General features: G+C 40.1%; 5 protein-coding genes across 5 annotated transcripts; 2 read left to right on the forward strand and 3 right to left on the reverse strand.

The window, feature by feature from the left end:
* Positions 1 to 4,430: 4,430 nt before the first annotated feature.
* Positions 4,431 to 6,286, reverse strand: LOC108714021 (metallothionein-like). Its single transcript, XM_018257847.2, has 3 exons — positions 6,130 to 6,286; positions 5,436 to 5,501; positions 4,431 to 4,652 (listed from the first exon to the last, which is right to left on the reverse strand). The coding sequence occupies exons 1-3, from the start codon at positions 6,158 to 6,160 to the stop codon at positions 4,561 to 4,563; spliced, it is 189 nt and encodes a 62-aa protein (XP_018113336.1). The 5' UTR covers positions 6,161 to 6,286; the 3' UTR covers positions 4,431 to 4,560.
* A 29,314-nt stretch (positions 6,287 to 35,600) lies between these two features.
* Positions 35,601 to 38,091, reverse strand: mt4.L (metallothionein 4 L homeolog). The gene is given in 3 exon segments (NM_001087573.1): positions 35,601 to 36,219; positions 36,586 to 36,651; positions 38,038 to 38,091. Coding segments are annotated over 3 exon segments (189 nt in total). The 5' UTR covers positions 38,069 to 38,091; the 3' UTR covers positions 35,601 to 36,127.
* Positions 38,092 to 58,042: 19,951 nt separating this feature from the next.
* ogfod1.L (2-oxoglutarate and iron dependent oxygenase domain containing 1 L homeolog) lies at positions 58,043 to 71,715 on the reverse strand. The gene is given in 13 exon segments (NM_001093191.1): positions 58,043 to 58,496; positions 58,799 to 58,857; positions 60,846 to 60,974; positions 61,190 to 61,392; positions 62,543 to 62,622; positions 64,846 to 64,959; positions 65,089 to 65,217; positions 66,006 to 66,097; positions 67,472 to 67,588; positions 67,689 to 67,789; positions 69,027 to 69,073; positions 69,206 to 69,351; positions 71,509 to 71,715. Coding segments are annotated over 13 exon segments (1,536 nt in total). The 5' UTR covers positions 71,666 to 71,715; the 3' UTR covers positions 58,043 to 58,334.
* Positions 71,716 to 71,796: 81 nt separating this feature from the next.
* nudt21.L (nudix hydrolase 21 L homeolog) lies at positions 71,797 to 81,925 on the forward strand. The gene is given in 7 exon segments (NM_001092932.1): positions 71,797 to 72,037; positions 73,215 to 73,415; positions 75,558 to 75,621; positions 76,535 to 76,624; positions 78,621 to 78,696; positions 80,202 to 80,316; positions 81,654 to 81,925. Coding segments are annotated over 7 exon segments (684 nt in total). The 5' UTR covers positions 71,797 to 71,921; the 3' UTR covers positions 81,676 to 81,925.
* An 11,622-nt stretch (positions 81,926 to 93,547) lies between these two features.
* Positions 93,548 to 118,405, forward strand: amfr.L (autocrine motility factor receptor L homeolog). The gene is given in 14 exon segments (NM_001089690.1): positions 93,548 to 93,900; positions 107,203 to 107,295; positions 107,415 to 107,579; positions 107,664 to 107,816; positions 109,074 to 109,114; positions 111,995 to 112,127; positions 112,342 to 112,475; positions 113,315 to 113,425; positions 114,020 to 114,210; positions 114,295 to 114,398; positions 115,107 to 115,241; positions 115,378 to 115,455; positions 115,939 to 116,123; positions 117,047 to 118,405. Coding segments are annotated over 14 exon segments (1,911 nt in total). The 5' UTR covers positions 93,548 to 93,669; the 3' UTR covers positions 117,204 to 118,405.
* The last annotated feature ends 7,975 nt before the right edge of the window (positions 118,406 to 126,380 follow it).

Here is a 126,380-nt window from a genome sequence, read left to right on the forward strand (position 1 = left end):
TCTGCTTGCAGTGGGCTGGAGCTTCCCCTGTTGGAAACCTTTCACACGCAGGCTTTGAGGATTGACTCGAGGCAAGGTTAATACCATGGAGATGATTAGTTCTAAGCCGGCACATAACACATCAGGCAGACATAAAAGACATGGGCTTAGCGCAGACACACACAAGAGCAGATTTGTTATCCGCATCCCAGTTCTCAGCAAAAAGCCAAAGTCTGCATTGCTTTTCCCCGCCACTTACATTGCCGTTCACAGGATTCTTCCTGGGGTGAACAAAAAGTATTCCAAATATTCCACTTCTCCCTGATAGCGATATTGAACCTACCGGATTCTAAATGCAACAGTATCTCCACTGAATATACCATTTCTCAACTGTAGCTTGTGCCATGGCAGAGTAATACTACAACAAGAAACAGTCGATATTTTGAAATAATACAATAATAATTTTGAATGGAGAAAAAAACGTAGTTTGTATGTATATAGCAATGTACTTATGCTCTGACTCCCTATTGGTTCTGACAATAGGGCTGCCAACTTGCATAGAAATTACAGTCACAAAAGAGATGACCCCTCTAATTTTCAGGGTGCCACTTGTATTGCCGGCCTTTTCTCTTCTTCCAGGGCCAGCTGACAGTTCCGTGAGGTTTATTTATCAACCCTGGGCAAATTTGTACATGGGCAGCAACCCATAGCAACCAAGCAGGGATTAACTTTTTTCACAAACTGTAGGTAGAACAATGAGTGCAGCCATAGGTTACTGCCCAGAATTTTATAAACTGCCTGTTTCAATCCCCTCTTGCCCATGATTCTTACTGTGGGCATAAGCACTTCCCTCCTCCCTCTTGACAGCTGCTGGCACAGGTACATGTTTGTGGACAATATCTTGGCTGCTGCTTGCACAAGTAAACAGATAATTAGGGGCAATATAATGTTTTTTTTCTGCTACTGGCACAGATACGTATTTGGGGGCAATGTGATGGATTTTTGGCTGCTGCTGGCACAGGTACAGATTGGGGGCAATCTGAGGGATTGACTGCCCTTGGCACAGGTACAAATGGGGGACAATATGATAGGTGTTGGCAGAGGTACATGGGGCAACATGATGGCTGCAGTCACAGATACAGGGGGCAATATGAATTGTAAGGTGGGAAATGATAATGCAGGAGGGGAAGGGGGGGCACTGATTGAAGCTCTTGCCTAGGGTGCCAAAATACCTTGGCCCGGCCCTGAACATGAACATGTCTAAAGTCACTATATTAAGGGGGTTATTAAAAAAAAGGTCGAATTTTAGAGCTTTATGAGTTTTTTTTATACCTTGAATGAACTCAGAACTCACATTTTTTCCAATTTAGCAAAAAACTTGAATCAGTGAATTCGAGGTGAACAACCCGAAAACTCAAAAAACTTGAATCGCTCGAATTAATCGAGTTTCCGAACAAAACCCATCAAAAACGTAAACATCACGAAGGTTATTAACATCTTCAAATGGTTAAAGGGACCTCTGCCATTGACTTCTACATGACCTCGACAGGTCTTAGCTAGAGTACTTTCGGATTCAAGCTATTTCCAGCTTCAGGGTATAATAATTTTTTTTTAAACCTGGAAAAATTCAAAAGTTTTATTTTTAACCTGAAAATTCAAGTTTTATACCCTTGAAAACTCGGGTTTTTTCGGGTTAAGTGCAACTCGACCTTTAATAAATCTGCCCCTAAGTAATATTTGTTTATATTTTTATTACAGGGGTGTTTAAATTGACACCACCTGAAAGTTTACTGGAGAATATTAAACAGAGCAAAAATGTAATGTTCTTCACCTGGCAGATTACGCTGTTCTTTCTCCAGGCCTCTCAGACAGGTACATTTATACAAAGTTGTTGACTAAGATCAAAAAGATAAGTTGGAAAAATTGGTCCCCTGGATAAAAAGCAATAAAAGGTAGAGCTCTGTAACAAGGTCCATTGCACACTGACTAACATACACAACTTGAATCTGAAGGGCAAGTATTAATCATATGCAGAGCTATGCTGAAACAAGGCCAGCTTCACCAGCAGTGTCTATATGTGCCCTGGTTGTGACTATAATGTGCATAGTCTGTGCAGCATTATTGCCTGTGCCCTCTGCAAACTGTGCCTTGAAGATATGTAGCATTTGCTGGCATAGCTATCAGCTATTACATAGTAACATAGTAACATAGTAAGTAAGGTTGAAAAAAGACACATGTCCATCGAGTTCAACCTTTTTTTTTTTTATTAACTACCTATCTGCCAGTTGATCCAGAGGAAGGCAAAAAAACCCATCTGAAGCCTCTCCAATTTGCCTTAGAGGGGGAAAAATTCCTTCCTGACTCCAAAATGGCAATCGGACTAGTCCCTGGATCAACTTGGACTATGAGCTATTTCCCATAACCCTGTATTCCCTTACTTGCTAAAAAGCCATCCAACCCCTTCTTAAAGCTATCTAATGTATCAGCCTGTACAACTGATTCAGGGAGAGAATTCCACATCTTCACAGCTCTCACTGTAAAAAAACCCCTTCCGAATATTTAGGCGGAACCTCTTTTCTTCTAATCGGAATGGGCGACCTCGTGTCAGCTGGAAAGACCTACTGGTAAATAAAGCATTAGAGAGATTATTATATGATCCCCTTATATATTTATACATAGTCATCATATCACCCCTTAAGCGCCTCTTCTCCAGCGTGAACATCTCCAATTTGGCCAGTCTTTCCTCATAGCTAAGATTTTCAATAACTTTTACCAGCTTAGTTGCCCTTCTCTGTACCGTCTCTAATACAATGTCCTGTTTGAGTGATGGAGACCAAAACTGTATGGCATATTCTAGTTGGGGCCTTACAAGTGCTCTATACAGTGGAAGAATGACCCCCTCCTCCCTTGACTCTATGCCCCTTTTAATACAGCTCAAGACCTTATTTGCCCTTGATGCTGCTGACTGGCATTGCTTGCTACAGCCAAGTTTATCATCTACAAGGACTCCAAGTTCCTTTTCCATAATGGATTTGCCTAGTGCAGTCCCATTAAGGGTATATGTCACATAAGGAGTTTTTCCACAGGCATATGTATGCTTTATTAAGGAAATGGCTACTTTGGTCTATTCACAAGAAATGTATTCAAGGTTATGATAACATTCAAGAAGGGTTAAGGCGCAGCTTTTGCTTTTACAAATTAATTGAAAACCCAAAAGACCATTTAATTATGTAAGTGCAATTTTGCCATGTTTTTTACCCACAATTCAACACCGTTGCAGTACTTTGTAAATGAGTCCTTACATGTTACAGAAATCTTTATAACTGAATATGAATTTATAACTAAATGCATGAGTATTTATAGTCTCTGATGCCATGATGTGAGTGGAGGCATGCTGCAGTCTATGAACTACAGCTTTATCCCGCTACTCTTTCTGTAAGCCATAAAGGCAAGGTGATGGGTAAGTTACAGTTCCCTGGTCATGACTAGACATGGCAGTAGCAGTGAACATGCAGTGTCTCGCCTTCAGCTGCAAGCTTCTTAAAAATTAAGCTAATTATGACATATTTACAATGACCTCTTAATATCTATTGGGTTAAAGGGACAATAAACAAAATAGATCTTGTTGACCTTCATCTTTTAGGTACCTGAGCTGTAATTATTTTAAAATCAATGCAGTTCAGAAATTGGCACCTGCCTGATTGTACAAAATGGTTTGGCTACCTCACAGTAGAGGGCAGTGCAGTTCAGCGCCAGTTGCAATGCCCTATGCCTAGCTATGGTGGTTGGCATGTGCTCTTGTATTTAGCAAAGTAATTTGATTAACCCCATAGCTCTGCATGAGTGACCCTAAATACAAAAATTACATTAACGTCCAAACAGAATAAAGTGGTGCTGCCGATGGGGTGGAATACACTTGAAAAGTACATTTGTGCATACCATGGCATATAATACAGAGTGACCCTGAGCAACCATTAAAGAAGTATATTCAGACACAACATATGTATGTGAGAGTTGATGACATAACTAGAAATTACTGGGTCCCACACTAAGATTGTAAGCTCTGTGGGGAATAGACCTGCTTCATACTGTGTCTCTTATCACATGGCACTTAATCTCTGCATATTTTTACTTATTTATTATAATGCCTGTCCTCTTTGAGTGTACTTTTCTGCATTGTAAGATTGTACTGTGCTTAAGATTGCTACCTTTGAAAAAAGAATACAGCTTTTCTTTTCTTTTTATCTTTTTGTATTAACTAAATTGGCATCAGCCATAAAGGAAAATCTCAAGTAATGTCAGTGCAGCAATGTAACCTAAATCAAATACCACTGATAAGCCTACTGTCTAGTTTTTGTAAAACTTATTTGCACACATCCCCATATTTTCAAAATCAGTTTCTGTATAACAAACTAAATTTAATTACGATTTAGGAGATAGGACTGCAGAAATGGTAAACATAAATTTTATTAAAAAAAACATAAGAAATACTACATGACATGTTACAACATGTCAAAACATTGCATTGATTAGTAAGTACATATAAAACATAATCATTTAGTGATTTAAAGGATTTCTGGATTAGTTGCAGCAGCTGCACTTTTCTTTCCCCTGTGCACATTGGCAGCCTTTGCTGCATTTACTGCACTCAGTCGGACAGCATGAACAGCAGCCTGTAGAAAGAGAAGCCATTAGAATCAGAGAAATAAAGTAACAAAGGTCTCATGAAGAGCATGCACCGGGAAATGAATACCATAGATCCCCGGAACTACATGCACCCAAACATCAGATTCCAGAAATAGCAGGCACTGGCACTTACATATCATAAACCCTTTATAAAAACGGACTTTCCTTTTATTAACTCATTCCCCATATTTATCACTCAGTGGCAGATTTGTAGTCTCCTGCTTTAACTCAAATTGCTGTGGCCCTATATCAGAATGCTAAATACAGAAACAATTTTTCTACTGGCCTTCATTCCCCTTCTCATTCATAAATATTAGGTGGTGGTTCACCTTCACATGAACTTTTAGTATTTTACAGAATAACCAATTCTAAGCAATTGTTCAGTTGGTCTTCATTATTTATTTTTAATAGTTTTTTCGTTATTTGCCTCTTTATCTGGATCTTTCCATTTTTCAAACGGGGATCACTGACCCCATCTAAAAAACCAAATGCTCTGTAAAGCTACACATTTATTTTTTTTGCTACTTTTTATTACTCGTCTTTTGATTTAGGCCCTCTCCTATTCATATGCCTAGCAACCGGATTGCCGACAATGTAAACTGGAGAGCTGCTTAATAAAAAGCGAAATAACAGAAAAACGACAAGTAATAAAAAATGAAAAGCAACTGCAAATCGTCACTCTCTACATGATAGTAAAAGTTAATTCAAAGGTGAACAAACCCTTTAATAAAGTCAGTTTGTATATTGTGCATACAAACACTAATACTTACTTTTCTTGCAGCTTGTGCATTTGCAGTTTGCGCATTTGCAGGAATCTCCACAACTGCAGGAGGCACCTAGATTTAAGAACAGAGAGCCCATTAAAGAAGACTGCAAGATAAGCCAATTAAAAGCCCTAGCATTGGTCCCTAAAGACCCAACTGTATGAAGAAGTCTACCCAATATACCCTGGATTGTCTCCATTCAATATATATATATATATATATATATATATATATATATATATATATATATATATATATATATATATATATATATATATATATATATATATATATAAAATATATATGTGATAATCACCAGTTGTTCCCCAATCTGTATGACTGTACAAGTTGCCCCAGTCCCCCAGTTTCATTATGCAAACCTTGCTTGTTAATTTAAAGAAAGACCCCGTTTTCATAATTTCATAGTAATGCACTGCATACTTTGCTGGTGCTATGAATAAATAAATGATGGCTATATAATACATGGAAATGTAGCTCTTCCATTAATAGAGAGCACTATTGTTGGTCTTACGATCGCCTCAGTATTAAAATGAGTAGCCAAATGAAGAAGGTTTAATGCAGAGTAAGGCAATACTCTGTGTCCCTATTTTACAGCCAGAACAAGTTATGGCTTCAGTTATTCTGGCAATGCCCCAGGCAGACAGCAATTCCCTAAGAAACGTGTACAATATTTGCTTACCGTTTGCACAGTCACAGCTCTGAGGGTCCATTGCTTCTCTGGTCAGTTAGACAGTAACAATCAGTGTGCGTCTCTAATGACTCTCTGGGCAGCAGTGTAAAGGCTACTGCTCTGCCTCTTGTATATACACATGTCCTGTGGCTGAGTGCAAAGAAGAAGAAACACCCCCCATGCAGCACGTGTGCACAGCCTCTGCACAAACACTCCCTCGGCAGCAGTGTGCACACTGCACACTCATAGCAGAGATAGTGCCGAGTGAACTGTTAGAAATCAGCCTAATAGCAGCCGTAGGGAGGAGTGAGGCACTGAATGTTCAGAATCTTTACAGTTGTCACTTCCAAAAGTGTTACTGTTTTTTCTCATATGTGTTTGTGAAATCAAGATTACTTTTACACACAGCTAGTGTTCTTGGCCCCTGTATTGTTTACACCTCAAATTTAGACAATAACTCCTGCATTGTTCACACATGTAATCCCTCCCTGCATTGTTCACATCTATGACACCTTAATTGTTCACACCCCTAAACTCTGCACTGTTCCCTGTGTGTGTCATACTCTACCTACCCTATTCTGCCTTTGTGTGCCCATTTCTGCCTTCCCTATGTTCCCTATGTGTGTGCCATACTCTGCCTGTGTGTGCCCTGCTCTGCATGTGGAACATAAGCCTGGTAGGGGATTGTTCTGGGGTTTGTTAGGATTTGAAAATTATTTTTAGGGACCCCTAAGGTGTTTAATCATGTGCTGGAGCAGGGCTGTCCAACTGGCGACCCCCCCCCCCTTATGTGGCCCTCCACAAAGTCTGCCTGCTGTGTCTGTTTACCATTTGTAAGCCTTAAAAGGTATCACTACAGAGATTAACTGGCCCCTGCATTATTTAAACCTCAAATTCACGCTGTAATCCTGTAATGGAAGATGGTGAATTTACCCCACGCGATGTCCAAGATGGCGACCTCCTGCTCCACCATGCGGTTCTTCCTGGTCGCAATGTGACGGCGTCAGAAACGAGTCGCTCCCGGATTGGTCGCCGGCGACGGAATGGACGCCGGCGTCAGAATGTGCGTCGGCGTCAGGACGCCAACGTGAGGACGCCGGCGTCAGCGTCATGACGTCATCGCGTCAAGTTTTGGCGCCAACTTTGGACTATTTATTCCTGACTGCCCTTTACCTCCTTGCCCAATTATAGGTCTATCTTGCATAGTTCCTGGGTGTGATTTACTGCTTTCTGATTATCTGTGTACCGACTTCTTGCCTGTTTTATGACTCTGATTCTTGCCGCCTGTATTTGACCATTTGCCTGTTTTCGACCATCCTCTTGATAAATCCTTTTGTACCGCAAACTTGGTGTTTTGCCTCCTCCTTGGTCCGCACTACATCGGAGCCTTCGGGCCCTGACAGTATAATTGGGCCATGGACCCCTCGGAGGAGCCTCAAGTTCCAACCGATGTCGGCAGAGCCGTTCGTGGATTGGCTTCTCGCATGCACTCCTATGAAGCCCAGCAAACCCACTTCGGCCAGTCACTAGAAGCGATCTTGGAGAAGCTGTCTGCCTTATCTCCTGTGGCTCCAGTTCCTATGCCAGTTCCTGCAACCCCGCTCCAGGTTTCCGAGCCTCGCATCCCTGCACCTCCTCCCTACAGCGGTGATCCGGAATCATGCCGTGGTTTCATCAACCAGTGTGAAATCCAATTCACCCTGCTTCCAGGTCAGTTCATCTCGGAGCGAGCAAAGGTGGGCTATATTATCACCCGCCTGCAAGGGAAAGCTCTGGAGTGGGCTTCTCCTCTTTGGGAGAAGGAGGATCCGGTAATCGATGATGCCAGGGCCTTCATCCGGGACCTTCGCACAGTATTCAATGCTCCTGGTCGGGCTACTTCTGCCTCTGCCCGTTTATTCCAGCTGCAGCAAGGGACTCGTTCAGTTCCTGAATATGCCATTGAGTTCCGAACTCTCGTGGCAGAAACTTCGTGGAATAACGATGGATACCATGCTGCCTTTTACAACGGTCTGGCGATGCGCATCAAGAACGATCTCGTATCCCGTGAGATTCCGCCTCGATGGGAGGACCTTGTTGCGTTGGCTGTAAAGGTTGACACCCGACAGAGGGAGTTCCAAGTCGAACTTGACAGGGATCGTGCTAGGAAGTTTTCCAGGTTTCAACCCACCCTGGCTCCACGCTTCCAAAGACCCCTTCTCCCCAGTCCGGCTTCAAATCTTCTTCCTCCTCCTCCTGTGACACCTGCTACTTCTTCTTTGCCATCTGAAGAACCAATGCAGATCGGTCGGGCACGCCTTTCCGAACAGGAGAAGCTACGGAGAAGGGCTGCTGGGTTATGCCTCTACTGTGGGGGAAAAGCTCACTTCGCCCAAGAATGCCCAGTGAAGCCGGGAAACTCCAAAACCTAGGTAAGCTTGGGGAGACTTACCTGGGTGGAATTTGTTCTTCTCCCCATTCATCTGCTCAACGTTTTCTTCTCCCTGTTCAAATCCAGTTCGGCTCCAAGAAGATTTCTTCTCAGGCATTCCTTGATTCTGGTGCTGCAGGCAACTTCATGGATCGTGCCTTTGCTGACAACCATGTCATTCCGCTTCAACCTTTGACAACCCCTCTTCGTGTCCTGGCGATTGATGATCGTCCCCTTTCTTCTGCCATCATCTCACAGTCTACTCAGGAACTTTCCTTCAAGGTGGGCACTATGCATTTGGAGAGACTGTCTTTTCTTCTTATTGATTGCCCTTCAACTCCTGTGGTCCTGGGATTGCCTTGGCTGTGTGTTCATAATCCAGTTATTGATTGGTCCATCTCACAAATATCTCGTTGGAGTCCATTTTGTGTACACAACTGTTTGCCTGCTGCCCCTGTCATCAAAGTTTCTTCTGTGTCTTCGAATTCTTCTCTTCCTCCTGTGTACCAAGCCTTTTCCGATGTCTTTGATAAAAAGTCCGCTGAGACTCTCCCACCTCATCGCCCCTATGATTGTCCTATCGAACTTTTACCCGGCTCTATGCCTCCTCGAGGCCGCACTTATCCGCTTTCTCCCTCCGAAACTTCTGCTATGAAGTCCTATATTCAGGAGAATCTGCAAAGAGGTTTCATTCGTCCTTCCACCTCCCCTGCTGGAGCAGGATTCTTCTTTGTTGAAAAGAAAGACGGAAGTTTGCGGCCTTGCATTGACTACAGGGGGTTAAATAAAATCACCGTAAAGAACAGATATCCCCTTCCTCTCATCTCTGAACTTTTTGATCAGCTCAAGGGGGCTAGTTTCTTTACCAAGTTGGATCTACGTGGGGGCCTACAATCTCATTCGGATTCGCGAGGGAGATGAATGGAAGACCGCTTTTAATACTCGTGATGGCCACTACGAGTATCTCGTCATGCCCTTCGGTCTTTGCAATGCTCCTGCGGTCTTCCAAGAATTAGTTAATGATATTTTCCGTGATCTTCTGGGACAGTGTGTGGTCGTGTACTTAGACGACATTCTTATTTTTTCCAGAAACCTTTTCGATCATCGTTGTCAAGTACGTGAAGTTCTTTCCAGATTGAGGAAAAACAATCTCTTTGCCAAGCTGGAAAAATGCACCTTCGAAGTTTCTTCTATTCCTTTTCTTGGCTACATCATTTCTCCTCAAGGTTTTAAGATGGATCACGCCAAAGTTTCTGCAATTTTGGATTGGCCCCTTCCCACGAGTGTTAAGGCAGTCCAGAGGTTTATCGGCTTCGCCAACTATTATAGACAATTTATCAAAAACTTCTCTTCCAAGATCCATCCAATTCTGGCCTTGATCCGTAAAGGGAGTAAACCTCAACTCTGGCCTCCTCTAGCTCTCGAAGCCTTCAAGACCCTCAAGGAAGCCTTTTCTTCTGCTCCTATTCTTCGACATCCTGAACCCTTACAACCCTTCTTCATTGAAGTCGATGCCTCCGATGTGGGTGCCGGTGCTGTTTTGTCCCAAAGATCTTCCTCTGACGGGAAACTCCACCCGTGTGCTTTTTTCTCTAAAAAATTTTCTTCCCCTGAGCAGAACTACGATGTAGGCAATCGGGAGTTACTTGCCGTAAAGTTGGCCTTGGAAGAATGGAGACATTTGCTTGAGGGTTCTTCTATTCCTGTGACTATCTTCACCGACCACAAGAACCTTGAGTTTATTCAATCCCTCAAGCGCCTCAATCCCCGGCAAGCCAGGTGGGCACTTTTCTTCTCCCGTTTTAATTTTATTATCACTTTTCGTCCTGGCTCCAGAAACAGGAAGGCTGACGCTCTGTCCAGAAGCTTTGCCCCTGAAGATTCCTGTCCTGAAGATCCTGTACCCATTGTACCTTCTACCAAGATTATCGCCGCCATTTTTCCCTCCTGTGCCTCTCAGTTACTTTCTGCTCAGTCTTCGGCTCCTGCAGAGACCCCTCCTGGTGTTGCCTTTGTCCCTCCGGAATTTCGTCTTGACATCTTATCCCAAGCTCACAGTTCCAAACAGGCTGGTCATCCTGGGATTAAGAAGACAACTGAACTCTTGTCCCGTTTGCTCTGGTGGCCGTCCCTAAGGAAAGATGTCAAAGACTTTGTTTTGTCCTGTTCCACCTGTGCTGTCTCCAAGTCCGGACATTCTCCTCCCAAGGGTTTACTCTTGCCTCTTCCCATTCCATCTCGACCTTGGACTCATTTGGCGATGGATTTCATTGTCGATCTCCCTGTTTCATCTGGTCACACTGTCATCTGGGTGGTGATCGACAGATTCAGCAAAATGGTTCACTTCACGCCCCTCCGGAAACTGCCTTCTGCTCCTGAACTCTCTGGACTTTTCATCAAACATATATTCCGTCTTCATGGTTTTCCTACCGAGATTGTGTCCGATCGGGGGTCCCAGTTTATTTCCAAGTTTTGGAGGTCTCTTTGCAAAGCCCTTAACATTTCTCTTCAATTTTCTTCCGCCTACCACCCACAGTCGAATGGAGCCGCTGAACGGGTTAATCAGGCCTTGGAACAGTTTCTTCGTTGTCATGTGTCCTTGTGCCAGGATGATTGGTCGGATCTCCTTCCCTGGGCTGAATTTGCCCACAACAACGCCCTGCATTCTTCTTCCCAGAACTCTCCTTTCTTCTGTGTTTATGGTCTCAATCCTTTGGCATTTTCTCAGGATCTTCTTCTTACCAATGTACCTGCGGCCAATGACCAAGCTGCTCACATGTTGGCTATTTGGCATGCTACTGCGGCAAACTTGGAGAAGAGTTCCCTGGTGCAGAAAAAGTTTGCTGACAAGAGAAGGATTTCTTCCCCTCCATACATTCCTGGTGATAAAGTTTTTCTTTCCACACGCAACATCCGTCTCAAGATTCCTACACCCAAGCTTGGTCCTAAATTCATCGGTTCGTCTTCAACTCCCTCCTGAACTGCGGATACCCAATGTTTTTCATGTGTCCCTGCTTAAACCTGCCATGTCTTGTTCTTCTTCTTCTTCTTCCCCAGCTCCTGTTTTGGTTGACGATCATATGGAATTTGAAGTCAAAAGAATCCTGGACTCTCGTATTTCCCGGGGCATTCTTCAATATCTTATCGAGTGGAAGGGGTTCGGTCCTGAGGAGTGTTCTTGGGTGAGAAGTTCCGACGTACATGCACCTGTCCTGGTTCGTAAGTTCCACAGACTCTTTCCTTCCTCCCCTAGCCTCGGTGGTCCTGAGGCCCCCCCTAAGGAGGGGGGTACTGTAATGGAAGATGGTGAACTTACCCCACGCGATGTCCAAGATGGCGACCTCCTGCTCCACCATGCGGTTCTTCCTGGTCGCAATGTGACGGCGTCAGAAACGAGTCGCTCCCGGATTGGTTGCCGGCGACGGAATGGACGCCGGCGTCAGAATGTGCGTCGGCGTCAGGACGCCAACGTGAGGACGCCGGCGTCAGCGTCATGACGTCATCGCGTCAAGTTTTGGCGCCAACTTTGGACTATTTATTCCTGACTGCCCTTTACCTCCTTGCCCAATTATAGGTCTATCTTGCATAGTTCCTGGGTGTGATTTACTGCTTTCTGATTATCTGTGTACCGACTTCTTGCCTGTTTTACGACTCTGATTCTTGCCGCCTGTATTTGACCATTTGCCTGTTTTCGACCATCCTCTTGATAAATCCTTTTGTACCGCGAACTTGGTGTTTTGCCTCCTCCTTGGTCCGCACTACATCGGAGCCTTCGGGCCCTGACAAATCCCCTGTATTGTTCACACCTGTGACCCCCACTGCATTGTTCAGACTTGTGACACTTCTATTGTTCACACCCTAAAGCCTGTACTGTTCACACCTGAGACCCAGACTGAAACTACTCACATTATTCACCTGTTCACACATAATACAAAATGCTAATGGGGCACTAGCACTGTTTCACTGTATGTAGCTCATATTCGACTGGTCCTGATTTTCCTGTCTCCTGCTCTGTTCTGTCTTCCCTATGCTCCCTGTGTGTGTCATACTTTGCCTGCTCTTTGCACCCTGTGTTTGCCATACTCTGCCTGACCTATGATCCCAATGGAACATAAGCCTGGTATTTGTTCTGGGGGTTTGTTAGCATGTGAAAATTATTGTTAGGGGCCCCTAAGGTGTTTAATCATATGCTGGGGTACTGTATTATAAACAGGGGAGGAGGAGGCATATGGATTTAAGGGTATGTCTTAATATGACTTAACTTTTTTTACATGTGAGTGGTATCCCTGCCGGTGCCGGGCCAAGGTAGTTTGGAACCCTAGGCAAGAGCTTCAATCAGCACCCCCCTGTCCTGCATTACCATTTACCTCCTTACCATGATGGTTTTTAAATAAAGAAAGCAAGAAAATGTACTACACTTTTTCATTTATATTACTGCCCCCTGTACCTGTACCAGCAAGCCCAGCAGCCATCCATAATACAGCCCCCCCCTTTACATGTGCCAGCAGCCATGTAATAATACAGCCCCCTGTACCTGTGCCAGTAGCCATCCATCATGCTGCCCCCCACCCCATACCTGTGATCTGATCACATCATATTGCCCCCAAGTATTTTTGTACCTGTGCCAGCGCCCAGCCCAGCAGCAACAGCAAACATATGGCCCCTGGCCCCAATCTGTACCTGGCTGTGCCAGCAGGAAGCTTCACACTTTCACAGTAATAGAAGAATGTCTTCAGTTCAGTGCAACTGTGCAAGGCTGAGAGCAGCAAGCGTGAGCCACACCAAGCAGGTCGCCAGCTCTCTGCCTCTCTCTGACACCCAATCGCATCAGTGACGTCATTGACGCAAATACGCACATCGCGCTGCACTGCCGGACCACACATAAGGAGCTGTTACTTGCTGGCAAGAGGGAGAAGGTGGGGGATTCCACCCGACTGAATGACCATGATTACTGAAACAAATAATTAAATAAACGCTTGAAAAAAATGAAACCCCCCCATTAAAAGTGCGCCTCTCAATGATGGCGTCCTAGACAGCCTCCTACTCTGCCTACCCCTAGTTCCGGCCCTGATCCCTGCAGTGAGCACCAACCATCTGTTTTTTTGGTGTGCTATTAATGTGGACATGGTCTTACGGTAACATGGGTGTGCTTTAAAGTGGGTGTGGTCTAAAAACAGGGAGTGGCTAACACTGGCTTCCATTATCGGCCCTCCACCATGTAGATTAGAAAAATCCCGGCCCTCTGTACTATATAAATTGGACAGCACTGCGGGCACACACTTTGGGACTATTTATAAGAATAGCTGAATAGCATCCATTATTTGTTAGGTGGAGTGGATATGCAGGAACAGGAATGGCAGGGATTTCATAGGACTCTAATTTAGATATAGAAAGGAGATAAGTATGCATTTAAAGTATTATAATGAACACCCTCCTGATGTCTCCACTGGGATATGCAGTCATATTATTCATTCAGCCATCCTGTGGAACTAAAGGTACTAAATTCACCACAAGCAGCAAATCCTACTTTACTTACAAAAGAAATTTTTTGGCAACCTTTAATCTGGGCCCACGTGGGTAGAAAATGCTGGCCAATTGTACAGAATAATTTTACAGACTATCTGAAATATGCCTTCATGTACTTTTCCATACATACCTAATTCAAATTATAATCTAAATAGAATTGTGTAGATTGTGTTTGAACATGTTGGTTAATCCATTATGCCACTCGTAGCTTGTAAAATAAAGTAAAGTAGACCCTCATGTGCAGATGTCATGTCATGGCTTATTTACTAGTAGTGGGCACATTTGTACCTGGGCAGTAACCACAGTAATTAGTCAGCAATTAGCTTTGTTGAGTCAACTGTGGAAACATTAATAAAAGTTAAAATGTGATTGCCATGGCTTAATTCCAAGGTGTAAACGTAACCCCCATGCTTTTATTCCCACTCAGATCTGTACAATATAAACTAAAAATATATAGAATTTAGGTTTTGGGTTCTAAAAAGGGAATTATTACTTCAAAATATGACAGGAGTCCTATATCCAATTTTGGAATTTCAATACCCCAAATTTCCCTGTAGTTGTTCTTTAGGTATTGCAGGGGTTTGGTGAAGATGGTAACAGTGACGGCAGACAATGTAAAGAGACCAAAGGAAGAAATGTAGGTGTGCAACACTAAGACAGATTGATAAGTATCTATCTATATACTGTATATGTACACAGTAAATGGCCATCACATTTTTTTAATTGTATCCTAGAAGACCCCTAGCCAGTGCAAGCAGAGTCCTACTTTTAGAATAGATAAATCAAGAATCTTAAATCATTTTTTTATTGTAACAAGCTTAACAAAGAAACATAGAGGTATCATAGCAAACGTTTTGGAATAAGGCACTCAAATAAATCTTAGCACATAAAATCGTGGATGACCTGTAAATTTGTGTGCCCGCAGTCCCACCCCCCTCCCCCACGGGGTCTGTTTCCTCTGTATCAATGCCATTGACTTGTATAATGAAAAACTGATATTTGCCAGTTTCTACTGCTGTTGGCAGAAATGTTAGCAGCAGTTCCAGGCAACTCCAAGACAACAAATAATCATGTAACCAAAATGTCACCCAAAGTGAATTTCATAGTTAGTTCTTCACCTGCTCTGGGTCTGCTTTGAGAGGAAGCAGTCCCAAGCTGGAATCTATGCAACATTTTATGAATACACAAAAGTACTGCAGTTATAAAACAATTGCTAAAACACATGTGAGTAAGTAAATGAAGGTGCCATAAAGATGCCCCATTGCAGACGCAGAGCCCTTCAGTTACAGCAGCTGCACTTCTTGCTTCCCTTTTCACAGTGGCAGCCCTGGCTGCATTTGCTGCATTCAGCTGGACAGCAGGAACAGCAGCCTGTGTGGGAAAAGGGAAAACAGTGGGCAGAGTTAGAGCAAGACCAAGCAGTCACAAACATGTTACCAGTACATAAGCAAAAAAAAAGTTTTGTTTTTTTTTACTAAACTTCCATACATATGAGAAATCTCTACAATAAGTTACAGGCAATATACAACTATGCTCAGCATGGATATGATTGCATTAAATTGCGATCTGAATTATTTGGAAAATAAAAAAGAGATTCATAATATGATTAAAAAAACTTATGGGTTGGTGAGGATTTTGTGGGTCCATGGTGAGGATTTTGTGGGTCTGAATGACTAATTTTCTATCTAGATTCACAGAGAGAGAGAAAGAGAGGCACAAAACCCAATTCTGTATTCAGACCTATTATTTCCATGTTAAGTATTCAACTCATTTCCAATAAACAGCACTTACTTTTCTTGCAAGACGTGCACTTGCAATTGCTGCAACTGCAGGTAGTACCACAGGAGCAAGAAGCACCTTGAAGAGAAGAAAGAAGGTTACAGTATATGGAACACACACATGGATAAAGACATTTATAACATTCACGGATACATCTCCATTTACGTGATGGAAATAATACATTGGGGCTCATTTATTAACGCAGCGCATAATTGGACGCAAAATTAGACTGCGCCATCACAAGCGACACCACAAATATATTTGCGTGTTATTGCGCTTATCACTTAGCTTTTGCGATGGCTTTTTTTATGCACTTTGCGCAAAAGATTGGGCATTTATGTCGCAAGCTATGCCGTGTTTGAGAGGGGCGTGTCTGGGGGCGTGGCTACAATGCACGTGTACTGCGGCCGTCACAGAGTTGCGTCTATATATTCGCACATTTGCGCCCACACAACAGCACCACAATTTTTACGACAGCCTCTTGGTGGCGTAATAGTAACGCTCTTCATAATAGCTGCGCTAGTTTGTTCGCATTTTTGCGATTCATGTTGATTGAATGTCAATTTTACTTATGTGTGCAGGGCAATACTGCTAAATTGGGTTCTGGCAATTAGTGTCTGCTGCCTGTTGGTGGGGATGTTTGTTTTTCAGATGACAAATGCTGTGTCTATTACTCCAGTTTCTATTGAAAGCCTAACCTTTTCATATCTGAATCTATTACTGAAATCAATGCATGTTTGCTAGGGTAATTTGGACCCTAGCAAACACATTGCTAAAACTGCAAACAAGAGAACTGCTAAATAAAAAGCTAATTAAAACAAACTCTACAACTAATGGAAAATGATAACCACTAACCAAATGTTAAACTAAAAGATAACTCAAAGGAGAACAAGCAACCAGGTCTCGCCCCCAACATTTTAAAAGAGACCAAGGTTCCTTTAAGAGTTCCAGGATGCCGAAAAACCTTTGGAAGCAAAGAAATATTTGTGTAAAAATAAACGCAGGTGGGGCACATTGAACGCAATATGCGCGATAGGTAGCGCAACTAAAATAAGATGTGTGTTCATACATGCGCACAACTAAGCCTTACCTTTGCGGACTTCCAGAGCGCACAATTTATTATAAGCATTCCGACAACTGAGATGCAGTTCCGCGCCGTCGCAACTGCCTGCGTCTACAACAGCGCACAATCGCACTTTTTAAGGTATCTTGCAGGGTTGTGCGTAACATTAATAAATACTCGCATGCTCTGGGCAAATATCAGACCTCTGCGCTCTTTTTAGCGCTGCGCTAATAAATGAGCCCCATTGTGTCCTATCTAATGCTAATATTTCATTATAAATTGCTGTAGGGTTTGTTTGTTTGTTTGTTTCCCTAGCAAAGTTAACGTAAACCATCACTTTCCTTCTCCTTTAATGTTATTTGATTCACAGCAGAACACCATTGCCTCCCTTTGACACTTGCATCCCTGCACTTCCTGTGGCATGGAATATTGAAAACATCAGTAAAACTCCAAAAGGCATTACCTTAGGCATAGTTATCAAAGTGTAAATCAAAGTGAACCCAGTTTTCACGCTTTGATAAATATGTCCCTAAAATAGCTGTATAGAGTATAAAGAGAATAGAGAGTTGGGGAGTTTTCTTCTGTTCAACACCAGAGCGTTCTGTTTTCACTCTTTGATAAATCTGTAACATATATTTTCAGCATATAGATATGGGACCTATTATCCAGAATGCTCAGGACCTAGGGTTTTCCAGATAAGGGGTCTTTACTTTACTTTAAATCTATTACAAATATTTCAAGCATTAATTAAACCCAATACAATTGTTTGCTTCCAAAAATTATTAATTATATATTAATTAGGAACAAGTACAAGGTACTACTTTAATTTTACAGAGAAAAAGGAAATTATTTTTAAAAATTATAATTATTTGATTAAAATTGGCTGTATGGCATATGGCCTTTACATAATTCAGGAGCTTTCTGGATAACAGGTTTTTAGGTAACACATCCCATACATCAGGAATGTCCAACCTACAGCTCTGTGGGTTTTCTAGTACAAATGTAATAAAACATATTTGACCTAAGAAGACCTTGAAACATGTACTTAATCTGAAGCGCTGGGTAACTTACTGGCACTTTATAAATAAATCATAATAATGAAGTATGGCACAGTCAGTTGTCTTAGCAAATAAAGCTATAACCTTTTATTGCTTATGAATCCTCCCCTATATGCTCTTACCTGTTTCACACTTGCAGTCCTGAGGGTCCATGTTATGTCTAGTTGGTGTTTCTCTGATGTTCTGGGAATCTGTATGAAGTTTAGGGCTCGGGAGCTAGTTTATATACACAATGTGAGACTGAGTGCAAGATAATGACGTGTGTAAACACACCCCTGCACCACGTGTGCACAGTCACAGCATAAACAGGACTGAGTGAAAAACGGATGCCTGGGGTTACCCACTGTAACTGCTGTGTCATTCTAAGTGTGAATCAGCAGACTGATAGTCTAGTGACAGTCAAGAGGAGTTCTGATATGTGATAGCTTAGTCACACAGCCAGTTCACATGTTGTAGATAAAAAGAGAATTTGTAAATCATTAAAACTCTAGGGGAATGTAATAAAATTCGGAAAGAAAAAAATTCACATCTCGCAATGTAATATTCGTCCTTAAACTGTTATTGCATTGCGAATTTAATTGCTCATTGCGAATTTTAATTGCACACTTTTAAGATGCTCGAAGGTGTTTTGGAGCAAACATAACTTTTTCAGTAAGAAGTTTTATTAAATTTACTGCACATTGGCCCAAACTATAAAATTTGCAAAATTTCTTCCACGGTTGGATGAGGCCGATAAACAGTTTCCAGGTTCACAAAAGCTACATTAAATTCGTGCAAAACAAAATTTGTTTGCGCAAAGGCATAACTTTTCACATTGCGAATGGTTTTCCGTTACCGACTTTTATATTACTCCCCAAATCTAATTGCAAATAGTACAAAGACAACATATCAGATGTTAAAATTTAAAAATGTCATTGATTTTTCAAAAATATATTCTCATTTTAAATTTGACGGCAGCAACAGCTTTCAAAAAAGTTGCACCTGAGGGCCCAAAGATCATGGCTATAAATCCTTGGCTTTTTGCTTCATTCCTTGTGTACAGAGATTTCTCTGGATTCTCTGAAACTATTGATGTTATCATCCCCAAAAACGTTTCGATTTTACATCGCAAAGGATCCATTTCTGAAAGACCCACTCTTTTTAGCATTAAATAACTTTTTCAGTCTTTTGTTGCCTCTGTGCCAACTTTTTTGAAATGTGTCGCTGGCATTAAATTTAAAAAAAAAGATATCTTTCAGAAAACAAAATTTTACAGTTTTAACATTTATATAACATTTATACAATCTACGGTGTCTCAACTTTTTTGGAAATGGGGTTGTACATAACACTGCGGATGAGATTGAAAAAAGACACATTCCCAATTTTGTAAAAATGAAACCTGCCTAATTGCTAGCCGATATAGAAGAAGACAAAATATTTTAAAATATTTCAAAATAACATCTGAAGCCTCTCTAATTTGCCTCGGAAAGTGAAAAATTCTGGCAATCCGACCAGTCCCTGGATCAACTTTGTGTTAAAAGCTAAAATTCACTAGCCACTTGCCCAATATTTTCTTACTTAATAAAAAAGATCCAACCTTCTTTTCAGAGTTTCTAGTGTATCTACTAGTAGTTATCATGTGTATCCTTAAGCACCTCTTCTGTAGTGTAAACATTTCCAACTTGGTCAGCTTTTTTTCATAACTGCTCATCTCTGGACAGTCCTTATTTTAGTAAATCACTTTTACGAACTGGAGATCAAAACAAAGCTGCACTACATATTCCATCTCTACAGCACGTGTGCACAGCCTCTGCACAAACACTCCCTCTGCAGCAGTGTGCACACTGTACACTCATAGCGCAGACAATGCTGAGTGAACTGAAGGTCAGAAATCAGCCTAACAGCAGCCTAAAACTGGCCATAGACGCAAAGATCCGATCGTACAAATCATTGTACAAATCATCGTACAATTGACTTTCCCATCTCCCGACCTGCCACTAAACATTCCGATCAAATAAAGTACAAAAGAACAGATTAGCCGAAAGTTATGTCCGACAAAAGCTAGTGACAGTCTCCCTCTGAAAATCGTACGATCGGCAATACATGCAGAGATATTACCCGCAGCTGACAGAAATCTTTTAACCTTTCCGAACTACCAAATGACCGATCTCCGCCAGACTCTCCACACACGGTCCGAAGATCAGATCTTTGCGTCTATGGCCAGCTTTAGGGAGGAATGAAGGAGCACTGAATGTTCAGATTCTTTACAGTAGTCAGCTCCATCAGTGTTACGTTTTTGTTTTGTATGTGTTTGTGAAATCGAATGTATAAGATAAGATTATTTTTACACAGAGCTAGTGTTCAGGGTGAATATGGGAAGCTCTAGTAAGATATATCAAAAAAGTAGGGAGGGAGTAGGATAAGAGAAAGGGGGCTGGGATGAGATCGGTGTATAGAATATAGGGCCAGATTCAATTAATTGAGAAAAAGGTTTATCACGTAAAAAGTCATGGACGAGATTCAATTTGAGATGCAATTCAATTCAGAAAAACTTATCTCACTGTTTTTCCCCTGAAAACCCTACTGAAGTCTATGAATGAAAAATGGAACTGAATTTGAAGAAAAGTTTTTTCCCTCAAATTAAATCTCGTCCATGGCTTTTCACGGAATAAACCATGATACAACCTTTTCTTACTTAAAGGAACAGAAAATGAAATTGTTTTAAAGTAAACAAATACAGTATAATGCAGTGTTAAAACTGCTGTGTTTATTCAGAAACACTACTATTGTTTATATAAGGGCTATTCCACACGGGGAGATAGCGACGCGTTTGCGGTCGCGGCGACAAAGCGCCGCGACAGTCGCCGCGACCGGCGCAGGCGACAGTTTTGTATGGGCGCCTATGTAAAAACGCCTGTGCTAACCACACGAGGCGATGCGCTTTTCAACAGTCGCCTGAAAATGCCTCGCCAGGCTTTTTCAGGCGACTGTTGAAAAGCGCATCGCCTCGTGTGGTTAGCACAGGCGTTTTTACATAGGCGCCCATACAAAACTGTCGCCTGCGCCGGTCGCGGCGACTGTCGCGGCGCTTTGTCGCCGCGACCGCAAACGCGTCGCTATCTCCCCGTGTGGACTAGCCCTAAATAAGCTGCTGTGTAGCCATGGGGGCAGCTATTCAAAGGAGAAAAGGCTCAAATTACACAGCAGATAAGCTCTGTAGAACATAATGTTATCTGTTATTCACTATTTATCCTGTGCCATATACCCTTTTTTAAATTTCTGCCATTGCTAAACAGCAGCTTGTTTATTTAAACTATAGTAGTGCCACTGAAGCAAACACACCAGTTTTACCAGTGCAGGGCAACACTAAGGGGCACATTTACTATTGGTCGAATATCGAGGGTTAATTAACCCTCGATATTCGACTATCGAAGTTAAATCCTTCGACTTTGAATATCGAAGTCAAAGGATTTACTGCAATTAGTTTGATCGAACGATCGAAGGAATAATCGTTCGATCAAACGATTAAATCCTTCGAATCGAAGGATTCGAAGGATTTTAATTCATCGATCGAACGAAATTCCTTCGATCAGAAATTGGCTAGAAAGCCTATGGGGACCTTCCCCATTAGGCTGACATTGATGCTCCGTAGGTTTTGGGTGGCAAAGTAGGAGGTCGAAGTTTTTTTTAAAGAGACAGTACTTCGACTATTGAATGGTCGAATAGTCAAACGATTTTTAGTTCGTATCATTCGATTCAAAGTCGTAGTCGATGGTCGAAGTAGCCAATTCGATGGTCGAAGTAGCCAAAAAAATACTTCGAAATTCGAAGTATTTTTTATTCTATTCCTTCACTCGAGCTAAGTAAATGTTCCCCTAAATTATATTTTCACTACTTTAAAACACTTAATTTTTTGGTGTTACTGTTCCTTTAATTAAATCTGGCCCAAAGACTAGAAGGGAATAGTAGAGGGCACCTATCTGTCAGGAATCAAGGCGAGTCTGAAGGTATGAGCCTCCCCCACGCTTCCCACTGAGTTGCGCCCTGAAGGTTGGTACAGGACGGTCCCAGATAAGGAATAGCAGGAGTGCTAGGTGAGCCCGCAGAAATAACAGTTCGTAATAGGGACTCAGCACTTATCTGCAGTAGAAGAAGCGAAGTCAGGAACAAGCCGGGTCATACACAGGAAACAATCAAGAAACAGGCGCCAGTTGAGGGAAATCCAGTAGCGTAGTCAGGGAAGCCAAGGTCGAGATCAGGAGAAGCAAATACAGGAATCCAGGGATAATCAGGAGAGTAGTCAGGAACAAGCCGTAGTCGTAATCAGAATAATTCATCAGTAGAATACGCTTAGTGTCAGTAGAGACGATCACCTCGCATTGAGCCTAGGCCGGAGTGACCTTTTAACCCCAGGACGCATGTTGGCGTCAGAACGTGCACCTGCATCAGAACGAGCGCCTGCGTCCGAACGCGCGCGCGCACGTAAATGCGCGCTCGCGTCAAACCGCGCGCCCGCGTCAAAACGCGCGCGAATCAGAACACGCGCCTGAACTAGCAACAGGCGCCGGTGTGGGGATATTGGCCCGAGGAGACGTTGGCTCAGCTTGAGCCAGATCTGCTGGGACCTGACACTATCACTGCAACAATCAGCTGAGGCACTTGCTCATTGTGCATATGCTTGTGCCTCAACATATCTGCCCATTCCAGGAGCACTCTCATGATGTGGGGGCATTGTGCTCACAAGGTGGTGGTGGGGGGTCTTTAAGAGTACTGTTGTTTTCTCCAATGAAAAATATTTTGATGTGATCAAAGCCTTTAGGGATATGGCACACAAGACCTTTTGTCACCCCCGCATAGGGCTATGGCAGACAGGACCTTTTTGCAACCTGCACTTAATCTCTTCCAGCACTGGAGATAATGTCCAAAGTTACCTTTCTACCAGGTTTAATGTAAATCGCCAGTGGTAGAACATATGCACCATTTAGTAGCCCGAAGTTGCCTTGTCAATTATTTAATGATAATTAATATATGAAAGTAATAAATTACTGATACAAATTCTTTGGTCATAATTAGATATAATAATACAGTTATAATTTGCTAATAATTACTAAACCAACTAAATATTAGTATTTTCATTTGCAGAGGTGCCCAAAAAATGTGCATGATAAAAAGTGCAGCTAAGCCAGTTATCATAAAACAGTTATTGGTGGCACTCCAGTCAGGAGCCCAATAATACATATTAGTTGAAAATACAGCAACAGTCTGCAGTGGTGGAAAAAATAGGTGCAGTAGAGGGAGGAACATGCACACATATCGCTATCTAGATACAAATGAACCACAACAACCACGATGCCTAGTGAGCAGAAGAGTATAATTTTCTCATAACGTTTTAGGTTATAAAATCCCATTGGAAAAAATATACAATAATGTTTCTTACTGGTTAAAACTGATTATAAAATATTACAGGTCAATGAATATTATTACATATTGATATATTGTGATTGCAGGTAAAATAAGGTTATATTGTGGTTAAAACGTTTGTGACAAAGTATGCTCCAGTTCAGCTTGAAAGAAAGGCTTCAATGGCACCACGCACTTACCACCTCATCTTAATAGTTCCACACTGTCTATAACCTGATATCTGAGTGGACAGATTGTGGGTTTAGCTCTAATGAAGTGTGAATCCACAACTCATGTTGTACTGTACTGTTGTTTCATTTTTTTATTGCCTTACCCACATTGGGAATTAGTTGGGCCGCCATCACTAATCACGGGGCCCCATACTACTAGGTTAGTCGTGACCTCCCCCAGGATGCACCAGTTATTGGCCACCTGTGAGGTGGGCCCTGCTGACAAGCAAAATGGACACTCAATAACAAAAATGTCCCTCATAGCACAGTAACACCCCTGATCCACCCGCCCAAACTCTGTCCAGTCAACTTAAGCTACACCTCTTTCACAGAGCACAAATGAGACTTTTCCACTCCTGGCTGCAGTACCCCCTGTACCCCCCGAATGGTGGCCCTGATTGTTAACTTTTTACCTATGTATGGTAGAATTTATGTCACTCAAATAAATATTATATATATATATATATATATATATATATATATATATATATATATATATATATATATATATATATATATAATATAAGAAAGTAATATGCCATACAGCTTACTATTTATAAGAATACAGTAGCTTAATAGCATCCATCATTTGTTACGTGGAATGGGTATGCTGATAAAAAAAAAGGCTAATTTCTCCACTGAGAAATGCAGTCGTATTATCAATTCAGCCATTCTGTGGAACTAAGGGTAAAAAAAGCTAAATTCACCACAAGTAGCAAATCCTACTTTGCCTACAAAAGAAATTCAGTTTATTTTCTGGGGAGATTGGCCCTTTGGGACTAATTTGTATAGCATAGCTAAAATTTGCATTCATGCTCCTCTCCAGACATCATTAATTCCAATCATCATCTAAATAGAATTGTGCAGATTGTGATTGAACATGTTGGTAAATCCGTTCTGCCACTTGTAGCGTGTAAAATAAAGTAAATTAGACCCTCATTTGTAGATGCCATGTCATGGCTTATTTACTAGCAGTGAGAACATTTGCACCTGGGTCCAACATGTGTATTGCACACTCGCTGAAAAACAGTGATTAAGATGTACTGGGTGCATTATCTCAAAATGAGATAACGCTCCACTAAAAATATGTATATTGTCCAACGAGATCGCACACCATGATATAAAAGTTTAAAACATAGTGTTTTTTTCGTAAGCATAAAAACAGCCAAGGTAAGCTTAAGTATACTCATCAATATGGAGATCTGTGCAACGTTTCCGGTGCTTGCTGCTCCCTTTCTCAAGGTCTCCATGCAGTGCTAGGACTACAGTTCCCAGAGGCTCACTTAAGCCCTGTGGCGTCCCATGTGGTTGGGATGACGTCACCTTTGTGCGCAGCAACGCAGCTTAAATATGCAGAGTTCATGCGCAGGCGATGGTGTCAGCGTGACGGCGCGGCGCAAAAACGCCATCATCCCCCTCATATATGTCCTACCTAAGATTCACAAAGATCCCATTAATCCACCGGGCAGGCCAATCGTAGCCGGTATTGGGTCATTAACCAGTAAAGCTGCTGAAATGTTAGATAAAATTTTTAGCCCTTTGATTCAAACAACACAATCTTATGTAAGGGATACTTCAGATTTTTTACTCAAACTTAAAACACTGGGTGAGGTTGATGGACAGGTCTGGCTTGCCACACTAGATGTCTCAAGCCTGTACACGTCCATACCTCACACCCAAGGTTTACATGCTATATATATATATATATATATATATATATATATATATATATATATATATATATATATATATATATATATATATATATATATATATATATATATATATATATATCTATAGCATGTAACCTATATAGTGCCAAAGAGATTTCTTTTTTTCCTGGAGATATTAAGCTTTATTCTACATAGAAACTATTTCAGATTTCTGGAACAATTCTTCTTGCAACTCCTGGGGACGGCCATGGGATCCAACGTGGCCCCGGCATATGCCAACTCATTCATGAGTTGGTTTGAGGAGGGACACGTCTATACCGATGGACTGTTTGCCAGCCATTGTTTGGCTTGGTGGCTGAACATCGATGATGTGTTCCTCCTATGGCGGGGCGACTTGGCTTCCTTGCACGCCTTCCCGGGATGGAATCAATGAAGCCGATGACGATATAAAATTTACCATGAATGCTAGTCTCCAGGAAATAGCTTTTCTAGGTGTCACAGTGATACGGGCACAAGATAAGTTTGCAACTAAAATATTCACCAAACCAACAGATCGTAACCAGTTACTATCATACAGAAGCTTTCATCCAGCAGCGGTAAAGAAATCCATTCCCACTAGTCAATTTACTAGGGTACGTCGGATTACCAATGAGCCAGCCCAATTGGAACAGGACAGGCAAATTATCAGATAGAGGTTACCCACAAGAAATTTTGGATTCTAGCCTAACAAAAGCCAATGATGTCATTCAGAAAGGGTTGTAATATAGGCACAAAAGTTACACAGGCAGAATTAACATCTTCACCAAGACAATACAGCTTTATGGGGCCCCCAAAGGTGGGTATGTTTCGATGTACGGGATGTGCACAATGACGGTTTGTTCTAACTGGAGCTATCTTTACTAATCCAACAACGGACAGGGAATATAAAATTCAGGGTCATTATAGCTGTGATACTAGTTGTGCATTGTACAGGTTAGTCTGCCCTTGTAATCTTGTATATGTGGGTGAAACCACTCAAAAAGTAAGGGATAGATTTTCACAACATAGATCCACGGTCAATACTCGCAACAGTGTTCTGCCAGTGTTCTGTATTTACACTGCGTTGCTGCGCACAAAGGTGACATCATCCTGACCACATGGGATGCCACAGGGCTTAAGTGAGCCTCTGGGAAATGTAGTCCTAGCACTGCATGGAGACCAGCTTGAGAAAGGGAGCAGCAAGCACCCGAAACATTGCACAGTTCTCCATATGGATGAGTATCCTTAAGCTTACCTTGGCTGTTTTTATGCTTACGAAATAAATGCTATGTTTTAAACTTTTATATCATGGTGTGCGATCTCGTTGGACACTAATATATATATATATATATATATATATATATATATATATATATATATATATATATATATATATATATATATATATACTGAATCTTGATAAAGGCTCTGGACACGAGCCGAAACGTTGTTACTGTAATTATGACAAAATAAACTAATTTTTTATTGAAGAAATCCCAGGAGTGGGCTACTATTTCTGTTTGTATATATATACTGTATACACAGTAGACGGCCATCACATTTTTTAATTGTTTCCTAGAAGACCCCTAGCCAGTGAAAGCAGTGTCCTACCATTAAAATAGACACATAAAGAATCTTAAATCATTTTTTTTTTTATTGCAACAAGCTTAACAAAGAAATATAGAGGTATCATAGCAAACATTTTGGAATTTTAGAATTTCCCCCTCCAGGGGAAATTGCGGGCGCGCAAAAAAATCTTGGGGCATAAAATCGTGGATGACCTGTGATTTTGTGTGCGTCACTTGTATGCCCCTCCCCCCCCACACAGGGTTGTTTTCCCTGTAGCAATGCCATTGATTTTTATAATGAGAAACTGATATTTGCCGGTTTCTACTGCTGTTGACAGAAATTTTAGCAGCAGTTCCTGGAATCTCCAAGACAACAATTAATCATTTACCCCAAATGTCACCCAAAGTGAATTTCATAGTTAGTCCTCTGCCTACTGCTCTGGGTCTGCTTTGAGAGGAGACAGTCCCAGAATGGAATCTATGCAACATTTTATTACATTTAAAAGTACTGCAGTTATAAAACAATTGCTAAAACACATGTGAGTAAGTAAATGAAGGTGCCATAAAGATGTCCCATTGCAGACGCAGAGCCCTTCAGTTACAGCAGCTGCACTTCTTGCTTCCCTTTTCACAGTGGCAGCCCTGGCTGCATTTGCTGCATTCAGCTGGACAGCAGGAACAGCAGCCTGAATGGGAAGAGGGAAAGCAATGGGCAGGGTTAGAGCAAGGCCGAACAGTCACAAATCTGTTACATAAGCAGAAGATAAACAATTTGTTTTTTACTAAACTTCCATACAAATCAGAAATCTCTACAGAGAATAAGTTACAGGCAACTACAATATGTTCAGCATAGATATGATTGAGTTAAATTGCAATCTGCATTATTTGAGAATAAAAAAGAGATTCATAAAATGATTAAAAAAACTTATGGGTTGGTGAGGATTTTGTGGGTCTGAATGACTAATTTTCTATCTAGATTCACAGAGAGAGAGAGAGGCACAAAACCCAATTCTGTATTCAGATCTATTATTTCCATTAGATTCAACTCATTTCCAATAAACAGCACTTACTTTTCTTGCAAGATGTGCACTTGCAATTGCTGCAACTGCAGGTATTACCACAGGAGCAGGAAACACCTTGAAGAGAAGAAAGAAGGTTACAGTATATGGAACCCACACATGGATAAAGACATTTATAACATTCACGGATACATCTCCATTTACGTGATGGAAATAATACATTGTGTCCAATCTAATGCTAATATTTCATCATAAACTGCTGTAAGGTTTGTTTGTTTGTTTGTTTCCCTAGCAAAGTTAACGTAAACCATCACTTTCCTTCTCCTTTAATTTTATTTGATTCACAGCAGAACAGTATGCCTGCCTCCCTGTGCCACCTGGTATTGTTTTGAAGCCAAGGGAGTGGAGCAACAGGCTAAGATGATACAGATATGGACATTGCCTCCCTATGACACCTGCATCCAGAGCCGGGCCAACCCGGCCAGGCGCCCTAGGCAACCTGGCCAGGCACGGCGCCGGCTTAGTGTGCGCCGGCGCGCATGCGCGCAAGCGCATTTAAAACAGAAATTACCGACGCCGGTCAGGGAGACACAGGACCGGACACGGGGTAGGCGACAGAGCAGGTACGTGCCTGGCGCCCCCTCAGCTTTGCGCCCTAGGCACGTGCCTACTCTGCCTACCCCTAGTTCCGGCCCTGCTTGCATCCCTGCACTTCCCGTGCGATGGAATATTGAAAACATTAGTAAAACTCCAAAAGGCATTACCTTAGGCATAGTTATCAAAGTGTAAATCAAGTGAACTCAGTTTTCACGCTTTGATAAATATGTCCCTAAAATAGCTATATAGAGTATAAAGAGTATAGAGGGATGGGGAGTTTTTTTCTGTTCAACACCAGAGCGTTCTGTTTTCACTCTTTGATAAAGCTGTAACATATATTTTCAGCATATAGGTATGGGACCTATTATCCAGAATGCTCAGGACCTAGGGTTTTCCAGATAAGGGGTCTTTCTATCATTTGGATAACCATACTTTAAATCTATTAAAAATATTTCAAGCATTAATTAAACCCAATACAATTGTTTGCTTCCAATAATTATTAATTATATATTAATTAGGAACAAGTACAAGGTACTACTTTAATTTTACAGAGAAAAAGGAAATTATTTTTAAAAATTTTAATTATTTGATTAAAATTGGCTGTATGGCATATGGCCTTTACATAATTCAGGAGCTTTCTGGATAACAGGTTTTTAGGTAACAGATCCCATACATCAGGAATGTCCAACCTACAGCCCTGTGGGTTTTCTAGTACAAGTACATGTAATAAAACATATTTGACCTAAGAAGACCTTGAAACATGTACTTAATGTGAAGTGCTGCGTAACTTACTGGCACTTTATAGATAAATCATAATAATGAAGTATGGCACAGTCAGGTGTCTTAGCAAATAAAGCTATAACCTTTTATTGCTTAGGAATCCTCCCCTATATGCTCTTACCTGTTTCACACTTGCAGTCCTGAGGGTCCATGTTATGTCTAGTTGGTTTTTTTTCTGATTTCTGGGAATCTGTATGAAGTTTAGGGCTCGGGAGCTAGTTTATATACACAATGTGAGACTGAGTTCAAGATAATGGCGTGTGCAAACACACCCCTGCACCACGTGTGCACAGTCACAGCATAAACAGGACTTAGTGAAAAACGGATGCCTGGGGTTACCCACTGTAACTGCTGTGTCATTCTAAGTGTGAATCAGCAGACTGATAGTCTAGTGACAGTCAAGAGGAGTTCTGATATGTGATAGCTTAGTCACACAGCCAGTTCAACATTTATCATGTTGTAGATAAAAAGAGAATTTGTAAATCATTAAAACTCTAGGGGAATGTAATAAAATTCGGAAAGAAAAAAATTCACATCTCACAATGTAATATTTGTCCTTAAACTGTTATTGCATTGCGAATTTAATTGCTCATTGCGAATTCTAATTGCACACTTTTAAGATGCTCGAAGGTGTTTTGGAGCAAACATAACTTTTTTAGTAAGAAGTTTTATTACATTTACTGCACATTGGCCCAAACTATAAAATTTGCAAAATTTCTTCCACAGTTGGATGAGGCCGATAAACAGTTTCCAGGTTCACAAAAGTTACATTAAATTCGCACAAAGCTAAATTTGTTTGCGCATAACTTTTCACATTGCGAATGTTTTTTTATTTTATTCCCCAAATCTAATTGCAAATAGTACAAAGACAACATATCAGATGTTAACGTTTAGAAATGTCATAGATTTGACGGCAGCAACAGGTTTCCAAAAATTGGCATCTGAGGGCCCAAAGATCATGACCATACATCTTTGGCTTTGTTCCTTGTGTACAGAGATTTCTCTGGATTCTCTGAAACTATTGATGTTATCATCCCCAAAAACTTTTCGATTTTACATTGCAAAGGATCCATTTCTGAGAGACCCAGCTGTTCTGGTATCCGCTCTTTTAAGCATTAAATAACTTTTTCAGTCTTTTGTTGCCTCTGTGCCAACGTTTTTGAAATGTGTCGCTGGCATTAAATTCAAAATAAAAAGATATCTTTCAGAAAACAAAATTTTACAGTTTTAACATTTTATACAATCTACGGTGTCCCAACTTTTTTGAAAATGGGGTTGTACATAACACTGCGGATGAGGTTGAAAAAAGACACATTCCCAATTTTGTAAAAACGAATCCTGCCTTATTGCTAGCCGATATAGAAGAAGACAAAATATTTTAAAATAATTCAAAATAACATGAAGTCTGAAGCCTCTCTAATTTGCCTCGGAAAGGGAAAAATTCTGGCAATCCGACCAGTCCCTGGATCAACTTTGTGTTAAAAGCTAATTTCACTAGCCACTTGCCCTATATTTCAACCTTCTTTTCAGACTTTCTAGTGTATCTACTAGTAGTTATCATGTCTATCCTTAAGCAACTCTTCTGCAGTGTAAACATTTCCAACTTGGCAAGATTTTTTTCATAACTGAGACATTCCATACCCTCTATTAACTTAGTTGCTCATCTCTGGACAATCTTTATTTCAGTAAATCACTTTTAAGAACTGGAGACCAAAACAAAGCTGCACTACATATTCCATCTCTACAGCACGTGTGCACAGCCTCTGCACAAACACTCCCTCGGCAGCAGTGTGCACACTGTACACTCATAGCGCAGACAGTGCTGAGTGAACTGAAGGTCAGAAATCAGCCTAACAGCAGCCTAAAACTGGCCATAGACGCAAAGATCCGATCGTATCATCGGACTTTCCCATCTCCCGACCTGCCACTAACCATTCCGATCAAATAAAGTACAAAAGAACAGATCAGCCGATGTTCTGCCCCTGACAGCAATCGTACAAAAGTTATGTCCGACAAAAGCTAGTGACAGTCTCCCTCTGAAAATCTTACGATCAGCAATACATGCAGAGATATTACCCGCAGCCGACAGAAATATTTTAACCTGTCCGATCGACCAAACGACCGATCTCCGCCGGACGAAAAATGTCGGGACTTTCCACACACGTTCCGAAGATCAGATCTTTGCGTCTATGGCCAGCTTTAAGGAGGAATGAGGGGGCACTGAATGTTCAGATTCTTTACAGTAGTCAGCTCCAACAGTGTTATTTTTTTTGTGTTTGTGAAATCAAATGTATAAGAAACGATGACTTTACACAGAGCTAGTGTTCAGGGTGAATATGGGAAGCTCTAGTAAGATATATCAGAAATATAGGGAGGGAGTAGGATAAGAGGAAGGGGGCTGGGATGAGATCGGTGTATAGAATATAGGGCCAGATTCAATTCATTGAGAAAAAGGTTTATCAAGTGAAAAGTCATGGACGAGATTCAATTTGAGATGCAATTCAATTCAGAAAAACTTATCTCACTGTTTATCCCCTGGGGAGCTTTAACTTGGACCCATGTGGGTATAAAAAACTGGCCAATTGAGACTAATTTGTATAGCATAGTTGGAATTTGCCTTCATGCACTAATCCAATCATAATCTAAATAGATTTGTGGAGAGTGTGATTGAACATGTTGGTAAATCCATTCTGCCACTTGTAGTTTGTAAAATAAAGTAAATTAGACCCACATTTGTAGATGCCATGTCATGGCTTATTTACTAGCAGTGAGAACATTTGCACCTGGGTCCAACATGTGTATTGCACACTCGCTGTAAAACAGTGATTAAGCTGTACTGGGTGCGTTATCTCAAAATGTGGTGAGTCACTCCACTAAAAATATGTATATTAAGGCGTATCAGTATCTTATTGCCACTAGGGACAGACTTATCCAATTCAAAACATTACATAGAATACATACCACACCATTACGCCTGAGCCGCATGGGAGAGGTGGCTAAGTCCTGTTGCCCGAAGTGTCGCCAGCATGAAGCTGACTATATTCATATGGTGTGGAGCTGTCCTCAAATCAATAAATACTGGGATGGGGTTATGTCCCATATACAAGACAAAACTACCTTCCCCAAAATATTGTCTCCACAAGTCTGTATACTGGGGGTGATAGATGAGATTGTCCCCCTAAATGCCAAAAGAGATCTATGGCGTTCACTATTGTTCTATGCGAGAAAAGCTTTATTTATGAAATGGTTGGACCCTAAGCCGCCCTCCCTTCAGTTTTGGCTGGACCTAATAAATAAAAATCTCCCACTCATACAACTGGCGTATCTAGCTAGAGGGTGCCCGAACAAATATGGGAAGATCTGGGATGAATGGACTGCGGCCAACTCTTAGCGAATACCAAGGTTTGATAGGGAATCCCTGATTATATCCAACCCTGTCTCTAATGTACTGATGTGAACTGCGATTTGACTGTAAGTACTGCTGTATGCTGTGACATAAAATGTGATTAGATTGTACCTGGAACCCCCCCTTCTTTCCTTCTGTACCCCCCCCCCCTTTTTTTTTGGAAATTGAAAAATAAACACTGTTAAAAAAAAAAAATATGTATATTGTCCAACGAGATCACACACCATGATATAAAAGTTTAAAACATAGCGTTTTTTTTCGTAAGCATAAAAACAGCCAAGGTAAGCTTAAGTATACTCATCCATATGGAGATCTGTGCAACGTTTCCGGTGCTTGCTGCTCCCTTTCTCAAGCTGGTCTCCATGCAGTTCTAGGACTAAAGTTCCCAGAGGCTCACTTAAGCCATGTGGTGTCCCATGTGGTCGGGATGACATCACCTTTGTGTGCAGCAACGCAGCTTAAATATGCAGCGTTCATGCGCAAGGGACGGTGTCAGCGTGACGGCAAAAGCGCCATCATCCCCCTCATTTATGTCCTACCTAAGATTCACAAAGATCCCATTAATCCACCGGGCAATCGTAGCCGGTATTGGGTCAGTAACCAGTAAAGCTGCTGAAATGTTAGATAAAATTCTTAGCCCTTTGATTCAAACAACACAATCCTATGTAAGGGATACTTCTGATTTTTTACTCAAACTTAAAACAGTGGGTGAGGTTGATGGACAAGTCTGGCTTGCCACACTAGATGTCTCAAGCCTGTACACATCTATACCCTACATCCAAGGTTTACATGCTATGGAAATTTTGTCGCAACAAGGTAACCTATATAGTGCCAAAGAGATTTCTTTTTTCCTGGAGATATTAAGCTTTATTCTACAGAGAAACTATTTCAGATTTCTGGAACAATTCTACTTGCAACTCCGGGGGACGGCCATGGGATCCAACATGGCCCGGCATATGCCAACTCATTCATGAGTTAGTTTGAGGAGGGACACGTCTATACCGATGGACTGTTTGCCAGCCATTGTTTGGCTTGGTGGCTGTACATCGATGACGTGTTCCTCCTATGGCGGGGTGACTTGGCTTCCTTGCACACCTTCCGGGATGCAATCAATGAAGCCAGAAACGGAACTAGACGGGGGCAGGCCCTTGCGCAGGACATGCAGCCAGGCCCCCCGCCCCCCTCTGTACACCCGGAACTGGCCGGGAATATGCGGCGCGCGGACTGCCGGGGGGCCCTGAGGGGGTGCGGGCCCTGGCCCGCTCGCACCCCCTGCTCCCCCGGTAGTTCCGCCCCTGAATGAAGCCCATGATGATATAAAATTTACCATGAATACTAGTCTCCAGGAAATATCTTTTTTAGGTGGCACAAGATAGGTTTGCAACTAAAATATTCACCAAACCAACAGATCGTAACCAGTTACTATCATACAGAAGCTTTCATCCAGCAGCGGTGAAGAAATCGATTCCCACTAGCCAATTTACTAGGGTACATCGGATTACCAATGAGCCAGCCCAATTGGAACAGGATCTAGATAAAATGAGAGGCAAATTATCAGATAGAGGTTACCCACAAGAAATTTTGGATTCTAGCCTAACCAAAGCCAGAGAAGATGTGAGGAGAACAACTAATAGAAACAAAACTGGAGACAGGCAGCGCTTGGTTTTTGTTGGGCAATACAATCACAAAGTGATAACTTTCGACACATTTTATGCAAGCATTGGCATCTGTTGAGCAATGCTTATCCCACAATTTCAGAATTTGAACAAAAGCCTATGATGTTGTTCAAAAAGGGTTGTATTATAAGCACAAAAGTTACACAGGCAGAAAAAACACCTTCACCCAGACAATACACCTTTATGGGGCCCCCAAAGATGGGTATGTTTTGATGTAGGGGATGTGCACAATACCGGTTTGTTCTAACTGGAGCTACCTTTACTAATCCAACAACCAAGAACCAACAGGGAATATAAAATTGGGGTCATTATAGCTGTGATACTAGTTGTGCAGTGTACAGGTTAGTCTGCCCTTGTAATCTTGTATATGTGGGTGAAACCACTCAAAAAGTAAGGGATAGACTTTCACAACATAGATCCACGGTCAATACTCGCAACAGTGTTCTGCCAGTCTCTAAACATTGTATTGAAAAGGGACACACAGCGGAGTATTTCAAATTTAGAGGAAGTATACAAATGGGGAAACGATTATGTATGGACCTGCATTGTTGCTGATAGGGAATATCCTCTGGATGTATACCTAGATATTGAGTTTTTTATTTGTTGGAAGTTGTGCTCGCCCCTTAATTATATGTGGGGTAATTTTAGGTTTTGATTAGATGCTTTTCCACTCATTTATAAACTGATAGTATAGGGGTAGATGTATTAACTATGGGGGATCCCTGAAACAGAATTAGCATTAAAGATTACTGATATGGCTAACGTGGTTATGAATATCTATTGATTTTAAAGTATTTTTACTATTTCCATATTCACTTATTTAATATGAATTTATGATATTATGATATTACATTAGCACATGTCACTTTGATATTATATATATATTCAAAGATATCCTTAACTTTTATTATATTTAACTGCACTATAATTTGATGATGCATATGGTGCACCAATCACTTTAATGCTATTTCACAAATGTGTGAACACTTATGGTAATTGTTTGATTGGCTATATATAGTACACTAATTGAGAGGTGTGGTTGCCTTGAGAAAGGTCCCAATAGGCACTGAAACGTCATGTTGGCTGTATACGCTTTTCTCTATACACGTTATTGATTTTTCAAGTTTACCCTGTGTTTTGCTGGTTTCTTTCCATGGACATATATATATATATATATATATATATATATATATATATATATATATATATATATAGACGGCCATCACATTTTTTAATTGTTTCCTAGAAGACCCCTAGCCAGTGAAAGCAATGTCCTACCATTAAAATAGACACATAAAGAATCTTAAATCATTTTTTTTTTATTGCAACAAGCTTAACAAAGAAATATAGAGGTATCAAAGCAAACATTTTGGAATTTTGGAATTTCCACCTCCAGGGGAAATTGCGGGCGCGCAAAAAAATCTTGGTGCATAAAATCGTGGATGACCTGTGATTTTGTGTGCGTCACCTGTATGCCCCTCCCCCCCACAGGGTTGTTTTCTCTGTAGCAATGCCATTGATTTGTATAATGAGAAACTGATATTTGCCGGTTTCTACTGCTGTTGGCAGAAATTTTAGCAGCAGTTCCTGGAATCTCCAAGACAACAATTAATCATTTACCCCAAATGTCACCCAAAGTGAATTTCACAGTTAGTCCTCTGCCCACTGCTCTGGGTCTGCTTTGAGAGGAGACAGCCCCAGAATGGAATCTATGCAACATTTTATTACATTTAAAAGTACTGCAGTTATAAAACAATTGCTAAAACACATGTGAGTAAGTAAATGAAGGTGCCATAAAGATGTCCCATTGCAGACGTAGAGCCCTTCAGTTACAGCAGCTGCACTTCTTGCTTCCCTTTTCACAGTGGCAGCCCTGGCTGCATTTGCTGCATTCAGCTGGACAGCAGGAACAGCAGCCTGTGTGGGAAGAGGGAAAACAATGGGCAGGGTTAAAGCAAGGCCGAGCAGTCACAAACATGTTACATAAGCAAAAAAACTGTTTGTTTTTTACTAAACTTCCATACAAATCAGAAATCTCTACAGACAATAAGTTACAGGTAATATACAACTATGCTCAGCATAGATATAATTGCATTAAATTGCAATCCGAATTATTTGAAAATAAAAAAGAGATTAATAATCTGATTAAAAAATATTGATTGAACACTTATGGTTTGGTGAGGATTATGTGAGTTTGGATGACTAACACAAACCCCAATTCTGTATTCAGATCTATTATTTCCATGTTAAGTATTCAACTCATTTCCAATAAACAGCACTTACTTTTCTTGCATGATGTGCACTTGCAATTGCTGCAACTGCAGGTAGTACCACAGGAGCAAGAAGCACCTTGAAGAGAAGAAAGAATGTTACAGTATATGGAACCCACACATGGTCAAAGACATTTATAACATTCACTGTGACATCTGCATTTACATCCTGGAAATAATACATTGCTTCCAATCTAATGCTAATATTTCATTACAAACTGCTGTACTGCAAATGCAGAGATTGTGTCCCCAGAAAAGTTAATGTAAACAATCACTTTACTTCTCCTTTAATGTTATTAACAGCAGAACACTATGCCTGCCTCCCTGTGCCGCCTGGTATTGTTTTGTGGCAGCCAAGGGAGTGGAGCAACAGGCTAAGATCATACAGATATGGCCATTGCCTCCCTTTGACACTTTCATCCCTGCACTCCTGTGGCATGGAGTATTGAAAACATTGATGAAACTCCAAAAGGCATTACTTTAGGCATAGTTATGAAAGGGTAAATCACTGTGAACTCAGTTCTTACTCTTTGATAAATATGCCCCTAAAATAGCTGTAGAGAGTATAAGGGCAGAGACACACGCTGCTATTTCGGGATATTAGTTGCCCAGTAACAAATTGTTCGGCGACTAATCTCCCAGAACTGCATTCCCGCCGGCTAGAAGGATGGCACACAGCTTGCTTTTTGCTTTCCGAAGTCGCACGAAGTTTCATCGTGAGGCAACTTTGGAAAACGAAGCGTTTTGAGTACCATCCTGCCGGCGGTTTACATTCTAGCCGGCAGGAAGGCAGCTATGAGAGATTAGTCACCAGAAGAAGAAACAATTTATCGTTGGGCGACTAATCTCCCGAAATAGCAGCGTGTGTATCTGCCCTAAAGAAAATAGAGAATGGGGAGTTTTCTTCTGTTCCACATTAGAGAGTTCTGTTTTCACTCTTTGATAAATCAGATATTTTCAGTATATAGGTATGGGACCTATTATCCAGAATGCTCAGGACCTGGGGTTTTCCAGATAAGGGGTCATTCTATAATTTGAATCACCATACTTTAAATCTACTAAAAATATTTCAACATTAATTAAACCCAATACAATTGTTTGCTTCCAATAATGACTGATTATATCTTAATTAGGGACAAGTAAAAGATAATTTTATTTTTACATAGAAAAGGGAAATAATTATTAAAAATAGGAATTATTTGATTAAAATTGTTTCTATGGCATATTTACAGGTAACACATCCCATACATCAGGAATATCCAGCCTACAGCCCTGTGATTTTTCTAGTACAAATGTAATAAAACATATTTAACCTAAGAAGACTTATCTTGAAACATGTACTTAATGTGAAGCACTGCGTGACTGTATAAATAAATCTAATATTGATGTATGGCACAGTCAGGTGTCTTAGCAAATACAGCTATAACCTTATTTTGTTTAGTAATCCTCCCCTATATGCTCTTACCTGTTTCGCATTTGCAGTCCTGAGGGTCCATGTTATGTCTAGTTGGTGTTTCTCTGATGTTCTGGGAATCTGTATGAAGTTTAGGGCTCGGGAGCTAGTTTATATACACAATGTGAGACTGAGTGCAAGATAATGACGTGTGCAAACACACCCCTGCACCACGTGTGCACAATCACAGCATAAACAGGACTGAGTGAAAAACGGATGCCTGGGGTTACCCACTGTAACTGCTGTGTCATTCTAAGTGTGAATCAGCAGACTGATAGTCTAGTGACAGTCAAGAGGAGTTCTGATATGAGATTTCTTAGCCACACAGCCAGCTCACATGCACATGCAATTCATAAACCTACATGTGCCTGTACATGCTCCTTCCAACTAACAAACCCATTTTCAGAAATGTTGGAACTCTTTAAAATGTAAACGAAAAGATAATTTGAAACTCTATATCTAATTGCAAACAGTACAAAGACAACATATCAGATGTTAAAACTGAGAAATGTTATTGGTTTATGAAAAATATATTCTCATTTTGAATTTGGTGGCACCAACATGTTTCAAAAAAGTGCCATCTCAGGGCCCAAATCATTGGCTTTTGGCTTTGTTCCTTGTGTACAGAGATTTCTCTAGATTCTCTGAAACTATTGATGTTATTATGTACTGTAGATCAGTGCTGTCCAACTTCGGTGGTACTGAGGGATGGGATTTTTCTGGTGGAGGGCCAATAATGGAAGTCAGTGTTGACCACTCCTATTTTTAAACCACACACACTTAAAACCACACCCATGTTACTACAAGATCATGTCCACATTAATGGTGGTAGCACACTAAAAAACCAAATGGTTGGTGCTCACTGCAGGGATAGCACTTTTCACTCATATGAGATTAAAAAGTTGTCTTATTAAGATACACCCTTAAATCCATATGCCTCATCCTCCCCTGTAGATAACACAGCTCCCCAGCACATGAGTAAACACCTTAGGGGCCGCTAACAACAATTTGCAAATTTTCCAAGGAGCATAGGACAGGCAGGGTATGACACACACAGGGAACATAGAGCAGGCAGAGTATGGCACACTCAAGAAGCATAGGGCAGGCAGAATATTGCACACCCAGGGAGCATAGGGCAGGCAGAGTAAGGCACACCTGGGGAGCATAGGGCAGGCAGAGTATGGCACACCTGGGGAGCATAGGGCAGGCAGAGTATGGCACACACAGGAAGAGTAGGACAGGCAAAGATTATGGCACACACTGGGAGCATAGGGAAGGCAGAGTATGGCACACACAGGGAGCATAGGGAAGGCAGAACAGAGCAGGATACAGGGAAACCTATCAGGACCACTTTAAGATGTACTACATACAGTGACACACGTTTTGGTGTCCCTTCAGCAGTTTGTATGAGTGTGAACAATGTGGGCAGTTTCAGTCTGGGACTGAGGTTTCAGTTTCAGTCTGGGACTGTGGAATGTGAACAACCGAGGTGTTACAAATGTGAACAGTTTATGCAGGGGCCAGTAGTGTGCCTTTTAAAGAGCTTACATGTGGTAAACAGACACAGCAGGCAGACTTACACATGGGGGGGGGGCACACAGGGGGGGGTTGGATAGTTGGACAGCCAGTAGATGATGAAATTAACAGATATATTGCGGAAAACAAAATTTTACAGTTTTAACATTTTATAATGTGTTTTGTACTGTCATTTACAATCTACAATGTCCCAGTGTATCTCACAGTAGTTATTATGTCTACCCTTAAGCACCTCTTCTCCATTGTAAACATTCCCAACTTGGCCAGCGTTTCTTCATAACTGAGACATTCCATACCCTCTATTAACCTAGTTGCTAATCTCTGGTGTTTATTTCAGTAAATTGCTTTTAAGAACTGGAGACCAAAACTGCACTACATATTCCAGATGTGGTCTTATAAGTGCTTTGTAAAGAGTGAGAATGACCATCTACTATCTTGAGTCTATGCCACTTTTAATCTAGGATAGTAGCTTACTGGTTGATCCTGCAGCTGACTGGCATTGCTTGCTACAGCTACATTTATTATTCACTAGTACCCTTCTGCATCAATGATTTTTGTAACTTAAAGGATTAATATAAGAATATCCAGATAGTGCTCATACAAAATAGAGTAAAAAAATGCAATGAGCTCAGATATTGTTCCTATTACTTTTGTTCATCCAATGTCCATCAGATTGCTATTATGATGTGTGACTGACATAGGTTAACTAAATACAAGTATTTCAGAAGCACACATTTTGTGTTCATAGGTAGAAGGCCACATGCTAAGTTCTTCTTATGTCACAATTCAATACTTATGTTTCAGAGCATGTAGTGTAGTATCATTTTAAATACATAAGGTTTTCTGGTGGGGGTATGTTTGGTTAGAAGTAAATAGAGGTATGAGCAGAATATGGGACAAACTTCACCTTTCTGTATTAGTTTGTACAAGAAGCTGTTAGCTTGGCACTTGTCTACATAACTTTCCCTTTAGATGTTAGCCAAAATGAATTTATTTTAGGAATGGAAACATAGTGAAGGAGTTCAGTTGGATGTTCCCAGTAGAAAAACACATTAACAACAGATAATAGTAGAACACATTATAAAATTAGTAAAGACTACAGTTTAGAAAGTACAAACATTTTATTTTAGGAATGTCATAACCAGACCAGCTCTCTTTTTGGTGTAATTCAAACTGATATACAGAGCTAAACACTAATACTGCATTAATCCAATTGTGACAGATTGACTCCTGGTGCAAAGAAGATCACTGGGGGCAGCTGCATTTTTGACCATCCTTCTCACAGTTACAACCCTGGCTGCATTTACTACAGTCGGCTGGGCAGCAGCACTCTGTAGGAAAGGGGGGAGAATCATTTGAGTCACAGAAATAGTTTAACAATACACACATTATGATGCCACACAACAATATGAAAGTGTATCTGGGTGATAGGGCCAGAATACCTTTGTATTGCTTATGTGTACTGTTAATTGGGCAGAGACCTTAGTTTAAATATGGGCTCTGCCATGTGGGAGGGGTAACCTTCAGTGTGAGAAACTATAATGGGGATGAATGTGTTTTTTTGAAGTCCAGTTAGGGACATCAATTCCTCAATGTGTGTATATAGGAACAGGGAAGATGCTGTGATTACCACCCCCATATATTTTGTTTCCCCTTAGGTGTATTAGCTGATCAAAAAGGTATATATTTATTCTAATGTTGATGGTCCTGTTGTGTGAGTTTATAGTACTTGGTTCTGTGTAAGTCACAAAACAAATGTAAAAACCCCAGGCAATGATTATTTGCCTTTACAGCTAAAACTGTAACAAAATGTTGGCCCAATATTTCCCTTATGACTATATAACAGCACTTACTTTTCTTGACTTGTTTGCATTTGGCATTTTCGCATTTGCAGGCGCCTTTACAGCAGCAGGGATCACCTAATAGAGAAAAACAGAACTGTAGGTTAAAACAAAATGGTGCATAACAGTGTAATGAAAATAGAAATGGTTATTTTGTATCCAACTATAATATACAGTGTTTTATATAGCACTTGCACTGTGTACTGTAGTTTACCTATCTTTTGAATAAACACGAGGGAGTGTATTTCCTGGTACTTTTCACCTATACATCCTTCCTAGCTTAAATAAGACAGTCCAGTCTTGATTTTTGTTCTTCTGAAGATCCTCTGGAGCTAGCTAGGTCAAATTGAAATGTGTAGTTGGCTTAGTAATTGTATTTTCCCTACACAATTCTACGTGTTAAAAGGACTATTAGCATAGAAAGGCAGAAAAGACACCAAGGAAAAAGATGCGCCCACTTAAATTCTTCTGGATTTTATGTGAAGGAAAAAACCCACAGAAATTGATGATGATTATTATCTGTTAGAGTAAGGCAAAGTAGTATTCTGGTCATTGGTTATTTTTATAAGCTCTTAATATCCAGATCACCTGTTTGTGTTGGCAATATCAGTGCTGAATATCTAAAGGTCTAAACAGTATAACATAAAGGGCCAGATTGAATACAGTGAGAAAAAAGTTTATCACGTGAAAACTCACGGACACGATTCAATTTGAAATGCAATTCAATTCAGAAAAGGTTATCTCTTAACATATTATCAATATAAATTGGCAAGACATGGCATATGTTTGGCAGGGGCTATAATTGCAAGAGTGGACATAAACAGTAATTACTGACAGCCCTTGGCCAAGAATTGTCTTCAGTAATCACTATACCCACGATCACACCATTATAAATATTTCCAGTCTCACCTGATGAGCAATTGCAGACTTGAGGGTCCATAGTATGTATCTCTGGTTGCAAAGGGCTGTCTCTTCAGATACTCTAGGCAAGTGTTTGATGTGTACAGTGCAGTGTCTTTTATGTATTCAAGAATTAAGGCTGAGTGCAAAACACATGTGCACAATCACACCCATGTAACTAGTACATAGCCAAAACAGCACAAGAAACGAGTCAAGACAAAGTGATAGGGAGTGTATATAATTACAGAATCAGGCAGTCACAAGGAAGTTAAAACAATTATATCACTTAAATGCCCTGTTCATAAAACAAGTGTGAAAAGGCCCTCCTGTAATAAAATGGTCTATGAATCCCAGCTCACCCAGATAAACAGGATTTCATATGTAAATCTATTTATCCAAATGAAGCCATACAGTATTTAATATGTACATCTACATATCCAGACTGGAGTCATAGGGAGAATGGGTTTCAATTGAAGTTATGGTAATTATTATTCTGGACATTACCCACTTGCCTTACTGTTTGCTGCACTAATAAATGCAGTGATTTCCCTTTAACCTATGTTAAAAACTCAAATTTAAAACTTTGGCATCTAAAAGCTTGCAAGCTGATGTAGAACTCAGTGGGAGCAAATCTAAATAAACTTTATGCAGTTTATTTCAATTGAGTTTGTAGACCCATTGAAAACAATGAATAGACTGCCAATTCGATGTTTTCTAGTTTTTTATTTGTATCTTTTATATTTTATTTATTATAAAACTTCAAGTTTATTCAAAGTAGAAAATAACAACAAAAATTCCACACATTTGAATTTGACAAAAAAGGCCCTAGATATTAATTTTAAGGGTGACTACCCTTTTATGAGCACTGCCTCCCTTTTTGTGACATTACTTATTCTATAATTCTATAAAATCCAACTAGAAGAACTGAACTGACTGCATATTAACTGCACCAGTGCAGGCCAGCAACTTTATTGATTAGAAGTGATCTACATGTTCCATTAACTTTCATATTCTCTGCATAATACCCCTGTAATCTGACATAGGCAGTGGATATCGCATTCACATATAGGGGAGGAAGCAGCAGGCAGAGAAGTGTGTTTTAAGCATCACATTTCTCCCAATGAGGACTGAATAAGTGAAAACCACATATAGGGCATCTTTATTAATGTGTGAAAATTAGAAAATAGAGTATATGATTAGCAAAATAAAATGTCCAGAACTTCCAAGGGGGTTATAAAAAGATGCATGCTGGAAAGATAAGGAATCAAACACTAGCCAGGGCTAATTGCAGGCTGATAAATAGGACTGTGTGAATTCAGGGACAGAGGGAGGGGGGTGCCTTTTGCTCACAGCTCCCTGTAAACAGTGAAACAGGCTTGTCTGCTCTGCACACGACCTTCTTGCATCTTGCATCATCAGCTGCTGCACACTGCTCTTATCTCTCTCTATAATGAGTTGCACACAGTTTTGGCTATGCTCTTGTGCTCAGTGTGTCAACACAAAAGCACAGTACTGAGTGCAGAGAGTCTTTTGTTTAGTCACTCAGGTTCCAGGCAGCCTGCTGGGTTTATTTTATTCTTTTTTTAATACATAGACATGGAGTATATAGCCTTTGGATATCATGGTGGTTTTCAAAGACATGCTTACATCCTCATTTGATTTGTCTGTACAGGTATGGGATTTATTATCCAGAAAACCTGTATCCAGACAGCTCCAAAATACAGGAATACAATTTTCTACAGAATCCTATTTAAGCAAACAATTCTTATATATTTGTAAAGAAGCCCTTTTTATCTGTAATACTTGTACTTAATGGTAACTAATACTTGAACTTAATGGTAACTAAGCTAGCTTTAATCTTTATTGATGGCGAAACAATCCTGTTTTTAATGTTATTAAAGGGATACTGTCATGGGAAAATGTTTTTTTCAAATTGAATCAGTTAATAGTGCTGCTCCAGCAGAATTCTGCACTGAAATCTATTTCTCAAAAGAGCAAACAGATTTTTTTTATATTTAATTTTAAAATCTGACATGGGGCTAGACATATTGTCAATTTCCTAGCTGCCCCCAGTCATGTGACTTGTGCTCTGATAAACTTCAATCACTCTTTACTGCTGTAGTGCAAGTTGGACTGCAAAAGAACAATGGGAAGGTAACCAGATAGCAGCTCTTTACTGCTGTACTGCAAGTTGGACTGCAAAAGAACAATGGGAAGGTAACCAGATAGCACCTCCCTAACACAAGATAACAGCTGCGTAAATCTAAGAACAACACTCAATAGTAAAATCCAGGTCCCACTGAGACACAGTTACATTGAGAAGGAAAAACAGCAGCCTGCCAGAAAGCATTTCTCTCCTAAAGTGCAGGCACAAGTTACATGACTGGGGCAGCTGGGAAATTGACAAAATGTCTAGCCCCATGTCAGATTTCAAAATTAAATATAAAAAAATCTGTTTGCACTTTTGAGAAATGGATTTCAGTGCAGAATTCTGCTGGAGTAGCACTATTAACTGATGCGTTTTGAAAAAAACATGTTTTCCTATGACAGGATCCCTTTAAGTAGCCTTAAAAGCGTGGTGATCCAAATGATAAAAAGACCTCTTGTCTTGAAAACCCAAAGTCCTTATAGGTATAGGAACCACTATCCAGAAAGCTCCTAATTTCAGTTAGCCCATCTCCCATAGACTCAATTTTAAGCAAATAATTCTAATTTTTAAAAATGATCTCCCTTTTCATAACATTGGTGGTAAAATAATTCTATTGGGTTTATTTAATGTTTAAATGATTTGTAGCAGATTTAAGATATGGTGAGTCAAATTACAGAAATCCAGAAAACCCCAGGTCCCAAACATTCAGGAGTCCATAAGTGTACTATAAATTCTGCATTTAGCATATATTGTTACAAAAAAAAGTATTTGTTGCACTGCATGTAAATCAAGAGAGGAAAATATGCCCAATACTGTAATCCACAGCAACCAATAGGACATTTGATTTCATGACTGTTTGCTGTGGATTGATAACTAAGTAAATGAGCTCCTATGTTCTTTTAGCCATTCTTGAATATATACTACTGAATGTAAAGCTCCCTGTCTGATGCTAAAGTAGGGTTACCACCTGGCAGGTAGAATACCAGCCAAGGCCAGGTCCAGTATTACAAATTTCACAGCAATATACTTGCCAGTAAATGAATAACTAGTCCCCTTGGCCTGCCCTATTCTCTCCTCCCAGCTCCCAAAGGCATTAGTCCTACTCACCAAATTGCCTCCGGATTTGGACCTTGATGCAATGACTCCTCCCCTATACGTTATACCCTATTGTTCATGTCACTGCCCCACAATCTTGTGGCCTGCTCCATCTGGTAAAATTCTTGTTAAAAGGTGACTGCACAATGTATGGCACAGGCAGACTTCAGACCAGATCCATCTGGCTAATGCTATACAGGTGTGATATTCCTTATCCAGAAATCCATTATCCAGTAAGCTCTGAGTCCATGTAAAGCAAATCATTTTTTTTTTCATTATTTCCCTTTTCTTTGTAATAATAAAACAGTACCCAACTAAGCTGCATAAATCCATACTGTTGGCAAAACAGTCTCATTGGATTTATATACTGTTTAACAGACTTTAAGATACGGTGATTTCATAAAGACCCCCTATCTGAAAAACTTCAAGTCCCAAGCATACCGGATAACAGGTCCCATACATGTATCTGTATGCCCCTTTCATTTACAGCGTACTAAAACATCACTGACAATTTTTGCCTTTTCTCCAGCATAGTGCAAAATAAAACTTTAAATATTTGTAATTTCCCATCATTCACAGATGTGTAAAACTAGCAAGGAACTCCTAGTACTTTATATTCCTATCTATCTGTATCTATTATTATAAACTGGAAAGCAAAGCAGGCACTGAATCAGGTTAGGGCCTTTCACGCATTCCCACCACCATCATGTGACCTGTCGTCCTGCTCCAAAGCAAGGCGAGGGGGCATGCAATTTGCTAGCATAGAGACCTACTGCACTCTCCTGCACTAAGGCTTATTGCTTATTGCCACTGTCATTAGACAAAATGTCCTTGTTCACCTGTCATCCTTTGTAATAGTATATATTTGAAAGCGTCCTATCGCTAACGCTACATGTGCATCACAGTTGACATGCAGACATGGGTAACTGTGGCAATTAATCTATTAATATGCTCCATGTTCCCATACACAAACATCAACAATTACAGAAGTTATGTGTAAAGTTCCCGGATGCTGCCAACAAAGAACACTAAAGAAGACTTTGCAAATAATTCTCTCTAGTTAATATTTTAAAATATTGCCCTGCAAGCAGCCTTTTCCCAGTCAGTATTACTATCCTGTTGTTTTCAGTCTGTGCTGGCAGTATGAGGTTCACTGAGCTTATGTATTCAGCACCAGAGAGCATTGCAATACACCCAGCCTTCTGCACTCCGTCTCTCTCTTGTGCTGAGCTTTGCACACGGCCCTTTCCCTTTTGTGAGGCTGTCATTATGCAGTTACTAGGTACCAACTATCCATCAGAAAAACATTTAGAATGTACTAAAGAGAGGAAGCTGAATAACAACATTTAGTGGGGCAGGACAAAACCAGCCAATGATTTTCTTTCCTTTCCTTGGGTGTAGCCCTTCTGAGAGTGATGTGGGAGACTGGGGGACAGAGTTAGTGAAAAATCATGAATGACATAAGAGCCAGAAAGGAAAGCGAAATAATCAGTCCTTATAAATAATTAGCCTTAGCTATTGTTTTTACTAGGGAAAATTTAACAAGCTATCTTGCTTGGATTCAACTGAGCTCCACATGATCTCTAAATCACCTGGCCAAACCAAAAGTTATATAAATGTTTCTAGGTAATTCTTATACACTTCAAATATTTAACCAATCACCCCATGTAGTCAAATGAGTGCAAAGTGTGGCCATGCATTTCTGGATTGGACAAACACCTATGTAGCAAGAACCTCTCCCTAGGTGCAGGGCCGGATTTCCATAGTGGGTGCCCCTAGGCCCACTGCCGTTCGTCGCCCCTGTCCCCTCCCCTTTCATCATCTGGACTGGAGCAATGGGGATTGGTGCACGGGAAATTTAAAAAATGATTGTATCCCCAGCACATCCCCAGTGTTTTTGAACCAATGTGGGTGTGGTTGGGCAGCATGCCGCCCCCCTAAAATCCTGCCGCCCTAGGTGGAGGTGGCCTTTCCACAAATCCAGGCCTGCCTAGGTGGCATACCTGCATAGGAGGCAAATAGCTTCCTGCAGTATAAACAAGAGTAGCTGGCATGTTTTGGCACAGGAGAGTGCCCTTTACTAAGAAATGATGCACTCATCTTGGTTTATGAACAGAAGAGTTAAGTGGGAAGAGTCTAAAAATAAAACTAAAGATTACTGTGTATTACTGTACTTTTATATATTTTACCAATTATATTCTGCTTAATTTGTTCCTGATTTGTGAAAAATAATGCCCTAGTCTTCACATAAAACAAAAAAAAAACTTTACCGTCTGTTTCAGTGGTGTAACTACCGAGGAAGCAGACCCCGCAGTCGCGGGGGGGGGGGGCCCGACGGGGCCTGCTTCCTTAGCAGTGCCGGATTACCCACAAGGCGCCCTAGGCTAGGGCCCACATGGTTTTAGGGGCGGGTCCAATGGATGGCGCTGGCAATCCAGACCTGGGTCACACGTAGGGTTGCCACCTGGCCGGTAAAAATGATGGCTGATCTCAATGTTATTAATAGGGAAGAAAGATAAATATATAGGAAGGCCAATATTTTTTCCCAGAAAAGTTGGCAACCCTAGTCACACGCCATCCCGTCACCCTACAGGGCCAGAGAGTAAATGATGTATTAGGCCGCTTTCTCTTCGTAGAGACTCTGCTGCTCCATGGCAGTGACTCCACGTCCCCTCCCCCGCAGCTTGGCTGGACTGTGCACTGAATAAAGTTGTTGGAGATGTCACAGCCTCGTGACTTGTCTCAGGGAAAGAGGGATAACTGCCTGCAGCTCTGCACCGTAATATATCATGTGAGGTCCTGAGAAGTACTACTGCTCAGTAGGCATATAGGGGTGGGAGGTTAAGGCTATAGACAAGGGAGGGAACTGGGGAGAGGGATCGCTGACACTTTTTATTGCTGCGCAGGTACCAGGGGGGGGGGTTTGGGGAGTTCTAGTTCAGCAAGTGCTTTGTTTTTCCTAAGCACATAGTAACCTAAAATCTGCCACATGTTTTTGATCTATGTTCCATACTGAACACAATTAGAAACATTGCAAGCTTTGCACTACACCAGGATAGACTAGAAGTGCCCATTAATCCCACACATTCCTGATTAAATAATCCCTGATTAAATATTTTTATATCGGTATCAGCATGCACAATCCATCAAACTAACTTTGAGGTATAGAAACCATCTCCCTAAAAGTTAAAAGGATTGTTCACCTTTGAGTTAACTGTTAATATGAGGTAGAGAGGGATATTCTGAAACAATTTGCAATTGCTTTTCATTTTTTATTATTTAAGGTTTTTGAGTTATTCAGCCATCTGGTTGCTAGGGTCCAAATTACATAGCAACCATGTATTGATTTAAATAAGAGATTGGAATATGAATAGGAGAGTACCTTACTGGAAAGCTAGGAACTAAAATTTATAACAATAAATGTGTAGCCTTACAGAGCATTTGCTTTTTAGATGGGGTCAGTGACGCCCATTTGAAAGCTGGAAAGAGTCAAAAGAAAAAGGCAAATAATTATAAAACTATAAAAAATAAATAATATAAACCAATTGATGTTCTAAGTTGCTTAGAATTGGCCATTCTATTACATTCTAAAAGTTTACTTATAGGTGAACCACCCCTTTAAGGGTCCTTATTACAACAGATAATAGATAAGCAGACAGCAGGACAAATTTGGGAGGAGAAGGGCAGCAGAAGATAGAATATGAGTGCAGAGGTAAATGCAAAAATAAAAACCAATGTGTGGGACTTGGTTGAGAAGGTTACATTAATACAAGTAAAAAATGGCAGGCACATGATAAAAAGGAAATAATATAGATGGGGTAGAAAAGGAGACACAAAGTGAAAGGCTTAATTGTCTTAATCAGAAAAATATTGAGGTCAGTAAGTGATTTGGAAAAGTGGGTATGTGATGATATGGCAAAAACATCCTACTATGAGTTCTGGGGTATTTATACATGAAATTGCCTTTGTATCATCCTGTTTATATTCTGGGGGTATTGATACATTAAATAATCCCTGTGCCATCTTGCTATGAGTTCTGGGGGTATTTATACATGAAATAATCCCTGGGTCATCCTGCTATGAGTTCTGGGGTATTGATACATGAAATAATTCCTGTGCCATGCTGCTATGAGTTCTGGGGGTATGTAAACATAGAATTGCTACCGTGCCATCTTGATATGAATTCTGGGGGTATTTTACTTGCCACTGCATTCATTCTGCTAAGTGTTTTATGGGCATTTTAAATGATGAGATTTATAGGAAGAGGTTTAATAGGAAGAGCTAAAATAAATGGCTTAATATATATATATATATATATATATATATATATATATATATATATATATATATATATATATCTAATAGAGCAAAAAAAACGCACTCACAGGACTTTTTGAAGGTGCAAAATCAAATCAAATTTAAATGCCCCACTTGGCGCCAAAAACTACTATATGACGTCATAGGTAGGTGTGTTTAATCCTTTAACCCCCTGTCTGAATTGTGGTAATGTATGATTGTATTCAAGCCAATGTTTGGCGACAGGTTGGTCCAACTTTCCCGTAGTCAGGGCTGCTCTTATGGCACCCTCCTATACGCCATCATAGGTTTCTTTTTACCAAAAAAAGGTAGGCTAGCATCAGAATTCACAATTTCCCATCTGTTATTAAGGGCTTCCTTAACCTGCGGGCTAGTCACTGTCCAATCTGTTACAAACACCAACTCAGGGGCTAAAGGCTTTTTTGATCTATTTGCTGTTAGAAGCTCCATTTGTGTTTTCTGTGTCGCTCGTAGTCATTGCCCGTTAATCAGGTCCCCTGGATAGCCTCTGGAGGCAAATTGGTCTGCAAGAGTAGAGAGCTGTAGTTCCGCCTGAACGGATCAGAGTTGTTTCTAATCACCCGTAGAAATTGGGAATATAGGACCCCTCGGGACATGTGTGGTGGGTGGTGTGATTGTGCCTGTATCCGACTATTACGATATGTGGGTTTTTTGTATAAAGTAGTACCCAGTTTGTCACCCTGTTTAAAGATGGTAATATCCAAAAAATTAATCTCTTTCCTATCCCACTCAAGCGTTAATTTGATAGGGGTATTTAATGTATTTAAGGCCTGATGAAATTCCCTCAGTTCAAGTTCTGATCCCTTCTACAGAAGAAGAAGATCGTCTATATAGCGTTTATAGAAAATGATATTCCCCATACTCATAGGCAATAACCAAAGTGTTTCAAATTGTTCCATGAATAAGTTCACGAAAGAAGGAGCCACATTTGAACCCATCGCTGTCCCTGAGGTTTGTAGAAAAAATGTGTCTCCAAAGGCAAAGTAGTTATGTGTCAGGATGAGATCTAACAGTGACACTAGAAACTCAGTGGGAGGAGAGCCAATGTGTGCTTTTATGAGAGAGTCTCTGCAGGATGCCAACCCCATATCATGTGGGATCACCGTATACAAGCTGGATACATCCATTGTAGCTAAAAGGCAATCCATAGGAGTAGTCAAATCTATCAGGAGGGTCAGGAGATGTGAGGTGTATGAGTCCATGGTCTGTACTAGAGGTTGTAGGAAGTGATCTATATATTGGGCTACAGGTTGGAATATGGATCCAATAGCCGAAATAATGGGTCTACCAGGAGGGGCTGTCAGGGACTTGTGTATCTTAGGTAGGGTGTAAATGAAAGGGACTTTAGGATGGTCAGTCGTTAGAAATTGGCTAGTGGATGTATCAATCCACCATGCTGTCAGAGCCATCTTAATAAATATAAATATATATATATATATATATTCAAAGTGGGCACTATCTTACTTTTGCAGTAACAGCCCTTAAGTTTGCTCATAGCCTTTACAGAGAGATATGTGAAATTGACACTTTACCATCCTTCTGTAGTTTTGGGGTATTTATATATGAAATTGACACTGTACCATCTTTCTATAGTTCTGGGGTATTTATATGTGAAATTGCGACTGTGCCATTCTTCTGTGCCCATGACTTCTGGGGTTATTATACATGAAATTCTCCCAATATTTTGTGCAGAGGGAGCCCTGGCATCCGAAATTACGCCACTGGTCTGTTTATGGGTAATAGTGGTCCTACTATGAAACAGGAAAATCCCCTGTCAACACCAGTGCCCTTTTGGGGAACCTGAATTCAAGATTACATTTATAAATTTAACTTGTTTTTTCCTAAATTATCCATTTTGCCTTCATAGTCTGCTCCCTGCGTGTGCCATACTCTGCCTGCCCTATGGTCCCTGGGTGTGCAGTATTCTACCTGCCCTATGCTCCCTGTGTGTGCCATACTCTGCCTGCGCTATTCTCCTTGTGTGTGCCATACTCTGCCTGTCCTATGCTCCCTGTGTGTGCCATACTCTGCCTGCACTATTCTCCTTGTGTGTGCCATACTTTGCCTGTCCTATGCTCCCTGTGTGTGCCATACTCTGCCTGCTCTATGCTCCTTGTGTATGCCTTACTTTGCCTGTCCTATGCTCCCTGTGTGTGCCCAAATCTGCCTGCCCTATTCTCCCTGTGTGTGCCATACATTGTCTGCCCTATGATCCTGGTGTGTACCATACTCTGCCTGCCCTATGCTCCCTGTTTGTGCTATACTCTGCCTGTCCTATGCTTCTTTGGTGTGCTTCCTTGGTGGGCCTTACTATGCCTGCCCAATGCTCCATGGGTGAGCCATAATCTGCCTGCCCAATGCTCCTTGGGTGTGCCATAATCTGCCTGCCCTATGATACTTGAGTGTGCTATACTCTGCCTCTGTGTGCCCTGCTCTGCCGGTGGAACATAAGCCTGGTAGGGGTTTGTTCTGGGGGTTTGTTAGCATTTGAAAATTGTTGTTAGGGGCCCCTAAAGTGTTTAATCATGTACTGGGGTGCTGTGTTATCCACAGGGGAGGATGAGGCATATGGATGTAACTTAACTTGGGTTTGTGGTATGCTACCACAATTAATGTGGACATGGTCTTGTGGTAAAATGGATGTGGTTTGAAGTGGGTGTTGTTTAAAACAGGGAGTGGCTAAAACTGGCTCCCATTATTGGCCTTCTAACCATGAAACCATGAAAAGCCAGTAGAGAGATAACGGATGCTTTGTTACTCTATGACAACATCCAGCTAGAGATGCAAATTTTATGCATTATGCTTTGTCTCTTTTCTCCTTCAGATAAGCCTCCCAACAGATGATATGGATCTTGCTGGCAATATTATCCAGTCTTTAGCTTCATTCTTGGCTATTGAAGACCCTGCTGTAGAAGCAGATTTTCCTAAATACTTTGACCAGCTTCGGTAGGTGCTAGTGCAGGTGAATTAGAGAAGCATGCTATCTATGCCTTAACCTAGTGGAGTACAGATGTAAAAAGCACAAGCAGAATGTAGCAATTATTTTAATTTGAATCCATCCCAGTAATTAAAGTGTTGTACTGCCACTTATCAAGTTCAGTTGTTTTCTTGAAATAAACTGAAGATCCACCAGAAGCAGTACAGGGCATACCACAATCTGGTGATTGGCCAGTCCAGGTACTATGTACTTTCGCTGTCCCTGCTTTACTGCTAGTTCGAACTAGAAATTATTGCACGCACACCAAGACTGGATTATCTGCAGTCAACCAGCAGCTAAATTCCAGCCCGCACGTTTGTCATGGCAGTTGTGCACTAAGAAACTGCTTCTCAGTGCTGGGCAAAAAAAAGAGTTATGATGTGCTGGAGCTTAGCAGTGATGTAGTGCCAGAAGTAGGAAGCAGAAATGTGCAGGTTGCATTATGTCTATGAACCGTGGAACACCTCTGGATAAATTCTGGTCTTTCCACCAACTGAGCGAGTGTATCACGTGAGGAGATAGCGTCATGGGATTGTCCAGAAAGCTCTCTGTGCCATCCCAATCTGTCAATATTCTCTGAAGAGGCCTTATCTGCAGTCTGGCCCAAGGCACCGCTTCTTTCGTCGCTGTCATTGTTCCCAAGGTTGACATAGCTTGCCTGACTGAGACTACTCTCAGCTGAGAGAGACTCGACAAGGACCTGCACAGGCTGATCTTCCTCAGCTGAGGAAGGGAAGTACAACATTGTTCCGAGTCCAGCAGGACCCCCAGGAACTGTTTCTTCTGAGATGGAACAAGATCTGACTTCTGATAATTGATCTTCCAACCCAATGTCTCCAGACAAGAAATATTCTTCTGTAGATGACCGAGAAGCAGACTGCTGGACGACGCCTTTCAGTAACAAATCGTCCAGATAGGGGATGATCAGAATATTCTGGGTTCTCAGAAAAGCTACCACCACAACCAACACTTTGGTGAAAATGCGAGGGGACGAAGATAGACCGAATGGCAGAGCTGCAAATTGATAATGGCTCGTTCTGTGAGGATCTCTGATGGCAATTCTCAGGAACTGTTGATGTCCCTCCCAAATAGGAATATGAAGGTAGGAATCCTGAAGATCGATCGTTGCCATGAAATCTCCTTCTTGCAAAATCAAACTGCTGATCTGACACCTTCCATTCTGAAATAAATCTTTTTCATGAAAGTATTCAAATAGACCAGATTGATTATCATCCGAAATTTCCCTGACCGTTTGGGGACCAAAAAAACTGAAGAATAGATAGATACCTTTCCTTTCTTTGTCTCGAGGAACGGGAACTAACACGCGGCACTGAATAAATTCTTGAATTTCCTTGAGAAGAAATGTTTTCTTCACAAACTCTTGTGCAATGCCTGTTTTGCGAGATTCTTCTGACCTATCGCCACCTTTCTGCGGTCTACCTGGTCTGCCACGGACGGAACAAAGAAAAGGTCTTCTTCCTATCTTTCGATCCTTTGTACTGGTTTGGATGAAAAAAATTCCTGAAAACTGTCTATCCTGAGGCAAAAATGTCTTTTTTTCTCCTAATTTAGAAACCAGAGCCTCTAACTCCTTCCCAAACAGAAAGGGACCTTCAAAGGGCATAGCAACAAGCTTGTTTTTCTATGCCAAATCCGCTGCCCAATGTTTAAGCCACAAAGCTCGCCTTCCAGCTACTGCCAATACAAAAGATCTAGCTGCCATCCTAATGCTTTCTACTGAAGCATCACACAAATAATCTGTAGCCAGCTTAATAATTTCTAATGAAGTCTTCATATCTTCCCTAGAAACACCATATTCCATCTCTTGACCCAGCTGGGTAAGCCAAAGTCTAATTGAACGACTGACACAGGCCGTGGCCACACCTGGCCTAAATCCAGCTGCCGAGGATTCAAATAGCTTCTTGAGGGCAGCATCAACTTTACGATCCATAGAATCCATAAAACTGGCCCCATCTTCAACCGGAACAGTCGTCTTTTTTGCCAGTCTGGCGACTTCTACATCACCTTTAGGTGGAATATCCCAGACGGCCGCCACCTTGTCATCAAAAGGAAAAAGGACTTTCAACTTCCTAGGAAGCATCAGCTTCTTTTCCGGCTTTAACCATTCTTTGGAAATAATGCTTGAAATAACATCATGCACTGGAAACACTCTAGGTGCCTTCCTGCGACCTAAAAACATGAAATCCTGTTTTGAATGTGGCTTGTCTTAATCTTTAAGATCCAGTGAAGATCTCACCGCCTTAACCAAATGATCTATATTTTATACTGAAAATATGTGAGCATCCTCTCTTACATCTTCATCCGATGAATCCACCAAGATATCCTGTAGATCTGGCGCCTCCAACTGCGAAGCTGCAGAAGTACTTGCTTGAGGATGCGATTGAGCAGGGGCTTTAAATGACTCAAAGGTCTGCTGCATATTAGACTTGAACCAGGACATGAACTGTAACATTCAGGCACTTCTTGCTGAAAATTTTCTTGAAAACAACCTGGACAAATCCTTTTTGGAAAATCGCGAGGAAGCTTTGTTTTGCATAACGCACATCTCTTAGATCTTTCTCTCTCCTGGTCTGTATCTTTAGAGCGGGAGGACATGACTAAAATAGAAGAGAAAAGCACAAATCCCTCAAAACATCTTACAACCCAACCAGCAGGTTAATTTACCAGAACTGTAGCCAAAATTCACAGCAGCCGCAGTGTTAGGGAGGCTACAGCAGCAAACTGAAAAAAATGCGAAGCATCTGTATCTTTAGAGCGGAAGGACATGACTAAAATAGAAGAAAAAAAAAATTTGCAGCACAAATCCCTCAAAACATCTTCCAACCCAACCAGCAGGTTAATTTACCAGAACTGTAGCCAAAATTCACAGCAGCCACAGTGTTAGGGAGGCTACAGCAGCAAACTGAAAAAATGTTTTAAATTTGGCGCCGGGTCGTCACGTGACCCATAACCCGGAAGTACTGGACTTGGCTGTAATCAGTGCCGCCCCGCTCACCTCCTACACCAAGCCGCACAAGCACGGAGGAGAGAAGCAGCACCGACACCTGCAGTTTAAGCAGGTAATGGACACACTGCAACTCAACTCCTTCCCCCCACACCCTGCAGTGCAATCAAGGGTGGGGGGAGAGAGAGGAGAGGAGTAAGCAGACTCCCCATAGGAAAAAATGCAACAGGACGGCACTTGTCCTACCCACCCTCAGGGCATCTCAGGAATCCAGCTAGACCCCTGTATACTTACCTAGTCCCTAGGACAGAAAACAAAAACACAGGGGAACAGTGGGAGGGGAGGAGTTTCCTGTCCCTAGGAGGAGGGCCTATCTCTCTTTGGTGTGCTGCCTGGGGACCTGAAGAAATTACAATTAATTTATTTATTAAATATTGCTTTGTATAGTGTGTTAAAATTCAAGTATGGTTCAATAGCAGCACCTGTGCAGTTTAGAGAGAACTGTCATAGGCACATAACATCAACTTTACAGAGTATTGCTTTTTATAGACCTATAACACTTTAGACTGGTTAAACTATGTGTGTTTGATGTGAAACACGCTGTGTGATTCTTCTACCAGTAGGAAGTCAGCAGTGTCTGCCATAGACAGCATGTTTCCTCCTTCATTGTTATAACATATTAAGGGAAATGCATGGGATGCTGACTATATCAAATAAGCCATGGATGCTACAAGATAGCCTTCTGGTAAGAGGAAGCCAATATAATATTTGCTCAAGACTTGAGCAACATGAGCAATGCAAAAGCATACTAAAACCTGATGCACCAGAAGCTAGATGTAGATACCACTGATGTTTTCAGAGAGGGTTTGGGGAACATTAGACAGTGATAGGCAGTTCTTTTATATATTTAAGGGAATAGTGATTAATATTTTGTTTACATAAAAGGCTGAAATATCTTCAGTTATTGTGTAAAAAGTGCACACAGTTCATCTTGGTTGGATCAACTTCACATGAAAACAACTTGCTCTGCACTGGTACAACTAGTGCGCTTGCTTTGTAAAGGCTACTATAGTTTGTATAAACAAGTTGCTGTGTAGCCATGGTGGCAGCTATTAAAGCTGGCAAAAAGGGCATAGGTTACATAGCAGATAACAGATAAAACACCATTGTATTGTGTGCTATGCGCTATGTAACTTGTGCCTTTTCTACAGCTTGAATGGCTGCCCCCATGGCTAGACAGCACCTTATTTATATAAACTAATAGTCTTTCTGCAGCAAATACACAGCTTTTACCAGTGCATGCTAATAGAATATTATGTTAATACGTTTATAATGCTTTCATCTTTTGGTGTTACTGTTCCTTTAAAATATTATTACAAATGTCAATCTAGGATGCAGGAAGTTACTCAGTCTTGAGACTTTTTCCCCCTTGTCTTAAAAAGGCAATAATACAGAAATGCCATATAACATAAGATATAAACAGGTTTGACACATTGCTTGGTGGTACTGTACTATTATATGGTGGAATTTTAATCTACTAATCCCCACAAAGGACCATATCAATTTCTATAATTACATCACTGTTCTGAAAGCCCACCTTAATCCTGTTATTATTCTTATAAATGATTATATAGAGCTAAAAGCAAAGTCACAGTATTGTCATGACATACTAACTAAAAGGAATAATGTACTTGAGCTAAAATGCTCAAATACAAGGAATGTTTATTTTGCAGTTTGCCAACTGTTGCAAAATGTCAGCATTTTCTGGAAAGTAGAATCACAGCTAGGCCATCGTCCATGTGTTGCATAGAACGGGGCCGTGCAGCTGGAGGTTTTATACCCAGGGGCATAACTACAGAGGAACAGACCCTGCGGCTGCAGGGGGGCCCAGAAGGAATAGGGGCCCTATGAGGGTTTAATTGATATACAATTCCGGTAAATATTAATTAAACTGTGCAACCTCATTTTGGGGGCCTGAAAAATTTATAGCACTTGGATGCATATCTGTATAACAATCCTGTACTCAAATTACCCTGCAAGATTTCATCTAAAAGTTTGAAGAAAAATTTGTCGAAGTTAAATCTGTGGTTTACCCCCATAGATGGTTATTAAACCTATTTTTAGCCTTTTATCTTTCTACAAGTAATCAACAACAAATCACTATAACGTGTGATAGTCCTTAAAAACAAACAGTCTCAAAATTAAAACGTTTCAGCTCTGTACATATCAGGTACTTATTTATTCTTCGCTTTTGCAGAACTCATTTGATCATATTTATACCACAGAGATCATTGTCGAGAATATTTAATCATGTCACAGAACTCTTTCACAAAAAAAATTATTTTAGTAAAAATAGGATTGCTACCTTATTAAACACATGAACAACAGCAAATTCAAATAAGATCTTTATCTGAACCAATTTACTGGCAGGATATGGTTTATACACAGGTTTTCAAAACTGCCCACTATTCCCTCTGTTAAAAGTCCAAATCTTTGAATCCAGAGCTGTCACTCATAGTAAACAAAAGCAAAGTCCCAGAATCCCTTGTGCTTGGTGCTGTTGGCATCTCTCTGTTGGCTCTTGTGATTTATGTGTTTAACAAACCGCATTGTTTCTTTGTCTCTGTAGACCAAGGCAAGGCAGTTGTTCTCTGGATATACAGTGAGAAGCTAGAAAGCAGAAAAACAGTAACAGATGTTTAGGAATAATATATATATATATGGAACACAATATATATAAAATCTTAGAAAACCATATTAAGATGGCTTTGCTACCTAAAAACCAGAGGTCCACTGGCAGGATAGTGAATAATATCAGTAATTATTTGCTTGTGAGTTTCTACAATTTGCAGTCACTTCCATGTACAGTACATAACATCCTAAATGCAGACCTCCCACTAACCATAAAATACCATTTGCTTGTGAGTTTACAGACTACCGAGAAACTTTATGTATAACATCCGTGTCTTTACCTCCTCATCTTCTTCTTTTGCAATGTAAGATGTGAAACCGCCATACTCAGCTTCCCAATCTTAAAGAAGAAAAAAAGATTTATTTAGCAATAACAATATGAAGCCTGAAAGGGGACATATAACATATATTTTCACAATCCACTAAACATTGAAAAATAGAATATCCTTTGAGTGAAGTATGTCTGGATCACCTTGTAAAACAATGCTTGCCCCTTTTGCAAGTTTCCAGTCTAGGAGTCACCAATATATGACTTGTATATAAGTTGTTTTAGGTTTTCCAGTTGTGTTTGATTTTTGTAGTTTAACTTTGATTTTATAATTACCTAAGGATATGGTTTATACGTATTTGGTTTGACAGTGATAAAATGCCTTGTATGTTGAGAACTTAACTTATTTCAATCAACATGGAAAATACATAAGGAACAGTAACACCAAAAAATTAAAAAGTGTTCTAAATGCACTGTGTGTCTGCTTCAGAAAGACTACAATAGTTTATATAAAGAAGATGCTGAGTAGCCATGGGGGCAGCCGTTCAAACTGGTAAAAAAGGAAAAGGCACAGGTTACATAACAAATAACCATTTCCAATACAGTGGTGTTTTATCTATTATCTGCTATGTGATCTGTGTCTTTTCTCCTTTTTTCCTACAGCTTAAATGGCTGCCCCCATGGCTACACAGCAGCTTGTTTATATAAACTATAGTAGTGTTTCTGAAGCAAACACAGTTTTTACCAGTGCAGAGAAACAGTACATTATATTTTATTTACTTTGATAAACTTTTTGCTGTTACTGTTCCTTTAGAGGAGTCGACGGCAGGGTCGGACTGGAGCCTTGGGGGCCCACCTGGGGTGGAAATGAAGGGCCCTCCCAGCAGTACCGGGCACCCCCTTCCGACCTCCAATTCCCTGCCTGGCTGCCCGAAAAGGCGTGATGCGTGCATGCGCGAACGCGATGTGCTACACGCATGCATGCAAACGCGGTGTGTTACACGCAGTTCATTATTTTATGGGGCAGCCAGAGCCAAGGTAGCAGGCCCAGTCCGACACTGGTACCATGAACTGAGGAGTCTGGGTCGAAGGATTTATGTACCAACTCCACAGCCCTGTCTGCTATATGCCCTATTTAGAAAAAAAGGGAGAGGCATTAGGTGAGCCAGCACCTGGCGAATAAGACATTCAGAAAAGTTAGAATCTTGGGGATGGGCAAGTGGAGTTGGTTAAAAGAGCATTATAAATAAAGACATAAAGTTAACATTTCTTTATGGGCTTTAGTTCCCTTAAAAGAAAAGTAATCTTACTTTTTAAAACTCTTCTTTCTCTTATTGTCCCTAAAATGTCATGTAAACTATAAATACTATGAACACAGAAGGGTAGATACTGCAGTTCCACATGGTCAAAACCATGGTTTAAAGTCGAAGGAATAGCATTTTAGAATTGGGGTGCCAAAACTTAGGCACCCCAAGTGACTATTTTTACTTACCCGACACCCCGTGCCGGTGCTCCGATCAGCAGAAAATCGCACTGACCCGGGTGCGATTTTCTGCTGAGCACCACGGAGAGATCATCTTCCTGCTTCGTCGGTTTTCAAATTTCCCTGGGCAGATGCATGCGCAGTAGCGCGAAATAGCCGGCTTTTTTTGTTAAAGTCCGGCTTTCTGCTCTACTGCACATATGCAAAGACCAGAAGAAGCAGGAAGAGGATCTCTCCATGGTGGTAGCTATAAGAACCCTGGGCCTGTTCGGTTGTCAGGTAAGTAAAAGTAGTCACTTGGGGGTGCCTAACTTTTGGCACCCCCAAGTGTAAAATGCTATTCCTTCTCCTTTAACTATTTAACTATAAATCCTCAATTAAAAAATGTAAAACTAAAGTCTGAAAATTGCTCTGTACTGTATTACCTTTCTGTTTACATCCAGCTCATTTTACTCATTTCTGCTCCATGTGAAACTGTGGCTTTCACAAAATGACACAACATTATGGTACTGGGCCTGCATACAGTCATGTGTTCAGGGTAGTGGCAATGGCATAGAAATGCTTTTGTCTCACTTACCATCACACCCACAAAACAAAAGTAGATCTAGTGCAAATTCGTGCCGTTCAGGATCAAGGTCATGGATCATGGTATAGTAACTGTGTTGCCAGTGTCTTAATTCCCCACTACATGAGGGAACTTTGTCATCTGCAGAAAAGAAGGGAAGTGTTGTACTCAAAGGAACTAAAAGGGCGAACATATTGTTCTCTCTACACGAGACTTTAGGGTTGCCACCTTTTCTGGAAAAAAATACCGGCCTTACTATATATTTATCTTTTTTCCCTATTAATAAAATTGGGATCAACCATTATTTTTACTGGCCAGGTAGCAACCCTACGAGCCTTATAGACTTGACCACTTACCCTCTGAAGAAGCTCCTTGTTGTGAAACTGTATTAGGCTCTGAAGGGCCTTCCCCTTCATCTGACTCTTCATTATTTGAAGCCAGAAAATGAAGTTTAAGGCCAGTAAAGTTAGAGAGGAATAGAAAGAAAGCCTCCGATCTCAGAAGCTCCATGCAGCTACCTATGACTCCAGGGAAATCTCCATGTGCTCTTTCATAACACCTGGTATATAGAAAGAAACGGAGGACAGTGTTACAGCAAAGCTAACCTTATTTGAAATAAAAAAAACAGACATGAATACCAAGAATCTGATAACAAGCTTTGCCTCCCTAAGCGGTAGATTTAATTTACTTGTTAGAAATTTTAAGATTATTTATAGAATACATTCTCAAGTAAATCGCTATACAGGTTATGGGCTTGTCCATGTACAAAACATCAGTTTACTGAGGTGGGGAACTAGCATGGCAGGCAGGACACCAAAAGGGGGGTGGTAGGATGAGAAGGAAAGTAATGTGGGGCATGTCACTAAACAAGAAGGATCAAGCAGCATCTAACTAAAAGGGATGAAAATTTTTTAAAATGAATCAGTTAATAGTGCTGCTCCAGCAGAATTCTGCACTGAAATCCATTTCTCAAAAGAGCAAGAGCAGATTTTTTTTATATTCAATTTTGAAATCTGACATGGGGCTAGACATATTGTCAATTTTCGAGCTGCCCCAAGTTATGTGACTTGTTCTCTGATAAACTTCAATCACTCTTTACTGCTGTACTGCAAGTTGGTGTGATATCACCCCCTCCCTTTTCCCCCCCAGCAGCCAAACAAAAGAACAATGGGAAGGTAACCAGATAGCAGCTCCCTAACACAAGATAACAGCTGCCTGGTAGATCTAATAACAACACTCAATAGTAAAAACCCCATGCCCCACTAAGACACATTCAGTTACATTGAGAAGGAAAAACAGCAGCCTGCCAGAAAGCATTTCTCTCCTAAAGTGCAGGCACAAGTCACATGACTGGGGGCAGCTGGGAAATTGACAATCTCTAGCCCCATGTCAGATTTCAAAATTGAATATAAAAAAATCTGTTTGCTCTTTTGAGAAATGGATTTCAGTGCAGAATTCTGCTGGAGTAGCACTATTAACTGATGCATTTTGAAAAAAAAAACATGTTTTCCGATGACAGGATCCCTTTAACTAAACCGGCATGTCACTAAAGTGAGAGGATTGTAATGTTGACCAAAATTTTTTGCATCAGCTGCTGAGGCTGGTTCATTTAATATTTAGATATTACTGTTCTGTATTTCTTTAGTTGCAAAACTGTTATGTTTCCATGAAGGACGGAATCTGAAAATAAGAATACAACTTATACACACCTTTTATTGGGTGGACCGCACTTCTCCAGTGTAATGCTTTGTGTTTCCAGAGCTGCACAGATTGCTTGGAATTTATCTGCCTAAAAAAACAACAGGTAGGAACTATAATAAAAATCAAAAAACACCCAAATGCCAGTCTACCCAATGACATCCTGTTATAAAAGAGGAAATAAACCTCTATATTCTATTTGCCTTTATTCTGATACTAAAGAGTCACTAACCAAATGTTTGTGATTTATGGGCATTGTTATACCCTTGTTGCTAAAATTATGCACATCAATGGGATTAAATTGGCAGTACAATGCAAAGTATAGATCACTGTGTCCTTGGACATACATGCATGTATGTATGACTGCATAGGTATCTTTTATAAACATGCTGTATCTACACATGTATTATTAAGTAAAACATTATAATGACTCATTTGGATTCTACAAACATATTCTGTTCAGTTGGACAGAGCAATGTAACTTTGTTTTTGGCCTCTAGGTAGTATTGTTTTACGGAAATCTAAAGATAATGCTTCAGCAGTGGCTAGCAATATAGCAACTCAAAATTATACAGCAAAATATGCAGACAATCATCTTTGTACTCCCTTATAATTTACTAATTGTACAGAGAGTAAATGGAAGACAAACCCTATTTATGTATATTTTCCATTTAGCTTGTTAGAAATACTGCAGCTATCGTGTGTCTATTTGTGTTCCAACAATTAGGGGCCGATTCACTAAATTCGAGTGAAGGATTCGAAGTAAAAAAACTTCGAATTTCGAAGTGTTTTTTGGGCTACTTCGACCATCGAATGGGCTAGTTCGACCTTCGACTACGACTTCGAATCGAAGGATTCGAACAAAAAATCGTTCGACTATTCGACCATTCGATAGTCAAAGTACTGTCTCTTTAAAAAAAACTTCGACCCCCTAGTTCGGCAGATAAAAGCTACCGAAGTCAATGTTAGCCTATGGGGAAGGTCCCCATAGGCTTGCCTAAGTTTTTTTGATCGAAGGATATTCCTTCGATCGTTGGATTTAAATCCTTCGATTCGAAGGATTTAATCGTTCGATCGAAGGAATAATCCTTCGATCGCAGAATTTGCGCTAAATCCTTAGACTTCGATATTCGAAGTCGAAGGATTTCAATTCCTAGTCGAATATCGAGGGTTAATTAACCCTCGATATTCGACCCTTGATGAATCGGCCCCTTAGTCTATCACATTATAAAAGGATTTTATTAAAGGGATTGTTCACCTTCCAACACTTTTTCAGTTCAGTTGTTTTTAGATTCACCCAAAATAAAGACTTTTTTTCAATAACCTCTTATTTTCTATTTGTTAGCAGTGGCGTAACTAATGTAGGATGTGTATTTGGCCCCCTCACCCGTGCGCTGGACTTGTGCTACTTGCACTGTGTGAAAAATCCCCTTCTCTCCCATCGGCAATTTGCCTTTTTTCCAGCTCTGGCAGGCCCCAAGGGGGTGCACCCCCCACAGTTATGATACTTGGTGGTAACCCTTTTTCTAATATTGAAGTTTAAAGTTTCATTTTTCACCTTATGTATTTCTAAAGCAGCTCTGGGAGCGGGGATTGCCAGCTTTTCTTTTCTAAATGCATACATTAGTTGATACATTTCTTATCTTTGGTAACGTCAAAGAGTGAAGCAGAGCACACTCCTGGAGATTGGATAACGAGAACTCCTGGTGCTCAGTGCTAGGAGTCCGGCGACCTCCAATGTGACATCAAAATGGTAAACACACTGGCACACAAGGAACTTTATGCAGGGTTACCCCTTGCGTTTATTAAGTGCGGACCGCACTTAATAAACGCAAGGGGTAACCCTGCATAAAGTTCCTTATGTGCCAGTGTGTTTACCATTTTTATCTTTGGTAACGTCACATACAGCTTTTTGATTGTTGATACACGCTGTGAATTGATTTCTATTCATATTTGCTTCCCATTCATGTGAATTTAAAGTCCATGAACTGGTGATAGGTGAATTTAATAACATAATAGTTTCTCAAGATGTCAACAAAAACACCTGCAATGCATATGAGGTATGTTGCTATCACCTTAACCTAGCACACGAGGGTCACACAATAAGATAAGTCCAATCTCACCCTACATTTTAATGCTCAAACCAGACAAATATCAATATTTTTGTAGCCAGCTTTAGCCAGTTTATACATTTCCTTTGTTCTGCAATACATTTATTATCACTGCTTTATTGGATTCAAGTCTGGCAACTTTTACATTTCCTTCATGATCCAACCTCCATGTTTGTTGTTCGCACCATGAGCTATATGCAAACCTTAAGAAAATCTTTCAAGAGAATTTCAGATCTTTCCTCAAATTCCTCCTGTATCTGGGCCTGAGACTCTAAGGAGAGATAAGCTGGATTTATCCACTCGTACAATATCTGGTCCTGAGGAAATAAAAAGTTAAGAACTATATCAGGACCTTCAGACTGGTAATGTTAGCTAGAGGAATATTATGTTACATAGTGAGCAATAGGGTAACTATGCATAGAGTGGTGATGAATAGAATATCTTACATCATGAGGAATATGGGGACTACGAACAGGCGGATGATCTAGACCTCGAGGTGGCCTCTCCAGAGAGCAGCCATGAAACCAACCACTGACTGAAAGACGAGATTTTCCATCACTTAGTACTTCTGAAACCTGCAATATGATTAGACAAAAACTCTAATACAGGTATGAAAACTACTATCTGGAATGCTTGGGGCCTTGGGTTTTCTGGATAAGTGGTCTTTCTGTAATTTGGTTTAAACAAACACATTAAGATGGTTTTGCCCCTTATATGGATTTGTGTAGCTAAATCAGGATGAAGTACAAGGTAATGTCTTATTATTACAGAGAAAAAAATAAATATAATTCTAAAATTAGAATTATTTGCTTAAAATTGAGCTTTCTGGATAAGGGTAACTATGCATATACAGCATATAACATACATTTGGACAGACATATAGGACAATAGGGAGTAATGGACATCAGTAGTATCTGTAAATATGCCTTTGTATGTAATGGTTTGAGTGTTTTATCAGAGACAATTTTCAGTATTGTCTATCACGGGGTATTTTCTGGTGTTTTGTAGTCACAACAAATCAAGGACAGCATGTGTCTAACCCTAAGTGTGACTCAAACTCTTAAAAGTAAGAGTACCTATACCCCTTGAAGGGTTTCTGCTGTAGGATTCCCTGGACTAAGCAGAGTTGAGCTAACCTGCAATTTTTAATATTTACCATGTTTAAAAAAAAAATTAAAGTTTAAATCCACAAAACTGTGGTTGATTAATATGATCACCCCTGCTGTGGTATAACTATAAGAAAAGGACACCCTAGAAAAAGGTTTGCACAGTATTACAAAACACACTCTTTGTATACTGATATTTTTTTATGTATGCGTGTGGTCTTCATATATTTACTTAATAGCAATTATATGTATCTCACCTGATGGAAAGAAACTGGAGAGACCTCAAAAAACACTAGAGAATTCCATCTAGGGACCAGAGATTTCACAATCGGTCCAGGCTGTCCATTATCTGCAGGGAAGAATTTAAGAAGTGTTTTCCCAAATGGTACATATGAGGGACATGTGTCCTGCAGTTACTCCACTCCAAACACAGATTCATTCAGAGAAGAATTCACCGTCTACAGAACAGGGTCTTAACTACCTATCCTCTAGTACCATTGACTCTACATTTCTGGCTTCTATTCTGTTCTATAGGAATTATTCCTTGCTAGGCATTTAAACAGATGAATGGAAACAATTGGCACATACAATTGTTTAATGAGATAATAACGGCTGATTTACAAACATAAGGTGCCAACTTGCACAAGTGAAATTGCCTATAGCGACTAAACTTAATTAGTTTTGATCAGTCTACTAATAATTAGAAAATGAAAGCTAAGAACTGACAGTTTTCCACGGGGAACTGCGCTGGCACAGTTTGGCATCTATTTCAGTCTCGCTGTTCACCATGTAAATCTCCCTGCCAGGAAATTAACTTATTAACTCAGCAGCCGCCATTGGACTTTGAAGAGAGGTGTACCATATATATATATATATATATATATATATATATATATATATATAATATAATATAAAAATCCATTTTAAAATACACTTAAGCACAAATATGATATGGTGACTGAACTTAACCCCCTACATATGGGAAAGGCATGTAAAAGTTTTTCAATTGTAGCATTGTACACAACTATTATGGGATATTAAAAAGCTATTAAAAATAATTTTTACATTATACCTATTCTGATAACATTTTAACGATAATTTAAATGTGATAATTATTTTAATTAGAGCCGCTAGTCTTTTCACGTTAATCTTTTTGGAGCCATAACCAGTGTCTGGTATGCACAACAAGGTACAACAAGAAAAAATCCGATGGCACACAGGGCTGCAGGAAATCTTCCAATTTTTTGCACTCCGCTTTGAAATAAAAATTGGAAGATTTCCTGCAGCCCTGTGTGCCATCAGATTTGTTCTTGTTGTACCTTATTGTGAGGTGGCCGAGCCTCTACCCTTGTGCACCAGGCGTCTCTTTCATTCTGCAGGATGTGCAAGGTCCTGCACTGCTTTGAACCTCGAGAAATTTTGGTATGCACAACAGACAAGTTGTTCCTCCTCCATATTCTACCTGATGGCAGTGCATGCCTTTGACTGGCAGGAGACACTGCCGTGTTTAGAAAAGACTATCTCCTGCTATTCAGAGTCATGCTCTATCCATAAGCTACAGTATGATAGCAAACATTATCTCTTATTGTTTTCATTGGTAGGAAATAACTTATAATTTTGAAACAGACTGCAAAGACTAGCCAAAAGAGTATTTGAAAACCCTCCACCCGCAACTTTGTAAAATGATATGCTAATGTTTAGAGGAGAAGGTGTACAGACTAACCATCCATGCCATACAGATCCAGAGAGCCCCCGTCAGATTTGGACCACTCGGGAACCAAGTAAAGGATGAATGCAAATCTCCTTCCTTCTAACTCATCATCATGACAAAGCAAAGTATCTGTGGAACATAATGGGTTGCATAGGTCAGTCATGAGCTACCACAGCTAGTGGGTAGAAACAGTGTGCTCCCATGAAGTCTTGTAATGTCCTCTTCCCACCTGTATAGCCATATTGGGCACAGGAAATATCAACAGTCTTCTCCAGTTCCACATTTGTAATATTTGATAGCCACTGACGAAAATCCTCAAACAGTCCATGTCTGGAACACAAGTAATGCAAAATAATGTATCCACAAAGAGCACTCTACAAACATGCAGACAACAGCTTATAACGCTAATACACTGCTAATAACGCAGCACTACATGTAATTTGTTGCTGTGACATTACAGTGAAACAATTATACATTTCCTGATTTATATAAAATGTTATGCTCAATACATTTCCCTGAGTTTAAATTTTCCTGGATTTTCCACTATTTTTCTTGTCCCCTAACCAAAAGTTTTATTAATCCCATTAAAGGAAAACTATACGCCCAAAATGAATACTTAAGCAACAGATAGTTTATATCAAATTGAATGACATATTAAAGAATCTTACCAAACTGGAATATATATTTACATAAATATTGCCCTTTTACATCTCTTGCCTTGAACCACCATTTCGTGACTGTATCTGTGCTGCCTCAGAGATCACCTGACCAGAAATACTACAACACTAACTGTAACAGGGAGAAGTGAGGAAGCAAAAGGCAGAACTCTGTCTGTTAATTGGCTCATGTGACCTTACATGTGGTTTGTATGTGAGCACAGCGAATCTTACGATCTCAGGGGGCAGCCCTTATTTTTTAAAATGGCAATTTTCTATTTATGATTACCCAATGGCACATACTACTTAAAAAGTATATTATTATGATAATGGTTCATTTACATGAAGCAGGGTTTTACACATGAGCTGTTTTACTCAGTATCTTTTAATAGAGACCTACATTGTTTGGGGGGTATAGTTTTCCTTTAAGTGCATGAATTTATCACAAAATGAATAGATCTATTCCTGTCTAGATATGCTTGGCTACATAAGTAGTGCTGCAAGCAAAAACATATCTTTATAATATACAAGAAAAATAAAAAAAACATGTCAAATATAGTTAGTGAACACATCACTAAAATGTGTGGATAATCTCCCATGAGAAGAATCTTAACATATGGAGATCCAAAACCCATGTCCCAAGCATTCCAGATAATAGATTTTATATACTATGTTTGGAAAGAAATAGGTACTGAAGCTAAAAAATTTTTATCAAAATAAAAAAAAATTAAAAGTGACAGTTAATCACACCTCTGTACTTCCAATTACTTCATTCCAGGCCCAATGAAAAACCTTTTCCATTTCAGTAATGCTATGCTTTTCCACATCAGGCTCCAGTTAACTTTGAGAAGGGTAACATATAAGGAATAATTACGCACAGGATTCCAGAAGGATGAATACATTTGCCTCACCTTAGAGCTTTGATATGGCTCTCCCTACGATTTTTCAGATCCTCTGACTAAAAGAAAAAAGTATTAATTAAAAGACATTTTTTTTTAATAATGCACACCTTAATATATAATTTAAAGTTTTCCATAACCAATGTAACCCCCACACTCCACAGTCAATACAATCAACACACTGTACCTACTTGTTTGAACTGATAAAGATCATTTGATTTGGGCTGGAAGTTCAAATTAAGCAGCTCCTCTTTCAATTCTTCCAGGAAGTCTGAGTTGTGAATAAAAGGATGGATCACACCATGTGGGAAGGGCACTGAATCCAAAGCAACTGAGCCTGGTGGGAAGGAAAGAGATATTTTGTAAGATACTCTCTGTACATAGCACCTACCAATATTATCTGACAAAATACTCTTATGTGGGCCACTGATGACTACTTGTCCTCCAAGTAATCCAATTGTTGGCCCAAGGGCTGAACGGCTGGTTCAAGCTTGATTCAACTTGGAAGACCAAATGAATAGATCATGCTGTGTATGGCTAGTTTAAACTGGATGCAAGTGCAATGGCACTAATATCCATTGATCTTTACGCTGAATGAAAGTTTCAAGCCAGCAATCCATGTGGCCAGATTTTAGTCACACCTTATGATACACGAACGGGAGGACGGCACTCCGGTAAAAGGCAGGTTTTTATTGCAAGATACTGCAGAAATACATGGCTTTAAGCGTTTCGGGAACACATTTCCTTAGTCACAGGCTTACAAAATGAATTGTACATGTGCATTATATACAATTAGTCTATGGCGACCCCTGTTGGTCGTCATCGTTTATCACTGCTAAAATCATTGTTTATTTGTATCAATAAAAGTGGCAATGCTCTGTTAAAATTCGAAACATAAAAAGGGGAAAATTATGTGCTTTGGATACTTTGTGTAGGTATCACTTGAAGTATTAACCTCATCAGCTTCAAATAAACTCTGGAGACCCACAGCAATTGAATGCGTCTTTATTTCACATATGTTTCGGATAAACATATCCTTCATCAGGTGCTTCAAGCACCCGATGAAGGATATGTTTATCCGAAACATGTTGTGTGAAATAAAGACACATTGATTTGCTGTGGGTCTCCAGAGTTTATTTGAAGCTGATTTGGAAGGTTTGTGGCTGGACAGGGCTGCTACTCTGTTGGAGATACCCTGAATACAGTGAGTGAGGGATCACCAAAATATTTGAAAAGGATTTATTAACCTCATCATATTGTTTCATATACTTTTTATTAAAATGAATGTGAACCTGGTTGACCTAGTCATTTACTTATATCCTTTTATATTTTTCAATTGTATATGTTATTCTTCATATTTGGATCTCATCTTGTTATAATTGCAAACGTGCATATATGAGATGGCAGATTTTAAGTCATACCTTACCTCCAACTTTATTAGGGTACAAGTTTCTCTTTTGGTTTAATTTAGTTGCGCTGACAGTTAAAAGGGTTTTTCACCTTCGAGTTAGCTTTTAGTAAGATGTAGAGAGGGATATTCTGAGACAACTTGCAATTGGTTTTCATTTTTTATCATTTCTGTTTTTGGAGTTATTTAGCATTTTATTCAGCAGCTCTCCAGTTTGCAGTTTCAGCATTCTGGTTGCTAGGGTCCAAATTTCCCTAGCAACCATGTACTGATTTGAATATATGACAGGAATATGGATAGGAGAGGGCTTGAATAAAAACATGAGTAATAAAAAGTAGCAATAATAATACATTTGCAGCCTTACCGCGTGTTTGTTTTACAGACAGTCAGTGAAAGATGGAAAGTGTCAGCAAAAATGGGCAAATGAAAAGTTGCTTATGCTATACTATACTAAAAGTTAACTTAAATGTGCCATGAAGCTATTGAGAATTATATCCTTATAAACGGTGAGCTCTGATGTCATCAGTTATAAATGGTGAGTTCTGATGTCATTTCTGTTACTTGAGTCACTGAAACTTGTGTATTATAATAAAGTACCCCCAGTTGCAAAATATAAGGATATAAGAAGTTACCTCGGAGTTCCATGACCTGTATAAAAACACGAGGTCGATGGTCATGAAACTCCTCGGTAACTTATAAATATCCTTATAATTTACAAGAGGGGGTACTTTATTCACTATATATAAGCAGTTAGCAACAGTTGTATGCAGTTGTATAAGTTGTATGCAGAGAATTGAAGAAATCTGCTATAAGAATGTATTAAAAGCATGGCAATACAGCGCAGCAGTATAATAATAATACATGATTTCTGGAATACTGTATAAACCTCCTAGACCTTTTTTTGTCACAGATAAATGTAACAACCTTCCTCAGTAAAATGATCTCATTGCTGTGGGAGAATGGGACGACTTTCAGGTGTGACAGTTTAGCTAAGAGATTGCGAGAAAAGTTGTTAAATTGGATTCCAAAAAAGACTTGTGAGAAATACAGGCTGCTTGTCACTTAGGCACCCACGTGTTTACTCACCGAACTGTCCGCCCTGGTTTCCCTCCCAGGCTTCTTTCACTGAATCCCGACATGTTTGGTCTGCAAGTAATCCTGACAGCTTCGCCTTGAATTCCCGTTTCCCTTTCTTGTTCCCCGAACCATCGGTTCCAGCCGCAGTCCCCCTTTTCCCAGTCATCCCCGCCAAAGACTACAATACCCAGAATCCTTCGGACGAAACAAAGTTCTAGATTCGCATTTACTTCCGGGGTGTTGACCTCTGCCGCCATAATCTTATCCGTGCCCGGAAGTGACATTTTTACGTTTCCGCGCAGCCATTGTCTGTTTCTGTAGCCTATAGGCTGGTTACTGGAGCGTGGTAACGTGGGATTGAACAAGGGTTAGTGTCCTGGGAGAAGCAGCGAGTGAGTCCTTCTCTCCCCTCTACTTCCAGGATGTCCGTGTTGCCTCCAAATCGTTCCCAGACCGGATGGCCCCGTGGGGTTAATCAATTCGGGAACAAGTACCTCCAACAAACCAAGCCTCTGACCCTGGAGAGAACCATCAACCTGTGAGTGCAGCCGTGGTTATTGGGGGATAGAGTATCGAACTGGCTCCAGCCTTAGGCATGAATGGGCTCCAGCCTGCGCCTCTCCTGCTCTAACAGCCCTGTGTCAGTCAGTGGGGCAGCAGCTGCCCATGTTAGCTATGGAGTCACATATAAATCATTCCGAGGCGCTAATTTGTGTCATAAGGCTGCCATCTATGTAACTGTCATTAGGGCCGAGGCAAGGCATTTTGGCACCCTAGGCAAGGGCTTCAATCAGTTCCATCCCCCCACCCGGTCCTGCATTACCAGTTTCCACCTTACCATTTATATTGCCCCCTATGCCAGCAGCCATCAAGTTGCCCCATGTACCTGTGCCAGCACCTATCATATTGCCCCCATTTGGACCTGTGCAATCCCTCAGATTGCCTCCAAGACCCCAATCTGTATCTGTGCCAATGGCAGTCAATCCCTCAGATTGCCACCAATCTGTACCTGTGCATAAACCAAAACATCCATCATATTGTTATCCCAAATCTGTACCTATGCAAGTGGCAGTAAAAAAAATCCATAATATTGCCTCTAATTTCTACCTGTGCCAGCAAGAGCCAAAAATCCATCATATTGCACCATGTACCTGAGCCAGCAGCACCCAATCCCTCATATTGCCCCAATCTGTACCTGTGCCAGCAGCAGCCAAAAAATCCACAATATTGCATGTACTTGTGCCAGCAGGAACCAACAATCCATCATTTTGCCCCCAAATATGTACCTGTGACAGCAGCAGCCAAGAGGGAGGTGGGGAGTGCTTATGCCTGCAGTAGGAATCACGGGCAAGAGGGGGTTGGAAAAGGAGGTTTATAAAATTGAAAAACTATAAAAGGCAAGTTTTTTTTCAAAACGCTAATCGTTAATAGTGCTGCTCCAGCAGAATTCTGCACTGAATTCCATTTTTCAAAAGAGCAAACAGTTTTTTTTTTATATTCAATTTTTAAATCTGACATGGGGCTAGACATATTGTCAGTTTCCCAGCTGCCCCCAGTCATGTGTCACTCATACTATGAAATACAGACCCATTTCCCTTGCCCAGTTTAGAATATCCAGAATTGGTTGCAGCAGAGCAAAGTTAAAGCATAAAGTTATTTATGGAGCATATAAATAATTTTTTAACTAAAAATGAAATGTTTTCTTTTCCCGGTAGGTATCCCCTTACAAATTACACTTTTGGTACCAAAGAGCCTTTGTATGAAAAGGACAGTTCAGTGGCTGCAAGGTTCCAGCGCATGCGTGAGGAGTTTGATAAGATCGGAATGCGACGCACTGTAGAAGGGGTTCTTATTGTACATGAACACAGATTGCCTCACGTCCTTTTACTTCAACTGGGCACTACCTTCTTCAAACTGTGAGTTTATGAATTTACCACTATCTTTTTATTTTTTTCTTAGTAGACCTGTAGTAGTTGAGAAAGTGTGACTGCACACCTCATAAAGCCATGCATGGATTCTTGCCTTGAAAAACCAAACGCGAAACGTGCGTCGGCATACTCTCGTCTCTAATTGATTATAGAATACTTTTTAATCCTCAGCATTTATATCTCCCTTAGTGGATGACGCATTGGTCTTTTCTTTTAAAATAACAGCACTTCATTCTTATATCTAGTTTTTATCTAAGGTACTTTTTTTTTAGACAGCTTCTTCACAGAATAGTTTAATATCGAGACCGCAGTCCTCCGCATCCTACCTTTCTCCCCGTGTGGTGTCCCAGGGCCTAGAAAAAATCCTATTAGCAGTTTTTGGGACAACTCCACCTCTACTCTGTTTTTCATGAATTGCTGGTGACCTTGTCTATATGTTCTTGAGTATTAATTGCGGTTTTTAGAATTAATTACCCAATTTAATTTCCGCACCATAATTATTTAAAAAAATGAATTCATTAATGGAAATGATTGAACATGCACTAGCACTTTAATTGATTTAACTGTTTAAGTGATACTTTTTAAATGGATTTATAATACATAGCAATTGTTATTTATTCATTTTAGAAGCACTGGCACTTTATATTGGAACTAATTTAATTTATTAATTGAATCAATTGATTACATATGATTAATGAACTAGTAGGAGCTACTAATCAGCACATAGCACTTTTCACAGTCTGCACAGGACTATAGTGGTAGTTTGAGAATTTAGATTTAAACCGATTATTCAGATAGTTTGGGGTTACTAACTTTTTCTTGCATACTTGTCAAGCCATTTGGGCAACTTTTTTTTCGTTTGCTTGTGTTTGGAAAAGAAGCAGCCTTTTACTTTTTCCCTTTCCTCTGTGTGTATATTTTATTATGCACCCACATGTTGTGTGTCAGTAAATTTCTTTTGTCTGTAATGCTTGGGACCTCAGGTTTGCTAGATAAAGGATGTTTCTGTAATTGTGATTGCTATTCCTCTGCTTAAAAAAATATTTTACCATTAAATTGACCCAATATGATTGTTGTGCCACCAATATCGATTCATACAGCTTAGTTACCATTAAGTAGTTGATGCTGTTTTAATTTTTCTCTATATTTGCTTAAAATGGATTCTATGGGAGATAGCTTTCCAGTAAATTGAAGCTTTTTGGATATTAGGTTTTCATGTAATAGATCTCATTTTTGTATTTGAATTTATAAATATCAACAGATGATACCAATAATGACAATCTCTAAAAGTGCTTATCTTTTTATTTACATGTTCACAAGCACACAAAAACAAAGCCTCTCCTGCTACAAAGTCTGCCTCTAAATAAGCAGGCCTTTTCCCAGCTGATATTTGCTAATATGTAATGACAAACAATGTTTGCCAAGGTTCTTGGCTTAATTAGTTGTACAGGTATGTGATCCAGAAGCCTGTTATCCAGAAAGCTCCAAATTAGGGGAAGGCAATCTCCCATAGGCGCTGTTTTAATCAGATAATTGAAAATGTAAAATTATTTCCCTTTTCTCTGTAATAATAAAAGCAGTAAAGGTATGGGATCTATTATCCCGGAAACCCATTATCCAGATTGCTTCGAATTACGGAATGGCCATCTCCCATAGACTCCATTTTATCCAAATAATCCACATTTTTAAAAATGATTTCCTTTTTCACTGTAAAAATAAAACAATACCTTGTACTTGATCCAAACTAAGATATAATGAATCCTTATTGGAGGCAAAACCAGCCTGTTGATTTTATTTAATCTTTACATGATTTTCTAGTAGACTTAAGGTACGAAAATCCAAATTATGGAAAGATCCATTATCCGGAAAACCCCAGGTCGCGAGCATTATTGATAACAGGTCTCATACCTGTACCTTGTACTTGTTCCTAACTAAGATATAATTAATCTTTGTTGGAGGCAGAACAATCCCATTGAGTTTATTTAATGTTTAAATTAGTTCTTATTAGACTTAAAGTAGGGATATCCAAATTAACAAGTGGCAAACTTTCCTTCTCCTTTAAGCAGTTGATGAGTAAGATTGCTGCTGTGGTCACTGTTCTGAACTGTGTTTACATTTTTTTCCATAAAGGCCTGGAGGAGAACTCAATCCAGGAGAGGATGAGGTTGAAGGTTTGAAACGTTTAATGACAGAAGTAAGTGTCTATTTGATCTTGGATCTTATGTACTAAACTTTGTGAACAATTGCCCCACCTCTAGCCACATTAACAGGACTTTCAGCATCTGCTCCCATTTCCTGGACAAGCTGGCCAAATGCGAATATTGTGTGGCAAATATGGCAGCTGCCGCTCTGCACTGCATAAGCATTTCTGCTGTTATTTACCCTTTAACAAATGAGTTAGGTAGACATTAGCTGCTGATTCAGCCCCTTTTGCCCAGATTTTTGTTTTGTATGTGAGTTCAAAATATTTGCCATCTGACATGGGCCTGTTCATTTATCAGTTAGGCACAAGCAAAAAACTATTTCTGGATCGCTTCTTGGTAGCGATGCACCTATTTTGGATTCGGTTGAACCCCCCTAATCCTTCAGGAAGGATAAAACCTAATCCCGAACCGAATCCAAACTCTATTTTGCATATGCAAATGAGGGTAGGGAGGGAAAAAAAGAGCCAGGCGTGCAGTGCGCGGCTAAACATTTTTTTATTTTCTTGTTTTGTGACCTAAAGTCACATAATTTTAAGGATTCAGTTCGGCCAGGCAGAAAGATTCGGCCACACCCGAATCCTGCTGAAAAAGGCAGAAAAATCCTGGCTGAATACCCGATCCCTACTTCTTGGGCTCTCTGCATGATTTGTTTGCAGGCCCAACATTTTAGATCCACTCAAGTTGGTTTACCACACAAGTAGATAAATAAGACAAATGTGTTAATTTTGTAACCTTGCTTGTGTCTCATAAACCTTTCTCCTTTTTAAATTGTAAGCTCTATTGAGCCGGGCTCATTTACCTCTTGTATTGGTTGTGTGTTTGTATGTAAACTGTATGTTCGATGTATGCTGTCACTTTTTATATATGTTTTGTGTAAATAATATATTTTTTTCTGTTTTCTAGATCCTTGGCCGTCAAGATGGAGTTCAGCAGGACTGGGTTATTGATGACTGTATTGGAAATTGGTGGAGGCCTAACTTTGAACCTCCTCAGGTATATAGTTGATACACAATGTTAAAGCAAATGTCAGCCGTGCTTCTAAATGTGCGGTATCTTTTTTTACCTCCGTGAACAGTAATAGTTGAGGATATAGTTTTACTGCACACACAATAATCACTTTAGCATAATTGTATGTATTTATGCAAGAGAACACTGCTGGAGGATAGTGTCAAACTCCATTTTATTAGCATTATTCAGGTTTCTATTTTTACACTGTGTTGGTGTTATCCATATTTTTCACCACCATGCCATTAAGTGTCTTTTGTGTGACAAACGGTTTGCTATATTTTAGCATTCTTTTGTTTTTATTTAGCCCACTCTCTCCAGTGCTGTTTTTCCTTTGCATATACAGGTATTGGATCCCTTATCTTGAAACCCGTTATCCAGAATGTTTCGAATTACGGAAAGGCTGTCACCCATAGACTTCATTATAATCTCATAATCCAAATTTTTCAAAATGATTTTCTGTAATAATAAAACAGTACCTTCTTCTCTCTCCCAGCTAAGATGTAATTAATCCTTATTGGAAGTAGAACCAGCCTATTCGTTTTATTTAATGTTTACATGATGTTCTGGTAGACTTAAGATTCAGAGATCCCTTATCCAGAAAACCCCAGGTCCTGAGGATTCTGGATAACAGGTCCCATACCTGTACTGATATTCTGTTGTTCCAAAGAAATAAACTGAGGGCTGCTTGAGCTTGAACTGTTTCAAGTGGAAGTTGTGCTTTGGACAGTGGAGCAGACCTGTGCTGCTAGAAGTTTATGGCTTATATCTTTGTAGAAAACACCTAGTGAGATTATAATATATTTATGCAAATCCTTAGGGAAGGAATGAATGTATACAGGAAAGTGGGCCAGCATAAATATGCACAAATAATCGATTTAGCACATATTCGCAAAATGGGCAGCAACAATTTAATTATGAAAGCATTCGTATGTGTTAGATACTAAGACCATTGTATATATGTATAGTTAATTTGCTTTGCAAATTTGGGCCTGCAGCTCTACTATAAAATACTATTACAGCATTTTTATGTCAACTTTTAACCATTTTTACTGCTGTTCTTGCAGCAGTTTCATCAAATAAGTAATTGAAGGGGAACTCCAGCTTCCAATCCAAAATTTGATAAAGAGGCCCATATAACACAGAATCCCCTAATATACCCATAACCGTTATTGGATTCTTCAAAAAGTACGATTAAATTCCATTTTCTATGCTGAAACTCAGCTGTTTAACAGTTCTTCTCTTTCTGCATTATTTGAAATCCTGGCAGGGAAGGAGGGACTAAAATACTGATGCTCCACAGCTTACAGACAGCATGCAGGAACTACATAACCCATAATGCATTGCACTGTGATGTTCTGTTCCTTATTGAAATCACGTGTGCAGGGAATTGTGGGGTTTGGAGGATGCAAGCTGAGGACAGATGCTGTTCAATCAAAGTAATAGTAGTCGGCCAGCTCAGCAAAGTCGTCTGAGCGATCAGAAGGAGAGCAGGGGGCTAGGCTTAGGAAACTGTTCCAAACCATTACAAATCATGAAAAGTCTGCATATTTCTGTTTTTGTGGCATTCCCCTTCAAGCATTGGTATATATATTTTGTTAAAAGGGGCTTATGCATATTATATTATATTTACATTGTTGTATTGTCCAGTTGAGAATCTGTTCTTCATGTTAAATATATTAGCCCGTTTTATAAATATTCCAGACTTTTTTTTTTTTTTTTTTGTAAAAAAAATATTGGGCTTCTTTTTAGGCTTCTCTGTAATAAATTTGTTATTGGTTCCCCAAATGATATTTGCCAACTCAAATGTATAATTTTTTTCCTGGTATTAACATGTTCTACTTGCATTGGTAAATTGGAAAAAATGTAGCATCTTTATTAATTAATCTAATTATGTAAATGACATACTACAATCTTGGACATTGGCACAGTAAAGTGAATCTGAAAAGGCTCTGTGTTGATTAATACCCATTTGTCTCCACAGTATCCATACATTCCTGCTCATATTACAAAACCTAAAGAACACAAGAAATTGTTCCTAGTTCAGTTGCAAGAGAAAGGTAAGATGCTCCTTTATGCAAAAACTAATACACAAAAACAAATTAATAATAATACATAATAATACACAAAAACTAAAATTCTCCTCTGTTTCCCATGACTAATTTTTTGGTGCTTCATATACTGTAAATGTGTTTTTATTCAGTGGCAGAGATACAAGTACAAATAATATATAGATCATATGATCTTCAACACATGTTTAGCAGGCTGATGATCCAGGCCAAACCCATTTACTATGGATATTGGTCTGTTTATGGAGCCGCCCTCTTTGAAAGCATGTATTGTACTGTTTGGTGCATCGGAAGATTAGGCTGTAAGGGTAGGGGCAGAATCAGGGAGATTTAGTCGCCTGTCGAATAATCTCCTCTTCTGCGAGGCGTCAATCTCCCCAAACTGCCTTCTTCCTGCCTTCCGCCTGCTTGAATGAGAAAAACGCCAGCGCAAAGCACTCGCAGCATTTCGATTTCCTAAATCGCCAGAAGTTGCCTCGTGGAGATTGTTGCCCCTCAGAAGAGACGTTTAGTTCGCAGGCAACGAAATCTGTCCATCTGCCCTTAGCCTAAAGAGGAGCCACAGCTTATCTTCACTACCTGCTGTTCAATTGTTAGGGCTACCCCTCTCTCCCTCCCTCCCTGTGGGCTAATCATTTGGATACTGTGCTAAAGCTGGCCATACACAGAGATCTGCTTGTTTGGCAATTTCGCCAAACAAGCGGATCTCTCACCGATATGCACAACTTCAAGGTGGGTGATAGGCTGATCCGTTTGTGGGCCGTAGGGTGACTCTCTGCCAGATATCTATAAGGGCCCCACACACAGGCTGTCTGCATCTTTTATCGGCCTTAAATTGTTTGAGTTACTTCCCAGTTACAGATTTGCCTTGTGTTTATTTTGGGCACATGGGGAGATTTAGTTGCCTGCGATAAATCTTCGGTACTGTGCCGACTAATTTCCTCCGAATTGCCTTTCCACCAGCAAGAATGTGAATCGCCATCAGGATGGCATAAGCGTTGCTTCGGTTTTCCAAAGTTGCCTCACAAAGCGAAGTATGCCATCTCACTGGTGATTCACATTCTTGCCAGTGGGAAGGCATTTCTGGGAGATTAGACGCCTGCAGTAGCGAAAGATTTATCACAGGTGACTAAATCTCCCTGTGTGCCGCCACCCTTAGGGCGCCAACTATATCTTTAACTCCGTATTTAATGAGAAGGTATTTTTGTACATCTATTTTGAAACACTATCATTGTTGAATTCTGTCTGCTCTAAGGTCTCCTTTGCTAATTTGTAAATTTAATAGAACGGACATTTGGTGCTTACTTAATACAATTCTCTAACTTTGAACTAGGTCTAACCTACAGTATATTTAACATGTAGGCACCCACAGGTCATCTGCTTGAAAGCAAATAGCTGGTTGCTTTATTTTACCAGACTGACTAATTTTTATTACATTACGAAATGATTATATTCAAGCATTTGACATGATTGTTCTGGTTTCATTGATCCTTTAGCGCTGTTTGCTGTCCCAAAAAATTACAAACTTGTTGCGGCCCCTTTGTTTGAATTGTACGACAATGCTCCTGGATATGGCCCCATCATTTCAAGTCTCCCACAGCTTCTTAGCAGGTAGGTTACATTGTGAATAAATACTATGACAAATAATAAAAATGTATTACATGGGGGCTTTCAGAATGTTGATTTCTTCCTATGGTTGTTATTAATCTACAACTCAGCACTTAGGTATTTTTTTTTCTCGTTTTGAAAGTTTTTTTTACCTCTTCATCATGGTATGTATGTATGTATATATGTATGTATATATATAGATATAGATATAGATATATATATATATATATATATATAATATATAGATATATATATAGATATATATATATATAGATATATATATATATATATAGATATATAGATATATATATAGATATATATATATAGATATATATATAGATATATATATAGATATATATATAGATAGATAGATATATGGTGCTGGCTTATTTTTCATTGATACATTGATATCTAACACATTTCTACGAGGTAGATTTATGGCATGAGGTGCTGTCCTAAGACATTGTTTTATATATATATATATATATATATATATATATATATGTGTGTGTATATATATGTGTATATATATGTATATGTGTGTGTGTATAATATTGTTTACTAATGCAGGGAAAGAGCACATTGGGAGTTATGTAACAAAAGGCACTAAGTTTGCCCAGGAGTAGTAACCCATAGCAACCAATCAGCTGGTAGCATTTACTGGTCACCTGTTTAAAAGCAAACCTCTTATTGGTTGCTATGGGTTAGTGCTCCTGGGCAAACTTAGTGCCTTTTATTACATATGGGGTATTATATTTAAATGTGTACAAAACACTTTTTTTTGTTACCGTTTTTTTAAAATTCATCCAATCCAATTGGGGTATGTAAAAATGTGCACATAAAAGAAGCTAAGTGCCTATAACCTGTAATAATGACCACAAAGTTACCATTGCATGTGTAGGGATAACTGGGTTAGTTATAAATTTGGTTTCCTCATTTTGCCAAACCATAAATTCAAATACAATAGACAATTTTTTTGGTGCATAGCCATAAATTTGGTTTCCTCATTTTGCCCTATGCCAAACCATAAATTCAAATACAATAGAAATTTTTTTGGTGCATAGCCGTAGGAAATCCCACCATTTATATGTGGGGTTATCTGTGCACATGCTCAAGATAGAGGTATCAGACCAAGGAAAGAAACAGCAGGCACTTACAGATCCTTAAAATGTACAGGAACTGCAGACTTTATTTAGGCAGATGATGTACAAAGCTTAAGATTCACCATCAGACCATGCATTCACCATCATATATATAGAGATCCTGTGTTAAACTGCTGCAGAATTCTAGATATAAACTAAATATTTTTAATGCTATAACGTATGTTATTCTCTCTCTAGGTTTAATTTTATTTACAACTGAGCAGTATCTAAAGGTCGTCCAAGAAATTTGCAGATGAAGCGGTCTCTGTGAGCACAGCTTTATAATGTGTAAAATGAAACGTTTGAAGGTTTTTTTTTTCTTTAAAGTTCACTTATTGCTGTCAGAATAACAAGACTCTGCAGTGGACCACAGCAGCAAGGTGTTAGTGTTTTTATTTTGTCTTTTTTTTTTATTTCCATGAAGTGTAACTCGATTTTCTTACATCATTAAAACGGAATTATTTCATCTATATCCTGTGTCACTGGATATAATCACTCATTATGTCCCATTGCATTACTTTGGGTGGCTGCAGTTTGTAATTCAGCACAGCAGTGTATTGAGTAAGCAAGCAAGCAAGAAATGTGCAGATTGCCCATAATGAATGGCCGAAAACACGGTTTTTGTCTGAAGCTGTAGGATCTGATATCCTGTACCACCAATAAAAGAAGAATAATAGGAAACTTGTTCTGTGCTGAGTGCCTTGGTCTGCCAAATCGGTGTGATTTCAGACAGATCTTAATGGAATTGTATCACCAAAAAATGAAAGTGTTTCAAAGTACCGTATATAAGCCGACCCGCGTATAAGCCGAGGTACCTAATTTTACCTATGAAAACCAGAAAAACTTATTGACTCGCGTATAAGCCTAGCTTAAAGGTAAACAACCCATTTAATAGGGAGGAATACCAGGTTTGGTGGGTTTTGGACAGAGGCCACCTGCTCCAGCAAGCAGAGCAAGGGCCAAACTGCATTGTCTAGCAGTTGTTTCTGCAGCCAGAATGGAAGGGAGGGCAGAGGGTGGTACACATCTGTTCTGACATGGTCCCCTGTAGCTGTTCTGACAGACAGAAGAGCAGAAAGCTATTACTTTGCATCTAACGTGGCTGCTATAACATGAAAGGCAGGACACTTGCTCCACAGCCAAAAGTTTATGTCCCTCTACATAAAAAGTGGCAGGCACAGCAAAGAAGCCAGTGTGGCACAGTGACTTCCTATTGTGCCCAACTACAACTCCAAACTGGACCAGTGCCCATCAGTGATACCCACAGATACCCAGAAGCACCAGGGGCCATTAGAGCTGCGCCAGAAACCCTTATCAAAGCAATGAATGCAGCCATGACACATAGAGGCAACCCAGAGCCCAACAGAGTAGAAATTGTACAAAGTGGCATCACAGCAAATAGATGAGCAGTCCCATTACGGCCCCCAGACCCCAACAGGTATATGGGCTGAAGCTGACCCCCCTACCTGGGAAAATAATTACCGCTGATGGTCCTGCTCTGGCACGTCCACACTGCCCGTTAACACCATGGCACGACTGCTCTGCGGTCACTGCTGCCTCCAATAAAAGCAGTGTTTGGGTCGCAATAAAAACTACGGTACATCTCCCAGCAGCAGCGCGCGTCATTTCCACGTCGGAAAGTATCAATAGAGCTCGCAAGGCTTGTCGGGAGTTGTAGTGCACCAAGTGGGGGCAGGAATACGTAAGTTGAAAAAGGACGTATGACCTACAAGGAAGCTACAGGTTGGTGACCTGCGGGCACTGAGTAGCATTGCTGACCTCCTTCTACTGCTGTACTGGCCAGACCCCACACGGTGACACAAGTTTCTTTTACTCCTGGGAGGGGGGGGGAGAAACATTGTTCGTAATTTTAACTTCCTTGACGACTGCGGCGCCTTCTATAGTACAGGTCCCAGGAACTGAGGCACTCTAGGGAAGAACAGTGTGTGGTACCTGTCAGAACAGAACAGTTGGAGGGCCTGCTACTCCAGCATACAGGATAATGGTACAATCCATCACTCCCCCAGCATTGGTACAATCAGCTCCAACATAGTCTCTGATAGACCCGCGTATAAGCCGAGGTAGGATTTTCAAGCACATTTTGGGTGCTGAAAATCTCGGCTTATACGCGAGATATACACCACTATACTAAAAACAAGAAAAAGCAGTAAAACCCCACACTACCTTACTAAAATTAATTGAGATCTAATTATAGTGTTTCAAACCTTTTTTTTTTTTTTTTATAAAAAAAAAAAAGCTTATTGATATCTTACCTTTTTTAAACTTTAATTGAATCTTGGAAAGAAAGGTTTAAAGGCTCGCCGACGCACGTTTCGCATTCGCTTTATCAAGGCCTTGATAAAGCATATGCGAAAAGTGCGTAGGCGAGCTTATTATTGATAGCTTACCTTTTTTAAACTTTAATTGAATCTAGGATCCATAGAAATTTAATGGAATTGTAGCGCTACTATCGCAGCGTTCATTCCTTTTATTCTCTTATCTCTAAGGCACTGAGGATTTGTTGGTTTTATAGCAAAGTTAGCTCTCCTTACAAGACAGTTAAACGTAGTAACGAGACCACAGTCCTCAGTGTTCTGCATTTCTCCCACGTGTGGTGTCCCAGGGCTTAGTACAACGCAGCCAGTTTCTTCGGGACAACTCCACCTCTATACTATTTTCTAACTTTTATTCATGAATTGCTGACGCTTTATTTTTAATTGTTTGATACCATGAACTCACTTTAAAATTATAACTACAGCACTAGCACCTTATTTAATTCATATAAAAACCATGAACTTTTAGATTATTCATCAATTGTGTGTAGATAAATTTTATCTACAGCACCTAATATTTGGCACTTTAATCATTTTAATTAATTGTATATAACACAATCGATTGAAATACCATTAATTGTATGTTGGTGCTAAATTGATTGAGAACTAAGCATATGATTATAATAGCACTAAGCACTTATATAATTAGATCTCGATTAATTTGAGTAAGGTAGTGTGGGGTTTTACTGCTTTTTCTTGTTTTTAGTATCCCTACTCTGGTTTATATACCTCTACACAGCCTGAAATTGGGTAATACAAGTGAGTGAACATTAATTACAAGTGAACTATATTTTTGTTTGAGATAACACCATTATGTTCTACAGAGTTTATCTGCTGTGTAACCTGAACCTTTTCTCCTTTAAATGGCTGCTACACAGCAGCTCGGTTCTGAAGCAAACACAGCAATTGCACCAGTGCAGGGCAACACTGCATTATATTTTTATTTATAAAAAACACTTAAATTTTTTGATGTTACTGTCTCTTTAAGTAGGATGGAACGTGACCTATTGATGACATAACTGTGACTTGGTGTTTAATACATTCTGGAGGAGGAGGAGTAGTAGAGTTTTTCCTTCCAAACCAAAAGCGCTAATTGCTGATGGTTACTGCTCTGGAGTAAAATTACTCCAGTCTCTTGAAAAGAAAAACCTTAAATGAAAGAAAAAGCAAGAATTCTGCAAGAACCCTTTAGGGTAGAACTCCACAAGTGTTTTTCATCGGATCGACTTCTGCTGTCAAAACGCACGCGACAAGTCAGAAGGAGATACAGGCGTCAAGAGTGGAGTGTGGAGTTCTACACTAATGCTTGTTACATCGAGGTTTTGTACCAAATCGTTTTGGACCCAATCAAATATTAGCTTTCATTATTCCAACCAATCTGAATCTAAACCAATTGATTGGTTGTTAAAGGTTTTTTCCACTAATTATAGTAAATATCCCCATAGTGTTTCTGAAGTAAGAGCTAAAGATTTTTTTTTAGGATTGTTTCAGATCGACAGAACACATGCTACAAGTCGGATGTAGTTGCATTGGTTAAAAAATAGTGGGATTGACAGAAAAATCTGATGTGTAAACTACATACAAGATTTGCCATCCGATACAAATGCTGCGTCTGCATTTGACAAGATAAAATCTAATGGTGTCTGAAAGACTTTTTTCTTCATTGAAATGAATTGAATGTCAGATGTAAATGCATAAGCAAAATGCACCATCTGACTTCGAATTACATCACAGCTGTGGGGATCAGATTTTGTAGCATCCTACAAAGTCTTGTCCTATTGTGTTTGATGAAGATGCAGCATTCGCATCCTGCAGTCATCAAAAACTGAACTAGAGGGGGACGCGCAGCCGGGCCCTGTCCCCCTGGCCCGCTCGCACCCCCTGCTCCCCCGGTAGTTCCGCCCCTGGCAGTCATGTCTGATGCACGCATCGACAACTTCTGACATTCCTATTACCTTAGATTCAGCACATCCGACGTGACATCCGAGATTCATCTCAGCGCATCAGAACGGAAACTATCGCACTTAAAATCACCCGTGGAGTTCTACTCTTAGTCTCTAAATAACAGCTGTAGCCATTCTAATTATTCCAAACATAAAACAGCCCAGCAGTCAATGCCCCATCCTCTACTAAGGAGGCTTTCTATTTCCCTCCTGAGCTCCCACCTTGTGCAGAATTACAGGCCCTTGATGCTGAAAATACAGTACAAATAAACTATAATCACATACTTAATTACAGTGCTGTCCAACTTCTGTGGTACCGAGGGCCAAAATGTTACTGGCTCTATGTGGTGGAGGGCCGATAATGGAAGTCAGAGTTGGCGACGCCTCCTTTTTAACCACACCCACTGTAAACCACACCCATGTTACCACAAGAACTTTTAAGATCATATCCACGATAACGGTGGTAGCACACCAAAAACCAAATGGTTGGTGCTCACTGCAGGGAAATCCCTCATCACTCATATGTGAAACATTTAAGTCATGTTAAAAACATACCCTTAAATCCATATGCCTCATCCTCCCCTGTGGATAATACAACAACCCCCCAACACATGATTAAACACCTTAGGGCCCTTAACAACAATTTCCAAATGAACAAACAAACCCCAAGAACAAACCCTTAACAGGCTTACATTCCACAGGTAGCAAGCAGAGAATGGCACACACAGGCAGCATTGGGTAAGCAGAGAATGGCAGACACAGAGAGGGAAGGCAGAGCAGGAGACAGGGAAAGCTATCATTCTTATATGTACTACATACAGTGACACAGTGCTATTCAGTGATATTCTGAGACAATTTGCATTGTTTTTAATCATTTGTGTTTTTTAAGTTATATAGCTTTTTCGCCAGTTTGTAACTTCAGCAGTCTGATTGATAGGGTCCAATTACTGCATTAGCAACCATGCAGTGATTTGAATAAGAACCTGGAATATGAATAGGAGAGGCCTGATTAGAATGATGAGTAATAAAAAGTAGCAATAACAATACATTTGTAGCCTTACAGAGCATTTGTTTTATAAGGGGTCAGTGATCCCCATTTGAAAGCTAAAATTAGTCAAATAATACAAAAATTATAAAGAAGACCAACAAAAGTGAATCACCCGTTTAACACATATCATATCGCAAGGACCACTTCACTACCAAGCTGCCAACATATCCATCATTGCAGACTATTCAATGGAAGTACAATGGTAGAGAGCTGGATTCCAAAGGGGCAAAACCATCTTCTCTTGGTGGGGCAAAAATATGCTATGTTACATCCAGTTCGATTTCGGGACAAATCCGACAGAAAATCTTTTTCACTTCACCCCAAGAGCTTAATGCGTGGCTGGATGCTAGAGGAATCTCTGCCTAAAAGAGCACAGGAATCGTGCGATGTTTAAGAACTGGTGTCGTGTGTCGCATCAAAGGATGTTGAATAAATGAGGCTGAATAGGCCCAGCAAATCCTATGGGACCCAGAAGATGTCGGTAATGGTGGTATAATAAGGCCCGATATGGTAACTGAGTAAAGACTCAAACCACAGAGTCAGTGTGTGATGGCCAGTGTTCAATCCAAATAATTGTGAGTGCCCAATATCACTGCCTGTCATTTAGCAGGTACTGAATATACTAATATTAGAGTAAAGGTAGTGCAGTGGGACTTTAAATAACTTCACCACTTATGTTCCAGCGTACACAGGGGGCTGGCTGTGCAACACCCACACTCTGGCCGACCCTGTAAAAATACCCATCTGGCGGGACACCTGGAAAACTCAAGGTAGTCTACGGCGGAACTGCTCTACTCGCCTAAATTAACTGGTTGGCACTATTACTCAGTTACTAAATAACTATATGAGCTCTGCAGAGTGGTGTGACCCTCTCCCAATGATGTTTTTCTTATGAATCAAGTTCTATCCAAAGTAAGGGAAAAGGGGAGTACCATAAGGCTTTGGTTATGCTGATGTTGTTAAGTTTGAGCACAGGTTTCAGATCTTGTTCACGCAGCAAGCTCAATGATGTGGAATGTTCTATACAATGGTTCTGTATGTGTGAATCTACAGTAAAGCCATTAACCCGACTGTAAATGTCTATTCATCTGATGAGTTGGACTGTGAGGGGAATTGCCCAATCAACTGGTCCTAAAAACACTCTACCTCCACAGCATTCCTCCTAGAAACCCACCTTACTGGCTCAGAAATACTGCCTCTTATGGGACCACGGGCTGGCTGGGCCTATCACGCTCCCATTCTTCAGGCCTCTCTATCCCCCATCCCCCAAACAATGTTAGGAGAAAGTTTTACAAATCCTGTCAGATCAACTGACACATTACCCCCATACCATGATGGTAGTTGCTGGCTACTTTACTGAGGTATATACTCCGGTTATTGATAGGCTATGCAAGCATACATCCAAGCCCCACTCAAAACTACTCAATTGGCCAGGCTCATGTCCTTACTAGGTTGTATTTCTGACCGTTCCACAAGGAAGATGCTGGGTAATATCAAGTCGGCTTTATTGAATCACACAGTGTGAAAGCATTATACAGTGGGTGTGCAGCTATGGAAAAAACCTACGTGTTTAGTGCCTGTATAGTCGGCACTTCCTCAGGGTTACGTAAGCATCACGTGTCATAGTGTTAGGGTACAAATCAATCTTTTTTTCTGAAGATTTCAGCACGCTGACAGCAGGAAGGGCCTGGCTAATAAAGTACGTGAATCATGGCTGGCCCCCCTTATACACAAATACCTGTGGGGCCTGGGACAACTGTCCCCCCCTGTGTCCCCCAGATGGCGGCCCTGAGAGGGACTATCTGTATTGGGAAAATACCTGACAGTTCATACTGTATATGAACAAGCTAATTCCTATCCTTTCTAAGGACCTTCTCTAACAGTACAGGGACCATCTGTATTAGGCAAATACCTGGCAGGTCCAGTAAAGGGATAGAAACTAGTCAGTTCATATAATAATAAGCTAATTCCTATCCTATCTAAGGACCTTCTCTAACAGTACAGGGACCATCTATATTAGGAAAATACCTGACAAGTCTAGTAAAGGGATAGCAACTAGTCAGTTCATATAAGAACAAGATAATTCCTATCCTATCTAAGGACCTTCTCCAACAGTACAGGGACCATCTATATTAGGCAAATACCTGATAGGTCCAGTAAAGGGATAGAAACTAGTCAGTTTATATCTGCTATTGGTAGAATCCTTCCTAGATTTCAACAATGTGTTTACAACCTCTCGCAACAGGCCATAAGCCTCTAGGTTATGCCGCTCAGTCGCCAAGCCGTCAGGGCCAATGGATCTGGATGGACGAATGTTCCTTGGACCAGTAGAGGTCCCACGCATGGAAGTTTCCATGGAGCATCCAATGTCATTTGTAGTAAATGAGGAAACCTGGGACGTCTCAGCCACGCCAAGGCTATGCATATGACTACTGCTCTGTCCTCCCTGATCTTCTGGATCACTCCCGAACAGAGGAAGAGGAGGAAAGATAGTGGCCAAAGGATAGACCCACCTCTGGCAGAAGGCATCTACTGCTAGTGTCCTGTGGTCTGGTTCCCTGGAACAGAACCTCCTGCACTTTGAGTTCTGTGAAGTAGCCATCAAGTCTATTGTGGGACTGCCCCAGCGTTAGACAATATAGTTACATAGTTAAATGGGGTTGAAAAAAGACAAAGTCCATCAAGTTCAACCCCTCCAAATGAAAGCATCCATACACACACCCCTCCATATCTATACTAACTATAGAATTTTGTATCACAATAGCCTTTGATATTATGTCTATCCAAGAAATCATCCAAGCCACTCTTAAAGGCATTAACAGAATCAGCCATCACAACATCACCCGGCAGTGCATTCCACAACCTCACTGTACATAGTTAAATCAGGTTGAAAAAAGACAAAGTCCATCAATTTCAACCCCTCCAAATGAAAACCCAGACAATCTTCCTGAAAATTCGGAAATTAAGTTCCCATTCGTGCCATCCTAGGGTATATCTGCTCAGAAAGTCCGCCCTCTGGTTCTCTCTGCATGGAATGTAGACTGTTGTCTTGTTCACAGACTTCAAATCTAAAATTGGGCAACAAGCCCCCGATGTCTTCCTGACCAGAAAGAAAATTTGAGTAGACCCCCGACTTCTCTTCTTCCTTCGGGAAAGGAATTATGACCTTCTGCTGGGTCAAGGTATCGATACACTGGAGAAGGGCCTTCCTTTTCTCTGGATTCCTCGAGACCACTGAACGGAGAAATACTGGACTTGGAAGGTCATTGACAAATTCCAGACTGTAGCCTTCTTTGATTACCCTGCGAACCCAAGCATCGTCTGGGGTACGATCCCAGGAGTCCCAGAAGTGACAGAGTCTTCCCCCCCAACTGGAGACCCTGGGGACCACCACCTTCAGAAGGGATGACGGGCTGGGCCTGAGGAAGCTTTACTCCGAAAGGAATATGATTCCCCCGAAGCCTGTCTAGCCCTAGAGGGCATCTTGCCCTCTGAGGATTGCTTCTCTGGAAACCTCCTTCTTTTCCTCTGGGGAAGAAGGAAAATTCATGTTACTGATCCTTTAAGCCCAACAGACCTTGGTTTACAAAGCAGTCATTTGTGGGGCACTGTATCAAAAGCTTTGGCAAAAATCCAAATAGATTACATCTTCTGCTCCCCCACTGTCCAGCATCTTAATTACCTCATCGTAAAAAAAGCAATCAAATTCGCCTGACGTGACCTTTCCTTCATAAAGCCATGCTGATTGCTGCTCATAATGCCATTCACTAGGACAACATTTTGAATATGATCCCTTTATAAACCTTCAAATAACCCGCATCTTTTTACTTACTTATTAATATACTTAAAAAACTTTTTGAGGTTAGTCTTAGCCTCAGCCATAATGTACTCTTCATTTCCTTTCTTTGCCTTCCGGATTGCTGTTTTATAATATTTATTATAGTGTTTATATTCATTAAACACAGCTTCTATCCCAACACACATGTAGTTTTTAACCCTTTCCCTGCTAGCTGATTTGTCCTAAATGCAAATATCTACTGCCAAGCAGTTTTTAGACAATTTGTACTCTTTCACCTTAAGGGCATTTCCTGGGGAGGAGGGTGTTTTAGTTTACCCAGGAAAACAATATAATGTTTTTTTCTGGACAGAGCTTTCAAAATATACTAGAAATTTGGTGTAATTCCACTTCTGTACAGAATATCAGAAACATGTATGAGAACACAGCAGAATTCAGAGGGTTTTTTTTTTCCTCTAGCTTTGCCTTCCTCGGATCAAAAAGCATTTTTTTTCATTATTATCAATAATAAATAAATTATTATATAATAAATTAATTTCCATGTAGCTGTGTGTATCTTTGTAGTGAAACGTCTTCAATGATTACTCAGCAAATCCAGTTGTTTTAGATTAACCTATACTAGATATACCATGACCTGGATGAATGAAAATCTTCATAATGCACAGAATGCATTCACATCATGGGAACCCCCATACAGAGGTATAGGGGAATCCTTCTGATTTGTGACACACGGGTAATGAATTTCTAAGTGCATTCCCCTTTTAAAATACATGGGGGTTCATATTGTGGGGTAACGGTCAGGGAAACATTTACTGATTTGTTCTTAGGATTTGAGTAATGCTTCCATGTCTGATAGAGGATACTTAGGCTTTTGGCAGGTGCCCATTCTATTGCCAGCCCCTTCTCCCATATCCTACCCTGGCATCTGCCAGAATCTTGTCATTTTGCTTCTTTCAATGCATGTAACTGCTCAATAATGATTACTGGCAACACCAAATTGGTTGGATTAGCTCATTAAGCCTTAAACTTCATAGGCAGGTTCAGGCCCGGATTTGCGGCAAGGCCGCATAGGCCCGGGCCTAGGGCGGCAAAAAATAAGGGCGGCGTCCCGCCCAGCCCGCATTATGGGGACGTTTGCGTCCCCGTTCAACTACACCAGCTGCGCCGGCGTTTTTTAACACGGCGCGCTGGGAAGGCGGGCGCTAGGACCGCACGGCCGCCTGGTCGGACCGCGTGGCCTAGGGGCGGCCGGAAAAGATATCCGGTGCTGGGCAGGTTTGTCCAATCATGAGAAAAGGTATTTAAGGTGGCCAATTGCAAGTTGTGCTTCTGTTTGACTCTCCTCTGAAGAATGACAGCATGGGATCCTCAAAGCAACTCTCAAAAGATCTGAAAACAAAGATTGTTCAGTATTAGGGATGTAGCGAACTGCCGTTTTGGTGTTCGCGAATGCCGTTCGCGAACACCGGCAAAAAATGCGAATGTTCGCGAACAGTTCGCGAACTTTGAACACCCGCTAAAATCGTTCGATTCGAAAGATCGAAGGATTTTAATCATTCGATCGAAGGATTTTCATTCGAATCGAACGATCGAAGCCATTCGATCGAATGCTTTTCATTCGATCGAATGCTTACAATCGTTCGAACGAATGGAAATCGTTCGATTTTAGCGGTCGAAGGAATTCGAATGGTCGAATGGTCGAACGACTTGTATTCGACTCGAACGCGAACTCAAAATGCGAACGTTCCCAAACGTTCGCGAACATTCGGCGGACGCGAACGGTCGAAGTTCGCGCGAACTAGTTCGCAGCAGAACAGTTCGCTACATCCCTATTCAGTATCATGGTTTAGGGGAAGACTACAAAAAGCTTTAAACTCTCAGTTTCAACTGTAAGGAATGTAATCAGAAAATGGAAAGCCACAGGCACGGTTGCTGTAAAACCCAGGTCTGGCAGGCCAAAAGAAATACAGGAGCGGCATATGCACAGGATTGTGAGACTGGTTATAGACAACCCAAAGATCACCTCCAAAGACCCTCAAGAACATCTTGCTGAATGCAGGTCCGGGTTGCGGATTGCAGGTTGCGGGTCCCAAGCGGGTCCCAAAAAATGGACACTACCCGCGCAGGACTCTACCCTAAAGTGCCGAGCCTTGCCAATCCATGTTGGTTAATGTTGTTTTTGTTTAACAATTTGCCAGCTGCAAAGTTTAATGTAAGTCTACAATACCCAGCATGCAATGGGACTGCCTTGTGAAGAAGTCTGGAGTTATCCGATTTTGGGATCTGTACCCCAGTCTCCCGTCACCATTAAGCATTCTTGCATTTTCTGGTGACTTTCCTCAATTTTAGACAATTTTGAGGCAGAAATTTGCTGGCCACCAAAATTTATGGAGTTTGACCAATATTTATTGAAATTGTATGTATATTAGAGCCTTATGGGTAGGGATGCACAAATCCAGGATTCAGCCTTTTTCAGCAGGATTCGGATTTGGCCAAATCCTTCTGCCAGGCTGAACAGAATCCGAATTTGCAAATGCAAATTAGGGACGGGGAGGGAACTCGCGTGCTTTTTTGTCACAAAACAAGGAAGTAAAACATATTTTCCCCTTCCCAGCCCTAATTTGCATATGCAAATTAGGATTCAGCCAAATCCAAAATAGTGGATTCGCTGCATCCCTACTTATGGGGCACCTATACCCCCCACCACAGGCAAATCTATCCCATTTTGCTTCATGGAAAAATTTTAAAAAGGCATATTTTGATATATATTCATTTATTTTTAGACTTGTTTTCACTGCACATATTGAGCTATTTTTGCGCTACTTTTGAAGTGCTTCTTGGCTAGTTTTGGGGCTGGTTTTGTAGCTGACTTTGGCTGGTTTTGGAAACTAGACCTGGCAACCCTGGTGCAGTTTGTGGCCGGTAGGGGGAGCAGACGTGTAGGACACATAAACTAGGGCAGTATGGCTCCAGAGAAAGCCTGTTCGAGCAGAGCGTCCAAATAGGGGCAGCTGGGCAAGTGACAGGCAGTCAGAGCTGCTCCCGCCCGCGGGTCCTCCCTTTCGGTGTGACAGGCCCTTCGGACTAAGCCAAAATGCCGCTGCTGTTCCTGGAGCGCTTCCCGTGGCCCAGCCTGCGCACTTACACGGGCCTGAGCGGCCTGCTGCTCGGCCTCAGCCTGATAAGCGCCTATCGGAGCCTAAGCGGGGAGGCGGCAGAACGGAGCATGTTGAAAGGAGAGGGAGCGGGGGACCAGCTGTCAGCAGAGCCAGTGGACTTCGTTGAGCTGTTCCGGTACCTGGTTTCTGACAGCCTTGGGGTGTGGGTGAGTGTGACAACTGGACACACAATATGGGGAAGTCTGGTTGATTTTTTTTTTTCAAGTAAAATTCCATGAAATCAACCAAAATGTCAACACTTGGCATAAATCCGTCACTGCTTCAAAGTTGTAAGCCGCATAGGGGAGGCCATTGTGCAGCTGGGAGTTGTTTTGCTTCCGGTTTCCCTGTGAGGGAATTTTGCTGTATCAGCCATAACTCTTGTAATGATGTAGTGGGGCAGCGAATATGTGTCGCCCCTTATTTGTTAGATTCCCTTCTCGAGGTGTATTATGTCACATATAGGGGACTCTTACAGATCTACCCCATCATTCCTTAAGGGGAACATATAGCACATATTGTCACAAAAAACTGTCCAGTTTCTAGAGGGACAGTCCCTCTTTTGACCGCTCAACCTACAGTCCCTCATTTGTACTGGAAAGTCCCCAAAAAGTCCCATTTTCTCTGCACTGAACAGCCAGAAAAAGAAACAATGTTTCTAACTTAATTGGCTTTTTGGCAGAGAACCCAGAACAGCCACCAGGTGCACTTGGAAACTTTTGTAACAATTTCAGAAAAGCAAATAAGTAATTGTAACAATATAAGATAACAGGTCCCTTGGGAGAAGTTAAACTCACAGCTTAAAGAGTAATTCACCTTCATTAACAAAACTGTAATAACTGGAAAAAAACCCCACAGGTTTCATAACCTGCCAAATGTTGTAAAACGAACATGGTAATTAGGGGGTGTGGCCACAAAAACAGGCGTGGTCAACATTTTTTGCTGTGTATGTCTGCCTAAGTTACAGAACAGCAGCTACTGCAGGGTTGCCAGGTCTAATTCTCAAAACCAGCCAAACTCAGCTACAAAACTAGCCAAGAGGCACTTCAAAAGTTGCCAAAAATTAGCACAATATGTGCAGTGAAAAAAAAGTCTAAAAAAATAAATTTATATACAATATAAAATATGCCTTTTTCAGATTTTCACTTTCACCCCCCCACCAGGGGCGTAACTATAGAGGGGGGGCCCAGGAGGTATAGGGACCCCATAAGGCCCTAATACATATACAATTTCAATAAATATTGGTAAAACAGGTCAACCCATAGACATTTTGCAAGAATGCTTAAGAGGTATCGGAGACTGGGGTACAGAGCCCAAAATCTGGTAACTCACGACAGTCAGTCCCATTGCATGCTGGGTATTGTAGCCTTACATTAAACGTGGCAGTCAGCAAATTGTTAAACAAAAACTACATTACCCAACATGCATTGGCAGACAGAAAAAAACTTTGGCTGGTTTCCAAAGTACAAACCAGCCAAAGGCCCAAAAAGTAGCCCAAATCCGTGCAGGGGTGGGTCAGGTGGGGCTGTTTGCGATGTCACACTCAGTCCTTCTCTGCAGACTTGAGTGGCAAAGTTTTGCTGACTCTGAGCAGTGCTGTGTATGTGGCATGAGAGTACCCATGGGTGTAACTATAGAGGAAGTAGACCCTGGGACTGCAGGCGGGCCCAGAAGTTATAGGGGCCCCATGTGGCCCTAATTCATATATAGTTGCAATAAATATTGGTAACACAAGTCAACCACTAAACATTTTGGGGGGCCTGAAAAATAATTTGCTGGGGGACCCAGTAATATCAAGTTACGCCACTGAGACTAACACATGATTTAACAAGTACATTGGCATAGCTACTGGGTCTGTGGTGGCAATCAGCCTGGGGTAATCAATAGGGAACTGCTAGGGTTAGCACTGTTTCTGGAAAAAAAATACCGCCCTTCCTATATATTTATCGTCTTTCCCCTATTAATAACATTGGGATCAACCATCATTTTAATTGGCCAGGCCAATAAAATACTGGTCAGGTGGCAACCCTAGGAACGGCGTGTACTTCCAGGGTTGGGGTCCCGGTTACAAATTTTGCCCCTAGTATCTGGTTCCATAACTGATAACAAATCTCTACTTTGCCAGTAAAAGCATGTGACCTGTTATCCAGAAAGTTCCAAATTGCGCAAAGGACATCTCCGATAGTGTCCATTTTAATTGAATAATTAAGATTTTAAAAAATTATATCCTTTTTCGCTGTAATAATAACAGTACCTTGTACTTGATCCCAACTAAGATTCAATTAATCCTTATTGGTGGCAAAACAAAAATGATTAAATGATTTTCCAGTAGACTAAAGGCCCCCATACAGAAGCTGTCGGCAGCTTATTGGGCAGTGTATGGGGCCCTCAGACGAGCCTCATGGTGGGCATATTGGGGAGAGAGCCACTAGTTTGGGGTCCTCGCAAAATAAGTATGGTCAGCTTTAAGGTATGGGGATCCAAATTATCCAGAAATCCCCAGCATTCTGGATAATAGATCTTCTAGCTGTAATGATAATGGTTTTGCCGTCAGTGCCTAAAATGAGTCTGAATCCTAAAATATGAATAAATAGTCCTGTACATTGGTCACCCCCCCGCCACAGTTATATATAGCTCTAGTGCAGAGGCAACATGGCTGCAGATATAGGCGGCAGGGACTGTTGGTCCCAAGTTACACCTCTGAGTAGAATAGGCTACATTTGGCCTAGTCTGGTAAACTACAAGTGTTGTAATGTTGCTATCATTATTTGAACTGGGTTGGTTAAGCACAATCTGATGTGGCATTCCAAGGACAGAGATGCCCAAACAGCCCCCACAAGCCCAATAAATAGTGACTGTCTATGGCATCTTACAGCAGCCCCTCTGGCATTAGCCAGAATCCACAGATTGTCAGGGTAGACCTGGCGTTAGTTGACATATCTGCAGCTATATTACAGTGGTGTTAAGTAACTATGGATTGATTCCTGAGTCACAGCACCAGTGCAAGCTTTGCTCATGTTACCTAATGATTTATGTTCATGTGAAAGCCTTATGGGTTACAGTTTGCTGTTCACTAAGGGACATATTTATTATGCGGTGTAATAAACAGCAGGATGATATACCACACATCTCCAGAGTAAAAAAAACGGCATCACAAGTTTTTTTTATTAAAATGACTTCCGCCAGAAGCAATGTAAAATAACGGCGGCAAATCTGGAATTGGCATGGCTTAAAATTACACACACCCTGATAAACTCGCCGTTTATTTTACCCAGCTTTTTACACCATTTTTTCGACTAATTCAATTTTACACAGCATAATAAATATACCACTATGAGTAACTGTTGGTGTAGCACATGTTTACATAAAACAAGTTGAAACAATTACAAAAGTACATACAAGGGTTCCGTGTATACAGCTCACTTCTTGCTTCTCAGTGTTATAACTGTATAATACAAATAGTGGTACAGAGTAAAGATTCAGCTATGGGACTGATTGTGTTGTTTCCTTGCATTGCTGGAATCCTTGTTTAGATTTCCAACCAGCGTCACTGTCTGCAGGCGGTTTTTTTATGTTGTGTCTATGCTTGTGGGGGTTTCCTCCCACAGGAAGATAAAGCTGGTGTACAAACAGACATTGTAGCAGCAATGTTTTAATTTTGTATTAAAGTTTCAAGCCTCAACGGGGTCCTTGTCCAAAAAAGAAATTGTGTGTATATGGTAAAGTCTTATACTGTGATCTTTTGGTACGTCTGTAAAGTATATAAAGTATGTGGATTGGCAGGTGATTCCTTGAGCCCTTTCCAGGAACATGTCCATTGGCTACAAATCATTTGCTGCCTGGCCAAATCTGTGCCCAGCAATAGAGCCTGAAAGCTGAGTGTCTCTCCGTCTACAGGTATGTGACCTATTATCCAGAATGATCGTGATCTGGGGTTTTCTGGTTAACGAATGTTTTCATACCTTAGGTCTACTAGAAAATCATTTAATCATTAAATAAACCCAATAATCCAAGAGGGGTTAATTATCTATTAGTTTGGATCAAGTACAAGGTACGGTTTTATTATTACAAAGAAGAGGGGAAATCATTTTTAAAAATGTGGATTATTTGGATAAATTGGAGTCTGTGGGAGACAGTCTTTCTGTAATTTGGCAGTTTCTGGATAATTTATCCCATACCTGTACTAGCAAGTGTTGCCCATCCTAGTGCCCCATAATAGGACACTATCAGCCAGGTTTATATTGCGATGGCTTTGAAATTACAGAAAGTATTTTTTTAATAAAAAAAGTTTTGGAAATGATGCAGAATGTTTGAAGTACAGATGTGTAAATACAGGTGTGCGATCTGTTATTCAGAAACCCATTATGCAGAAAATTCCAAAATACGGAAAGGCTGCGTCTCATAGACTCCTTTTTTTTCCAAATACTGTAATCAATATTTTTAAAAATGATTTCCTTTTTCTCTGTAATAATAAAACAGTACCTTGTACGTGATCCACACTTAGATATAATTAACCCTTTAAGTGCCACAGAACGTAGAATCTACGTTCTGTGGAAAAGTATCTTGAAATGCCACAGAACGTAGATTCTACGTTCTGCAGCATATGCGTGCGGGGGAGCTCAGGAGCGGCTTTAAATGCTGCTCGCTCCTTCCCCGCTCGCTCAGAACCCCCTAGGCAACGAGCGGAGCGGGTGGGAAAGGGGCTCCTGGGGCGCGATCGTCCAGGGGCCCCATAAACGCAACAGACGCACGTGGCTGCGCGCTGCTGCTGCTGCTGATCCGGGTCCCTCCAGCGACGCCCACGCATCGGATCAACGGATCTGGCGACTCCCTCCTGCTTCTCCACTCCTGCTGCCATCATGGACACAGATCTGCAGCTACACACCCCAGGTTAGTGTAACACAAAATACACTTACACACACTTTATACACTAATACATGCTTAGATTTACACTTACACACACTCACATACATTTTTTGGGGGATCAGGGGGGTCACACACACTTGGGGCGGGTACATACACTTGCACACACAAACACATGCACATAACATGCAATTTACCAATTGTACGCATGCGCACACACATACACTGTTGTGTAATTTTCTTTTTTTTTTTTTTTCATATTGCATCGTTGTGTTTTTGGCTCAAAAAAATGTTTTATTGCCTTTGCGAATAGCGTATTCGCTAACCGTACTGGGCAATACCTTTTGTATGTTATTTCGGTGATTATTTGGAAATTTTAGGGATTTTGGTGCATTGTTAGCCATTTTATTGCATTTTCAGCGCTGCATAACTGTTGCTTGCTTTATTCTGTCCGTAAAACCTATTTTGCCAAGCTATAATATTCAAACTGTAATTCTGATGTCTGATTACACTAGTCTGAAAAAAAAAGCATAGATTTTTGTGGTTTTATTGGATTTTAGTAATTTATTTGAATTTCACACTTTCTGTATTATTTTGTTATGTCTTGTAAATTTTATCTACTATATATCCAATTGGGCGTCTCTGTGCGCCATATAGTTTGGTAAATCTGTGAATATTGGGCATGAAAGTGTTCAGTAGACACCTGTCGTTCATATTTAGGATGGTTTATGCGGATACTTTACGAAATGTGGGGCATATAATGGGGTAAAATTCAAGCTTCGTGACGATTTTCAGAAATTTGATAAAAACCGTCACGTTCAGCAGTACTTTGCAGTTTGCAGTAGAAACACATATTTACCCATATTGGATTCGTCAGAATGTGTACTTTCTGAAAATATATGGTTTTCTGGGGTCTCTGTACTGTTAGGGGGGGTCTAATGTCGCATAATACACACACCAGGTGCTTATATTGCAGCAGCCAGCACGTCAGCTGTGAAAATGTATATACACTATTGTCATTTGGGGGTCTCTATGCGCCACATAGTTTGGTATATCTATACATATTGGGCATCAAAGTGTTCAGTAGACCCCTGGCCTTCATATTTAGGATGTTTTATGCTCATACGTTACAAACTGTGGGGCATATAATGGGGTAAAATTCAAGCTTTGTGACGATTTTCAGAAATTTGATAAAAACCGTTATGTTCAGCATTGCTTTGCAGTTTGGCAGTTTGCAGTAGAAACACTTATTTACCCATATTGGATTCGTCAGAATGTGTACTTTCTGAAAATATATGGTTTTCTGGGGTCTCTGTACTGTTAGGGGGGTCTAATGTTGCATAATACACACACCAGGTGCTTATATTGCAGCAGCCAGCGCGTCAGTCGTGAAAATGTATATACACTATTGTCATTTGGGGGTCTCTGTGCGCCACATAGTTTGGTATATCTATGCATATTGGGCATCAAAGTGTTCAGTAGACCCCTGGCGTTCATTTTTAGGATGTTTTATACTGATAAGTTACGAAATGTGTGGCATATAATGGGGTAGAATTCAAGCTTTGTGACGATTTTCCGAAATTTGATAAGAACCGTTATGTTCAGCATTGCTTTGCAGTTTGCAGTAGAAACACGTATTTACCCATATTGGATTCGTCAGAATGTGTACTTTCTGAAAATATATGGTTTTCTGGGGTCTCTGTACTGTTAGGGGGGTCTAATGTCGCATAATACACACACCAGGTGCTTATATTGCAGCAGCCAGCACGTCAGCTGTGAAAATGTATATACACTATTGTCATTTGGGGGTCTCTATGCGCCACATAGTTTGGTATATCTATACATATTGGGCATCAAAGTGTTCAGTAGACCCCTGGCCTTCATATTTAGGATGTTTTATGCTCATACGTTACAAACTGTGGGGCATATAATGGGGTAAAATTCAAGCTTTGTGACGATTTTCAGAAATTTGATAAAAACCGTTATGTTCAGCATTGCTTTGCAGTTTGGCAGTTTGCAGTAGAAACACTTATTTACCCATATTGGATTCGTCAGAATGTGTACTTTCTGAAAATATATGGTTTTCTGGGGTCTCTGTACTGTTAGGGGGGTCTAATGTTGCATAATACACACACCAGGTGCTTATATTGCAGCAGCCAGCGCGTCAGTCGTGAAAATGTATATACACTATTGTCATTTGGGGGTCTCTGTGCGCCACATAGTTTGGTATATCTATGCATATTGGGCATCAAAGTGTTCAGTAGACCCCTGGCGTTCATTTTTAGGATGTTTTATACTGATAAGTTACGAAATGTGTGGCATATAATGGGGTAGAATTCAAGCTTTGTGACGATTTTCCGAAATTTGATAAGAACCGTTATGTTCAGCATTGCTTTGCAGTTTGCAGTAGAAACACGTATTTACCCATATTGGATTCGTCAGAATGTGTACTTTCTGAAAATATATGGTTTTCTGGGGTCTCTGTACTGTTAGGGGGGTCTAATGTCGCATAATACACACACCAGGTGCTTATATTGCAGCAGCCAGCGCGTCAGCTGTGAAATTGTATATACACTATTGTCATTTGGGGGTCTCTGTGCGCCACATAGTTTGGTATATCTATGCATATTGGGCATCAAAGTGTTCAGTAGACCCCTGGCGTTCATATTTAGGATGTTTTATGCTGATAAGTTACGAAATGTGGGGCATATAATGGGGTAAAATTCAAGCTTTGTGACGATTTTCAGAAATTTGATAAAAACCGTTACTTTCAGCATTGCTTTGCAGTTTGGCAGTTTGCAGTAGGAACACATATTTACCCATATTGGATTCGTCAGAATGTGTATTTTCTGAAAATATATGGTTTTCTGGGGTCTCTGTACTGTTAGGGGGGTCTAATGTCGCATATTACACACACCAGGTGCTTATATTGCAGCAGCCAGCGCGCGTCAGCCGTGAAAATGTATATACACTATTGTCATTTGGGGGTCTCTGTGCGCCACATAGTTTGGTATATCTATGCATATTGGGCATCAAAGTGTTTAGTAGACCCCATGCGTTCATATTTAGGATGTTTTATACTGATAAGTTACGAAATGTGGGGCATATAATGGGGTAAAATTCAAGCTTTGTGACGATTTTCAGAAATTTGATAAAAACCGTTATGTTCAGCATTGCTTTGCAGTTTGGCAGTTTGCAGTAGAAACACTTATTTACCCATATTGGATTCGTCAGAATGTGTACTTTCTGAAAATATATGGTTTTCTGGGGTCTCTGTACTGTTAGGTGGTCTAATGTCGCATAATACACACACCGGGTGGTTATATTGCAGCAGCCAGCGCGTCAGCCGTGAAAATGTCTATACATATTGTCATTTGGGGGTCTCTGTGCGCCACATAGTTTGGTATATCTATGCACATTGGGCATCAAACTGTTTAGTAGACCCATATGTTTATATTTAAGATGCTTTATGCTGGTAATGATATATGGACAATACGATGCTGGAAAGTTGAAGCTTTGAGGCAATTTCCAGATATTTCACCAAAACCGCCAAATTTGGCAAAGCCTTGCGACTCAGTAGTTTGGAGCAGAAAGGCATGGGTACCCATTTTAGATTCTGTAGAATGTGTACTTTCCAAAAATATATGGGTTTTGGGGGGGTAAACATATATTTCTGTGTTTTTACCCCACAAAAATGCAGTCAATGTGTTTATTTTTCATTAGCTGAAGTTACCCACGGGACTGTTTGTATGCGCTAACTTCATTTTGGGGCCTCTAAATGCCAGATACTTTGGTAAACTTATGAACAATGGCCACCAAAATGTTCAGAGGAACCCTGGCAATCATATTTAGGGTGCTTTTTCTTAGTACGTAATGACACATGGGTGATATGGTGCTGGGAAGTTGAAGCAATTTTCAGATATTTCACCAAAACCGACAACTTTGGGAAAGCCTTGCGACTCAGTAGTTTGGAGCAATAAGGCATGGGTACCCATTTTAGATTCTGTAGAATGTGTCCTTTCCAAAAATATATGGGTTTGGGGGGTAAACATATATTTCTGTGTTTTTACCCCACAAAAAATGCAGTCAATGTGTTGATTTCTCAGTAGCTGAAGTAAAGTCCTGAACAATTTGGATGTGCTAACTTCATATTGGTGTCTCTAAATGCCAGATACTTTGGTAAACCTATGCATAATGGGTATCAAACTGTTCAGTGGACCCCTGGCAATCATATTTCAGGTGCTTTTTCTTGGTACCTAATATAGTTTGGGATATGCGGAGCAGCAAAATAAAACCTTTGAAATGATTTTTCAGAATTTTGAATTTTTTGTTGAAAAACCGCTATGTTCAGACAAGCTTTTATGTTTGGTAGTTGGGAGTAGAGAGACATAGTTACCCATTTTGTAATCGGCAGAATGTGTACTTTTCAAAAATGTATGGTTTTCTGGGGTAAACCTACGGTTTCAGGATTTTTTGCCTTGGAATCTAAAGCATGCCGTTTTCTGCCTTAGTGCTTTCAAAATTCGGTAATATACTGCCGGGAGTTTTTGCTGTACAGAAATCCTAAATCTCCCTAAAACTATACATATCTGGTATTGGCACGTTCGAGAGACATAAGGCTTTCCAAATCAGTTGGATTTTCATCCGTAAAATGAAATATTTTTCTGGTATAAATTGATATACGATGAAAAATGGTAATTTTTCATTTTTTTTTGGTATTTAGCACTATAAATTTTTTTGCACAGGTGGAAATACATGAAAACTCAGGCAGATTTAGAAAGCTCAGTTTCTACCGAAAAAAACAATGTATAGTTTTCCTAGGTAAACTATAGGTTTCCCCTCAGAAAATGCCCCTAAAGTGAGAGAGCACAAAATGTTTCAAAAACGGCTGGCATTGCGCGTAACCAAAATGTGAAATTCTGCTGGCACTTAAAGGGTTAAGCGTACAAAATAAGGATTGAGGAGCACCAACCAACAATATTGACTGTATAGAGGATGGTGGGCAGGGCCAAGTGATTTAACAGAATTAACAAAAAAGAAGAAAGTACTGACCCATTTAGTTGCACCCTCCCATCCCTTGCATCCGAAGACTCATATATGAAGAAGGTTAAAACATAACTTTTAATAAATTATTACTTAAAACAATTTGTCCAGTGTGTGTGAATTAAAATCCGGCTACTGACAGGGAGACAGATTATCTAGGCAGTGGGTTGGTTAATTGCAATAAGGTTATACGCATCCAAATTACCCTTCAGCTCGTCTACTGAGTCCCTTGGTATATCCCACCACAGGTGCCAACCCCTTCTCCCACACAGAGTTCCCTTCAGTGAGCCAATTAGGTACATGCACCCATGAATATTGGAACAGTGAGATTCTGCAATACTGCTATATCTCAGCGAATCACTTTATATATCACACCACAGGTGCCCACCCCTTCTCCCATACAGAGTTCCCTCCCGTGAGCCAATTAGGCACCAATATACAATGAACCGGCGAGATTCTGTTGTGCTGCTTGGCTCTGAGCTAATATCGTGCCTCAGGCACAGGTCAAAAAATTTAATTAAAGGTAACACTGTACGGACCATAACCTTCGGATCCGATAACCAACCCCTTCACCCGCATCAGGTTCCCTCCCGATCCATATTGAAATCACTGCCCCGTATTTTCAGTTATTGTCCGGCGCCCCGCCTAGCCTAAAGCTAAAATTGCGCCTGACGTGCGTTTCGCCTGCTACATGCAGACTTTGTCAAAGGTAAGATCTAATTAACCCTTATTGAAAGTAGAACTAGCCCTTTGGGTTATTAAATGCTTAAATGAATTTCTAGTAGACTTAAAGTATGAAGATCAAATTGCGGAAAGATCTGTTATCCAGAAAGCCCCAAGTCCCATACCTGTAATTATATTTGCAGGTCTTTTCTCCACATTTTCATGCTTACAAGCTTATTGTAATATAATATGCTGGGAAAGTGCTTGTGTGCTCTAGTTATAATAAGAGGTGGGGGTAGGTGAATTTCTGAGAGAGGCCATTCTTTGGGGATCAGAAATAAAATATGTGATCCGCTTTTGTAGAATTAAGTTCTGGTGTAAATCTCTGCATTATAACTGAGGGTGTGGAGGCCCAGTTTCCAAACAGTTTGTATACATAAGGGATTAATACATAATTGAACTGAGGGTGGATATAACAAAATGCTAAGTTGCTGCCTGTATATGCATTGGGTATACACAAACTGTTGCTGTTTGATTTTGAAGGTTGGTGTTGTAATTCCAAAAAACAAAAATAATTTATAATATTCCTGTGGAACACTTGCAAATAAAATATTTATAGGAAGTAACCAGTCCAATTAGTAGAGTAGTTGTCACCCTATAGGACAGGCAAAGAGGCATTACCTTATTGCCATTTAAAAGGGATGTATTGTGCTGATTGCGTGTAAATATTTTTTACTGCATCGATTTTTATATCTCATTAAATGTATTTTACTGAACAAAATTCTCACTTTTGCATCTTTGTGTATATTTCACAGAATCATTTATTTTTGCATTTGACCCAAAATACTAAGCTGAATGTGAAACTTGATTTGCATATTCATATGGCAAAATATAAATGAAGATATTAAAAGAGAATTCAACTTTGACAGATGCACTTTATTTGTTGTTATAAAATACAAATGCAGTATGACTTTTAATTTATTAATACATTTCAGTAGTCGCGAATTTAAATGTGTAATGACTAGGGATGCACCGAATCCAGGATTCGGTTCGGGATTCGGCCTTTTTCAGCAGGATTCGAATTCGGTCGAATCCTTCTGCCCGGCTGAACCGAATCTAAATCCTTATTTGCATATGCAAATTAGGGGCAGGTAGGGAAAATGTGTGACTTTTTGTCACAAAACAAGGAAGTAATAAACGTTTTTTCCCTTCCAACCCCTAATTTGCAAATGCAAATTAGAATTTGGTTCGGTATTCGGCCAAATCTTTTGCGAAGGATTCTGGGGTTTGGCCGAATCCGAAATAGTGGATTTGGTGCATCTCTAGTAATAACTTACAAATCTGTGCTTTGCAGTACCACTCCTAATTTTTAATGCAATGTGTTTTGTCTGCTCTGCTGTGTTTACCCATCTTTTATCTGTTGTCTAAACAACAATCCACCCATTCTGTTGTGGGACCGCTGTTATCTGTTCTTTCATCTAGCCCCATTGATGTTGGCCTATGTAAAGCTATGTTGAGCAGATTTCGGTGTGAAAATGCAACATTGATACTTCTACACCAAAATCCGCTCAGTGTAGCTGCATGCAAGCTGTTGTTGTGTGAGTGGGGCTACAAAAAGTAGAGGATGATCGTTGATTTGCTTTTCCTCTGCTTATGTACAAAATACAAGCAGAGGAAAGTGTATGATCCACTCCGTGTGCCCCTGTCTTTCGGCCTGTGTCACATGAGCCATTTTCTCCGCTGATGTAAACATGCCAGTGGAAAAATCACTGATCACGTGCTGTCCACCTTGATTTACGTGTGCCTAATAGGCATGTCAGCTGTCAAATTCATACCCATGCGAGGCAGACTTTGGAGCAAAAAAGTTGAGTTCCATCCCACTTGTGCACAAACAGGCATGTCACACTTAAAGGGGTGGTTTACTTTTACGTTAACTTTTAGTTTGTTACAGAATGGCCAATTCTAAGTGACTTTTCAACTGGCCTTTATTTTTTATAATTTAATTATTTGCCTTCTTATGACTCTTTCCAGCTTTAACCTCATTTAAAAACCAAATGCTTAGTACGGCTACAAATTTGTTATTATTGCTAATTTTTATTACTTATCTTTCAATTCCGGCGTCTCGTATTCATATTCCAGTCTCTCATTCAAATCAATGCATGGGGTAATTTGGGCCCTAGCAACCAGATTGTTGAAATTGCAAACTGGAGAGTTTCTGAATAAAAAGCTAAATAACTCAAAAAACACACATAATAAAAAAATTGAAAACCAATTGCAATTGACTCAGAATATCACTCTCTACATCATACTAAAAGTTAATTTAAAGTTGGACAACCACTTTAAGTGAGTATTTATGCCAGTGGAGAAAACAATTCATGTGACACGGGTTACTGACCAGGAGCATATTTTACCAGTGTTGGTAAATGAGTGGACACTACGAGTAAAATTATGCAGATCCTCTCATTCTGAATTTAGCCAAACCATCATTTACTTGCTCTGACTGCTGCAGATATGGATCTCTACATGGTCACCGGCTGTTCTACAGGGAAACAAATAAAGCTGCTTGAGTTCTGGGAAGTAAGGTGGGGCTCCCCCCAGCCATTTAAAAGTATGATCATTTCCCTGCAGAGCAATTAGGGATCGTCTGCAGTTTCCTATCTGCAGCTGTCACAGCAAGTAAATGAAGGGGGAATTTCACTGCATACAGTCAGGTTTCTTATAAAAACGGTAGACATTTTAAAGTAAAGTATATTGGAGAACCACCCATTTGAAGCCTTCCTCCAGTATGTGTGCATGTATGTACAGTATGTTCTATGTCTTACTCACTTTCTTTTTCATTGAGCATTGCTTACATGAACAGTTTCAGACAGGATCTTTATTTTTTTTCCCTCTCTTTCCAGGTTCTAGTGAACACTGTGTGTTGCCTATTGATGTTGATTGCCAAACTGATCCAGTATGTGGTGTTTGGCCCTCTCCGTGTTGGAGAGAGACAGGTAAGAAGGACTGTCTATGTTCCATTTGGTGCTAATAACCAATGTGTATCCTATTTATGCCTGCAAATTGCAGTTACCTTTACTTTGCACTTACCTCTTGTCATCTTTATCCTTTGTAGCACTTGAAGGACAAGTTTTGGAACTTCATATTTTATAAATTTATCTTCATCTTTGGGGTACTGAATGTCCAGACAGTAGAGGAAGTGGTCCTTTGGTTTTTGTGGTTTGCTGGATTGCTTTTCCTTCATCTCATGGTGCAGCTCTGTAAGGATCGATTTGAATACGTACGTACAGTGTGGGGGGTAAATAATGTTGCTCTCATTATAATGTGCATATTTTTATAAATAATTTGCTTATCTGTCTTGCAGTTATCTTTCTCTCCAACTACCCCAATGAGTTGCCATGTGCGGGTCTTGGTTCTGCTCAATGTTATGCTCTTAGTCTGTTGTGGTCTTGCTGTGCTGTGTGCAGTTGCTGGATATACACATGGAATGCATACATTGGCTTTTATGGCTGCTGAGGTAAGACAATGACACAAGATTATTTCTGCCTGTTTTAGTATGCTGCTTTAAATTAGATTTTTGTAAAGGGAACATATACCCAACCATATAACTTAAAGGGGTGGTTCACCTTTAAGTTAACTTTTAGTATGGCTAATTCTAAGCAACTTTTCAATTAACCTTCACTTTTCTTTTTTTTATAGTTTTGAATTTTCCAGCTTTCAAATGAGGGTCACTGACCCCATCTAAAAACAAATGCTCCAGGCCCTCTCCTATTCATATTCCAGTCTCTTATTCATTTCAGTGTATGGTTGTTAGGGTAATTTGGACCCTAGCAACATGGCAAACTGGAGAGCTGTTGAATTAAAAGCTAAATAACTCAAAAAGCACAAATAAAAAATTAAAGCCAATTGCAAATTGTCTCAGAATATCACCCTCTACATGATACTAAAAGTTAATGTAAAGGTGAAACCTGAGTGCCCCTGCCATTCAACCTAGGCAGAGGCCAGAAAGAATGGCAAAAATATATTTTACTGCAGCAGTTTGTCAGCTGACACTTCCTTGCTCAGTTCTCCGTAATTAATGTGATCTCAAAAGAGCAATTTTACATGAAGTTGTATCTAGGTCTCCTTTAATGCTATTACTTGAATAATGCAAAATTCAGAGCAGTTTGTCCTATGGATTACACAGACAAAACTCTGTCCTGTTTTTATACTAGAAGGAATCATTCATAAGGAAAATACAGCAACTCGTGAGCTGAGAAAAGGGTTCACTTCTTGAAATACCGTCTTTTTTAATATTCAGTGGATGTGGCTCTGTGCTGTGTGACTATTGCTGTATTTCCACTTGAATGATTGCTTGAATACAGTACTGAACTCCAGTGTTGTGTGTCTCAAGTACCACTTTATATAAGTAAGTTTAAGTGACTTTTTTTATGTTCATATCATCTGTGATTGCTTCTGTTTTAAGCTTATTGTGACTTATACAAAAGGGTACACATTTCCATAGCAAAACAGATATAGATTTCTGTAGAATACAATTGTTTCAGTACTTGACCAGACACTAACAAGTGTCCAATGTCATGGGACAGAAAAAGAATAAAAAGCTTTTTCATATAAATGGGACATTTGTTACTAAGAAAAAGTTTTGGACTGATAAACATTTTAAATGTAGAAACTGTTTTATCTTTATGCTGTTTCTGGACCTTTAAGAGAAGTGTGATCTTAAAGCTGCTTATTATCCTTGCTAATTAATCATTACTTATTCTTACTTCTGCAGTGCATGTTGGTGACAACAAGAACCACTCATGTTGTCTTACGGTAAGCCCAGAAAGTCTGATTTGATATGATAGTAATAGCCCATGCTTTTAATGCAGCATCTTCTTTGTGCTAAAATGTAGCTTTTAATGTGATAATCGAGAATTGTATAATTGAAGTTGTTGGTCCAGGAGTGTTGTTGGACACTTGTCATTGTATCACATCAAGAGCGGGAACAGGCAGAGAGGAGTGTTTCGACTACTGTCTGGGGCAGAGCTGATCAAAGCACCCTATGTGTTGAGTGCCCCATTAGCTAAGGGGATAAAAATATGCTCAGCCACATGAATAGGAAATGTTCTGCTTGTGGCAGACAGCTGTGCCAGTATTTAGGTATTGCTTAGGAATGTAGAGGCCATTACTCTTAAAGGAAAACTTTACCCCCAAAATGAATATATAAGCAACAGTTAGTTTATATCATATTAAAGAATCTTACCAAACTGGTATATATTAGGGATGCACCGAATCCAATATTTTGGATTCAGCCGAACCCCCGAATCCTTCACGAAAGATTTGGCGAATACCGAAGCGAATCCTAATTTGCATGTGCAAATTAGGGGTCGGAAGGGGAAAACATTTTTTACTTCCTTGTTTTGTGACAAAAAGGCACGCTATTTCCCTCCCCACACCTAATTTGCATATGCAAATTAGGATTCGGTTCGTCCTGGCAGAAGGATTTGGCTGAATCCGAATCCTGCTGAAAAATTACAAATCCCGAACCGAATCCTGGATTCGGTGCATCCCTAGTGTGTGTATGTGTATATATGTATATATATGTGTGTGTGTGTGTATATATGTGTGTGTGTGTATATGTGTGTGTGTGTGTGTGTGTGTGTGTGTGTATATATATATATATATATATATATATATATCTCTCTATCTCTATTTTGTTTGTGTACTCCTGACGAAGATCCCTGTGGGGGATCGAAACGTTGAGATTAATAAAGATTTTTTATTTTTGAACGAAAACCCCTGTGAGTGCCGCCTTTCTGCATATTTGTACTTACCTTACTTGGCAGGCACCCAGGTATGTACCGAAGTAAACGGTGTGCACCTTTGGAACTGTGTATCTATATATATATATATATATATATATATATATATATATATATATATATATATATATATATATATATATATATATATTTGCCCTTTTACATTTTTTGCCTTGAACCACCATTTTGTGATCACCTGGCCAGAACTACTACAACTCTAACTGTAACAGGAAGCAAAAGACAGAACTCTGTCTTTTAATTGGCTTACTAACATGTATGTTTTTTTGGTTTATTTGTGTGCACCATGAATCCTATGATCCCAGGCGGCAGCACTTATTTTTTAAAATGCCAATTTTCTATTTAGTATTGCCCAATGGCACGGACTACTAAAAAAGTATATTATTGTGAAAATGGTTTATTTACATGAAGCAGGGTTTTACACCTGAGCTGTTTTATGCAATATCTTTTTAAAGAGACCTACATTGTTCAGGGGGTATAGTTTCCTTTAAATAACCTGTGTAATAAGCTTCATCTTCTCTGCCTGAAATGTTGTGGATTTTTTACATTAAGGTAACAGGCAGATTACATTTGTGTTTTAATTTCTATTCATTTTGCACATAATGATCAAAAATGGCAGGTGAATTCTGCCCATTGACTTGGCTTTGTCCCATTAATGCATTCATGTAAATGAGAAGAATTTAGGTAGCAGGCAAACGGGATTTGCAATAAAACAACCATTGGGACATGCACCACCAATACAGATACAGGTGTTTATGTGACAAAAGAAACTATTTTTTTGGGGAGATGTTGTGGGAAGTGTAGGCAAAGGGTGTACATTATTACAACATTGCTGCAGGCCAATTCAGGAAAACTCAGAATAATAATAACATTACACAGCACCTGTCCCTGATGGGACTTACTGATTGTTGAGATGTTTATTTTTTTATGCAGAACACATGTGTGAACAGATATGGTTTGAGTAGTAGACTGTTTTACCTGTACTGTGTTAGCCATAGTTCAGAAAAATAAAAAAATACTTTTTTTTTTTTTTTGGTAACATGATACTGTTTATTGGCTATATGTAAGAATGCAAGCTTTTGAGAAAAAAAATTACATCTCTTCTTCAGGCATGAAGATACAGTTTCTGAAACTGTAACTGATATATACAGTCCCGTATGTGGTGCACTCCAATATATGGTCAGCATATGCCTTGGTGCTGCTTGAATATCATAAGTAAAGTTTCTCAGCAACAGACACACTCCAGGACTCTTTGTGTGGGATATTGGTATAAAAGGATTCCAAATCTATGGTGGCTAAAATTGGTACATCTGGTACTGGGCCAACCACAGCCAGTTCAAGGAGAGCTGTTGTATCCTGAATGTTGCTGGGTGTGTTTTCTACCAGAGGTTTCAGGATGGTTTCTGGAGTGTACTTTTAAAAATATCCAAAGAAGATGCCTCTTGGAATGTAGATGACAGAGTTCTATATAGTGGGTGCTATGATAGAAAGCATGAGATTCAAAACATTTTAGTGCTGGTTACCTTGAGTTTTCCTGACTCTAAAGAAAGGAGGTAGTGAGTGAATATATGAGGAATCAGAAGTTCTTCCAGATAAACAGGGCCCTTATATAGAAGCCTAAAGAAGGCAGATTTTTAAAAAATATTCATTTAGTTGAGGTTGGTGTAGGGAATGAAGAATAAAAGACCCATTTATCAGGTGTCTGTGCATTTTTCTGTTTGTTCTTTGTTCTTATATTTGTAATAATTCTGTATGCTAAAGTCCAGGTAAACTTGGGGGCATATTGTTTCCACCCCTTATACTACTATCAGGACCGTTGACTTAATCCTTGTTGTGTAACTTTACTAATGTTTCATATTATGCATTCTTGCAGCTATGTCATTCACCTTTGGGACCTAAACCATGAAGGAACATGGGAGGGCAAAGGAACTTATGTATATTACACAGATTTTGTAATGGAGCTCAGCCATCTGTCCTTAGACCTCATGCATCACATTCACATGCTGGTATGTAATGAATGTAATGTGTTAATGTTTTACATTTCTTGTCTTTCCTGTCCTTTCCCATTGTCTGTTCTCCCTTTTCCCTATAAACCCTTTTCCACATTACAAAATGTGAAAAATGTAAAATCTGAATCTCTTCCCACCCTTTCCAGCTCTTAAACTTTATTTGAGCACCACGGATTTATCAAAATATAATAATTTTTTCTTGCTTTCTTAGCTCTTTGGTAATATCTGGCTCTCCATGGCAAGTCTTGTCATCTTTATGCAACTCCGCCACCTCTTTCATGAGTTTCAACGCCGAATACGACGCCACAAAAACTATTTACGAGTTGTTGGCAACATGGAAGCTCAGTAAGTGATCATGGCTGAAGGTCCTTCGATTAAGATAATAGCACCTATGTTAAATGTTGTACCTGTGTATCCCCAGGACCGCCATCAGAAATCGCAGGGCCCCATACGACAATTTCCTGGGCACCCAGGGCTGCACCCGCTGCAAGCCCCACCTACAGGTCCGCCCACCCCACAGGTCCACCCCCCCCCACACAGTAAAAAAAATATTGGTGGCTAGGGTTCCCAATAAAAACATTTGTGGCCAGGGCCCCCCCATTAAAAAATATTGGTGGCTAGGACCCCTTAAACGTCCATGCCTTCCCGAAGTCAGCAGCTCTCAGAAAGATGGGGGGCCCGGCTAATCAAGTAAGTGTGGCGTGGCCGGGCCCCCCTTACCCTCGGGCCCCCTACAACTCTCCCCCCTGTCCCCCCCTGATGGCTGCCCTGTGTATCCCTGCAATGTATGTCATGTTATAGAATTGCGCAGAGTAAACATTTTGAGGGTGATAGAATGGTGTATGAAGTACTGGAACACTAGGGCTTTTATAACTGATGCATGTAATATGATTGATCACGTAAGAGTGAATACAAAGTTTAACATTTTGTGCAGTTAAGCTATGCTTTTGTAACTGCTTTCTATTTAGAGCAAAACAAATAGACAATAACCCTTAACTGCCAGTAATGTAAAATATACTTTGCTGGCAAAAAACATAGGCATGCCAGCAGCATAGTTCCTACATTACTGAAAAAATATTTAAAATTTTTACACATTATTATCACTTTTACTTAATATACTTGAATGTCTAATGTAATCGAAGTGCACATGGAGAGAATGCTGCTATATGTTTTTTGTCTTGAAGTTTTGCTGTAGCAACTCCTGAGGAACTTGAAGCTAATAGTGACGATTGTGCTATCTGTTGGGATTCAATGCAGTCTGCTCGGAAGCTTCCCTGCGGTCATCTCTTCCACAAGTAGGTAACTGTGGTTGATATCTGCTTTTAACCAAACATATAGGAGTATGCAAAAGGCAACAGACATGAAGAAATGTATCAGTGTTGAAAAAATTTAAATTTTATGTGCATATTTAGAAATGTGTGTAAAACGATTTACTGGTACACAAAAAGGAGTGAAAAAGTAGTTAAAATAATTCTTGTATTTATGAAGCTGTTTTTTTCCCACTCCTTATTTTACACTGCCCATTACCATTTTGAAACCAGCAGACAGAATCCATTAAACCGTTAAAAGGACAAAACGTGTCTCTAATATAAGCATTGCAGACAAATCTTAAACCATTTATATATTATATTTAATGTATAAATGTTTATATATACATACATATCTAGCCGCCAATGGCTTGTGTGTCTGTGAGATTGTGACTCACCTCCAAATTGTGCTCTAGGCAAATGTTTTTGCTGCCTACTTTGCCTGTACGTCTTGGGGGTTAAGAAAGATGTTTATATAAGAGTATTATAGTCCACATGCTAGCAGTAAAATTAACTATATCATATGACTTGTGAGGCAGAAGTTCAAAACTGACTGTGTATGCTCCTTTATTTTTGTCTTAGCTCATGCCTCCGATCCTGGCTGGAGCAGGACACGTCGTGCCCGACTTGCAGGATGTCTCTTAATATGTCTGATGGCACCAGAACCCGTGTAGAACAGCAGAGGGATAATGTAGAACAGAATGTGATACCACTGACAGTAACAGAAGGACGACCACGTCTCAACCATCATAATCACTTCTTCCATTTTGATGGTAAGAGATGGCCTACTTTTTAATGATAGACTGGATCCGGTGAGAGTTGATGGAATTTAGGTCTCTCTCTTGGTTTTCCTTTAGGTTCTCGATTTGCCAGTTGGCTGCCAAGCTTCTCAGTGGAAGTCATGCATACAACTAACCTCCTTGGCCTAGCACAAGCAAACAACTCTCAGCTGAATACTATGGTAAGCAGCTGGCAGTGGGAAGCTACTGTAGGGTTACTAATACCAGCTAATAAAGCAGAAACACATTTTTAAGTGTTGGGTTTAGGGTTTTAGTTTAGGGTTGTTTTCTCTGGGAAAAAAGGCGCTTGTGAAGGGACGTGATTACACTATACAAGTACATTAGAGGACATTATAGACAAATAGCAGGGGACCTTTTTACCCATAAAGTGGATCACTGTACTAGAGGCCACCCCTTTAGACTAGAAGAAAAGAACTTTCATTTTAAGCAACGTAGGTGGTTCTTCACAGTGAAGACAGTGAGGTTGTGGAATGCACTGCCGGGTGATGTTGTGATGGCTGATTCAGTTAATGCCTTTAAGAATGGCTTGGATGATTTCTTGGTCAGACATAATATCAAAGGCTATTGTGATACTAAACTCTATAGTTGGTATAGATATAGTTGGTATGGAGCAGTGTGTGTATGGATGCTGGGTTTCATTTGGAGGGGTTGAACTTGATGGACTTTGTCTTTTTTCAACCCGATTTAACTATGTAACAGAAGCAACATAATTGTATTGCACATATGACAGTTTGTTACATTCTCATGAGTATAATATTTCTGCATTTTGGGTTGTGTTCATCTTTTTTTTTTTTTTAAAAAAAAAATATTGTTATAGGTTTTTGTGTGTTGTTATGCACTTGATGTCTGTCTTTTATCTGATTTTACAGGCCCGGCAGGTTCTAGATATGTTCCCACAAGTTCCATATAATTTGGTTTTGCAAGATCTGCAGCTCACACGTTCTGTTGAAATTACCACTGATAATATACTGGAAGGACGTATTCAAGTTCCTTTTCCTACACAGGTTAAGTGACAGTTCTTTAAAATCACATCAAGGTTGATTACCTTTAATCAAAATTACTATACTATGTTTAATATACTGTACAGATTGACAGTAGCCCAATCCCACGTTTTATAATAATTTATATTCTCTCCTGCAGCACCAAGAGGATGTCATATCTGCAACAGAAATATCTCAAGAAGGCATAGCACAAGAAGAAAGCAGTGCTACCTCACAGGTAAGTAAGACTGATTGCTAAAAAAAACATTTAGGGCCAACTCCAGGTGAAATATTGGTGGAGATGCTACCATCTTTATGGGACTGCCATGCCACCCACTTATGCATTTTAATAAAAAGGAGTGCACTAAGTGCTGTCTGGTTTTCCAACATCTATATGTGTCATTTTTACAGGGAATCCTCTTTAAAATATTGGTAAGGTAACTATTTTTTTTATACTTAACTGTTCGAGGTACCCCTGTGTTTTATTTATTGAGAAATGTTTATCAGCCAACCATTCAGTACATGGATGGGGCTGCCTTAAGTTTGAAAATTGCCTTTTTATGCACTTTGGTACTGAGCAATGTATCAAGCTCTATCCAGCTCTTTTTCCAACTATGATGTAAGCACATAACAAAGGCCACTAGTTTTGTTAAAATGTCTTTCATTTCACTCTATGCTCTTTCTTAATCAATGCCTCCCTGTTATTTTACATTTTACACAGACTGAGCGTGTAAATTTGGATTTGAGCCCAGGTCTTGAGGAATTTGAGGATTTTAGTGGAATTGAGGCACAAATGAGTGAGGCAGAAGACTTTGAGGCCAGAGGGAGCAGATTCTCCAAATCTGCAGAAGAGAGGCAACGGATGCTTGTCCAGAGGAAAGATGATTTGGTGCAACTTGCAAGGAGGTAGGAGACATGATTGGAGTGTTAATGAGGGAGCTTCCATGAGTAAAATATGAGATAAAGGAAGTGTCAGGGAACAGGGAAGCAGGGAGGGGGCTGGTTAAAGACAGTATGAACGAGGGCTATTTTCTAAATTATGTCACAGTTTAAATTGTATTGTGTAGTGGTGGTTAATTCTAAAATGTTCTGGATAATGCTCCACTATGCATAGATTTTGTAAGAGAGCAGTATTTATCAAAATAACAACTGCATTTGTAGTGGTCATTGACAAAGGGTTGTACTTGTCTTTTAACATTTAGGAAACACCAGCTTCCAGAGTTTATACTTAACTGATTTCTGTAAGGTGACTTGACATATTCACCCAGTGGCTTATTTTATCTGATATACAACTTCTTTTTTTGGAGTAAATTACACATATTAACACTTTTTACAGTTTTAAAAATGTTTATCCACATGGAAATTAAACAGTCTGACCCTTACTATTCAATTAAACTCTGTCTTTCTTTAATATATCCTTCTCTAATATAAATAATCCCAATTTGCCCATCCTGTGTTTATAACTCTGATCCTTGTACTACCGAGAAACATTTGCAACTTGAAGGAAATATACCTTTTACTCTTGCTGCTAAGAGAGAAATACCTTTTACCTCCGTCTTTTAGTGATATGTGTTTTATGCCTAGTGCTTTGAGACAGATAAAAATATGTTTGAGATGTGAATGTAATGCAGGCTACCAGGAGATGTGAATTAAGTGGGAGTCAGGACTGAGCATGTTAGCAGATTTTTCAGTTGAGGTCAATACTTGGGTAACTTTGATACTAACTTGAAGATCCACACTATGAGGGCTGACTATAGTCTTACTTCAGTGCAAAAAGACAGTTTCATTATTTAGAAGATAAGTAAATAAGGTTGGTTTTCCTCTCTCAGGCGTTTCTTAAACAGAACTTCAGAAGAAGATAATCCTGACTGTTCATCAGAGAGGGATTCATTCACAGACATTTCTTCAGATTCAACAACCATGCGTAGACGTATGTTGGCTGCAGCAGCAGAACGTAGGATTCAGATGCAACAGTCCCCACAGTAATCCCATGGACACAACCTAACCTTGAGCCTTTACAATGGATGCACACATTGACACTTTCTTACTTTGCTCCTTGTTCATGAGCTGTACCAGCTCACAGAGAGATTTAATCTTTTATAATCTTATTTTTTTTGCAATATGTTTAGAATAAGCAAAGCCATTTTTTGGTTCTGATGTCAAGTTTGCTCGTGTCATCCCTGCATTATAACCATTCTCTGATTGGCACCCAAATATGGAGGAATCGTCAGTATTTTAGGCAGAGTTGGTGCTAGAGTTTTCAAGTAACGTTTTTTTAAATTGATATTCACTAACTGTAATAAGAAGGTTCAGAGGAAGGGAATAGGATGAACAACGTTAAATAATCCACACCAGATAGGTGGAACCTGTTTATATTACATTAGTATTAATGTCAGATGTCAGGCACATTTTTATCAAATTGCTAGTGTCATAAAACAAGATTGCATGAATACAATGTTGCTTTATGAAGAATGCTTCAAGAAGGTTTGGTGATAATACTAATTTGTTATGCTACAAGAAAGTGATTTGAAAGTGTTAAACTGTTCTGTAAGATATTATACAGCGCTGTGAAGGTCTGTATGCCATCTGCAGCCATCTGTTAAAAAGTACAATCTGCCTGCTCAAATATTACAATGTTTTTACATTATGTAGAAGCTGAATTTCTAGCTTGAGCAATAGGAGGAGCTTCCTGGTATGATCTCCTCTGTAAATGACTAGAATTTAGAGCAGAAGTGCTTCTGTCCTTTTGGGCATAATATCTGCCAAGAGTAGATAGAAACTGGTAACCTTGTGTATGAGAAGAAATAACTGACAGAAATGCTACCTTTTCAGATGGGTATTACATAAATAGTGCATATTTTTCAGTTTATAAATAATGGGACAAGCAAAAATAACAACATGCAATGTGGACGTTATAAAACTGAACACAAGTGCTGAGGTTTTAGTCTGGTGAATAAAGGGTGCAGGTTTAAAGGAAAAAGTTGTAAAGTGTAATGAACTAAGATTGTAAAATTAAGGCTTTTCATATAGGCTGCGCAATTAAAGCCAAATATTAACTGTGGTTCATGAAGCAGATCATCTCTTGTGCCTGCAATGAGTGAGCTGGGGAACTCACCAAAACATCACCCAGGCTTTATGTATACTGTCTGGTCAATTCAGAATTCTATTAATAAAATGATGTAAGAAGACGGCTGTACCTCCCTTCTAACTGCTAAGTTGTAGCTCATACAGAAAAAATTATATTGTAATTTCCATTTACATGTGATTAGGGACTTGCAAGACCTTAATAAACCTAATTAAGGATGTGCAGTATTTCCCAAATAAAAATGAGAATGTATTATCCATCACCAATAGAAATAGCAAGTACTGTCCCATTGAGATTACTATCCACAAGCTGTTTTTGATTTTAATAACCTAGTATGGAACTTGCTGCTAGGACCTAAGTGCAGTTATCGATTGTTTTTTGGTGAATTATGGATATACCACGATTACAAGTCAATTTAAGTGATATTTATCCATTGGTTCATCTGTTTACTCACAACTGATCATTACAAGTAGCTGTTATATTGTTACGTGAGTATTTAACCCTTTTGAGTACTGGCCATGGGGGAGATTACAGGTGCCGTACTTTGTAGGTTTGTTTACTTTTCCCATAGGGGACAATAGAAACTAAAACTAAAGCAATGACAAGCAGGTACACCAGTGTTAAAACTGTAGGAAATGTGAGCTACAGTGCTTAAAGGGTAAATGGGCTAATCTGAGTGTGGGACTGGACTGTCTTTTGCAGTTGATACTGCTGGTGATAACCACGACAAAGGAAAAATCTAAAAGATGACAATAGTAGCCTTTGAATCTGATTTTCCTTTGCTGGCTGCCCGTTACACACACAAATGTTCTATGTTTGAAAGAAAGGTACAAGTTACATGTGTGGATTCCTAGACAATTCATTTTTCTGCAGTATTACTCAAGCAAGCCAAACTGTTTCTGCTCTGTGAAATCTCAAATTGTACCTTGCTTAAAGAGTATATTACTACCCAATACATAACTTTGTTTAGGAGGCCTGTAAAGTGTCATTCAGAAAACATTTTTAATGCTACTGTCCGCACGGAATCATTTTGCTTTGTGATTTGGGCTACTGCTATTGTTTTTTATTTAAAATAAAATTTGGATCAGTGTTAATATATAGTTTCTATAGTGGCTTTACTGCTGTAATTATTCACAATGGAAATTGTTAAAGAATGTTGAGTACCGTATATACTCGAGTATAAGCCGACCCGAGTATAAGGCGAGGTACCTAATTTTACCAAAAAAAATCTGGGAAAACATATTGACTCGAGTATAAGCCTAGGGTGAGAAATGCAGCAGCTTATAATGCTTTCTTTAACTGGACTACAGCTCCTAGCATCCTCCAGCGACCATTCAATTATCAAATCATAGGGGGCACTAAGTTTGGAAGTGAAAGGATGGGATTAGGAAGCTGTTCTGTGAGAGGAACTGTGGACCTTTTTTGGTGGAAAGAAGGATTTGAGTGGGGAATGGGGGGCAGAGGGTAAAGGCCATAATGCAGGCTCTCATACACACAGAGCAGTCGCTCATACACACAAAGGCCTCTTCTCCAGCACCTGAAGTTACCCCTCCCTCTTGTACTCAATTTGCCTGGGCTTCGTCAAGGCTCTGGTCAGTGATAGTCATGCTCTGTTGCAATATGTAGCCAACATCCTGCTTCCTGGGCTCCCCATTGTCTGTTGGGGGGTCGTGCAGAGGATGAAGATTGAGAGTTTGGGGCCCCCATGGATGGGGAGTCCTGGAATCCCCACCCCCTGGCCAGCACCAGCCTGCCTTGTTCATCCATCTGAGCCGCAGCAGCGAGGGATCACTCGCCTGTACAACTCCCCCTGTCCTTCATACTACTCTCCTTCTCCGAGTCCCGTCCTGCTCTATTGTTCGCTTCCACCATGCAATTTGCTCGCAAGGAATCCGCCTTGTCTCCCAGCAGCACCAATGAAGTCCCAATTGTGGCCAGTGCAGAGTGCGTCTGTAGTGACGTCACACGCAGTGCGCACAGTTCAGACTCCAGCAGCCAGTCCAGAGTAGCTGCGGGGGAGGGGGGCATGTCCTGCGGCACTGTGACCCTGCTCGTGACGTTCAACAACGGATCGTTTCGTGCTGGGCCGCATGGATCTCCATCCCAGATCAGCTAGGTACAAAGGATAATTTTTGTGCAAGCAGGCCTGACTCGAGTATAAGCATATTTTGGGCGCTGAAAAACTCGGCTTATACTCGAGTATATACGGTAGTAGGTGACACCCTTTTTCAAGGAAAGCACCATTAAATACAGGTATAGGATCTGTTATCCGGAAACAGGAAGGCCATCTCCTATTGACTTTAAGCAAACAATTTTAAAAAAGTACCTTGTATGTACTTGATCCTAACTAAGATATAATTAATCCATATTGTAAGCAAAACACTCCTACTAGGTTTATTTAAGGTTTAATTGATTTTTTTTACTAGACAAGATATGGAGATCCAAATTAGGGAAAGATATCTTATCCGGAAATCTCCTGCATTCAGGATAACAGGTCCCATACCCGTTAATATTTAACAATTCACAAACAATTATATGAGCCATGTGATGGGGGATTAAATTTCATTCAAGCAGGTGCCAAGATTTGTCTTACTGGAAAGTGTCAATCATTAGGACCAATAGTAGAGCAAATAGACCTGTATAGACAATAGACAAGAAAACATTACCATGCTTTAAGTTGATACATTTGGTTTGCGTAATAAACACCATGTATTGTGATAATTATTATTATTATAAAACAATCCCCCATAATAAAAGGCACTACATTTGTCCAGGAGCAGTAACCCAGAGCAACCAATAATGTTGGCTTGTAAGAGACCAGTAAATGCTACCCTCTGATTGGATGCTATCCGGGGGAAACTTGGTGCCTTTCAGAAGGGTTACCTTCTTGCTATTTCTCATTTTCTCTAAAAAAGCTAAGCCAAGACCCTTATTCCTTTTAAATTATTAAAAGACCAATGTGCCCATGTTCAGGAGGTATTACGTAGGTCAAGCCAAAATCAATCTTGGCAATTATGCCAAGATGGAAAAATGTATTTATGAAGTCTACTCTATACATTTTTTGAGGTATATTTTCCCTCAAAAGGGTCTAGAGATGGAGCCAACCAAGGTTCAGTTCAATTTGGAGTTGGCGCAACACACAAATTCATTATCTTCTGCAGTACCAGCCCAAAAGAGAGCCTTTGATATATTACACCCCTGCTATATGATTTAATGTTGCTTGGGGTGAGCTGAAGGACAACCAAAGCCTTGTTTTTCAGAGCCACCTAATGCACTGTAGATTTGCTTTCCATTCTTTTTTATTTGTGGTTTCTTAACATGGTAACATTTTAAAAAATTTGGTGCAGCCCTATGAGATGGGACTATAAATAGAGGGTAAGAGGTGGGTGCGGGTTGGGTGTGGGCCAAGAGAAACCCGACCTGCACATCACTAGTGTTTGCATCACTCTCACACTGAACTCCAGAAATGACAGACTTGAACGTTATTCAGAGCATTTGTGGCAAAATGCAAGAGCAGTTGTGTTAATATTGATACATTAGCTGCAATTGCATCAAAAGCAAAGCACCCTTGAGACTCACACAATATTGGAATTCTGGGGAAAACCCCATGACAATTGCACTCAAAATTGCCCTTTCTCCGCTGCACTTGAGGTGGTAATATAATTCTTATTTGGATAATTATGAGACCAAATACTTTCATTTTTATCGGTATTAAAATGAATTATATTTTTTTACTGTTTTGTATCTATTCTGTCTTGTTTTTATAGGGGGCTATTCTGTATCTAGAGGCCCACCTGAAAACCTTAGAGTAGACCATGGGCCCACTTTCCAAACTATTATTCCTCATCTCCAACCCAACCTCTTTATTCTCCTAGTCTTTTATATCTACTTACCATACTCATTATTAAGCATTTCCCCCCTGAAGAAATAGGGAAAGACCATGAAATAAGCCAAATGGTTCGAAGCAAGAGGCCCACCGGGAGTTATCCTGGTGGGCCAGTCTGACACCTCTAGCATCTATCTTTTATCTATCTTGTTTCACCTATACAAACAATTTAAACTAACAAACTAATCTTAAATTCTTCTTCATACCATATGGATACATAACGTCTCACTTCTACAATCTCTCACCATCTATGTAGCTACATACTGTATGTATAAGATATTTTATCTAAATTTTCGATACACAGTTTTTCAAAAATAATTGATGGCAGAGATTTTGGCAACAATTTGTATATCATTTGTTTGACTGATGTATATATCAGTGAGTTGTCTAAGGCAGGGGTCCCCAAACTTTTTCACCCGTGAGCCACATTCAATTGTAAAAAGAGTTGGGGACTCTGGGGAGCAACACAAGCATGAAAAATGTTCCTGGGGGGGGGTGCCAAATAAGGGCTGTAATTGGCTATTGGTAGCCCCTATGTGGACTGGCAGCCTACAGCAGGCTCTGTTTGGCAGTACACCTGGTTTTTATGCAATCATAACTTGCCCCCAACCAGGAATTCAAATATACTGTAAGTACCTACTTTGAAGCCACTGTGAGCAACATCCAAGGGGTTGGGGAGCAACATGTTGCTCCCGAGCTAGTGTTTGGAGATCAGTGCTCTCGGTATGGTTGCCAACATAGAACTGGCATATGCCAATTTGATTACGTACACATTTGAGCAAGCAAGTCTATTACAATAATGCGTGTATGATTGGCATATACATTTAGTTAAGAGTAACAACAGGAGGCATTTTGGTATATTTAGTATATTTAACTAAAGTACATGGGGCAAATTCACTAACCTCCATAAATTCGCCAGCGACAGCTTCGCTCACATCGCAACACTTCGCCATCGGCGTAGATTCTGCAGGACAACGCTAATTCACTAAAATCCGAAGTTGCGTCCAGGGCGCTGAACTCTGGAGAAGTTACACTAGCGGTACTGCGCCAAGCGAAGCAAAGTTGCGAATCGTTGGCTAATTTGCAAGCGGCGGGAAGTTAAACTTGAATGGACGTATATGTTGCAGCAAATACATTACACTACACAAGCCCAGGGAAACCTTAATAAAATGAAATAGAGTTGTTATATTGCCCTACACATGAGCCCAGTGTATAGTTTATATGCCATGTTAGGAAATGTAGGGGGGAGCCCGGGTACCCAAAAACATTTTTACGGACTTTTGCATCACCCTGAAAAAACTAAAAGACGCCAGCGTTTTTTGGGACTTAGAAAATTTTTCAACTAAAAATTTAAGAAGCCCTATACATTCCATTGCACTCTGCCTCGTCTGAGCTGGCGAAGGCAAGTCTGACGGAACAGGTAACGTTCAGTAAAATGCGCATCTTAGAGAATTTGCAAAGTAATGCTCTTTCACCAGAGCGAAACTACGCCTGGCATAAGAGTGCGAAGTAGCACAAGAGTCTATCTCCTTCGCTAGCGAAGTTACGCCAGCGACCGCTAGTAAATCGGCGAAGTATCGGAATGACGTCACGCTGGCGAATTTTCGCTAGCATTAGTCACTTCGCCCCCATGATACTATAAAATGTGTAATGGACGTGGGACCCAGTAGTGTCAATAATCTTGATGTGAAGGTAATTTTTCATCCACCAGGGGTCCCCAAAAGGCTTCCAAATATGTATATACAGTACAAGTATGACCTCTTCTGATAAACTGTATGAAAAGCAGTGTGATGCTGCATCTTAAAAGACACATTTGTCCAAAGAGCTTACAATAAGCATTAGAGAGGGTTAATGATTAATATTATAACTAGAAAGGAAGATCATATGAAAGGTTGAGACTGCTTGTGTAACAACATTTTGCCCACGTTTGGCCATTTCTGTAAAAAAAAAAAAAGTAACGGTTTAAAAATGTCAAACGATATTTAATTTAATTGGCTGGGTGAATGTGTCTTTGGACAAATGTTCACCCAGCCCAAAAGTGTCCCTGCATTATATACAAGAAGCTAGGGTTGCCACCTTTTCTGGGAAAAAAATACCGGCCTTCCTATATATTTATCTTTTTTCACTATTAATAACATTGGGATCAGCCATCATTTTTACTGGCTAGGCCAGTAAAATACCGGCCAGGTGGCAACCCTACAAGAAGCCAATCCTGACGCCTTATAGAAATAAAAACTGACACATTTTGTTTGAAATTTTGTATTTTTTTTTATTTTGAAAAGTATGTGGATCTTCCTTTTTAGCTGTAATGCTTCATTATCAACCCTCTGCAACACTTTTCTTATTGTAAGCTCTTTGGACAAATGTCGATGAAATGTGTGTATAAATTTGTTCTATTTCTACATGATTGCTGCTTAAACCCTACTTTGGACTAGGGATGCACTGAATCCAGGATTCGATTCGGGATTCGGCCAGGATTCGGCCTTTTTCAGCAGGATTCGGATTCAGCCGGATCCTTGTGCCTGGCTGAACCGAATCCTAATTTGCATATGTAAATTGGGGCGGGTAGGGAAACCACATGACTTTTCGTCACAAAAGAAGAATTTTTTCCACTTTTTCCTTTCCTACTCTTAATTTACATATGCAAATTAGGGTTTTGATTCGGTTCGGTATTTGGCCGAATCCCCGAATCCTTTGTGAAAGATTCGACTGAATCCAAACCTAATTTGCATAAATAAATTAGGTTCGGTATTTCCTTTCACGAAGGATTCGGGGATTCGGCCGAATCCCAAATAGTGGATTCGGTGCATCCCTACTTTGGACCTTTCCTTTTTTTATTTATTTCTATATTTTATTATACAAGCACAAGCCCCATCAATCAGAGGGTACAATGCGTTGCTTCCTCACTGTGTTAGCCCTGTATTGATGAGGGGTGAGAGTCTTGAAGCAATTTTTAGCAATGATCAACCTCAATCTAAATCAATTTATTATAAGCAAAGCACACTGTACAGCATGTAGTTCTCTCAGATGATGAGTGATCCAACTTTGTACACATTTCATGTGCTGTCACCTCCAGGATAGGAGCGTCAGCATATCCAGTGTCATTGGCATAATATCGGTTGGTAAGACCTGATCATAGCAACCGCGCATTACATTATCAAACGCCTTAAAATCAGCAAGGTAGCAAGCTCCAAATTCTTTTTCAAACCTCCGCAAATTTTAAAAAGTTTCCTGCTGTTAAAACCGTAACCGTGAACAGTAAAAAAACTAATGGTTAATATACTGGGATCTAGGTTTTCTACTAAAAATATTTTCATCTGTATAAAATACATCTATCTGGACTGGATTTAATTGTGTACTTGTGCACTAGCAGTTTTTAAAAAAACAAATAACTTTATTGACAGATGATACACATTTTGGAATGTTGGGTGCTGATTCTGATGGTACAGGATCAGGCAGTAAATGCAGTAACTTGGTAGTCACTCAGTATTAGCTATAATATTATCAGAAGCAGTAACTGACTGTCTTGGTGAATCAATCCCCAGAGCTAATCAAAGCTCACAGTTGTGTATTGCAGTAGAAATCAATCTATTCCTGAGGCTGACGGTTTCAGTCCCTATAGTCACTACCCCATCCTGCCTCTCACTCATAGATTGAGCACACATGGGCTTATTTTATAGAAACTAGAAGAATCCTTACACCCCATGGGCAATTACTGAACTGCCAAAGGGCCTGCACCGCAACTGTAATATAGGCCCAAATCTAGCTGACAAGGGGAAACTAAAGGATAAAAGATTGAAATATGAAATGGAATAGAGCTATCCAATGGTCTGTCTATTGTGTGGTACTAATGGTGCCCAAGCATTGGCTGAACGACAATATGAGACTGATTGTGCCATTGGACTGGTCATACATGTGGATAGTCACATACTATTATTCTGGACAATTGGAACAGAATGAAGTGAAGAAGAGCTGTTGCTTTTCTTTAATTCCTCTACCATACACCTGCCAAAAAGAGGTATCAGCTGATTACATATTTGGTAATCAGCTGATGCCCAAACAAATCCAGACATAACTCAGTCAAGAAGGATCACACTATTACAGGGACCTCTTATGTTGGAAAATTAAAAAGAAGTTGACAATCTTTTGTTAAAATATCTACGGTGTCACCCAGGCCCGGACTGGCAATCTG

This window comes from Xenopus laevis, chromosome 4L (genome assembly GCF_017654675.1).
Source record: "Xenopus laevis strain J_2021 chromosome 4L, Xenopus_laevis_v10.1, whole genome shotgun sequence".
In the NCBI taxonomy this organism is placed as follows: domain Eukaryota; kingdom Metazoa; phylum Chordata; class Amphibia; order Anura; family Pipidae; genus Xenopus; species Xenopus laevis.

Excerpts from the sequence above, each read along its gene's own strand:
- LOC108714021 (XM_018257847.2), bottom strand. The coding sequence starts at position 6,160 with ATGGACCCTCAGAGCTGTGACTGTGCAAACG. Across the intron at positions 5,502-6,129 it reads GAGCTGTGACTGTGCAAACG|GTGCCTCCTGCAGTTGTGGA; the intron begins GTAAGCAAATAT and ends TCTTAAATCTAG. Across the intron at positions 4,653-5,435 it reads ATGCACAAGCTGCAAGAAAA|GCTGCTGTTCATGCTGTCCG; the intron begins GTAAGTATTAGT and ends CTCTTTCTACAG.